The 132,016-nt window shown below is 36.0% G+C and overlaps 17 protein-coding genes, 1 long non-coding RNA gene, 1 other non-coding gene and 1 pseudogene across 30 annotated transcripts in view; 11 read left to right on the top strand and 9 right to left on the bottom strand.

Moving 5' to 3' along the window:
- Positions 1-1,378, top strand: part of LOC123906689 (mediator of RNA polymerase II transcription subunit 33B-like) — an 8,725-nt gene extending 7,347 nt beyond the window's left edge. For all 3 annotated transcript variants that reach the window (XM_045956660.1, XM_045956659.1, XM_045956658.1), the window contains one exon: positions 1-1,378. This exon is cut by the window's left edge. In XM_045956660.1, coding sequence (XP_045812616.1) covers positions 1-1,076 — 1,076 coding nt within the window. In that variant the 3' untranslated portion in view covers positions 1,077-1,378.
- A 468-nt stretch (positions 1,379-1,846) lies between these two features.
- LOC123906690 lies at positions 1,847-2,678 on the bottom strand. Its single transcript, XM_045956662.1, has one exon. The coding sequence runs from the start codon at positions 2,600-2,602 to the stop codon at positions 2,111-2,113; it is 492 nt and encodes a 163-aa protein (XP_045812618.1). The 5' UTR covers positions 2,603-2,678; the 3' UTR covers positions 1,847-2,110.
- An 11,400-nt stretch (positions 2,679-14,078) lies between these two features.
- On the top strand, positions 14,079-18,338 carry LOC123906687 (methionyl-tRNA formyltransferase). 2 transcript variants are annotated; one of them, XM_045956656.1, is made up of 10 exons: positions 14,080-14,305; positions 14,376-14,438; positions 14,536-14,670; positions 14,773-14,946; positions 15,024-15,128; positions 15,577-15,610; positions 15,757-15,857; positions 16,699-16,758; positions 16,811-17,011; positions 18,033-18,338. In XM_045956656.1, the coding sequence occupies exons 1-10, from the start codon at positions 14,189-14,191 to the stop codon at positions 18,120-18,122; spliced, it is 1,080 nt and encodes a 359-aa protein (XP_045812612.1). In that variant the 5' UTR covers positions 14,080-14,188; the 3' UTR covers positions 18,123-18,338. The 2 variants fall into 2 exon arrangements, with proteins under 2 accessions (XP_045812613.1, XP_045812612.1); XM_045956657.1 differs by lacking the exon at positions 14,376-14,438 and having other exon boundaries at positions 14,079-14,305.
- Positions 17,010-17,361, top strand: LOC123906688. Its single transcript, XR_006808961.1, has 2 exons — positions 17,010-17,090; positions 17,141-17,361. It is a non-coding gene; the product is annotated as an uncharacterized LOC123906688 (long non-coding RNA).
- A 1,147-nt stretch (positions 18,339-19,485) lies between the features above and the next one.
- Positions 19,486-20,592, top strand: LOC123906686 (heavy metal-associated isoprenylated plant protein 21-like). 2 transcript variants are annotated; one of them, XM_045956655.1, is made up of 3 exons: positions 19,486-19,759; positions 19,963-20,055; positions 20,162-20,592. In XM_045956655.1, exons 2-3 carry the CDS (start codon positions 20,001-20,003, stop codon positions 20,461-20,463), a joined length of 357 nt encoding a protein of 118 aa, XP_045812611.1. In that variant the 5' UTR covers positions 19,486-19,759; positions 19,963-20,000; the 3' UTR covers positions 20,464-20,592. The 2 variants fall into 2 exon arrangements, with proteins under 2 accessions (XP_045812611.1, XP_045812610.1); XM_045956654.1 differs by having other exon boundaries at positions 19,492-19,759; positions 19,980-20,055.
- Positions 20,593-21,142: 550 nt separating this feature from the next.
- Positions 21,143-23,221, bottom strand: LOC123906685 (actin-97-like). The gene is made up of 4 exons (XM_045956652.1): positions 23,020-23,221; positions 22,537-22,930; positions 21,612-22,225; positions 21,143-21,474 (listed from the first exon to the last, which is right to left on the bottom strand). The coding sequence occupies exons 1-4, from the start codon at positions 23,077-23,079 to the stop codon at positions 21,409-21,411; spliced, it is 1,134 nt and encodes a 377-aa protein (XP_045812608.1). The 5' UTR covers positions 23,080-23,221; the 3' UTR covers positions 21,143-21,408.
- A 1,378-nt stretch (positions 23,222-24,599) lies between these two features.
- On the bottom strand, positions 24,600-26,819 carry LOC123906684. Its single transcript, XM_045956651.1, has 4 exons — positions 26,617-26,819; positions 26,447-26,513; positions 26,076-26,156; positions 24,600-24,929 (listed from the first exon to the last, which is right to left on the bottom strand). Exons 1-4 carry the CDS (start codon positions 26,776-26,778, stop codon positions 24,865-24,867), a joined length of 375 nt encoding a protein of 124 aa, XP_045812607.1. The 5' UTR covers positions 26,779-26,819; the 3' UTR covers positions 24,600-24,864.
- A 6,207-nt stretch (positions 26,820-33,026) lies between these two features.
- Positions 33,027-38,288, top strand: LOC123904068 (annotated as a pseudogene).
- LOC123911992 lies at positions 33,405-33,511 on the bottom strand. The gene has a single exon (XR_006810847.1). It is a non-coding gene; the product is annotated as a small nucleolar RNA R71 (small nucleolar RNA).
- A 25,504-nt stretch (positions 38,289-63,792) lies between the features above and the next one.
- LOC123906682 (pyruvate kinase, cytosolic isozyme) lies at positions 63,793-66,278 on the top strand. Of its 3 annotated transcripts, none has more exons than XM_045956648.1 (4): positions 63,793-64,114; positions 64,190-64,512; positions 64,607-65,068; positions 65,219-66,278. In XM_045956648.1, the coding sequence occupies exons 2-4, from the start codon at positions 64,255-64,257 to the stop codon at positions 66,029-66,031; spliced, it is 1,533 nt and encodes a 510-aa protein (XP_045812604.1). In that variant the 5' UTR covers positions 63,793-64,114; positions 64,190-64,254; the 3' UTR covers positions 66,032-66,278. The 3 variants fall into 3 exon arrangements, with proteins under 3 accessions (XP_045812604.1, XP_045812605.1, XP_045812606.1); XM_045956649.1 differs by having other exon boundaries at positions 63,959-64,106; positions 64,188-64,512; XM_045956650.1 differs by having other exon boundaries at positions 64,004-64,100; positions 64,188-64,512.
- A 2,655-nt stretch (positions 66,279-68,933) lies between these two features.
- On the top strand, positions 68,934-72,473 carry LOC123906681. Its single transcript, XM_045956647.1, has 8 exons — positions 68,934-69,346; positions 69,449-69,536; positions 69,610-69,695; positions 69,781-69,859; positions 69,935-69,994; positions 70,076-70,200; positions 71,349-71,420; positions 71,954-72,473. The coding sequence occupies exons 1-8, from the start codon at positions 69,030-69,032 to the stop codon at positions 72,054-72,056; spliced, it is 930 nt and encodes a 309-aa protein (XP_045812603.1). The 5' UTR covers positions 68,934-69,029; the 3' UTR covers positions 72,057-72,473.
- A 1,057-nt stretch (positions 72,474-73,530) lies between these two features.
- On the bottom strand, positions 73,531-76,104 carry LOC123906680. Its single transcript, XM_045956646.1, has 3 exons — positions 75,771-76,104; positions 75,583-75,698; positions 73,531-74,289 (listed from the first exon to the last, which is right to left on the bottom strand). The coding sequence occupies exons 1-3, from the start codon at positions 75,882-75,884 to the stop codon at positions 73,926-73,928; spliced, it is 594 nt and encodes a 197-aa protein (XP_045812602.1). The 5' UTR covers positions 75,885-76,104; the 3' UTR covers positions 73,531-73,925.
- Positions 76,105-77,721: 1,617 nt separating this feature from the next.
- Positions 77,722-89,481, bottom strand: LOC123906679 (katanin p80 WD40 repeat-containing subunit B1 homolog KTN80.4-like). Of its 4 annotated transcripts, none has more exons than XM_045956642.1 (19): positions 88,940-89,481; positions 88,705-88,814; positions 88,483-88,613; positions 88,060-88,177; positions 87,695-87,921; positions 85,338-85,440; positions 84,416-84,486; positions 84,221-84,295; positions 84,004-84,147; positions 83,678-83,897; positions 83,101-83,523; positions 81,598-81,657; positions 81,398-81,516; positions 80,526-80,651; positions 79,989-80,063; positions 79,744-79,856; positions 79,149-79,265; positions 78,995-79,063; positions 77,722-78,325 (listed from the first exon to the last, which is right to left on the bottom strand). In XM_045956642.1, exons 2-19 carry the CDS (start codon positions 88,730-88,732, stop codon positions 78,262-78,264), a joined length of 2,283 nt encoding a protein of 760 aa, XP_045812598.1. In that variant the 5' UTR covers positions 88,733-88,814; positions 88,940-89,481; the 3' UTR covers positions 77,722-78,261. The 4 variants fall into 4 exon arrangements, with proteins under 4 accessions (XP_045812598.1, XP_045812599.1, XP_045812601.1 ...); XM_045956643.1 differs by having other exon boundaries at positions 88,705-88,857; positions 88,940-89,467; XM_045956645.1 differs by having other exon boundaries at positions 77,722-78,322; positions 88,940-89,456.
- A 3,566-nt stretch (positions 89,482-93,047) lies between these two features.
- On the top strand, positions 93,048-101,782 carry LOC123906677 (sphingoid long-chain bases kinase 1). 2 transcript variants are annotated; one of them, XM_045956639.1, is made up of 9 exons: positions 93,141-94,139; positions 94,269-94,640; positions 95,017-95,110; positions 95,239-95,276; positions 97,037-97,183; positions 98,789-98,888; positions 99,636-100,564; positions 100,943-101,120; positions 101,380-101,782. In XM_045956639.1, exons 1-8 carry the CDS (start codon positions 93,591-93,593, stop codon positions 101,081-101,083), a joined length of 2,370 nt encoding a protein of 789 aa, XP_045812595.1. In that variant the 5' UTR covers positions 93,141-93,590; the 3' UTR covers positions 101,084-101,120; positions 101,380-101,782. The 2 variants fall into 2 exon arrangements, with proteins under 2 accessions (XP_045812597.1, XP_045812595.1); XM_045956641.1 differs by lacking the exon at positions 101,380-101,782 and having other exon boundaries at positions 93,048-94,139; positions 100,943-101,353.
- Positions 101,783-106,863: 5,081 nt separating this feature from the next.
- Positions 106,864-107,583, top strand: LOC123906676 (ferredoxin-thioredoxin reductase, variable chain). The gene has a single exon (XM_045956638.1). It carries the CDS (start codon positions 107,030-107,032, stop codon positions 107,435-107,437), a length of 408 nt encoding a protein of 135 aa, XP_045812594.1. The 5' UTR covers positions 106,864-107,029; the 3' UTR covers positions 107,438-107,583.
- Positions 107,584-107,871: 288 nt separating this feature from the next.
- Positions 107,872-112,815, bottom strand: LOC123906675 (protease Do-like 10, mitochondrial). The gene is made up of 7 exons (XM_045956637.1): positions 112,273-112,815; positions 111,696-112,137; positions 110,451-110,710; positions 109,485-109,612; positions 108,960-109,163; positions 108,683-108,733; positions 107,872-108,252 (listed from the first exon to the last, which is right to left on the bottom strand). Exons 1-7 carry the CDS (start codon positions 112,661-112,663, stop codon positions 108,010-108,012), a joined length of 1,719 nt encoding a protein of 572 aa, XP_045812593.1. The 5' UTR covers positions 112,664-112,815; the 3' UTR covers positions 107,872-108,009.
- A 2,710-nt stretch (positions 112,816-115,525) lies between these two features.
- On the bottom strand, positions 115,526-118,331 carry LOC123904067 (heat shock 70 kDa protein 8-like). Its single transcript, XM_045953760.1, has 3 exons — positions 118,289-118,331; positions 117,359-117,435; positions 115,526-116,860 (listed from the first exon to the last, which is right to left on the bottom strand). The coding sequence occupies exons 1-3, from the start codon at positions 118,329-118,331 to the stop codon at positions 115,526-115,528; spliced, it is 1,455 nt and encodes a 484-aa protein (XP_045809716.1).
- LOC123906674 (DNA repair RAD52-like protein 2, chloroplastic) lies at positions 118,251-119,858 on the top strand. The gene is made up of 3 exons (XM_045956636.1): positions 118,251-118,877; positions 118,976-119,067; positions 119,392-119,858. The coding sequence occupies exons 1-3, from the start codon at positions 118,451-118,453 to the stop codon at positions 119,542-119,544; spliced, it is 672 nt and encodes a 223-aa protein (XP_045812592.1). The 5' UTR covers positions 118,251-118,450; the 3' UTR covers positions 119,545-119,858.
- Positions 119,859-122,188: 2,330 nt separating this feature from the next.
- LOC123906673 (U2 small nuclear ribonucleoprotein A') lies at positions 122,189-127,453 on the bottom strand. Of its 2 annotated transcripts, none has more exons than XM_045956634.1 (7): positions 127,301-127,453; positions 127,081-127,220; positions 126,663-126,998; positions 126,028-126,201; positions 123,739-123,789; positions 122,924-123,073; positions 122,189-122,452 (listed from the first exon to the last, which is right to left on the bottom strand). In XM_045956634.1, exons 2-7 carry the CDS (start codon positions 127,201-127,203, stop codon positions 122,447-122,449), a joined length of 840 nt encoding a protein of 279 aa, XP_045812590.1. In that variant the 5' UTR covers positions 127,204-127,220; positions 127,301-127,453; the 3' UTR covers positions 122,189-122,446. The 2 variants fall into 2 exon arrangements, with proteins under 2 accessions (XP_045812590.1, XP_045812591.1); XM_045956635.1 differs by having other exon boundaries at positions 127,081-127,216.
- Positions 127,454-128,303: 850 nt separating this feature from the next.
- On the top strand, positions 128,304-131,798 carry LOC123906672 (2-hydroxyacyl-CoA lyase). Its single transcript, XM_045956633.1, has 2 exons — positions 128,304-130,111; positions 131,298-131,798. Exons 1-2 carry the CDS (start codon positions 128,708-128,710, stop codon positions 131,610-131,612), a joined length of 1,719 nt encoding a protein of 572 aa, XP_045812589.1. The 5' UTR covers positions 128,304-128,707; the 3' UTR covers positions 131,613-131,798.
- Positions 131,799-132,016: the final 218 nt, after the last annotated feature.

Genomic DNA, 132,016 nt, shown 5'->3' with positions numbered 1-132,016 from the left:
TAAGTCTTACAATAACCTACAAACTTGATAAATCTTCTGAGCGCTTTCTTGTTTTGATTGGCCCTTCTTTGATCAACCTTTCTGCTGGTTGCCCCTGGCCTTGCATGCCCATTGTAGGTTCTTTGTGGGCTCAGAAGGTGAAGCGTTGGAGTGACTTTTTTGTATTCTCTGCTTCTGGAACTGTCTTCCACCATAGCAGGGATGCTGTAGTTCAGCTCCTAAAAAGTTGCTTTATGTCTACTCTTGGACTTGGTTCTTCCTGTATTTATAACAATGGTGGTGTTGGTGCCCTCCTTGGTCATGGATTTGGTTCTCACTTCTTAGGAGGGATCTCTCCAGTTGCTCCTGGAATTCTCTACTTGCGAGTTTACAGGTCTATTAGAGATGCTATGTTCTTGACAGAAGAAATTGTATCTCTTCTAATGCTTTTGGTTAGAGATATAGCAAGTGGTGGGTTGCCCAACGGTGAAGCGCACAAGCTAAAGAAGACTAAATATGGAATGAGATATGGACAGGTTTCTCTTGCTGCATCGATGACACGTGTCAAGCATGCTGCCCTTCTTGGGGCTTCTTTTCTTTGGATATCTGGTGGCACAAGTTTGATTCAATCTTTGATAACAGAAACTCTACCTTCATGGTTTTTATCGGCCCAAGGGGTGGAGCAGGAAGCGGGAGAATCTGGGGTTGTGGTTGCCATTCTTAGAGGTTATGCTCTGGCATGTTTTGCTGTACTTAGTGGGACATTTGCTTGGGGTATTGACTCTTCATCAACAGCATCTAAACGACGACCAAAGGTTATTGGGATTCATCTAGAATTTCTTGCAAATGCTCTAGATGGGAAAATATCACTTCGTTGTGATTGTGCAACTTGGCGTGCCTATGTGTCCGGGTTTATGAGCTTGATGGTGAGTTGCACGCCACTATGGATCGAGGAACTCGATGTAGGCATGTTGAAGAGAGTGAGCATGGGATTAAGACAGTTGAATGAAGACGACTTGGCTCTGCAATTATTAGAAATCAGAGGGGCAAGCCTCATGGGTGAGGTAGCTGAAATGATAAGCCAAAATGGATTTTAACTGGTCAGAACTTTGGAACATGGTGCATTGAGCTTGCGGATCCGAACTTGTTGGTTGCAAGGAATCTCTAACTGTAAGGAATCTAGATCCCAGACATGCTACTAGTTATGTACATAATGTAAATTTCTTAAATTCATATTTTCCGTTGAATTTTGAGCAGTTACATTTAACCAACCGTATAAACAATTAAATCATAGCAAGTATTACGATAAAAGATTTTGTCGTTCTGTAGAAAAACCAAAAAAATTGTTGTAGGTCATGTGACTAAATTTTGCGGCAATATTTTTGTTTTTTATATAAAACATCTTGTTGGATATATAGCACTCTTGAGCAGTGACTATGAAGATAATTTGGCTGTAGAATCCATCCTCGGTCTGCATCAAACGTCTACCAGTGAGGAAATTAGTTGTTCCACATGCACAACTATGACGTACCATCATTTGTATGATTTGATTTGATTTGGTGTAATGTGTAATGAAGCCCAATATTACAAACCTTCTAGAATATGATGAGTCAGCCAAATCACAAGGGGGCCCACAGAATTTGCAAGAGAATAGTACAATTGTTCTATTTCTCGTTCATATTTCATCTTATTACTAAAACCCATTTCATAATGTATTTTAAAGTATAGTAGATAACTTGAGATATAGGTTAAAATACATCAAAAAAATTGAAAATAGTAGACAGACACCACTGCCAAATGGGCATATCATAATTTCGCCCTTAATCCAAACTCAACTTTATGGATTGAAAATTTTGGAGCCAGAGAATTGAATATTAGATAGCCTAATATAACATAACGTTTTGAATTAGTTAAGTTGAATGTTGATTATAGTTCATACATACAAATCTAATCATCATACATATAACAAATAAAAATCCTAAAAATGATATGCCCGTGTAAGTGTGTAACTCATAACAATATGGAGCACGACACAAATCAATCACAAAAAGAGAAAAAGAAAGCCACAAGCTGGACTTTGTGCTTAGTAGCTCAGATTAGAAGAAAGCAAGGTTTGAATTTGTATTCAGCTTCAGCACACTGTTTCTTCTGCTATGGTCTCCAACAAAGGCTTCTTTGACCTGCTGCTGCATAAAGACAATCTGTGCATAGACAACTCTTGATCAATGTCATCCAAGTTCAACTTTGGTTGTGATTCCATTTCCAAGATAGATTCAGCAGTAGGAAGAATCTTGTTCCCTTTGGCAGAGACCCTTTTAGCAGTGAGTAGCAAGGTACCCATATCAGCTGCTGTGACAGCGGAGTTAAGCTTCTTCATTGGAATCATCACGTAAACGTTGCCATACTCAAGTTCTTCATCGGCATTGAGGGCACAAAACCTTCTTCCAATCTGTAGTGAACGAGTGTTTACTACGAAGAAACTTGGCATCTCAACCATAAGCTCAGCTGCTGTCACTGCTTCTTCAATTTTGCGTATCTCTCCACATGGGAATATCACCTTTATACCTCTCCACTGCTTGTTTCCTCCTCCTGCTGATAGACTGCAAGAGATGTAGTTCCCCATATGTGTATATAGATTAATTAATTAATTAATATAATGAAATCTTCTAATAACAATTTAGTAAAATACAGGAATGAAGCTAAGCTATATTTGGAATTGGAAAGTATTTTTGAGAGATTCAACTGTGGCCAGTGCAGAGTTATATACATACGCATATGGTTGACATTGTGATAGTGTCCGTCCGCGTCGCGTTGGGATTAATTTAATTAATTATTAAGTTGAAAACAAATAATAAATGCCAGTAAGATCGATGGGATGCTTCTTTCCCGTTTTCTAGTTTGTTGTTTGTGACAAGCTAATATTTGATTATTCTGTATTCATGTACGCGTGAAACATAAACAGCAATGTTTCAAAGAGAGACTTATGTATATAGATAATGTTGGGACAAACAATTTAATTAAATAGAATTTTATTCTTATAATAATCTATAAGAGGTTTTTTTAAACTATTGACGAAGCCACTAGATTTGATCTAGTGGTGAGGGATTTGAGTAGTATGTATGAGGTCTTAGGTTTCATTCTCATTGCCAACATTGTAAACCAAAAAAATAAAATAAAATTTAGATGAAGTTTTATAAGTCTTGTTCTTACGAGAATGAATTCTCTCAATTGTAAAAAACAAATTGAGAGAATAATGTGTAATCAAGACCATTCATATTATAAAAAGAGAATAAAGTTGGAATTTGAAAAAGAAAAAAAAAAGTAGTTGGTTAAGGATTGAGATGTAAAAATTGAGGAAAATTGAGGGGAAAAAAATGGAGAGATCCATTCTCCTATTCTTGCCGTTGTTGGTTTCCTTTTTTTCATCTATCAATGAAACTATATAGACGTTCCCGTGAGCTTAGCTCAGTTAGCAGGGATATCGTATTATATGTGCAGGAGTTTGGATTCGAACCAAAAATACTCTATTTATTTATCTTTAAGGTGGATTTTTTAGTTACTAAACTACTTGACAAAAAAAATTGAAACTAGATAGACATTTACTTATTTAACCTAAAACAATAAAATGCATGTGAACTCACGAAAGACTGCTGATTAGATCACCTTTACGTGACATTAACCTACGTTGACGGTGTCGGTCAGCTTGTGTCTGTAAGGAGTTGCCAGCTTATCATATTTGAAGGATGGTTGATTCTATATTTCTAATTTCCAATACATTAACTATAAAAAAACAAAAAACAAAAACAAAAAAAACTTTCCAATACATTCTTTCGTTCTACTAGTATTATGTATTCTACATTCTATAAAGTACTGTATAAAGAATGATAGCAATGAATAAAAAGCTTGCTTTATACTAGTACTTTTTTTTTTGGGTATAGTGCTTTATACCGATACTTTTTAGACTTTAATGTACTTTTGATCCCCTATTTTGAAAAACATGAATTTTTGATCTCCTATTTTTAAAAGTCAACTTTTTGATCCCCTATTTTGAAAAATATGAACTTTTGATCCCCTATTTTAGATTTTTCTGAATTTTAGTCTCACAACTCAATTTTGTAAGATTTTTGCTGATGTGTCAAGCTCATTAATGACGTAGCAATTTCCATGTTGACAAAACATTTCCGTGTCGGTTCCCAAATCATGACACCCTAAGAAATCAGAAACACAAATAATCACGCTCGTATTAACATCATTTGTCTTTGTTCGCTTCCTCTCAATCGTTCATTGACTTTGTTTTCAATCGTTAATTTTTTTTGGGTAATTTACTGATTTTTTATTGTGTATATATATATATATATATGTGTGTGTGTGTGTATAGAGGTTAATTTTACTGTTTTCGTTCATCTCTGCCCAATCTGTATCATCCATGTCTGCCGGCTTCGTTTCGCGCAACGCTTCTGTAACCCTTCTCTGCCATAATCCGAAATTGCTCGTTTCATTGAACCTTGCCACTTCGAATTTCGCCGGGTTAATCGTCATATGATACCAATTGTTGACACATCAGCAAAAATTTGACCAAATTGAGTTCGGGTACTAAAATTCAGAAAAATCTAACATAGGGGATCAAAAGTTCACGTTTTTCAAAATAGGGGATAAAAAAGTTGACTTTTAAAATAGAGAGATCAAAAGTTCAGGTTTTTCAAAATAGAGGGATCAAAAGTGCATTAAAGCCTACTTTTTATTATACAATTATTATTACATACCTGTATTATAAGAGTTGATCGCGTATCCGTGAGTTTATTTCAGTATCGTGTTTTATACATGAGCCGGTATTTAAATTTCAAACATTTTATTTGTTTATTTTAAAAATGTAATTCAAATCACTTGACAAAAAAAAATTCAATCATTTTTCTATGTTTTTTACTCCTTCATTTTACAATAAGTGTTATAGTTTAACTATATGTTTAGTGACTAAAAATATTAATGGTAAAAAATTTCCATTAGCATGTATATATCAAGTTGTCATATTACTGGTTTATTGGATAACATCTCATTCACTATTTATGGAGTGTGAGAACGGCTCGCCGGAGCTTGCATTGATGATTAGCTACATTTATCTCCGTATATTACATATATATGTCGGTATACATTATGGTGATAAACCGATTTGGATCCTTTTCTTTTAATAATTCTTTCATTTTTTCTTCTTCTACAAATTGTTTTTATTTCTCTAAATTTTAGAGATACGATCAAGAGAGAGAAATGTTTAAAAAAAACAGTGAAAGAGAGTGATAAAATTTTAGACACAATTTGTTGAAAGAGGAGAGTATCATTGAAAGGAGAGGATCCAATTTTGTGATAAAAAGAACAGTTAAAGTTAGTAATTGTTAGTATTTTGTTTTCTGATTGGGTTTGAATTCATGACTTACGGATTTCATCTTTAGCTCAAGAAAAATTCTCCCTCCCCCCAACATCTTTTTTGCCTCTCTTGAAAAAAATTTGAAACGTGTTTTTCGAATTTGAACTAAAAAACTTAGAAAAATGCGTTCCAAAGTTTTTTACAAGGGCAAAATAAAAAATTTAGGGGGAGAAAAGATATGTAGGAGATGGTTTTATAATATTACAAACATTAATACAAAAAATCATTCAAAAATTTGAAAGTACACAAATGTTGAATAAAAAGCAGGACCAAAAATTGTAATAGAAAATATTTGAGGATCAAAAGTTGCGAAAAAAATTTATAAGAACTAAAAATAAAATTTGAGATATTAATAAGGACCAAAAACATATTTAACTCTATTATGAACTACACATTTTCAATCTTGTCATTGTTTTATCTGTAAGGATAGGAGTGTGTTAATTATTTATCTTAAAGAATATTATCGACAATTGTTAGAATTTATGATAATTTCAAACAGTTGTCCAGAGTTGACCACTTATGAAAATGGTCCAACGTAGCACCGGCCGAAGGAATAAATTATTATATTTGATAAAGTTTCCCGCCACTGCATCTGGCAAAGGTAACCACAGATGTGTCTGCTTTTGGACTATTGTTTGTCATATTTAAAAGAGAAGCTCGTATATCAATATATTTTTCAGCTTTGCATGATCAAAATAGTTATTTTCTTTGAACTAAGAAAAACAATAACCGAAGAGAGAATAACAAAAAGCAAGTAACCTGAAAGCTACACAAATGTAATGCGACTATGACTTTCTTGGGCTTTTTGCTGATGGGGAAGACCAGGAGAGTACACCAGAGTCCAGAGTTCGCTAGTACATACTAACAGAAACCATTGAATTTTTACAAAATGGAGCAAAATTTTCAACAGAGTCTTGTACCTCTACTTTCCAGGATCAATACATGGAGCATGCGTCTTTGAATATTATGAGTTGGAGAACAGAAGCCTCTAAAAACAAACCTTATTATCTCTGTTAAGTTTCCTCCATTATTGCACTAAATCACCTTAAATTAGGCTACCTGAGCAACAGACTCAGATGCATCTGTTTCTTGCCTGAAAATTGGATGTCCATAAAATAGTTAAAATCAAATAACAAAAAAATCAACTACATTTTCTGATATGAAGAACATGACGAGAATTCAGTCCAAGTTTCTATTCTTCCATTCTCAATACTTGCGAGGGTGTCAATCATGGAATAGGATGCTGCCAAGCAAGAAAGGAACTTGGATCTGATCACAGGAAGTTAGATTGAAGACATGATTTTGGGTTGATAATGCTTTAGGCTATATATGCATTACATGATTTTTATCTAGTCAAATGGAGAAATTTAGGACTTTAAACTGGTCAGCTGGTTATTGTGTCGCAAGAGCAAGGCCGGCGGAGAGAAGGGCAGCTGGTTACGAATGAAGAAGGACAAGAAAATAAGTGGGAAGACATAATAAAAAGGACACTTCGCACTTGGCAGCTTTAGGAAGGGAGGGTGCGGAAATCATTTAAGTAGATAAAGAGAATAGGCATATAGCAAGGAAATTGTTCATCATCAATACATATTCAGTCGGTTTCAGTTTATTCTTCTGTTGGTTCAATGACAACAACGTAGTATATAACACGACGCTAAAAAAAAAAAGAAGGAAGGAGAAGATAAATGTCCAAAAAGGTACGGGTCTCACCTTACAATACCTTCCCTGACTTCCATTCTGAGAAAGCTTACAATCCTCACGGATGAGCCCACCTCTTTGGATAGATTATCCAGCACATCCTGCAAAGACACATGAAAGATACTACGTAAATAATGAGTAGAGAAACAAATCAGTTCCTCAGATGGATACTTCACAATAGACACAGAACTCCATACATATATTATAAACAACACATTTTGGATATGTGTATATTGTGGAGCGAGAGGAGTAAATCTTGACCACATGACTATACATAGATGGTCAAGATAGAAGTTTTTTAAACCGTAACAGGATTTTTTCGAAAAGTTATAACAATCACTTAGAAAAGTTGCATGGCTTTATGTTTAAATCTTAGTCATGTATGCATATATACATACATACAAGTACATATGTACATATCTACAAACATACAACCATTATTACATACGTGCATACATAAATGTATATAATGCTACATCTGAGTGGTGGTCTTGAAATCAAGAAAAAATGTGTTCGCTGGAATTGCACTCAATAAATACCTTCATTGGCTGGTCATTGACCATAAGACATCTTAATACCTTCCTAGAATCTGAATGCCTTTGAAGTTTGAAGGCTACTGGCTACCCACAGATCTATATTGCATATTTGAGTGGTAGAAACTAGAACTCAGATTCCCAGCAGCTCACTGATAGAAACTGGTACCAAAATACAAATTAATAGTAATATTACAATAGGTTCCCACTTCCCAAGAAATTTGAGAGTCTTGGTTCTCTCCCTTCCAAGAATTTGAGAGCTTGGTTTCTCTCTCTCTCTCTCTCTCTCTCTCTCTCCCCCAAATAACCACTTTCTAATATTCAAAATAACCCACAACAACCTGCAGTTCCCTTTTATTTCTTATTCCTTGAATAGGGAATGGAAGAGAGATTATCATTTTATTTATGGCTCAAATAAAATGAAAATAATAGGAATCAAATGAATAGCTTTATGGAGGAGAGATTATCAAATGAATAATTCCTTGAATAGCTTTATGGTATTATCACAGAATGGAAATAATAGGAATGAACAAGATGATAACCTTGCACTTAAGGTTACCCCAAGGGAGCACTCTCCCCTCACCAGAGCATTCTATAGTTTACGACTTTCATAAAATGACTTATTAACCTGCACAATGGGAGGGGTATGGTCCTAATTAGTAACCATCTTTACTACTTACTGATTTACAATCTTCCCATTTATTATAAGTCCTAACAGAACACATCACGGTTGAGACCTTAGTTCTTACACCAAGTTGTAAAATAATGGTCGCCTAACACTTGATCCTAATACACATCTAGGGGACTGTTTTATGCATCCGCAAAGTGCAATCTACAAAAGGATTATAAATACCACAGTAAACAGATCCTAATACTGATAGGTTTACATCAGTCAAGAACTCCGGATACATCTCACCAGTTTCATTCAGATGATTAGGAGACTCGAATGAGATCCATTACTCTCGAGTGAAACTACATGTAGCAACCTTTGCAACAATAAGCATGATTCTTGAAGCACCAACAAGCCACATTTGGTCCAGAACATGAGCCATGAGGCTTAGGTGTATAGAACATGTGAAAACTGAATATATTATTATATTTCAAGTTATGAATAATTTACAATCACTAATGTGTTTATATAGGCTATTCTAACCTAATGGGCTCATGGGCCAAATACAAATTACTAATAGAAGATTACTCCTAATAATAGAATATTTACTATTTATTTACAACACTCCCCCTCAAGCTGGTGAATGAATATTTATCATTCCCAACTTGGAAACAATTCTTTCAAAGTTATTGCCATTCAGCCCCTTAGTTAGAAGATCTGCAAGGTTGCCTTGGGAAGAGACATATGGAGTGCAAATTAGACCACTATCTAATTTTTCTTTGATGAAGTGTCGGTCAACTTCAATATGTTTGGTCCTATCATGTTGTACTGGATTATGAGCTATGCTAATAGCAGATTTATTATCACAATAGAGTTTCATTGGTTCATCACTCTTTATCCTCAAGTCTTCCAAGATGCTTTTCAGCCATAGTAATTCACATATACCTTGTGCCATTGCCCTGAACTCTGCTTCAGCACTAGATCTGGATACCACACTTTGTTTTTTACTCTTTCAAGTCACAAGATTTCCACCTAAAAAAGTGCAATATCCTGTAGTTGATCTCCTATCCACAATTGACCCTGCATAGTCAGCATCAGTATATGCTTCAAGTCCCACACTTCCATTTCGTTCGAACAAAATTCCTCTACCTGGAGTTCCTTTCAAATATTGAACAATTCGGAGTGCAGCTTGTAGATGAATCTCCTTTGGTTGGTGCATGAATTGGCTGACCAAGCTTACAGCAAAAGCAACATCAGGTCTAGTATGTGATAAATATATTAGTTTGCCGACCAATCTTTGATACCTTTCCTTATTAACCGCAACATCTTCTTCTGCATTCCCCAACTTTATATTTGGATCAATTGGTGTACATGCAGGCTTGCATGCTGTCTTGCCAGTCTCTTGCAAAAGGTCGGTAATGTATTTTTGTTGGGATATGAAAATTCCTTTCTTAGAGTGAGCCACTTCTATTCCCAAAAAATACTTCAATTTTCCCAAGGTCTTAATCTCAAATTCCTTGGCTAAGTGTTGACTTAACATTTGTTGCTCCTCTTCATTATCGCCTGTTACGATAATGTCGTCCACATACACCAATAACACTGTGACTCCCCCTGACTTAGAGTGTTTAACAAATAAAGTATGGTCTCCTTGACTTTGTTTGAAGCCCAAACCAACCATAACTTTGGTGAATCTTCCAAACCAAGCTCGTGGTGATTGCTTTAGTCCATATAAAGCCTTTTTTAACTTACACACGGTGTTGGCAGCAATATCTTCACGATATCCAGGGGGTACATCCATGTAGATCTCTTCTTCAAGTTCTCCATGAAGGAAAGCATTTTTTACATCAAATTGCTGCAAGTTCCAATTGTAATTAGCTGCTAAAGATAATATCACCCTAACAGTGTTCATTTTTGCAACTGGAGCAAATGTCTCAGAGTAATCTATTCCATAAGTCTGAGTGAACCCTTTGGCTACCAATCTTGCCTTGTACCTCTCAATAGATCCATCAGCCTTGTATTTTACAGTGTATACCCATTTGCACCCTACAGGTTTCTTTCCATTTGGTAGAGAGACCAATTCCCAAGTATTGTTCTTATCAAGTGCCTCCATTTCCAAATCCATGGCTTGTTTCCATTTCCTGTCAGACAATGCCTCAGACAAGGAAGTAGGTATTGTGGTAGTGTTTAGACTTGTGAGGAAGGCTTTATGGGTAGTTGATAATTGTTCAAAGCATAAGTAATTGGATAGAGGGTAAAGTGGCTAGTATTTTTCCTATGGGCAATTGGGAGATGTAAATCTTTAGAGTCTACTGGTGTTATTTCTCTGGATTTTGGGTTTTTATGTTTTATCAGAATGGATTCTGGTTCCCTTTGTATGGTTGAGCTAGATTCTGGTTCCTGGGTATGAGAAATTCTGAAATTGAATCACTAGAGTTTGAAGGGTCAAGGAAAGTTACCTCATGTAATGTTGGATCGGACTCATGGATATGAGTAGATTCAGGAATGGTCTTTTTTCTTGTGTATACTAAATTCTTCCCATATCTCACATCAACACCAACATTTTCATCTTTCTCAGAATCAATTTCAGTCTCAACATTGTCAACTTTAGTTTCAATATTTTCAAGATCAATTTCAGTCTCAACATTGTCACCTCTAGTTTCAGCCTCAACTTCTGGCCCGAAATTAAGGTCAGGGAGTATAAGAGACTCATCTTCCTTACTTGTGCTCTCCCCCTGAAGATGAGTTTGAATGAAGTAACTTTCATGTTCATGGAAGGTGACATCTCGGGAGACAAAGAATTTATGAGACGGTGGATGATAACATTTGTAACCCTTTTGGGTGGAAGAATACCCTATAAAGACACACTTTAAGGCTCTAGGATCAAGTTTCCCTCTACCATCACTATGGATATGGACGAACGACTTACACCCAAATATTCTAGGAATGAGATTACAAGAGGTGGACACATCAGGATAAAATGAGAATAGAACCTCCATAGGAGTTTTAGAGGCAAGGACACTAGAAGGTAAACGATTTATGAGATACGATGCGGTTAAAACCGCCTCTCCCCAATACTTCTTGGGAACCTTATTTTGGAATAATATAGCACGTGTTTGATCTAACAAATGCCTGTTTTTTCTCTCAGCAATCCCATTTTGTTGGGGTGTTTTGACACAAGAGGACTCATGAATAATACCCTTTTTTTGACAAAAGGAATTAAGTCCTTGATTGAAGTAATCTTTGGCATTATCAGACCTGACCCTCTTAATACTCACTCCAAACTGGTTTTTTACCAATGAGAAAAAATGTAGAAACACAGAGGTAACCTCGGACTTTTGTCTTAGTAAGTAGACCCATGTAACCCGAGTGCAATCATCGATGAAGGTTACAAACCATCGAGCACCCGATATATTTGGAACATTAGAAGGACCCCACACATCAGTATGAATTAAATAAAATGGAGAAGTACTCACTTTGTTACTGACCGGGAAAGAGGCACGTTTGTGTTTAGCAAGTTCACACACCTCACAACAAAGACTCTCAACATCTAAATTTTTAAAAAAGGAAGGAAATATTTGTTTCATGACTCTAAATGAAGGATGACCAAGGCGACGATGGTATAGAAAGACTTTCTCCCTGTTGGTCTTAATTGATTCCGAAAAAAAGTGAGTTGTTGTTGTTGAGTGGATTTGGGGGGAGATTTTGGTTATCCAAGTAATAAAGACCATTCAATTCTTTCGCATTTCCAATTGTCCTCCCCGAATGCTTATCTTGAAAAACACAAGCATTGTCATAAAAAATAGCATTACATGATAGGTTTTTGGTGAGTTTTTGTATGGAAATTAGGCTAGTAGACAATTTGGGAATGTGAAGGACATTTCGTAGGATTATAGATGGACTTATTTGGATATCTCCTTGACCTGCTACAGTTAAAAGGGTACCATCTGCTGTGGATATTTTCTTGTTACTGAGACAAGGTGAATAAGTGGAAAATTGTGTGGGTAAGGGTGTCATGTGGTCAGTGGCTCCAGAATCCAGTATCCAATATTGGTTATAGGGTTTATCCGAAGCATTAAATCCAACAGAAAATTGAGACTTACCAAGAGAAAGTGGAAACGGAAACATACCTGAATATGCCAGAGAAGTTGTAACCGTTGTTGGTGTCTCCAATTCACTAAGAAAAGATTTCAACCTCTTTATTTCATCTTGGTTGAGTGGAACAAATCCTTTTTTTGACATATTGACCGATGTCATGTGATTGTCTTAATAAGGAGAACAAAATAGCAAAAAAGCCAAGTTTTTTTTTTTCGAATGAACAGTGACGCACAGTACTGCTATGAACAGTACGCACGTGAACAGTGTCGTGGATGAACAGTACCACATGAACAGTGATTTCGCAACTATTTGCTGAAACTGCAATAAAGGCAGTAGTAACAAATCCTAATCCTGCAATGAAGGCAGTTAGGGTTTATGACCGCAATGAAGGCGGCTAGGGTTTATGCGGAAGCAAGGCCCTCAAAGAACGAGAGCTCTGATGCCATGTGAAAACTGAATATATTATTATATTACAAGTTATGAATAATTTACAATCACTAATGTGTTTATATAGGCTATTCTAACCTAATGGGCTCATGGGCCAAATACAAATTACTAATAGAAGATTACTCCTAATAATAGAATATTTACTATTTATTTACAACAATTTACTAACAAAATTATTTGAGATCTCCATCTGGACTTAATTAAGCCATTAAAATCTAATTGTGAAGTTGGATGTCGAGCAAAACCAGAACGTAGAAGCAAAACCAACATTTTCTCGTAATACCTACAATTGGATTATATTTGTTGAGAGAACTGTAAATCGTTTTGTAGTACCATAGTTTCAGCCCAAATTGTGTCTTATAAAACCTTATATTATTTATAAGGCATCGAGTATGCCTTTCCTTAATTGAGGGCTTGGACAAACTTCATTGTTGCCTGTGTTTTATCCTCTTTTGCCAATAATGATATAAGTAAATATTGAAAGTTCTCTTATTTTACCATTAGTGAACGATATGCTCACATTTATGGTTGAAATGGAAATGATAGAAACCAAGGTATCACGTAATCGCATGTTTTCGTTTCTAAGAATAAAGGAATAGTGTCAAATGAAATTAAAAAGTGAAAGGGACGGATGGATTCTGAACCAATCCAAGCATTGGTAGAATTTTAATTCTTTTACCAATCAAAATAACGATATTGTCAAACAAATATAGCCATCATAATTTCAATTTTCCCATAAATTAATTCAATTATATTAAGAGAATAAGAGAAACCTCGCATACCTTCACTTTCATAGTATAAATTGGGGAGTGGTGTGAAGATATGTAGATACAATACAAGACGACCATGAGAAGGTGCAGACATTATTGAGCAACAGAGCTTGGTTAGCGAGAGATAGTGCCTGCCAAGTGTTGAAAGATGTCATTTCTTTCTTTCTTTCTGGCAACGAAGTCAGTTTCTTTCACAGTTTTGTAGTGGTTTTGAGCGAGAGCGAGAAAACCTTCTTTCTGAGCTGTTTCTATGTCCCAATTGGAATCCACCAGAGCCGCTTTCACTTGTTCTTTCTCTCAATTGCTTTATCAGATTCATTTATTTCGACGACGACGAAAATGATGCCCCGCTCAACAGCCTCATGTAAACACGTCTGTCTACCAGCGGAGCCTCTGTCTCTGCGCTCGCTCACACTCCCAATCTGTCCGTGTGCGTGCGGAGAAGAAGAAGAAGAATCCTCTTAGTAACGTTTTTTAGGGAACTCCTAGCCTTTTAAATGTTATGGACCGTTAGATTCATCTAACGCTATTTATTTATTTATTTATTTTGATAGAAAATGTTTAATTGAATGAATGAATGAATGATAATCGTTAGAAGAACAACAAGATAGGCCACCGGTGAAGGGATTCGAAGAAAATGATTCGGCGGTTATTGTGTGTGCAGAATCAGAGTGCGTCTTCTCCTTCTTCATTGTTCTCTTCCACCAACAACAACAAGAAGAAAAAACCCGTTGTTCTCTTGGGGGCACCTCAGGTAAGTTGCATTAATTAGGTCTTCTCAATCAAATTCTCTCTGTCTCTCTTTTATTCATTCATTCGTTCAGGTCTCCACTATAGTCCTTGATGCACTTTTAACCGCTTCTGCTTCTCCACATTCTTCCTTTGAGGTATAGTATAGTATAGTATAGTATTGGATTTAGGTTTCATTTTCAAGTGTTGAGGGAATATTAATTTGTTTATCTATCTATCTATCTATCTATTTAGGTTGCGGCTATTGTGACTCAACCAGCAGCTAGAAGGGATAGGGGAAAAAAACTTACGCTCTCTCCCTTGGCCAACTATGCTCTTGAGAGGGGCTTCTCTTCTCATCTTATTTTCACTCCTCAACGTGCTGGAGACGTAACTAACTACTTAATACTTCTTAATTGTTTGTTACTATTATTATTATTAATCACAAAATTCAATGATTCATTCATTCCCTCCCTCCTGCTCCTGCTGCAGGATACTTTCTTGTCAGATTTAAAAGCTTTGCAACCCCAGCTATGCATTACGGCAGCTTATGGCAATATATTACCCACCAAGTTTCTAGATATTCCCACTTTCGGAACTGTCAACATTCACCCTAGCCTTTTGCCATTCTATCGCGGTGCTGCTCCTGTTCAAAGAGCATTGCAGGTCCACCTTTTTCCTTCATCCCCATCACATGTCAACAATTCTCAATGCTTATATATTCATTTCTATTTCTATACTAGGATGGTGTTAAACAAACTGGAGTATCCTTAGCATTCACTGTTCGTGCACTCGATGCTGGACCTATCATTGCCACTCAAACAATTCAAGTTGATGATCATATCAAGGTGAAAATTTCTCTTCTCTTTCTTTGCTACAAAATAAAAGCTATTGTCGCTGTTTTTCTTAATGAATTTTTTCAACTGCTGGTTTCAATGAATAATCACCACTACTGCTGCATATTATATTCAGGGCTGTGCTCCTTTGATTGTATTTATTAATAATATCTTAGGTACATGATCACAATATTTCGCAAATGTCATGTGCTACCTTTCCATCATATACTTTATCCTCCTTCCCTTCAGAGGACATTTATCTATGTTTTACTTTTTGAGAGTTCATGCATATGCAAAACCATTGGATGTGTGTGTTTTCATAGCTCTCATGTTTTACTTTCCATCATATGACTCATTACGGGTCTTGCGCACACTCTCTCTTCTTATTTGATCAAATTTACTAGGACGCTATTCTTTTACTCCCTCTTCCTAACAAATCTTTAGATACATATATATGTAGGCACCTGATTTGCTTGAGCTTCTGTTTCATAAAGGTATGATTCTTCTCTCCATGGATATTAATTTATCTTTTGCATTCCTATGTTCTTTTTCCTAGTTTTACACTAAGCTTTTTGAGTTCAGACCTTTTGATATAAAGTCATTGTTAAGAATCAGTTCTTATCTTTATTTGACAAAGCAGGATCTAAACTTTTGATTAGGGAACTTCCATCCATATTTGATGGATCTGCAAGAGAGAAGGCACAACCCCAAGATGATTCTAAGGCTACACTGGCACCAAAGGTAGTGTTAGTTTTGATTATGTTAATCAGAAGGGAACAAGAAATGATTTCCCTATTGATATTATTATTAGTTCAGCATATATCAGATCTTCCATTGCTTTTGCCCAATGTTGCTTGCTGGACTAGTTAAAGTTGTTATTTCATATTAACTTTTAGGAATCTTTTCTATTTCTGAAACCACATTGATGGCTCAAAAGCGCAACAAGGTTATTCCATCTCTTTATATAATGATAATATAAGTTCCTAATCCTTTGAGACAATCATTCATAAAACACATGGCTTACTTTTAGCCTCCATATTCCTAACAAAACTTGTAAATGATAATTATACAGAATGGAAGGGAGCGCATCAAGTGTTCACCATGAACACTAAACAAATTATATTGTAATTCTTGGATGTGGTGACACCTTGCATGTGTTCCTACTTCCTATAATGAAAAAAGTCTCACTGTGCAAAAAATAAGCGGACTACTGTTTGTTTCTGACCACACCTCCTACTAAGGTACATATTAGGTGTAAGAGTTGTTAGAGCTCTATGAGTAGGGAAAATGCAAAATGAAATACTTGAACTTATTGCTTGTTTCAGATGAAAAAACAAACCAGAAGAACACAAACTCCAAGTTCTCCTATCTAGTTTTGAGGAGTAATAAGAAAAACAGGTCTTGAAACTGTGAAAAACTGGTCAAATTGGGGAGAACTTGTTGTGTTCCTTTAATTTCACTCCATTCTATATCTTGGTTATCCACAAAAAGAAAAAGGAAAAAACTTCTTCACTATATACAGTTGATGAATTATTTTACTTACAAGGAATTAATCTGATTTTCGTTTTGCTACTTTATGCAGATAGGTCCAGACGAATCATGGCTATTCTTTGATCAAGAAGCATTTGTTCTCCATAACAAGGTAAACTTCATGATTTTCTTTGAACTGTGCAGTTGTGACGCAACAATTTTAGGTTCGTGCATTTTCAGGGTGGCCAGGATCTAGAGCGAAGATTCTAGTAGTTGACAGAACTGGTCAGAAGAAAACTTTGGAGATTAAAATCATAACCACTCGAGTTTGCACTCATGAAAGTGTGCAGTTCAATGAAGCAGATGATATTGCATTTGTCGATGGTGCACTGGTGTTTCCATGTGGAAGGGGCACCATGCTTGAGGTATGTGTAGTTCTGAGAATCAACCATGAAATTTCAGTTATCACTGTAGAGTTAAATCATAGTTGCGCCACCTAGACAGGTGCTTTCTGTATTCCATCTTCAAATGTCAAAAAAAAAAAAAAAAGACAGGTGCTTTCTAGTTGAGGTTACAGGTTTTAGTGTAATCTGTATGCTAAGCCCAATTTCTACGACTAACATATGTTAGGAAACCAGAAGAGAACTACTCCCAAAGTTGATCTTCTAAACTGCCATTTTCTTTTTAATTTTTGGTTTGTCTCAGTGAGAAGCTCTTGTTTATCCCTATACAGTTTAGATTCTTCAATGTCGGTAAATATAAACAATTTGGGTAATGACTCTTCGGTATAATTTAGCATGTGGCCAAAACTGAATGGATTGTTTCTTTTCATACAAAAATAAATTTGTCTCCAAGGTGCTCTTTTGACTGTAACCTAGAAATTGTCCATTTGCTTTTAAAAGTCATTATTCAGTAGTAAACAGTAATTCTAGGCCAAAAGTGTAGTACTTGTTTGAGCAGTTGCATATTGAAATTCAATGCTACAATATATTCTCACAAGCTGATGTTTATGCTTAAGTTAACCAATGTCTCTAACTGAAAATCACTATTTAGTTTAGTTTATACACGAGCTTTGTAAATAAGGGGATATTCCCTTCTTGTTCTTTTCACTGATTGCTCTATGGAATCCTGTGTTACTTGAAATTGAAACTAATATTCAATACAAATAGTATTGGATGAAGCGGAAATGTCTCCGGGGTCCAAATTGTGCACATGCGGGCTTATAAGTGTATTTTGTAACTTGAAATGCAGAATCTCTCTCTAAATCTGTAATTATATGAAAATTTTATGGAATATATCAAGAAGTTTAATGAAAACTACTTGGTTTGAAAGATACTATTGTTTAATGTGTTTTACTCTATTGCACGAGGACTAAACATTGAGGAAGCACACCAATGTTTAATATGAAAAAGAGCACTTTCTGAATTTAGTGATGTTGTAACTCAGGTATTGGAACTTCAGCTTCCTGGAAAAAAGGTAGTTAATGCAGCTGCTTTCTGGAATGGCCTGCGGGGACAGAAGCTGAAGAAATTATGAGCAGTGGTTTATCATACAGAAAGCCATATTTTAAATTATCCTCCGGCTGTTTGGGCAATCGATTCTTTTTGTTTTGAAATTATTTGAGTTTTTCATTTTCTATTTTTTATGATTTCCGGATAACTATCATGTTCGGATTCTTTTATGTCAGCACATATATAATAGATATATGTTTTTTTTTTTTGAAACATATAATAGATATATGTTGGAAGTCAAGTTTTGGACTTTTAGTGCATAAAAAGTCATTACATATATATATATATATATATATATATATATATATATATATATATATATATATATATATATATATATATATATATATATATCACAAAATGGGATAAAAATGTATGGTTGATAACTGCAACGACATTGATATGCATAGGAATTTAAGGTTTGAATTCAGAATTTCATATTTTTCTACCTTTAAGGTGTGTGAGTTTAACTACTAGATTATTTATGGGGAAAAAAGATACTACAGATTATTGAGAAAAAAACATAGATAGAAGAGAAGACAATAATAGAGAATTGAACTGCTGCTTTCAAATTAGATTGTGTGGAAGAGTGCTTTGGCAAAAGAAAGATGGTGCTTTATTGAGTAAACTGTATCCATATTTATATATGGGGGAACATATCTCATCTACAACAATCCCCTTACAACTGCAATAGTAACATCTACTGCGTGAGCTAAACAAAAAATATATCATCTATTATTCTCTATATATATCCAACGCACGCACTAGTATTTATTATTGAACATATTAAACGAGGGATTGAAATGTAAACATAAGAAAAATGAATGCACTGATAGTTTCAAATATACAGAGCGCGGCTACACTTTATTATAGCTTCAGGATGGCTCTCAATGATCATAATGGTATAATCATTTTTTAGTTGATAAGAATCAATGATCAAGGAGTACTTTGTAATGTATTGTGCTCACGGAAAGTAATAATAATAGATTCAAGTAATCATCATTGCTTCAACTTTATGGGTCCACTCGCCGGAAAGTAATAGATTAAAGTAAGGGTAATCATCATATTTAAAATGATAATTCTTTTATTTTTCATGATTATAGAAGATGATTCTAAATAACAAATATGATTGACTATATGTAAATTTTTTAACTTAATACTATTTTTAAGTTTTTTCAAAATATGATTGACTATATGTAAATTTCATCAAGTTCTCCTTCTCCATATAACAATCACATAAATAACCATCACGACCTCATAATTTGAAAAGAATTGTCCAAATAATATATATATATAGACCCTAGTGAGCAAGCTACTATGGTCCATGGCCCTCACTCACTCACTATTATGTGGAACACTAATTAAGCTTTTGGAACATATGTCCCCATTAATAATTGCGGTTTATAATATAATATAATACTCCTAGTAGTAATATTTTTCACATTAATTAATTAGTCCTCTGAAAATCCTTTTGAGCTATATAAACACCACTCATCTAATTCACTTTCTCACTGATCTCTCGATCAATCCCTGACTTTTGCTTTATTATAATTATAATTAGGTACTAGCAAAATGGGTGCACTTGATTACCTCTCCAACTTCTGTGATACTGTAAGTGTAACCACCAGCACCATTAAGAGGTCCAAGCGCAAAGCAATGCAGGTAATTAAGATTAACATTTAATTAATTTCTCACACCAGCTAGCTGCCTAGTTTCATACTTCCTTACTTAATCCATCATGTCACTGTTGTTATAAGTTAGTTAATTTGACTTTTTTGATACATTGAAAAAACTATTATGTATACATCAGTATTTGCTTATAACAGTGACCGGATGGAGTATTTGCTTACTAACTACTTACTCAGAGCATGTATAATTTCAGACAGTTGATATAAAAGTGAGGATGGACTGTGATGGTTGTGAAAGAAGAGTTAGAAATGCAGTGACTTCATTAAAAGGTTGTTAGTTGATACTGTAATTATATAGTACTAGTGAGTTTGAAAGAAGGACATGCATATTATGCGATTAATATTGAATGAATCGTCTCGATGGATTGATCTGCAGGTGTGAAATCTGTGGAGGTGAACAGAAAGCAAAGCAGGGTGATAGTGAGTGGTTATGTTGATCCAAACAAGGTGTTAAAGAGGGTAAAGAGTACTGGGAAAGTAAGAGCACAATTTTGGCCTTATGTTGAACAACATCTTGTTTACTATCCTTATGCTTATGGAGCCTATGACAGAAGGGCACCCTCTGGATTTGTTAGAAACATTATGCCGCCGGCTGCCTCATCCAATAATCATCAAGATGATGAGAATCTTGTCTCCCTTTTTAGTGATGACAATGTAAATGCATGTTCCATCATGTAATCTAATAATCGTCATTAATCCAATTCATCAACAAAATATAATCAACTTGGCTCCTTCAAATTAAAACAAATCATCATGAGTAATTTGTTAGGACATGTTTCTAATATCAATAATTCATTTACTTATCTATGGCCCATTTTACTTATTTCAAATTTTAAAATGAATTACTAATTAAAGTGTCATAATTTCTACAACTTAGATCAATCAACTTAGGTCAAAAAAAATAGTTTAAAACTAAAAAATAAGAATCATTTTCATGATGTGATGACTGATTTAATAATTATTCATAGGCCCCGCGTGCGCCTAAATAATCTTCCACACAAATTAAAAATAACTTCTTTTTATGTGAATCACTAATTGAAAATAACTTAATCCCTAAATTGTGGCTTTATAAATTGGCTTTTTTATAAATTGCCATTTTTTTATACACTTTGTTATTGGAATGACATGTAGTATTGAAAAAAAGACATCTATAGTATAGCCCACAACACACAAGTCGCACATCCCAAAATTTAGCCTTTACTGCTATTATTATAAAACTATACTAAGTGTATTTTGAATGGCAATAACATGAATAATCAACTGTTATATTTATTAATAGAAGGCAAATGTACTCCACCATTTTGTACCTTTTGAATACTATTTCTCATTCTTTTTAAATATATTTTTTCGATAAATGTACTTAATGCGATACAAGTATCGCATGATTGAATAATAATACAAGCAGTGAAACGGTCCGAGTAGTAGGGATTTTAAATCCCTTAAATAGGTGATCAATGGTTTGATTTCCGACTTCTACATAGTTGATTGAGAGAGGAGGCGGTACAAACTTGATATTATACCTATAATGTAGTAATCTAGAAAGAAAGAAAGAAAGAGGACGCATGCTTGCTTTATTAAAAAAGAGCAGTCTTTTTCCTTGAATAACCCTATTGCTCAAACAATTTAGAAACACTTCCTATGCACAATTGATGGTCCAGACTCATCATACTCAGCCTTTGCAATCCACATCTGCACACAGTGGAAGGGGGATATTAGTTTGACTCATTTTTAGCAATCATATTATATATATAGATAGATAGATAGATTAGTATAGTAAGTAATACATTGAAAAACCAACATATATGAATCAAAGAAAAAGAAGAAACCTGCTGGAAAGTGCTCAAGGAAGCCAAGATAGAACCACCAATCCAGACACTGTACTTTCTCTCAGGTGGTGCTACCACTTTGATCTTCATGCTACTAGGGGCTAATGCAGAAATTTCCTTGCTCATTCTATCAGCAATTCCAGGGAACATAGTTGTACCTCCTGAAAGGACAATGTTACCGTACAGGTCTTTCCTGATGTCAACATCACATTTCATTATAGAGTTATATGTGGTCTCATGAATTCCTGCAGCTTCCATTCCCACCATTGATGGTTGGTATAAGACCTCTGGACACCTAAAACGCTCAGCACCGATAGTGATCACCTGTCCATCAGGCAACTCATAGCTCTTCTCCACTGCAGAGCTGGTCTTGGATGTTTCTAGCTCTTGCTCATAGTCAAGGGCAATGTAAGCTAGTTTTTCCTTCATATCCCTCACAATTTCACGCTCTGCTGAGGTGGTAAAAGAATACCCACGTTCTGTCAGAATTTTCATCAAGAAATCAGTGAGGTCGCGACCAGCCAAATCAAGACGAAGGATGGCGTGTGGGAGGGCATAACCCTCGTAGATAGGGACTGTGTGGCTGACACCATCACCAGAATCCAACACAATACCTACAAAAATAAATAAGCAAAGTAAACCATCATATTGGAAAAGGAAATAAGAGAACAATTATAAATTACGATGACCTAAAAAATAGATATGCACCTTGGTCGATAAGGATATTTGACAATTTTAAAACTTCACTACAACAGATAAAGTTTTGTTCTGGTAATTATTAGGTATGCCAGTTCACATAATTGCAAGTTGTCTCATATTGTTAGTCTCAAATATTTGCTTTGAGGTTAAGTTAGCTCAATGTACATACAAGCAAGTAAGCCAATTAAACCCGATCATCATATGATAATAATCATGAAATGCTTACCAGTTGTACGACCACTGGCGTAGAGTGAAAGGACTGCTTGAATTGCCACATACATAGCAGGGGCATTAAAAGTCTCAAACATGATTTGAGTCATCTTCTCACGATTAGCCTTGGGATTAAGAGGAGCCTCAGTTAAGAGAACTGGATGTTCTTCAGGGGCGACACGAAGCTCATTATAAAATGTATGATGCCAAATCTTTTCCATATCATCCCAATTGCTAACAATACCATGCTCAATTGGGTACTTGAGAGTGAGGATACCACGTTTAGATTGTGCCTCATCACCAACATATGCATCTTTTTGGCCCATACCAACCATAACACCGGTATGACGGGGACGACCAACAATACTAGGAAACACAGCACGTGGGGCATCATCTCCAGCAAATCCAGCCTGAAAATGGGTACATTACAATTACATTAATGCAAAGGATAATAAAAGAAGAAAAAGAAAAAATAATGAATGGGATGATTCATATATACCTTGACCATTCCTGTTCCATTGTCACAAACAAGAGGTTGAATATCCTCAGCGTCTGCCATCTTCTTCTAATATGACTCACTGACTAGCTAGATGAACAACAAAAAGTGAATTAATTAGTATTGTCATGTAATGATCAGATGAGATCAATAAATATTCATTAGATTAAAATAATAATCTGAATACAATTGTAATCTATGAAGCATGGATACTCTTTGGATTAGGCATGCCCGGTGTCAGGTGCGCGTAACGTAAGTGTCCGACACTGGACACTAACACTTATGAGTTATGTCACTTTCTTAAATTATTATAGTGTCAATATGTCAATGTCATGTATGAGTATATGTATGTTTATGCTTAACAGATTGTGATGGCAATGACATTGTAGAAAATTAACCAATTAATCAACGCAATGATAAAGGGAATGAACATACGTACCTAGCTAGGTTGGGTTAGGGGAATGAATGAATGAATGAATAGCCAAAGGTTGTGAGAGAAAAGAGAAGACGAAATGAAGATAACTAATTAAAATGAAATGAATATAACAACATTCATACCCAACTGAGACCATTGGATTCTGATTTTAAATCTGGAAAAAGAGTTTGATCAGAAATTTACGGACAAAATACTATTTATCTATCACCCGTTCATTCTTTCTCTACGTACACCAACCATTTCTCTTTTTCTTCTACCAAATTGTTGGAGAAAAATACGCATGTAATTATCTATAACCTTAATTTCAGACAAAAAATAACAGACCACACATGAGTAACCGACTCCAAAGACTAAAATATTCATTGTCTTGTATATATACATACTGCTCTACATTGCTTGTGGAGATCAGATTTGGATCGATCTTTTGTATAAACTACATTGCTTGCCAATAAATTGGATTGGATTCCACCCTTATGCAGAAAGGGACAAAGATAGATAATGACAATCATTTTCAACACCTTGTAGCATATGGCAGATTAATAATAGAAATACTAATCGCATCCATATATATATATATAGGTTCTCCAATATCTTAAATTTTCACCTACTCAAGGATTATTCCTATCATCAACTCCAAGTCTTAATCTCAACTATTGAACAGATTGTAGGTAAAATGCAATGCCTAACATGCATTCTCACGTCTTTTAAGAGTGTGTTGATGGTGGAATATTTTGAGAAATCTTTCCAAAAAAAATTATGTCAAATGAATACAGCTTCATATCAATCAAAATGGAACTTAAAATTTTAAGTCATGTATCAATAATAACATCTAAATTCCTCCAAGAAAAAAGACTGAAAACGAAAGACGTGATCTAGTTTTAATATTCACAAATAGTCATTCTCAATTTGAAATAGAGGCATTCTTCCATTGACACAATCGCAAATTAATTTTATTTGGGCACAAACACAAATCAAAAAAAAATTAAATGAAAAATAATGGTCACATCAATTTAATTTTAAGCTATTGGAATCAATAGCACTTTCGATAAGCTAATCTGATTTCCTTTAATCATCAATATAATTAGAGGACAAATAGAAGCCGGTGCTATAAAACTCCCACCGGTAGGGTTGAGAGAAGGGTCAGATCTGTTACGAATACGGGATATATTACTCCATCTTACATTTGCAAGAGTTTAGTTGCTTGAATAAGTGACATTTCTTCTAGGAATACGACAACAATTTGAACAACTCAAACCATTAAAACAAAGCTTCCATTCTTTTACCATATAATAAAAAGAAAAAAGGAAAATATCTAGACAGCCTACCAATCATCACTCAATTTAAGGTTACAACATTATCCCATCTCACTTTTGCATCTTCTATTCTCCTACCTACCAAGCAGGCAACAAAAACTATTCCACCATTGCATCAGCCGAAATTTCAGCAGCAGGTACATCAGATTTTCTTTTGTTCTTCCCTGAATGCCACAACAAACAACAATTAGAAGTTTACTACGCAGAATATCTTGTAAACAATTTGATGTTTCTTCATAAAACATCATTCCACAACAAAACATTTAAAATAAAACATTTTAAGAAAAATGGGAGGAAATTTGTTAGTGAATTACCTTGTGCATCTAAATCCCAAAAAGAAACAGACAAGTGCATGTAAATCTAAATATAAATATTGTTGGCATTCAGTTGATTAGGTATCACCCTGTTCAATTTGATTTTGGGTCATTTTAGTATGTCTACTAATTCTACATGTTGTGATGCTGACCTAGAAAAACTATTAAGAAAAATCTAAAGATTAATGAGTTGGATAGATATATGTTAACATTATGACGTCGTTTGATCCATGTAGCCGACCCCACTTAGTGGGATAAGGCTTGGTTGTTGCTATATAATCAAATTATTTATTAACCACATTTTATAAGGTAAGATCAAACTTGTTAAGACTAGAGAGTCGAAGAAAATCAATGCTTCAGATTAGGATTTGTCATTTTGTATTTCGTTAGAAGTAAATATTTGTCTAGTATTGAAAGCTTAGTTTAGAATTATTTCAAAGGTCTACAAATATTCCAATCCCCTTATCCAATGAGAAGCTGAAATCCAGTAACTGGTAGTTTGCCCCTCAATTGGTAGAATTCCATATGTTATCAATTCATATCAACATATAATGCAAATGGAAAGGGAGAAAAAATCTGTTTCAGAGGGTATAAATTGAGGGGAGGGGACTGGGGTCAGATGTGTTTTGCATTTTTGGTTTCAGCTTATAGCTTGCGGCATATAATGTGTTTTGCATTAGCAGTTAGCTTTAGCTCTTACTCAACATTGGTTAATAGAAATTGTTCCTATTGTACAGTCTCAGACACAAATATAAGAACAGGTGAACAGAGGAGGTTGCTAAACCAACAAACACAGACACACACACCCTTGAAGACTGAGGATAAATTAATTGATTGTTGAGCATCAAAACGAGGAATTCTTTTCAATTTGAGTGTTGTATTAAACTGTTATTGTGTAAAAATTGATATATATATATATATATATATATATATATATATATATATATATATATATATATATATATATATATACAGAACCTAAATGCAAATGTTTACCTTTGTGCTTAAGCTGTTTAAGTTTCAATCCCTTTTTCAAGTGAAATTTTGGTGATGTAGCACTTTTGTCTTTGTTTTCCCCTGGTTGCAAAACCAAACAAACATTATATTATCAAAATATGTTTTAAGCATAGCACGGAATAAACCTTGAATTTAGTCGGTGGAATATGAATCTCTCTTCATTTTAGTATCTAAACTATAGAAATACACTAAATAGTCCCTAAGCTATTAGCAATCGATCATTTGATCCTGAACTATATCATATTTTTGTTTTAAGAATCTAGGGACTAGATTGATGTATTAATAATAGTTTAGGGACTACTTAGTATATTATTTTGATATTCGATATATGGCAAGTAAAGTAGTAGTACCTTCTTCAACAGCCATTTGCACATCTTCCATGCTTATGAGACCATTTTCAAAGGCCTCCTTTTGTTCCTTCATTTAATCAAAAAGTGAAAACGAAAAAGCAATAGTATTAGTAAGCATCTAAGGTTAAACAATGAAGAGAAGAGAAGACAAAAAAAAAAAAAATACTGACCCGACGCCATTGTTTGAAGAGCTTGCGCTTGCGTTTCCCGGATAGAGAAACGGGTTGCTTCCTGATCTTAAGCTTACCGGTAGAAGGGTCGCCGTGAATAACTCTCTTCCTCTCGGCAACTAGAGCTCTTCTTCTTTTCTGAACCACGTTGAACTTCGCCATCCTCTCCTCTCTTCAAACCCTAATTTCTCTTTCGACCAAAAAAAATCCTCTTTATACTATTATCAATTAATAAATAAATTAAAAATATATTCTTGACCAAAAAAAAATTATTCGATTTTTTTTCAGTGATAAATAATGATCCTGTATATATTTTTAATCAAAAATTATAAATTTTATTAGAAATATTTAGGATAATTTAGTAAGTTTGATAGTGACTACTCCCTCTGTCCTAATTTGATCGACACAGTTGACTATTTTGCGCATGCCGATGCATAACCTTGATGAATAATATTTTAAATTGTATAATAATAAAAGTTATAAAAATTTGATATTTTGACAATATTCATCGAGACGAATCAAACAACATCTTATATGATAATATTTATTTTTGTTTATTAGTAGAAAAATAAGGTCAAAGCAATATGTGTGAGTAGTGCACAACAGTCAACTATGTCAATCAAATTGTGACGGAGGGAGTAACTTTATTATATTATTATTAATGGTTAGTAGTAAATTTTGTAAGAATATTGTTTATGTTTTGTTTATAAAAAAAATGGTTTATGTTTCTTTTCTTTTTTTATGAAAAATATTGTTTATATTTTTTTTATAGAATATTTTTTTTTTCATTTCTATATTTCTATTTTTATGGGGTTTATTCTTACTTTTTTTATATTCTTTCTATATTTTTTTATTTATTTTTCCTATTTATATGTATAAATTGTTCTGTTTTATTCCTGTCTATAATCTGTTTTGTTCATATTTTTAAGCATATCATCTTTCTATATCTTTTTTTGTCAAAAAAAAATCTTTCTATATTTTTAATTTTTTTTAGTGAAATTACGATAAAGAATAAAAAATTTGCAACGTGATTAAATGCAATAAGGATAAATTAGTAACTTTAGTGGTAATCGATTTTAATATATTATATATTAGTAATAGATTATGGAATAAAAACTATAACTAAAATTATAACTATTACACAAATTAACATAATTTCACAAAAATTAAAATATAAATAGACCGTGTAAAAGTTTACATTACATAGACATCCAATTGAATTTTACCATTTTGTCATGTCGTTTTTTATTTATTTAATTTGAATAGTAACATTATTTCAACAATGAATCAACACAAATTAGAACCAAATAGTGGCAACATACAATTTCATCTTAGCAACAGGATCAACACGGGCAACCATAAACAGTATAATGCCCCGAGCAATAGAACCAACACCACTGAAAAGCACTATTCGGATCGAAATTTGACAATGGATGGAAGGCGGTAGCGGCAGGCAACTTTCTTTGATGCATGAGTCAATCAGATTGCAAAAAATACGAAGAAGCAACACTGCATCTTTATAAACTGATTTGAGTTGGGGGTCAATGATGAACTAGGCTATTTTCAAAGAACAAAGAAGCCTATTAGCCTAATTTAAGCTTTGAATATGCAGAGGAATGACGAAGGGGTAGGTATCTGGTGGTCGTGCTCCAATAGAAATCAAGGGGAGGGGGAAGGTATTTTTTGTCATAGCCGCAACAAATACCTCATCCCTTGATTTCTAAGCTCTTAGAATTTGAGTTCGGTCTAACTCATCCTTACAAAACTGACTTGTAAAGTGATGATTGCCTCTAGTTTAGAAACACTTAGTCAGACCATATCGCAACCGATGTGGGATTTCTTAACACCCCTGCTCGCGCCAAGCGCTATGGGCTTCAATTATTTTTTTGCCTTTTTTTTTGCTGTTTTTTCCACTTTTCTTGCTCTGGGCCAAGTAACTTCACTTTTCCAGGTATTTGCTTGCTTTTGGGCTTCAATTGCTATTAAAACTACTCTAAATTACTACTAAAAATATCATATAATTGACTATCATCACATGGCTTCTATGACGTTGGGAAGAACAAACGTTGTGCTTAATTGCAATAGAGAAGAATGACGCATGTATGGAGAGGAGAAGGTTGGAGTGGTGGGTTGCAAAACAGATAACGTGGATCCATGTCCATTTGCTTTTGAATATTTAAAAAAATAATAAAATTTTACATGACAATTGTTCTGGGCCGAGCTTAGAGCTCGAGCATCAGAGGGTGTCGAACACATATACCATCCGAGCACGTCCTACCGGTCAGATACCCATGCGTATTGTAACGGCCGTAAACCGGAATGATGAGCATTTACTGCACATCAAGGCCTCCAAGCCGTTTTCCGGCAGCCACTTGATGGCCATTAATGCCATCAAGGGCCTTAGCCCAGCGCTGGGGGCTATATATATGCATCTCCACTTCATTTGCAAGGTACGCATTTCATATAGCTTAGAAAACCTTACACACATACTGACTTGAGCGTCGGAGTGCCTGCAGGTACACAACCCCCCTCCGTTTCAACAGGGGTCTCAACGCTTTCAACCACCGCAAACGCCGGCGAAGTCGCATCATTCTGGTCTACACGATCAGTGGCGCCGTCTGTGGGAACAATAGTTTCCCTGTTTATTCAAACCAAAAACTAAAAAACTTCCTTCGAAACACCTTCTTCACGACCAATGGCTGGCGTTAACAACCATCAAATCCCGGAGCACGTGGCGGAAAACCATGGATCACCGATGGACTACGCGGCGTACCACCCAGGGGACGGCCAATTCGCCTCCGTAACGGAAGATGGCCAGGGAGGGCAAGACGCGCATTACGAGCCCTACAACCCAGAAGAACCGCAGATCCCTGTGGCTACCCCGCCACAGGCGACTCCGGCAGTGGCTATCCCTCCGGGCGTCCCCATGCAAGAAATGATGGCTGCGCTGGTCAATGCAATCAACCGCCAGTCGGACTTACTGCTGCAGCAGAACCAGCGATTCGAGCAGCAGAATCAAAGGCTCGAGCAACAAAGCCGTCGCATCGACGCAATTGCCGAGTCGAGGATCACGGCGCAAGCTCGCCCAGCTCGCCGTTCACCCACACCAGTGAGGAGCAGAACCTACTCCAGATCTCGCTCACCACCTCGCCACAGAAGCGAAAGGAGGTCGAGCCCAAGGAGAAACGAGGCTATATCTCGAAACTCCACCCCGCCGAGAAGACATTCCCCTAGAAGGGACAACCCTCCTCGCCGCCAAAGGAACCGATCCCCGGAAGAGAGGGACAGTCACCAAGGCCCCCTCTCCCGAAGAATCCGAGAACTCCCCCTACCGGTCGGACTCGAGAAACCACCGGTAATGGATACCTACGATGGCTCGACAGACCCGGACGAGCACATCGAAAATCTTGAAGCTCTCCTCGAGTACAGAAATGTACGAGGCTCTATTAAGTGTAAGCTCTTTCCCACAACTCTGAGGAAAGGCGCTATGGCTTGGTACAAGAGCTTGGCGCCAGGATCCATAGACTCTTGGTCGGACCTGTGCGCCCGCTTCCGGGCTCACTTCACTTCCTCGAGGCGTCACCCAAAAACTGAAGCAACCCTCGAGGCCATTATCCAAGGCGAGAACGAGCCTCTAAGGGCCTACCTCGAACGGTTCAACAAAGCAGCCGTAGAAGTGAAGGTCGAGGAGGGCATGAAGCTGTATCTCCTCGACAGGGGACTACATCCGGACAGCGACTTTGCTAAGGCTGTCGGTATCGAAGAGCCAAAAACGCTGGATGCATTCTTCGAAAAGGCGAAGAATTACATTGCCTACGAGGAAAAACAAAGGGCCAAAGATCTAAGAAGGCCTAAAGGTCAAGAAAAAATCAGGAACCACGAGAAAGATGAAGCTGGAACCTCGCGAAGAGGTAACAAAAAGCAAAGGGAGGAAAGGATCAAAGATTCCAAACCTCCTCGGGGAAAATTCACAACATATACTCCACTGAATGCGTCAAGAGATCGCATTTTTGCCGAAGTCTCCGCTGCGGACTTCAAAAAGGCTGGGATCCACTTCCCAAGACAGCAGCCCATGAAGGCAAATACTGATAGGACGAAATTTTGTCGCTATCATAAAAGCCACGGACACGTCACTGAGGACTGTGTCCACTTGAAAGATGCCATCGAGATTCTGATACAAAAGGGCTATGCCCGAAGATATGTTCAGAACGATGAACAAGCACAACAACAACAACAACAACAACAAAGGCGGGAGCCTCAAGAGGTCGCAATGGCCATTGATGTTCCCGAGCAGGAAAACAGAGGCATCGTCCCTCAGGCGCTTGCCATCTCAACACCTGAAATTCCACTCCCATCCCCGGGGTCAGACGAGGGAGCGCTCCTGAGGCATTTCAACGCCCACCTGAACGGCTCGTGGGAAAATTTCCCAAAAGCACTGGTGATAACAGGTGGAGGGTGATAACACCGAAAAATGCACTATTTTATCAATATTATTTCCCTAAGTATCTTAATATTTTTGTCTAAATTATCCTAGTATTAATAAAATAATTATTGTTTTTTTATGAAACTTACAGATATGTACCGAGACCAAAAAAAAATACAAAGAAACAAAACAAGTGGGCCAGCCCACAGTTGAGGCCAGCAGTGCCGGCCACACAACTATGGCGCCGGCCACAAAGCAAGAGAAGTGGCGCCAGCCACATGAATCAAGGCGCCAGCCATGCAATTTTGGTGCACAAATCATGGCGCCAGCCATGCATATTGTGGCGCCAGCCACACCTAAATTAAAGGAGCACATGCAAAAATATTAAACAACACATGGCGTCAGTCATGTGTTACGTGGCGCCAGTCGTGAGCGATTCTTCAGGAAAAAATATCAGTCCTCATCTTCGTTGAATCCTTATCTTCGTTGAATGAAATCAGTTACGAATCGTGGGGAGAAAGTAAAGGAACTGAAAGGAGAAAAAGGAGGACTTCAACTCCTCACTCACAGCCTATATATAAATGCATTCAGAATGAATTGAGGATCGGACACGACGACAAGTTAGAGCTTAAGAGAAAAAGAAAAAAAACACTTATTTTAAATTCTTAGAATTAAGTTTACTGCTTTACGTGTTGAGAGCTACAGCTTGTCCTTTGTTTCCTGTTCAATTCCAGTTTCGGTTCTGTAAGTTACATTAATCAATATATTTGGTTTTATTTTCCAAATTCCAGTTACTGCTTACTTTAATTATTTTAATTCCTGTCTTGTTTTATTTGCTACTGTTATTGCATGTTCTTTAATTTTCCAGCACCAATAAATTGCAGTATCTATATCTATGTTTTCTTTTTTCCGTAACTACTATTGTTATATCATGCCTTTATTTGTAATTATGTCCAACTAATTTAATATAACTGGTATGTGAAATAGGTGTCTGATATGAGTTCGGTAATTAAACTGTGAACTAAATTTTCAAGTCTAGTTTTCTGTTTCAGTTTTTAAATAAACAATAGATTATAATTTTGCACGATCAGTGAAAATTAATTAAAGTATGAATTAACAGAACGATTGTTTGAAATTTATACTAGATAGTAAAAACTGAACATTAACTTTAATATCGCGACAGCTCTTTAAGGTTAATTAAATTATATTAGTTTTCAAAAAGTATTTTATGAATTAATGATTGAGCGATAGCAAAACATCTTATTTATATAATATAATATAGTCCAATAGTGTGATGACATGAGTTCTATATTTTTAAACTAATATCGTTTTATGAAAACTAGACCCTTTTAGTAAAATTTAATTGATTTCCAAACAATATTTTTATAAGTAAATGTTATAGCGAAAGTGATACATTTATTCTATCATTATATAATATAACTCAATAGCGCGAAAGTGTGAGACGAGTATTTTTAAATCAATTTTAAAAAGACTAAACTTTTCAAAACATAGTGTTTATTACCGAACCCATTGAAGTACCTAAAGTAACATTCCAGTTAGTTAAAATCCAACTTATTTAAAACCAATTCTTACTAGTCACTGTTATTTAACTTAATTATTTTATTTCTAGGTAATTATTTTACAAACCCCTTTTTAATTATTATTAGCCTTAACCTTACATTATATTGAAAACATAAGCGAAATATTAACTAATAGTCCCTGTGGGATCGATAATCTTTTATAACTACACGATAAGTCTGTGCACTTGCAGAAATATCGCAACAAGTTTTTGGCGCCGTTGCCGGGGACTAATTTAGTCAATTTTCGCTAATTAGTTTTTAATTTGTGACGATTAAGGCAACCCTTTTTCTTATATTGTATGCCCAATACTCGTAACTCCGAGGAACCATTACAACAACCTATACCCGAAATAGAACGTTTTATTCATTTTAAACGTCGAATCCGCGAACTTCAAAACCTCATACCCATGGCTAACAACGCACGTCCTCTTAGGGACTACGCCGTTCCTTCCGAAGAAGAACCGCATTCGAGCATCGCGCCCCCTAACATCGAAGCAAGAAACTTCGAGTTGAAACCCGCTTTGTTGCAAATCGTGCAACAAAACCAGTTCTCTGGTTCCCCTACGGAGGATCCTAACCTCCATTTATCAGTGTTTGTGCAGTACGCAGACACGATCAAAGCCAATGGTGTCGAACCCGAAGCAATACGACTCCGTCTTTTCCCGTTCTCTTTAAGAGACAGAGCTAGAGCTTGGCTCCAAGCTCTACCTTCGAACTCCATCACTACATGGAACGAACTGAAGAAGCAATTCTTGGCTAGATATTTCCCGCCAAGTAAGACAGCTATGCTAAGAGCCCAAATCAACGGATTTAGGCAAAAAGATGGAGAATCACTCTTCGAAGCTTGGGAAAGATACAAGGACATGATGAGACTCTGTCCACACCATGGTCTAGAACAATGGCTCATAATCCATACCTTCTATAATGGGCTGCTTTATAACACAAGACTAACCATAGATGCAGCCGCCGGCGGAGCACTGATGGATAAACCATACCAAGAAGCCACCCAGCTTATAGAAAACATGGCCCAAAACCATTATCAATGGGGAAGCGAACGCGCTGCTATAGAGAAATCCCAAACAAAAGGCGGTATGTACGAAGTAAGTGGCATAGACCATGTCAACGCCAAAGTAGAAGCCCTTACTCAAAAGTTGGAGAGTTTAACCCTGCCAACCACATCCACCGTAGCTGCAATCCAACCAAATTGCGAAGTATGTGGAGTCCCTGGTCATGTATCATCTGATTGTGCTATATTAGCCGGACTCGACCAAGTACACTATGCCGCTCTGTCCAATAACTATAATCCTGGCTATAAGAACCATCCTAACTTATCTTATAGGAACAATAATACACTCAATCCTACTCAAGCACCTCCAGGTTACCAAAAGCAAGGAGCACAACCAGCCGCACCTTATCCACCAAGGAAGTCTAACTTCGATATTATGATGGAAAAATTCTTAAACCAAAACATTCACACTAATGAGTTGGTAAAACAATTAGCAACTAAGGTAGATGCCCTAGCCACCCATAACAAAATGCTAGAAACACAGATTTCCCAGGTGGCACAACAACAAGCAACTATTGCCGCTCCAGCTGGCACATTTCCAGGACAACCTGAGCCTAATCCCAAAGGGCATGCGAATGCCATACATGCTATAATCACAAGAAGTGGAAAGGAGTTGCAAGGACCACCCGATTCTGGAGTAAAAAACTCAGAAAGCGCTAAGATAACCAACAAGGAAGCCGAGAGTAGTGAACCACCAAAAGAGCCTGAGAGAGAATCCGAAAATCCCCAATTAGGAGATAAGGAGGGGACAACTAAAAAGCTTACACCTGCTGCACCACCTGTTTACAAAACACCTATCCCTTTTCCTCAAAGATTAGCTAAGACTAAAACTGAAGGACATTTTAAGAAATTTGTAGAACTTCTGAAGCAACTAAACATAACCATACCTTTCTCGGAAGCAATAACGCAAATGCCCACATACTCAAAATTTCTTAAAGAAATTTTATCAAACAAGAGGAAATTAGACGAGGATAGTACAGTCGCACTTACCGAAGAATGTAGTGCCATATTCCAAAACAAAATGCCACCTAAACTTAAAGACCCAGGAAGTTTTTCAATTCCCTGCGTAATAGGCAACTACGTAATAGATAAGGCACTATGCGACTTAGGAGCAAGTGTTAGTCTCATGCCCCTCTCAATCAGCAAAAAGTTAAAATTGAGTGATCTAAAACCTACCAGGATGTCTCTTCAACTAGCAGACCGTTCAGTTAAATACCCTGTAGGTATCCTAGAAAATATTCCAGTAAAAATTGGCCAACTATATATCCCTACTGACTTTGTAGTAATGGACATTACGGAAGATTCATGTATTCCAATCCTTTTAGGAAGACCATTCCTAGCCACTGCAGGAGCAATAATAGACGTTAAGCGAGGAAAACTTACATTAGAAGTAGGCGAAGAGAAAATTGAATTTATTCTTTCTAAATTCATGCAAACACCAGCTGTCGAAGACACTTGCTATGCCATAGACATAAATGATGAGTGTGTTAAGGAAATAGAGAAAGAACTACCTCAAGAAATAGAAATCCTAGAACCTCCTAGAGATGAAGTACAAGCTTCACTAAAACTTAGTGTAGAAGATAACCTGAGAGAAGAACCTCCATTCGGACCTAATTCCACGCTTGAACCTAAACAACTCTCTCTGGAACTCAAACCGCTACCTAAGAACCTTAGGTATGAATATCTAGACGAAAATATGAGTCGCCCAGTCATAGTGAACGCTGACCTAGACCCGATAGAAACGGAAAAATTATTAGATGTCTTAAGAAAATATCCTTCTGCCTTAGGTTACAACATCTCAAACTTAAAGGGGATTAGTCCCTCTGTGTGCATGCACCGAATCTTATTAGAAGAAGATGCAAAGGCTTCGAGAGAACACCAAAGAAGGATAAACCCTATCTTAAGCGAAGTAGTTAAGAAAGAAGTGCTGAAACTTTTAGACGCAGGCATAATATATCAAATATCTGATAGCAAATGGGTCAGCCCTGTTCATGTAGTACCAAAGAAAGGAGGACTAACAGTAGTCAAAAACGAGAAGGGAGAATCTGTACCTAAGCGAGTGGAATCAGGATATAGAATGTGCATCGACTATAGAAAATTAAACAAAGCCACTCGGAAAGATCATTTTCCTCTACCTTTCATTGACCAAATGCTCGAGCGTCTAGCTAAACACTCCTATTTCTGCTATTTAGATGGATACTCTGGATTTTTCCAAATCCCAATACACCCCGACGACCAAGAGAAGACCACCTTCACATGTCCTGTAGGTACCTTTGCCTATAGACGTATGCCTTTTGGATTGTGTAATGCCCCTGCTACTTTCCAACGATGTATGATGGCGATATTCGCAGATTTTATAAACAATATAATGGAAGTATTCATGGATGACTTTTCTGTTTATGGGGAAAGTTTTGAGGGATGTCTCGCTAATTTAGAAATGGTATTACAAAGATGTGTTAAAGTCAACCTAGTACTAAATTGGGAAAAATGCCATTTCATGGTCCGTGAAGGATTAGTGTTAGGACATATAGTTTCTAATAGAGGAATAGAAGTGGACAAAGCTAAAATCGAAGTAATAGAAAACCTTCAACCTCCCAAAACCATTAGAGACATAAGAAGTTTTTTAGGACACGCAGGTTTCTATCGGCGATTCATAAAAGACTTCTCTAAAATAACTAAACCCTTAACCGGCCTTTTAATGAAAGACGCCGAATTCATCTTTGACGACAAATGTATGGAAGCATTCCAACTCCTCAAGCAAGCCTTGATTTCCGCACCTATAATGCAACCTCCTGATTGGAGTGAACCATTCGAGATTATGTGTGACGCCAGCGATTACGCCGTAGGAGCCGTTCTAGGACAAAGAAAGGATAAAAAGCTACACGCTATCTACTATGCAAGTAGAACTCTAGATGCGGCACAACTAAACTATGCTACCACCGAAAAAGAACTCTTAGCTGTCGTATTTGCAATCGACAAATTCCGCTCATATTTGGTGGGATCTAAAATCATCATTTACACCGATCACGCAGCAATCCGATATCTTATGAGTAAAAAAGATGCAAAACCAAGACTGCTAAGATGGATACTGCTGCTACAAGAGTTCGACCTAGAAATCAAAGATAAGAAAGGCATAGAAAATACGGTAGCAGACCACCTATCTAGACTAGATGATATTAGGAAAGAACATATCCCAATTAACGATGACTTCCCTTGTGATAGACTGATCGCTCAATTAGATTTCTCCTTCGGCGAAGAAAAAGCTGGCAAGGAAGAAATAGAAACCGCTCTAGTCCAAACTACAGCCCCCTGGTATGCTGATTATGTTAACTACATAGCTGCCGGAATAATACCTCCTGAATTATCTTATCAACAAAAGAAGAAATTCTTCCATAATGTTAAACAATTCTATTGGGACGAGCCCCTTTTATTTAAAAGAGGCGTCGACGGAATTTTTCGTCGATGCATCCCCGAAGAAGAAATGGAGAGTGTCATTACCCATTGTCATTCCTCACCTTATGGAGGGCACGCAAGCACTTCTAAAACCGCTTATAAAATTCTACAAGCCGGCCTCTATTGGCCTAACCTTTTTAAAGATGTTCACACGTTTATTGCAAAATGTGACCAATGTCAGCGTACAGGAAACATCTCAAGAAGAAACGAAATGCCACTCACAAACATCCTAGAAGTAGAAATCTTCGATGTTTGGGGAATAGATTTTATGGGACCTTTTCCATCCTCCTTGGGCAACAAATTCATACTCGTAGCTGTAGATTATGTGTCAAAATGGATAGAGGCTATAGCCTCACCTACAAATGATGCGCGAGTAGTCACTAAGTTGTTTAAGAAAATCATTTTCCCTAGGTTTGGAGTCCCCAGGTTAGTTATAAGTGATGGCGGATCTCACTTCATATCAAAACAATTAGAGAATTTATTAAAAAAATGTGGAGTGAAACACCGAGTTGCCACACCATACCATCCACAAACAAGCGGCCAGGTTGAAGTCTCTAATAGAGAAATCAAATCAATCCTTGAAAAAACTGTTTCCACTTCTAGAAAGGATTGGGCCGCAAAGCTTGATGATGCTCTATGGGCATATAGAACAGCCTACAAAACACCAATAGGGACCACCCCATTTAGACTCGTCTATGGAAAGTCATGTCACTTGCCGGTAGAATTAGAACATAAGGCCTATTGGGCAGTTAAAGCCCTTAATATGGATTACCAAGCTGCCGGAAGAAAAAGGATTTTAGAATTACATGAACTAGAGGAACTTAGACTAGATGCTTACGAGAATGCCAAGATTTACAAAGAAAGAACTAAAAAATGGCATGACGGGCATATATTGAGAAAAGAATTCAAGGAAGGGGAACTTGTACTTCTCTTCAACTCTAGGCTAAGATTATTTCCTGGAAAACTACGTTCCAGATGGTCAGGACCATTTAAAATAACTAGAGTTTTTAAAAATGGGGCCGTAGAAGTCAAGAACGGATCAAACGAGACATTCATTGTTAATGGGCAACGTTTAAAACATTACTATTTCCCTAACGATAGAGATCACTACTCAAGTTTAAAGTTAGATGATCTCCCACCTGAAACCTAGACGTCTGCCCGAATTATTGTCAAGCTACCGACATTAAATGAAGCGCTGCATGGGAGGCAACCCATGTTTATATTTTTTATTATTTTATTTCTTATACTTTAATATTTTTATATTTTTAATTTTTATACTTTAATTCACATATTTTGTTGATCAGCACTAACCTTTTTGATTGTTTTTTCTCCTGGATATAGCAGATATTGAGTTAATTTTAAATAAAAAAAAGAAAGAAAAAACGAAATGGAGGACAAAATGATAGTTAAGTTCAGAAGCGCCACACAGAAGCAGCGTTACGAAGACCTTTCCCACCGAGTGACATCATTCCATGCTTTTCCAGACAGTTACGCCTTAGTAGCTTTAGGAATTTCTGAGAGCGTGAGATTCTTGATTAACCAACTAGGTTGGGACCGCTTCACTTTTTCCAACCCACCCACCTACCGAAATCTGACTCTGGAATTCCTGAGTGCATTTAGGTATGAGCCGACACGTGGAAATCCCATACATGGAGGTCTTGTCAGTTTTAGATTGTTCGGAAAATCCTACCATCTTACCACCCGAGAAATAGCTGAATACCTAGGAGTGCCTTGTGGCCCAGATGCTTTCACCAAGATACAAGAAGATACTTTTATGGAAAGTGAGCTTCAACGCTTCTGGGGCAGCATTTCGGGTAACCCTAACTCACCCCCCGATGAAAGACTAAGCACAGCCATCCATAACCCGGCAATAAGATATTTCCACATGATTATTGCTCACACTTTCTTTGGAAAACCCCCCAACGTCACAACCGTCAGCAGGGAAGAACTGTTCATAATGTTTTGTGGATCACAAAGTCGACCACTCAATGCTGCATCCTTCCTACTTGACAGCTTAGCCAAATTCACCAAAGACCCAACTCGCCACATAGGCATTGGTGGTTTTGTCACCATCATAGCTAGAGCCTTAGACCTCTACACCCCCCTGTCACAGATTGACCTCTCTATAGGAGTAGAACCCATGGGAATTGAATATTGCTTCAACAACCACCTGATTGGAAACCTTGGCCCTGATACTTTCCAGTTATTGATCAACCTTGAGCCTGTTCATGAATTCACTCTGCCGTACAATACCAAAACTAGTGTACACGATAAAAAGAACTGGCTCTATAACTTGGAGAGACAAGATGAAACTGACCCCGAAACACCGCCATTTTACTACATTCTTAATGACCCAGAGCCACCAGAACCACCACTTTTCTTTTACACACCTGCAAACCTCCTTTATAATACTAATGACAAGCCCATGCCTGATCAGGCTCCCACGCACATTACTGATAATGTTGCCGCTGGTGGGAGCCATAATTTTGTCCCACCTGCACACACCACATATTTTCCTAACACTTTTGCAGGTAGTTCATCATCTCGCCAAAACACCATGGACGAACGCGACAGCCTCGTTTATGCCATGCATCAACAACAAACGGAGATGATGGGACAAATTAACGCAATGCAAATTCAACAAAATCAAATTCTACAAAATCAACAACAAATTCAGGGCCGTTTTGACCAATGGGATACGGTGGAGGCACAACGTCAACAACAACTTGATCGCGTCATTTATGGCATAAGCGAATTAAGGATGCAGTTTGACAACTTTCAAAGATACCAACAACCTCCACCGTGACTTGATAATAATCCCAGGTTTCACGTTCCTCTCCTTCTTTTAAGTCATAACATTGGGGACAATGTTGGATTTAAGTTTAGGGGAGGACTTTACTGTTTTTATTTTCTACTTTTCAGTCTTATTTTATTTTAGTCCAATTTCCCTTTTTGCAAATAAATTTTTTCGGGTTATTTTAAATTTTTTCCAATCTTGAGCCATAACAAAAAATTTTTAGAAACAATGCACTTTAGATGTTCCTAAGTCATTGACGTAATTAAACTAAATCCTCTTATCAGTATGTTTTCCTACTAGCTATATCATTTTAACACCATAAATTTCTTAGTTATGTAGATCAATTTCGATACTTGCCAAATCCCGAATTTAAATTTCTTAAACTTTACTAATTCTTGAGTAAACCCAGTGGTAGTCGGCACCATCTACGATCACTATCTAAGTAGTAGAATCGACGAAAATAAGTGAATGATTTCGAAAAAAATATATGTATAAAGATAGTATAAATCTAAAAGGGACTACGCATTCTAAGTTAGGTGACTCTCACCCGGTCATTTAGCCCAACTGCGAAACACCTAAAAGATGCAAAACTATCATTGGTTGAAATAGAAAAATAAATGAAAAAAAAAAAAAAAAAAAAAAAGAATCGAATCATAATCACTAACAGGTTCGCTATCATGTGTGTGTGAATAGATAACGGGCTTAATGTGATTACCACGGGTAAAAAGGGGATGACGAAAGAAGAAACGAAAGTTAAGTTCGGGTAATGGCAAAATATATCGGAACGGTCTATATAAGGAAGAAATTCATGATCACTTTTGGTTTGTGTTTCCATGATATCTTTAGTAGGGATAAACAAGCAGATTTGAATGATTCGGTAGAAATTAAATAAGTGGCTTTGAGGATGTCTTTAGTTTTGTTTTCTCTATCACTAAATGTTATATCTTTTTGCTTGAGGACAAGCAATGGTTCAAGTTTAGGGGAGTTTGATAACACCGAAAAATGCACTATTTTATCAATATTATTTCCCTAAGTATCTTAATATTTTTGTCTAAATTATCCTAGTATTAATAAAATAATTATTGTTTTTTTATGAAACTTACAGATATGTACCGAGACCAAAAAAAAATACAAAGAAACAAAATAAGTGGGCCAGCCCACAGTTGAGGCCAGCAGTGCCGGCCACACAACTATGGCGCCGGCCACAAAGCAAGAGAAGTGGCGCCAGCCACATGAATCAAGGCGCCAGCCATGCAATTTTGGTGCACAAATCATGGCGCCAGCCATGCATATTGTGGCGCCAGCCACACCTAAATTAAAGGAGCACATGCAAAAATATTAAACAACACATGGCGTCAGTCATGTGTTACGTGGCGCCAGTCGTGAGCGATTCTTCAGGAAAAAATATCAGTCCTCATCTTCGTTGAATCCTTATCTTCGTTGAATGAAATCAGTTACGAATCGTGGGGAGAAAGTAAAGGAACTGAAAGGAGAAAAAGGAGGACTTCAACTCCTCACTCACAGCCTATATATAAATGCATTCAGAATGAATTGAGGATCGGACACGACGACAAGTTAGAGCTTAAGAGAAAAAGAAAAAAAACACTTATTTTAAATTCTTAGAATTAAGTTTACTGCTTTACGTGTTGAGAGCTACAGCTTGTCCTTTGTTTCCTGTTCAATTCCAGTTTCGGTTCTGTAAGTTACATTAATCAATATATTTGGTTTTATTTTCCAAATTCCAGTTACTGCTTACTTTAATTATTTTAATTCCTGTCTTGTTTTATTTGCTACTGTTATTGCATGTTCTTTAATTTTCCAGCACCAATAAATTGCAGTATCTATATCTATGTTTTCTTTTTTCCGTAACTACTATTGTTATATCATGCCTTTATTTGTAATTATGTCCAACTAATTTAATATAACTGGTATGTGAAATAGGTGTCTGATATGAGTTCGGTAATTAAACTGTGAACTAAATTTTCAAGTCTAGTTTTCTGTTTCAGTTTTTAAATAAACAATAGATTATAATTTTGCACGATCAGTGAAAATTAATTAAAGTATGAATTAACAGAACGATTGTTTGAAATTTATACTAGATAGTAAAAACTGAACATTAACTTTAATATCGCGACAGCTCTTTAAGGTTAATTAAATTATATTAGTTTTCAAAAAGTATTTTATGAATTAATGATTGAGCGATAGCAAAACATCTTATTTATATAATATAATATAGTCCAATAGTGTGATGACATGAGTTCTATATTTTTAAACTAATATCGTTTTATGAAAACTAGACCCTTTTAGTAAAATTTAATTGATTTCCAAACAATATTTTTATAAGTAAATGTTATAGCGAAAGTGATACATTTATTCTATCATTATATAATATAACTCAATAGCGCGAAAGTGTGAGACGAGTATTTTTAAATCAATTTTAAAAAGACTAAACTTTTCAAAACATAGTGTTTATTACCGAACCCATTGAAGTACCTAAAGTAACATTCCAGTTAGTTAAAATCCAACTTATTTAAAACCAATTCTTACTAGTCACTGTTATTTAACTTAATTATTTTATTTCTAGGTAATTATTTTACAAACCCCTTTTTAATTATTATTAGCCTTAACCTTACATTATATTGAAAACATAAGCGAAATATTAACTAATAGTCCCTGTGGGATCGATAATCTTTTATAACTACACGATAAGTCTGTGCACTTGCAGAAATATCGCAACAGAGGGCTAAACAAAATCACCCTCGGATCGGTGAAAAGAAAGTTCGATGAGCTGGAGAATGTTTGCTCGGTGACTCCCATCACCGTCACCAAACCTATTGGAGGTTCCATCCCGCTAGCCTTCTACAAATCAGAAGTTCCTGGGGGCTCACCAAATTATCAGATACCACTATTGGTAAGGGCTCGTATGGCGAACTTCGACGTCCACCGCATCCTCGTAGATCAGGGGAGCTCGTGCGACGTAATGTACTCGGGGCTGTTCAAAACTCTACAGCTGTCGGAGAAGAACTTGGTTCCATATGTAGGACCCGACCTTCAGGGGTTCAATGGGTCGACTACCAAACCTTGGGGATACGTGGACCTCATCGTCACCTTCGGCGAGGAAAAGGCTATGAAATCCGTGAGGACGCAATTCATGGTCGTCGACTGTCCCTCGCTGTACAACTGCATCATCGGCAGAACTACTTTAGCGGAGCTATTTGCTGTATCGTCCACTGTTCACTTAAAGCTGAAATACTACACACTGGACGGCCAGGTCGCCACCATCAATGGCGACATAGCTGCTGCGAGGAGATGCTTCGAGGCTGTAGCGAAGAATCTGAGCACCGTGGCAACCCCCAAGAAAACTGAAAAGAAAAATCCGGGGGTAAACACTATTGGAGGTTCCATCGATATCGATGCTCGACTCACAAAAAAGGAGCATCAAGAAGAAAAACAGAAGGACCTCGCCGATGCTGAAAAGAAAATCTACCGCCCCATCCCGGACGGAGATTTCGAACTGGTGCCCTTGGGCGAAGACCCCCTCAAAGGGATCAAGATTGGAACTGGACTCCCTGACTTGGTCAAAAAGCAGCTGATCGCCTGCCTTAAGGACAATGCTGAACTGTTCGCCTGGAGCGCTGCAGAGATGCCTGGTATCGACCCTGAGGTCGCTTGTCACCAGTTGACTTTAGATCCTAGGGCTAGTGCCGTTGTTCAGCGGCGTAGGAAGCAGTCTCCCGAAAAGGCGGAGGCTGCCGAAAAAGCTGTAAAAGACCTCCTCGAGGCAAATTTCATTTCGGAAGCTAGGTATACCACCTGGCTATCCAATGTTGTACTTGTTAAGAAATCGAATGGAAAATGGCGCATGTGTGTTGATTATACCGATCTTAATAGGGCTTGCCCTAAAGACGCTTACCCTTTACCTAACATAGACAAATTAGTAGATAATTCATCAGGATTTAAATTACTATCGTTTATGGATGTGTACTCGGGTTATAATCAAATAAAAATGGCTGAAATCGATAAAAAGAAAACAGCGTTTATGACCGAATCCGGTAATTATTATTACAACGTAATGCCTTTCGGGCTTAAAAACGCAGGCGCCACATACCAAAGGATGATGAACAAAGTCTTCAATAATGAAATCGGTGACATGCTCGAAGTTTATATGGATGATATGATCGTCAAATCCGAAGAGGAAGTCGATCATACAGCCCATCTAAAAAGAGTGTTCGACCAAGCGAGAAAGTATAACATGAGATTCAATCCTGAAAAATGCACGTTCGGCGTAAAAGCTGGGAAATTCCTCGGGTTTTACTTAACCGAAAGAGGAATCGAAGCTAACCCCGATAAATGCAGAGCATTCTTTGAATTCCCTACGCCGGACTCAAAGAAATCAATCCAATCATTAAACGGGATGCTCACAGCCTTATCTCGTTTTGTCGCGAAATCCGCTCAACACGCGCTACCTTTATTCAAATTACTTCGAAAAGAATCCGCATTTGAATGGACAAAGGAATGCGAGGATGCGCTACAACATTTAAAACGAGCACTATCCGAACCTCCAGTCCTAACACGACCCAACGAAGGGGAGACATTATATCTTTATCTCGCCGTAGCATCGGAGGCCATCAGCGCCGTTCTCATAAGAGAAACCGAGCAAGGGCAAAAACCCGTCTATTTCGTGAGTAAGGCTCTGCAAGGACCAGAACTCCGGTATTTACAGATTGAAAAAACGGCCTTAGCAGTAGTCATGGCTGCGAGGAAACTAAGACACTATTTCTTAGCTCACTCCATCGTTGTCCGGACTGATCAACCAATTAAGCAACTCCTCGCGAGGCCAGATATGACAGGACGAATGCTAAAATGGTCGCTCGAGTTGTCCGAATTCGAAATCTTTTTCGAAAGCAGAAAGGCTTTAAAAGCCCAAGTGCTAGCAGACTTCATAGCCGAAATGACCACGTCATCTACCCCGGATAAAAACAAATGGACCATCTTCGTAGATGGATCCTCAAATCCACAAGGGAGTGGCGCAGGTATCATACTCGAGAGCGGTGAAGGAGCGCTCATAGAAGTTTCACTCGAGCTCGCCTTTCCAACCACAAACAACCAAGCCGAGTACGAAGCTTTCTTGGCAGGATTAAGGCTGGCTCAGGATATGGAAGCCGAGGAAATTAAGATATTCACGGATTCACAGCTCGTTGCATCACAAATAACCGGGGAATACCAAACAAAAGACGAGCGACTCACGGAATATTTAAACTTGATCAAAGAAAAATTAACCAAATTCAGACAAACCGAAATCAAGCACGTTCTTCGCGAACACAATGCAAGAGCAGATATCTTATCAAAGCTCGCAAGCACTAAGAAAAAGAAAGGCGGAAATCAATCGCTTATTCAGGAAACGCTATCCAAACCAAGCATAGTAAAATCCGCCGAGGTATTCCTGATATGCGAGATCAACGCCAACAGCTGGATGACACCCGTGTTCGAATTTCTGAACACTGGAAACCTCCCACTTGATAAGAAAGAGGCGGCTAAGGTAAAAAGAAGAGCCTGCGCATATGTAATCCTAAATGGAAAAATGTACCGCCGAGGATTCTCCATCCCTCTGCTAAGGTGTGTCGAGGAAAGCGAGGTAGCCTCGATCCTTGGCGAGATCCACGAAGGAATAAACGGTCAGCACATCGGTGGACGCTCCTTGGCCAGAAAGGCCTTGCGAGCAGGATTCTATTGGCCTACCATGCAAGCAGACGCAAAAGAGCATGTCAAAAAATGCGACAAATGCCAACGCCACGGAGATATGCACTTGGCCCCTCCAAACGAGCTAAAGACGCTATCATCCCCGTGGCCGTTTTCTTGGTGGGGGATGGACCTCTTAGGACCGTTTCCAACGGCAGCAGGACAAAATAAATACTTAATAGTGGCTGTCGACTACTTCACGAAATGGATCGAAGCCGAACCTCTCGCCCACATCACAACATTCAACGTGTTACGATTCTTCAAACGCAATATACTTGCGAGGTTTGGGATCCCTCAAGTTGTCGTTACAGATAACGGGACTCAATTCACAGACAAGAAAGTGCGAGAATTCATGGAGAAAATAGGTACAACCCAACATTTCACCTCTGTCGAACACCCTCAAACGAACGGCCAAGCCGAAGCTGCAAATAGGGTTATACTACGAGGACTCAAAAGAAGGTTGGATGAAGCAAAGGGAAAATGGACAGAAGAACTACACAGCGTACTCTGGTCTTACCGAACCACTCCACATTCTACAACGGGAGAAACGCCCTTCCGACTGACGTACGGAACAGAGGCCGTAATTCCAGTAGAAACCGGAGCATCCTCCTTCCGAACAGAAGTACCTCTCGAAGGGGAAGACAACCACGAGATGCTCAGAGAGGAGCTCGACCTTTTGGAGGAACTCCGAGAAGGCGCGGCCCTCCGAGAAGCTACTTTGAAACAAAAAATAGCAAAACGACATGACAAAAAGGTCATCAAGCGAGAATTTGACGTTGGGACACTAGTACTCCGACGCAACCAAAAAGATTCTCGCGAAGGTAAACTCGCGGCAAATTGGGAGGGACCTTATCGTGTTCGAGCCAAAACCGAAAACGGTGCTTATTATTTGGAAGATCTTTACGGGAAAGAAGTTCCACGACCTTGGAATGCCGAAAAGCTCAAACAATACTACAGTTGAGGGAAGCTCCAAGCCATCCCTCGACGAAGGCTGTGTCTTCGCCCATGAGAAGCACGCCTATACAACGGAGGAGTGCTTAGGTACGGGCATGAATCTTAAAATATAAAACAAAGTCGAGGCATTTGGAACTCGATGATGTTGGCGAGGATAGTTCTAGACCACGGAACACCATCGCCGTAGTACACGTCCGGTAGAACCCCAGCTCGCGATGGGATGTTCACACCCTGAGGAGGAAAGCTTAACAGCAGCCCCTCTCCTCGTTGTTAGTTTGGATTAACATCTCCAAACACTTAGAATGGTTCCCCCGCACCTTCTAAGCTCGGCATCAATGGTACCAGCTATCATAACGATGACCACCGTCCAGACACACACTAGCGCGAAGAAATACATAGCTCGGCGCATAGAATGTTTGGAAATTTATTAAGTTAAAAACCTCAAAGCTAGTCGAGCACAGGAATACAGGTCGTCGCTACGAAAAAATAATAATCAAGGCACGAACCTAAAAACGGTGAAGCGTACGAACGGCCGATTCGACACCCAGAGGAAATTGAAAACATCGCCATACAAAGCCTAAGTCTAGATATGAGATAAAGGTAAAAAGGCAAGAGAATAAATCAAAATACTGATAGTTAAAGACCCTGAAGGGCCATAAGTGTCGGTTACATCAAAAAGGGCAAGTGCCCGAGCAAAACAAAGAAGAAGAAATAAATTTACACTTCATCATCAGGAGGGGTGACAATAGCTCCATCTCTCACCTCCTTCTCCTCATCTAAACCCTCCTCGTTCAAACCGGGGTTGAGAATCCTGAGCTGAGCCACCGCGTTGTTGAAACTAAAAGCTGCAGCAGCCACCATGTTGGACTCGAGCTCCTGGATCTTGGCGATCAGATCAACACGAGAGGAGGAAGCATACTCCCCTTGAGGATCGAGCTCCTTCTCCCGATCTTCAACAACCCCGGTGACTTGGAGCCTCTCCAATTTTCCTTCCAGCTCGCCAATCAAACCCTTCTGCTCATCAACCTTCTGCACGGCACTATCCCTCTCCTCGGACACTGTCTTGAGCCTATCCTCCGCTTCCTTGAGATTGGCTGAGAGGGTCTTGCGCTCCTCCCTGAACACCTCGCAGGAGGCCTCGGATTCTGCCAACCTCCGCTGCAACGAAGGCAACTCCTTGCGAGCTTCGTCCCTCTCCTCCAAATACCTGCACTCCCGACCATTCAAAAAAGTCGCCACCTCGACCAATTTGAGCAGAGCCATGGACTGAGCGGCTATCTCGGCCCGAAGAGCCTCGGGACCCATATCCGATAGGATGGCTTCATCCGCTGGGTTAATCTTCACTTTTGTAACCCCGGTCAGTAGCTCGGTATGAGCATAAAGTGGAGGGAGGACAAAATCGTCGGCAGGAAGGCCAGCAGTCAACCTGTGAGGACCAGGGAGAGGAGGATCATCCTGGCCAGAAAGATCCACAACCACATGATCCTGACGAGAAGAGGTTTCCTCCTCCAGTCGAGTCCTCTTCGAGCGATCCACGTTGGAAGCTGTGGGAGAGTGAGGGGCAGAAGAAGTTGCAGCAGCACTGCTCGCCTCCCTCTTGTTCTTAGCAGCACGAGCTTTGCGGAGAGCGGCAGATCCACTGGTCATTGTACCTACACAAACAAGAGCAAGTCAGCAAAACGAAAGGCGAGCAAATAAAAGAAGTGAAAACAGTTGGTAAGAAATAAATAAAAGAAAGCTACGAGCATACTCCAAAAAACGGTCAATTCCTCCGAGGTGTCGCAAGCGAGCAACTCTTTCGTAGCGATCACCTTCGGGCAGGTCAACCTTCGACCATCTTCCCCAAGCAAAGGCTCGCCATTCGAGTCACTCAGAAGGAATGGAGGCAAGCCCTCCACAAACTCTAATAATTTTTTATAGTCAGCTCTCTCCTCAGCTGACAACGCTCCCAGCGTAAACACGAATTCTTTAGTCGACATGGAATAATGATCCCTGCGCCAATAGAAAGGAAATCTGGCAAAATCCTCCTCGATAGGGAGCCCCTGCTCGTCAAGCACTTCCTGTCCCAGCTCATCAATTCGATGCCCCCTACGAACGAAATTGTTCCAACCTTTCGTCGTTATTGGCCTAACTCCATAAAAAACGGACTTAAACCCCCGTACCGACTCGTCGAACATGTCAAAGAGGCGTTTCCGTTGCCTCAAAGAAACCCATCCATGCTTGGTATCCGGTACCGGGGCTCCCTTCACGAGCTTCCCTTTCGCCTGTTCCCCCCGAGGACAGCTTCGTTGAAGGCCAAAATGGTAGAAGAATAAAGGCAAGGTGGGGCCCAAACCCAAATACTCGGCAGTTTTTTCAAAAGCCTTGATAAAGGCCAATGAGTTCGGGTGAAGTTGAGAGGGAGCCAACCGAAGATGACGAAAAATGGACACCTCCAGATCTGTGAAGGGCAGCCGAATTCCCAGATGCTTGAAGGCAATCTCGTACATGGGGATCGTTCCCCAAGCCCAATTGCCGCAGATCCTGTGGCGAGCAGTGGGAATCCGCACCTCGAAGTCTTCGGTAGGAGGAGTCTGAATATCCGTGCACATCGTCTCTGGGATGTCACTCTCGCAATCCTGATAAACCGACTCCGTCTCTCGGGGTTCATCCGCCACCCATGAAACGTCGGCTCGGATGCGAATTGATGAGGAAGGCTGTTGATCTATGAACGTGAAGTCACTTTGAGATCCCTCAGCCATCTAGAAAACCTGAAAAAGCAGAGGAAGGAAAAATGAATTCGACATTCAAATCCACCCTCCCACCGCCAAATCAAGCGAAAGGGCGAGGATCTCAAACAAAAGATTACGCGGAAACTAAAGGTGACAAATCATCTCTCCGAACGCGAAATTCATGTAAACAATCGAGCACGAAATGCATATGGTGCTCGACACTGTTCTAAGCTAAAACCCAACCGTCAGTTGGTGAAAACAAGCGATTTCTCGCCTAGAAACCACAAAAAACCCTTCTTTTGGGGGGAAAAGGGTGCTAATCACCACCTACAACCATCAAAAGAGCTACCCAAACTACACAGGAGACCAAATTACAAAACCCCTACCGCGTGAACTACCTACTCAATCAAAGTAAAATCCAAAGCCAAATCTTCAAAAGATTGTTGGAACAAAATTGATTTAAAAATGTTTGCCCCTAAATCTATAAAGGTTTTGATGATAACAAAGTTTTAATTAACAATTGGAAGGACTAAAAATTTACTTTAAGTGCGCAGATATAAGCATCATTTAAAGTCCTGAGTGAAGTTCAGAGGATGTGAATTCAGAAGTTCACAAGCGCTCAGAAGATGTTGGACTTCAGAGGTTACAACGTTCAGAGGATGAAGACTTCAGTACTTCTGTCTGTCTACGAGCTTCATCAAACTCTGAAGATCTCTTTGAAAGCTGTGAAGATTCCTTTCACCAGTCAACTCTTCTACCAATGGAGAAAAGGACCTTTCAAGCCTGATCAGTTCAGCTACCTCTGTTTTGTCTGTCCTGTCTTGAGAACGTGGGTCTTCAGTTTTGTTAGCTGAATAAGGAAAGTCCACTCTGCAGTAGTCAAAGTACCTGAAACTCTTTCTTAGTTTTGGATACAACCAACTGCATCAAGACAGACTGCTTGAAGACAAAAGTTTATCAACTCCAACGGTTCTCTTGCAACGACTCTTTTCTAGTGGTATATATACTAGAAGATTCAGCTACAACAAATATATACAATTATCAAGAATTGAACGTGCGCTGAACAAACTCTGAACTCTGTGATATACAAGCTCTGAATCTTTCTCAAGTGTTTTTGCACTTTAGCCAAATACTTTGTAATACTTGTATTTGCTCTCTTTAGGTTCATCTAAGAGCACTTGTATATTTTTATATACTTTATTGTTACGTGTGTAACTTAAGCTTGTGTGCTTAAGTGTGAGACTTAAACTTGTGTGTTTAAGTGTGAAGTCTTAAGCTTGTGTGCTTGAGCATAGTTGTGAAGTCTCTTGCTTGTGTGCTTGAGCAGGTGTAATCTTGTGTGATTATAGTGAACTCCCTTGGAAGTGCAAGGGGACTGGACTACTCTCGTTTTGTGAGAGGAACCAGTATAAACTGCTTGTGTGCTTTTCTCTCTCTCTCTTATTATTATTTGTGTTATTTATCCGCTGCGAACATAGTTGAGTTAAGAACTTGAAAAAGTTTTAACTTAGCTAAAACACAATTCAACCCCCCCCCCTTCTTGTGTTTTCACACCTTCAATTGGTATCAGAGCACCTGGTCTGTTACTTTCACTTAACAGTGAGACAGTAAAGATCTTGTGAGAACACTATGTCTGGAGGAGATGATAGTAGTACTAGAACTACTGGTGAAGGTGAGGCCAGTGGAGCTGGTGGTGGTCCTAGAAATGCTTTTGGTTATGACTACTTAAGTAATGAATCACATGAACATAGTGGCAATAGAAAAGCCCCTATATTCAATGGTGATGCTTCATTATTTGAGTGGTGGAAAGAGAGACTGTATAGCAATATTACTGCTATTGATCATGAGTTGTGGGATTTGGTTGAGTTGGGAGTAACTTTTGAAAACTTGAATGAACATGGTAGGTTGTCCATGGAGAATAGAAAGTTACTCACACCAGCTAACCTAAAAATCTACACAAAACATCATAGAGTAAAGGACATTGTTGTTGGTGCTATTAGACATGAGGACTATGTCAGAATAGAGAACAAGTCTACTGCTAAATCTATCTTTGATTCTATGTGTGCTACCTATGATGGTAATGAAAAGGTTCAAGAGGCTAAAGCTAGTCTTTTGATAAGACAATATGAACTTTTCACTATGCAACAAGATGAAAACATTGAGACTATGTTTACAAGGTTTCAAATCCTTGTATCTGGTCTTAAAGCTCTTAAGAGAAGTTATTCTACCTATGACCATGTTCAGAAGATTCTGAGAAGTCTTCCTATTGCTTGGAGACCCAAGGTCACTGCAATAGAGGAAGCTCAAAATCTCAAGACTCTGAGTCTTGAAGCTCTGATAAGCAATCTCAGAAGCCATGAGATGGTTCTGGATGCTGACTCAGAAACTAAGAAGAAGTCTAAGTCAGTGGCTTTACAGTCAACTAAGACTACTTCTAAGGCTCTTAAGACTCAGCTTCTTGATATTGAAGAAGAATCTTCTGCTGATGGTCAAGAGGATGAGATGAATGAGGATGAGTTTGCGTTATTCACCAAGTTTCAGCAATGGAACAGATTTAACAAAAGAAATTTCAGAGGAAACAGCTCCAGAAATTTTGTCAGCAAAAAGGATGATCAGAAGAACTGCTTCAACTGTAAGAAGCCAGGACACTTTATTGCTGATTGTCCAGAAATGTCTGCTAAAGACAAAAGCAAAAGATACAGCTCAAAGAAGCAACAATTCAAGAGTAAATTGAGAAAGAGTCTGATGGCTACTTTTGAAGAGCTATCATCTGAGGAAGAAGTTGAGGAAGAAGAAGAAGCAAATCTAGCCCTGATGGCTTCAACTGACTCAGATGTAGACTCAGACGATGAATCAGAATCAGATTCAGAAGTAACTGATGAGGTATTTTCTGACTGTTCTAAATCTCAACTTATAACTGCACTTAACAAGGTCATTGAGAAACATCTCAGAGTGTTAAGTAAACAAAAAGTTTTACAAGAAAACCTTAACACTCTGACTGAACAAGCAGAACATTTTCAAGGTCTATATCAAGAAACTCTGAATAGAGTAAATGATCTTGAAAAGGGTTGTGCTGTGTGTCACAAACCTACTGATGAGCAAGAAATGGCTCTTCAACAGTTTGTGCATCTCAACCTTGGTAAGAGCAAAGCTGCTAATCTTGTTTATAATGTCATGAGACATAGAGGAGAGGGACTTGGCTATGAATATGGTAGAACATATTCAAAGCTAAAGACCTATCCCAAAAAGGTTGGAAAATCTTGGGTTTACTATGTTGTACCTCAGAGTGAAGAAGGAAAGAAATTTGGTACTCTGGAAGATGAGGATAATAATCTGAGAGATTTGGGAAATGACAACTCAGAGGAACCAAGTTCCTCAGGATCTGGGAAGAAAAGCTCAGAAGATAAAAGCTATTCAGAACTTGACAGTATCAGTTCAGATGTTCTGAAAGTTTCAAAATCTGAGGCTTCAACTTCTGGAACCAGAGGAACTCCAGTTCATGAGAAAAGTCAACCTAAAGGCTCAGAAGTTTTTAAAAGAAAGTCAAACCTCAAACCTCAGAGGCAACATAGGACTAAGGTTATTTATGATTCTAGAGTCAGTAAGTATAACCAGTCAAATCAATGGACTGGTGATAAATACAAACTCTGGAAGCATAAACAATCCAAGTCCTGGAATAATAACAGAACTCAAACTAAGAAATATTTTCAAAAGAGTTATTATTCCAAACCAAAATCTTTCTCTCACACTCAACAACACAGTAAACATTTGTGGACTAACAAGCGTGGACCCAGAAGATGGGTACCAAAAGCTGAAATTATGTATCATTCAGATTTACCAACTAGGAAAGGATATGTCCTACCTAGAGTTTGGAAACAAGTTCTATGCAAAGGAAGAAGGGCTTATGTCCTTGACCAATGGCTGACAAGTTCTCAAGTGAACAATCAGAACTTGATCAATGAAGAGGAAGAATATTGGGATGACTTTATCATTAACTGTGATAAAGAGTTCCATTGTAGTGATTAAAGTTGTTTCTCATACAGCCTATCACTCAAAGAAGTATCATGAATCATTCATGGTATCTGGATAGTGGGTGTTCAAGGCACATGACTGGTGACAAACAACTGTTTTCCAAGCTAACCATGAAAGAAGTAGGTTCTGTTGGCTTTGGAGGTAATCAGAAAGGAAAGATAATAGGTACAGTGTCAGAGCTTGTGGAAGGTTTATCTAGATTTCAGGTATCAGAGGATCAATATTCAGATATTCCAAACTACTCAGAACATCCATTCTCTGAAGTACCTCTGAACACAATAGTTCCTACAGACTCTGAACAACCAAGAACTGAAGCATCTGCTGAACCTGAAGTTGATGAGTCTGAAGATGATGAGCCCCCAAGAAATACTTTCAAATACAAATCATCACATCCAGAGGAACTGATATTAGGCAACAAGGATAGTCCAAGGAAGACAAGATCTCAACTGAGAAATGAGGAATCATTAGTTGGTCTTATCTCAATGATGGAACCTTCAAAGATTGATGAAGCTCTGAAGGATGATGCTTGGATTGTAGCAATGCAAGAAGAGCTGAATCAATTCCAAAGGAATGATGTATGGACTCTAGTGCCTAAACCTTCACACAAGAACATTATTGGAACAAAATGGGTATTCAGAAACAAGCTGAATGAACAAGGTGAAGTGGTAAGAAACAAGGCTAGATTGGTTGCACAAGGTTATAGTCAACAAGAGGGGATTGACTATACTGAAACCTTTGCACCAGTTGCTAGACTTGAAGCAATCAGGTTACTTCTATCTTATGCTGTTAATCATGGAATAACCTTATATCAGATGGATGTTAAAAGTGCCTTCTTAAATGGTTTTATTTCTGAAGAAGTGTATGTTAAGCAACCTCCTGGTTTTGAAGATGTCTCAAACCCTGAACATGTTTTTAAACTGAAGAAATCACTGTATGGTCTGAAACAAGCTCCAAGAGCTTGGTATGACAGACTCAGTAATTTCCTTCTTGAAAAAGGTTTTGAGAAAGGAAAGGTTGACTGCACACTCTTTAGAAAGACAACCAAAGAAGACATCTTAATCATTCAAATTTATGTTGATGATATTATTTTTGGTTCAACTAATGCTGCTTTGTGCAAGAGTTTTTCTAAGATAATGCAGGATGAATTTGAAATGAGCATGATGGGAGAGTTGAAGTTCTTTCTTGGAATTCAAATCAATCAGAAGAAGGAAGGAACTTATGTTCATCAATCAAAATACACTAAAGAACTTCTGAAGAAATTCAATCTAGATGACTGCAAGATAATGAATACTCCTATGCATCCAACTACCAACATGGGCAAGTCAGATGATGAAGGAAAGGTAGATCAAAAGGTCTACAGAGGTATGATTGGTTCCTTACTCTATCTGACAGCCTCTAGACCAGATATTCTATTCAGTGTTTGCTTATGTGCAAGATTCCAGTCAGATCCCAGAGAATCTCATCTTACTGCTGTAAAGAGAATCTTTAGGTATCTGAAAGGAACAACTAATCTTGGACTTCTCTATAAGAAATCCAATGATTATGTGCTAAATGGATTCTGTGATGCTGACTATGCTGGAGATAAAATTGAAAGAAAATCCACAAGTGGCAATTGTCAATTTGTTGGTGAAAACCTTATCTCCTGGGCTAGTAAGAGACAAACTACTATAGCTTTGTCTACAGCAGAAGCAGAATACATTTCAGCAGCTAAGTGTTGCACACAACTACTCTGGTTAAAATATCAGTTAGAAGATTACCAGGTAAGCAGTAACAATATTCCTTTATATTGTGATAATACTGCAGCCATTCATTTATCTAAAAATCCTATCCTACACTCTAGAGCCAAACATATTGAAATTAAACATCATTTTATCAGAGATTATGTTCAGAGAGGCATTATAGATATTAAGTTTGTTGATACTGAAAATCAATGGGCTGACATATTTACTAAAGCCTTATCTGTTGAAAGATTTGATTTTATAAAGAAACATCTGAACATGTTTTCAATCTCTGAATGAAAAATTGTTTTTGGCAATTAAAGTGTAAGAGGTTATGTATATCAGAACTTATGATTCAGAACATCTGAAACACAAGCTCTGAAGTACTTGACTCTGATAGAGAATTTTAAATAACTCAGAGGCTCTGAACTATTTAAGTGGGAAACGTTCAGTATTCACTGCTGAACAGTTGTCCATTAAAATAGCAGTTACCGAGTAAATTTTCTGCACGTGGTCTACGTGTGTCAGGTAGTGGGTGGTTAATGATGATTTTTGGTATTCAACTTTTTGTCAATTAGCGTAACTTCCCAAATTTGCTATTTTCGTGTTAACTGTACTCATTTAAATAAACTTACACAATACACTTGCACACTATTCACTCTCACAACCTACACTTTCATATTCTCTCTAAACCTCCAACACAATTTCTTTCTCTCTCGCTAGTTTTCCAAACCTTACCTTAATCTCCAACATGGCTGGACCTTCGTCATCTTCTTCAACAAAGATTCCACCGTTCATGTTTAGACATCTTCAGATTGTTGGAAATGAAATGGAATTCCCAGAATCGCAACTAACGTTACTACCTGAGAAGATGGTCGACTTTGACAGTTTGAAAGAAAATGGATATGATGTGAAACCGTACTTCTCTGCTCAAGGATGGAACAAGTACTTCGACATGTTGAATGGTCCTATCTATCCAGATCTTTTGAAGAAATTCTGGATGAAAGCACGAGTTTTCTCTAAGTATGAAGCTAAGCAAGAGGAACTTGCCGCAATCGAAAGAAATCCTAGTCTGAAAGGAAAAACTAGGAAGGAGATGGGTCTTTTGGAGTTTACTGGTACACAGATTAGGTCTAACATCTGTGGTATCAATCTTACTTTTTCTCCAATACACTTCAATGCGTTGTTGGGTTTGGACAACTCTGGTTTGGTGCTGGATGATTTCGAAAAGGATACAAGATTCAGAGAAGAACTTCTGCACAGGATGTGCATTGATATGAAGTTGAAGGGAAAGGTTAAAGGTCTGACAGATGAGTGCAGGGTCTTATTCAAGATTATCTTGTCAACTATCAGTCCAAGAGTTGGTGGTACTGATACTATCTCGTGGCCTCATCGTCATCTGATTTACTTTCTTCTGACTGAAAGGAAAGTAAATCTGGGTAAATACTTTTTTGAGAGGATCTGTGAAGCCATCTACCAAAGCAAGTCTCAGAGAAAAACAACTATTGTCTATCCTAGATTGCTTTCAGATCTTCTGTACCAAGGTCACATTGTTCAGAATCTGAAGAAGTTCTATCCAGAACTTATGGCTCAGAAGCTCTTACCAGAAGTTCTGAATGCAAGCTTCTTAACAAAGATGCACTTAATCAACACCAAGCTGGTTCAACCTAAACAAGAATTTAGAGTTAGACCTGAAGATCGTATGTATGTAGAAGGCTACCCAATTATATCTGAAGCTGATGCTGAGCATGTGATTCAGGACTACTTAGAAGTGCTCAGAAAAGAAGGTTTGGTTGTTGATAGAAGTATGGTTCCTCCAGCTCCTGTAAACATGTATAACCCTAAGAGGAAGCCAAAGAGGAAAGCTGAACAAGAAAAACCAGATCTTTTGGCTCAGAAGAAGGTTAAGGTTGAGCAATCTATGGCTGAGCAAAGAACTAAGAGGAAGCATGAAGAAACTGCAACCAAGGCTGCTGAAGGAGCTTCCAAAAAGCCTATGGTTGTTGAAGTTGACAGTTCATCTGAGGAATCTGACTCTGAAGATGAAACTGAATCTGATGAGGAGACTCTTGCTGCTCGTTTGAGGAAAAGACCTGCTCCTATTTCCAAAGACAAAGGTAAGTCTTCTAAGTATGTTTTTAATGAAAATGAGATTGGATTAGGTTACACCAAACCTCTCAGAACTGTTTTACCAACCACTGATAATCCAACCTCTGATAACCCCCTATCTGAACTGGAAAAACATTTGAGCCCTGACCCTCTTAATAATCACCCTCTTTCTCATGAAACTCAACACAAATCTAGCTCACCTCCTAAACCTACATCACCTCAACCTGACATTCCACCATCTGAACCTCAACCAGATATTCCTGTCACTAAACCAACCTCTCCCACAAAACAATCCTCTCCATCTCCTGAACCAACCCCTGAACAAATTGCTCCTAAACCAACTCCTGAACATAAATCTCCTGAACCATCTCCTGACCATATTTACCCTGAATCAACTTCTGACATCTCATCACCTGAACCAACTCCTGAACCCCATCCTAACCCAAGTGCTGAACATGCTTCTCCTGAGCGTATTCACACTTGTGCTCCCAAGCCTTCAGAGGTAGAAGTTGTGATTATTGACAACCCTACTCCTGAAATACCTACTCTCTCTACCATTCCCAATCCTTCACCATCTTCATCCAACACTTTTAGAAATCTATCCACTCAATTTCATGAAGACTTGCTTAGATTATCTACAATAAAGGACAGGTTCTTAGTTTGTCCTTCTGATGTGGACCTCGAAGTATCAAGCATTAAGGCAAGGATTTGCAATGCTTTGGATGTTGCTGCTGCAAAGGTTAAGGCTGTTATTGGTAAGCGGGATCTGGAAGGTATAAGCTTCATGAGGGACAGTCTGGCTAGGGCTGAGTTGAAAAGGTTAACGCCATTCAATCATGAAGAGCATGAGCGTGCTAAGCTTGTTGCTATAGCTGCTGCTGTGAGGCGTATGTCTGAATTCAAAGATTGCTGGGTTGATTCTACTCTTCTGCAACGTCTTGAGGATCAACGGACTGAGAATGAACGTCTGGAAGAAGCTGCTGCTAGAGTTGCTGAGTTGGGTAATGAGCTACAGAATGAAGATGCCACAGAAGAGGATGTACTGGTTGTGCTTGCTTCTCAGAATCAAGAGGATGTGCTGATGATAGATTATCCAGAGGAAGGAGAACCCTCTGATAAAGGCAAGGCACCTATGATTGAAGAACCAGAACCTGTGATTGAAGATCAAGCTCCTGCTATGGCGGATCAGTTGCAGATTTTTCAAGAAGCCCTGAGGGAACAGCAAGAAGGTGTAGAACGTCAAAGAGTTGCTCAAGAGACATTGGAAACCAAGGTGGATGGTTTAGTTTCCAATGTGGGATCTTTGAATGATAAATTCGACCAACTCTTAGCCTTTCTTAAGAAACCCTAGGATTCTCTGCACATGTTTTTAAGTTTTCTTTCTTTATTATCTGTTTATCCTCTGAACAATTTTCTTTTTAAGCTATGTTTGTTTTATTAATTATGTGGTTTGTTTTATATTCTGTTTGTTTTGCGTGTGATTATTTTTCTTGGTTAAATTAGAACATAAGAACACAAGATGCTTTCTAAAACAAATTTTTTATTAATGATATGATAATGTTGAGTACATTGGTAAAAAGAAAAAGAAAAAGACAACCTAATCCTAATCAGATGGATAAAACTCAGAAGAAATCTCTGATTTCTCCTCAGCATCCTCTGATGATATTTCAATGGGATCTGGGTTTTGCTCTTGTTCTTCTTCTTCTTGTTCCTCTTCTGGAACATAGCTAGCCAAGAACTCCACATAGTCAGCATCATCTTCATTCTCTTCAGCTTCAGAGTCTGATGAGATGATTATTATCTCAGCATCTTGTGGTATCTTGTTGTCTTCTTTATCCTTCTCTTCGTCTTCGCGTTTCTCTTCGTTCTTCTTTCTCTTAAACTCAGCGATGCGTAAGCTGAATCTTTTCATTATTTCTACCTTCTCTTGCTTCACTTGTTTACTCTTGTTTTTATGTGAAGAAGGCATGTTAACTCGTTCACTTTTTATAAACCTTTGAGTGCGTTGGTTTTCGTTTGTAAATTTAATTCACCTTTGTAACTACCACTCTTCTTTCTTTGACTGTCTTGGTTTTATAACTTTGTTTTACTTTTTGATAATGACAAAAGGGGGAGTAGTTACGCATTAATTGATATGTTCCAAAACTGAAACCACGCCTTTTATCTCGCTTTTATCTGTTAAGTTAAAAGTTGTTATTTTTAAGTTGTTTTACGTATTTCAAGGTGGAGACTAAGTTAGTTGAAACTGAAATAAATTTCATAAGTAAGGATAAGTTAAGAGTGCAATTTTAACTTAGCCTTATGAGACTTAGGGGGAGAGCTTGCAAACCTCTCACTCTGAAGAAAGATATGAAATTTGTTTTATTTCAAAACATCTTAATCTTATACTAAATTAAAATATCATGGATAAAACATAAAGTTCAGACTTTATGGAGTATCAATCTTAGGGGGAGCTTGCAAACCTCATAAACCTAAGAGAAACATGATAAGTTAATTTAACAACAATTGTCAATTAATACTTATGTTTGTCATCATCAAAAAGGGGGAGATTGTTGGAACAAAATTGATTTAAAAATGTTTGCCCCTAAATCTATAAAGGTTTTGATGATAACAAAGTTTTAATTAACAATTGGAAGGACTAAAAATTTACTTTAAGTGCGCAGATATAAGCATCATTTAAAGTCCTGAGTGAAGTTCAGAGGATGTGAATTCAGAAGTTCACAAGCGCTCAGAAGATGTTGGACTTCAGAGGTTACAACGTTCAGAGGATGAAGACTTCAGTACTTCTGTCTGTCTACGAGCTTCATCAAACTCTGAAGATCTCTTTGAAAGCTGTGAAGATTCCTTTCACCAGTCAACTCTTCTACCAATGGAGAAAAGGACCTTTCAAGCCTGATCAGTTCAGCTACCTCTGTTTTGTCTGTCCTGTCTTGAGAACGTGGGTCTTCAGTTTTGTTAGCTGAATAAGGAAAGTCCACTCTGCAGTAGTCAAAGTACCTGAAACTCTTTCTTAGTTTTGGATACAACCAACTGCATCAAGACAGACTGCTTGAAGACAAAAGTTTATCAACTCCAACGGTTCTCTTGCAACGACTCTTTTCTAGTGGTATATATACTAGAAGATTCAGCTACAACAAATATATACAATTATCAAGAATTGAACGTGCGCTGAACAAACTCTGAACTCTGTGATATACAAGCTCTGAATCTTTCTCAAGTGTTTTTGCACTTTAGCCAAATACTTTGTAATACTTGTATTTGCTCTCTTTAGGTTCATCTAAGAGCACTTGTATATTTTTATATACTTTATTGTTACGTGTGTAACTTAAGCTTGTGTGCTTAAGTGTGAGACTTAAACTTGTGTGTTTAAGTGTGAAGTCTTAAGCTTGTGTGCTTGAGCATAGTTGTGAAGTCTCTTGCTTGTGTGCTTGAGCAGGTGTAATCTTGTGTGATTATAGTGAACTCCCTTGGAAGTGCAAGGGGACTGGACTACTCTCGTTTTGTGAGAGGAACCAGTATAAACTGCTTGTGTGCTTTTCTCTCTCTCTCTTATTATTATTTGTGTTATTTATCCGCTGCGAACATAGTTGAGTTAAGAACTTGAAAAAGTTTTAACTTAGCTAAAACACAATTCAACCCCCCCCTTCTTGTGTTTTCACACCTTCAAAGATTAACAAGGATAAAGCACTTACTTGGTGATTAATGGGAAAGAAGACGCTTGAAGTATAGCAACAAAGAAAATATGAATCGCCGGGAGGCCTGGAAGCAAGGAAGTTGGTAAGAAGTGAGTAAGAAACTGTAAAGTTTCAAACGAAAAAAACCTCCCTCCTATATATAGGCCAACGCATCCGTACAGGAAAATCCGCGCCGCTTCCATCTGAACCACGGGATCGATCCAACGGTCCGAATCAATCACGATCAAGTGGCTCAGATTTGATCTCAGGAGAAACGAAAAGGCGCGAAAATCCAACGGTTCAAGTCGACCTCGAGATTCAAAACTCAGTTATAGACACTCAAGTGCTATGTAAATAGTCTTTACACGTGGCGAGAGGAAACGAAGCGACTCGTCCTTTCAAGTCACATCCGTCTGCTCGCGCAAATCTCGCGAAATCCAAGACACCACATCCCGAGAAAATCGCAACCAAAAAAGGTAATGCAAGATCCTCGGAACCCATTCCCCTTATTTCTTTGCTAAAAATACGGGGAAGCCCGCAGCAACCGAATAAGAACACCGCGCTCCTCGACAAATTCGTGAAATCGAAAACATGCTCGAACAAGGAGTATAATTTTTCGATCGAAAGTCCGCTCGGAATGTTTCGGAAGATCCGCGACATTATTAAATTAAGAACATACATAAGGCATGAATGCAAATAAAATGCGCTCGAAATACTTAAAGAAAAAATCAAAGGAGAATTATTTTATTAATGATAATCCGTTACAAAGGCGAGAGGATTACAAAGGGAACCGAGCACCTAATCCTCGTGCTCGGAACCTGAGCTAATTGCGGAATCCGAATCAGTCCACAGCACCTCCTCTGGCCATATCTTAGCCTCCTTCCCGACCTGGGACCCTCCTTCACCAGATGCAGGGCCAGGAGGATAGAGGTGGGGAGATTGACGAGCCCTCAGGAACTCCTCGATTGCCCCAATGAAATCCGCCGATTCGTCGGAACTTGAGGTATCAGAAGTATCCGAGGAAGGGAACATCACCTTAGCTTCTTTCCCCTTTTGAGAACGAGCCGGCGCAGGCTTAGGAACCTCCGCTCTCTTTTTTCCTCTTCGAGACTCAGAGCCATCAGCAACAACCTTCTTGGAATCCCTATTATCCATCGCTAGCCTCCAAACTCAGGATATGGGAAGTCAAAGGATAAGCAAGTATTTATAGCAAAACTTGCCGCCCAAAGGACCAGTCACCACACCTGACATCCCATAAATGCGAGAGGCGGCTGCAGAAACCTAGGATTGACCGCTTGGAATAAACGATTCTCCCTTTCCAAAGCTTGACTTTGACCACAGGGACACCGCGAAAATTCAGCTGCCCAACTCGGATCTGTCACGTTCGGCAAATCGAGACGAATCGATAAAGCTTCAAGTCATTACCCTCGCATACGAGCATAACGACTTGGGGGGCTCCTGTTCTGGGCCGAGCTTAGAGCTCGAGCATCAGAGGGTGTCGAACACATATACCATCCGAGCACGTCCTAACGGTCAGATACCCATGCGTATTGTAACGGCCGTAAACCGGAATGATGAGCATTTACTGCACATCAAGGCCTCCAAGCCGTTTTCCGGCAGCCACTTGATGGCCATTAATGCCATCAAGGGCCTTAGCCCAGCGCTGGGGGCTATATATATGCATCTCCACTTCATTTGCAAGGTACGCATTTCATATAGCTTAGAAAACCTTACACACATACTGACTTGAGCGTCGGAGTGCCTGCAGGTACACAACCCCCCTCCGTTTCAACAGGGGTCTCAACGCTTTCAACCACCGCAAACGCCGGCGAAGTCGCATCATTTTGGTCTACACGAACAACAATTAAATGAAATATGATTGGATTTATGTGTAAACCACATTTTCCGGTGATTGTGCATGTCCATTGCATTCTTAGTATTACGTATGCGTTATTTTTTTTTCAGGATAAAGAAACAAGGACAAAAACCAAAACCATTAAAGAAATAAAGTGAAAAAATAGACCAAAACAAAAAGAACTACTTCAATGCAAGAGGACATCAATGAGACATATGGTTAGAACCATTTATCTTGAACCCTTTGCTAGCATCAATCTTAAACTTGTTCTTCTTTTTCTTGGTACCACCCGCTTAAATTGTTGATTAATGTTTCCACCTAAATTAACAATTTTTCCTTTTAAGCCATGTTAGCCCAAAAACACACTCAGAAAATTCATAGTTTGTTGGGTTGCACTAGGAGTAAGCCATAAAACTTGTCTGTCATAAGAACATTTGCATTGATGTTCGACAAGTTAGAATCCACCATTCTATGACCATGCTTGTTAATGATGCTTACTATAATTTACGAATCCATTTGCACTTCTAACATGTCAAACCCCATGCTTCTCGACATAAATAAACCTTCCAGCAATCCCCAAAGTTCAGCTACATGTCCTGGTTTCGATCTCCGGATCATTGTAAACAAAAAAAAAAACCGAAAATAGTATTGGTATTGCATTAAAAATTATATTTTAAAATATTAATTATACAAACTTTAACTTTTTAAATAGTAAATACCATTCTTGAAAGTCACTTTGCAATTGCAAAACCGTGGGACGAAGTGCGACGCACACAGAAGAAGAGGTTAAGCGTCTAGTGTCCAAATCGGTGGGGGCCTTCAATTCAACCCACGGAATTGAAACTTTTGACCATGGTAAAGGGCCACGACCTGATATAGGATAAGAGTAAGACCATTCAAATTTTAATATTTGGATTTTTTATAATATTTGACAAATATTAAAGAGTTCTTGAGATATATTTGTCAAAAAAATTAAATTTATAAATACCTTTTTGAAAATTATATAATAATTTAATAATAATAAAATAGTAAAAAGGAAATAAGGGGGTGAGTCGTGGTTACTTTATGTTTAGATTGAGACAGGGTTCAACCAAACGTCCAAAAGAAAGAAAATCCAAATCCAAAGGCGTGCAGTGCGTGATCCTTGCTTGCTTGCTGTTTACTTTAGAATAGAATAGAATAGAATTTGGAAAATAAAAAAAAAAAATCAGGAATATTCGTTCGCTGTACTATAAAATAAAAATGGGTAAATAAATAGACACTCTTTCTTTTTTTTCTTCTTCTATTCCAATAAATAACCCCTCCCTTTGCTTGCGGTGCGTGCGGTAGTAGTTGGCAAAAAAAAGGTTGTTGGTTGGTTCCATCCAATTCCAATTCCAATTCCAAGGTATGTTCTTCTATCATCTATCTCATTCTTTCATTTGATATATATACGACTCTCATTATTGTTATCTATCACTAGTGTGTGTGTACTAAGCTAAGTAGAGGTTAGCTAAGTTATTAGCCAGCCAGCCAGGTTGTTTGAGAATGTCGAACATTGACATTGAAGGGATCTTGAACCAACTTCCTAACGATGGTCGTATACCTAAGACCAAAATCGTCTGTACTCTTGGTCCTGCTTCTCGATCTGTTCAAATGATTGAGAAACTTCTTAAAGCTGGCATGAATGTTGCTCGTTTCAATTTTTCACATGGTACTCATCAATATCATCAAGAAACTCTCAACAATCTCAAGTCTGCTATGCACTCCACTGGTATTCTCTGTGCTGTCATGCTCGACACCAAGGTAGGTAATTAATTCACTTCACTTTTGCATCATTAATTTAATTTCTTGTTTGTTATTCAATTCATTCATGATTCATATGCTTCTGCTGCTTCAGGGGCCTGAGATTCGAACTGGTTTTCTCAAAGATGGAAAACCTATTCAGCTCAAAGAAGGACAAGAAATCACCATAACTACTGATTATGAAATTAAGGGGGATCAGGAGACCATATCAATGAGCTACAAGAAACTCCCGGTCCACTTGAAGCCTGGAAATACCATACTATGCTCTGATGGAACAATCACCCTCACTGTTTTGTCTTGTGATCAACAAGCCGCTACTGTTAGATGTCGCTGTGATAACACTGCAATGTTGGGTGAGAGGAAAAATGTTAATCTTCCTGGTGTTGTGGTGGATCTTCCCACTCTTACTGACAAGGATAAGGAAGATATTCTTCAATGGGGTGTCCCTAATAATATTGATATGATTGCTCTTTCATTTGTTCGTAAGGGCTCAGATCTTGTTAATGTTCGCAAGGTTTTGGGGCCACATGCAAAGCATATTCAGCTCATGTCAAAGGTATTCATTCATTCATTTTTATTATTGCATTCTTCTGCAACATTTATTTATTTATAATATAAATATGATTGCCATTTTTCATTTGTTTGTGCTATGGTATCTAAGATGATCTGGAAAGAAATGACTTATTTTGTCGAATTTCATTTCAAGGTTGAGAATCAGGAGGGAGTCATGAACTTTGATGAGATCCTGCGTGAGACTGATGCATTCATGGTGGCACGTGGTGATCTTGGAATGGAGATCCCAGTTGAGAAGATATTTCTGGCACAGAAAATGATGATATATAAGTGTAATCTTGTTGGCAAGCCTGTGGTGACTGCTACCCAGATGCTTGAATCCATGATCAAGTCTCCCAGGCCAACCCGAGCTGAAGCAACTGATGTAGCCAATGCAGTTCTTGATGGAACGGATTGCGTCATGCTTAGTGGTGAAAGTGCAGCTGGAGCTTACCCTGAACTTGCTGTGAAAATTATGGCTCGCATTTGTATTGAAGCAGAATCTTCCCTTGACTATGGTGCTATCTTCAAAGAGATGATAAGGTCTACTCCATTGCCCATGAGTCCATTGGAAAGCCTCGCATCATCGGCTGTACGCACAGCCAACAAGGCCAGAGCGAAACTCATTGTTGTGCTGACACGAGGTGGGAGTACAGCAAAGTTAGTTGCCAAGTACAGGCCAGCTGTTCCAATCTTGTCTGTGGTGGTTCCGGTTTTGACCACGGACTCGTTTGATTGGACCTGCAGTGATGAAGCACCAGCAAGGCACAGCTTAATATACAGAGGCTTGATTCCTATATTGGCCGAAGGATCTGCCAGAGCTACTGACGCAGAATCTACAGATGCTATTCTGGAGGCTTCTCTTAAGTCAGCAACACAGAAGGGGCTTTGTAAACCTGGTGATGCAGTTGTTGCTCTTCATCGTATTGGAGCTGCTTCTGTTATAAAGATCTGCATAGTCAAGTGATGCAAGAAGGGTTGTGTTATGTTTCAGCTTATCTATTAATTTTGCTGTTTGTCCATCATATAATGGAGGATAACTATTAGCAGGTTTTGGTATTTTTTGTTGTTGATGAACTAGGTTTCGGTATTTACTGTAATATTGCAGAGTACTTCTAGATGTGATTCTCACTAAAATAATCTGCATTTCTTGCATTTAAAATAAGATAGGTTTGTGCTTTGTGGATGTCTTCCACAATGGTATTCGACAAGTCTATTAACTCGGCATTACCACATCATATGTTGAAATTTAGGAATGGTGAAACTATGGCTCAGTTTGATAAAAAATAGCGGATAGTTGATAAGATAACTTATAGCGGATGAGTTTATAGCGATTAGCGAATAGCTTATAAGCTAGCTTATAGCGGAAAAACTAATTGATTGAATTTGTAGTGTTCGGTAAAATTAGCGGTTGAACTAGCTTATAAGTATGAAATGACATAAAAAAAAGTTTAATTAATATTTTATTTTTTTCAAGATGACAAGAGTAGAATTGGAAGAAAAAAATAATGAGCTATAAGCTCATAAACTACTTGAAATAGCGTTTGAAAAATAAGTTACAAGCTAGTAAAATAAACTATAAGCTCTTTTTAAAAAAACGTTTACCAAACATGTCTTTTTCATTAGATGAACTTATAAATTATAAGCTCAAAATCTAAAATGGGAGAAATTATTGTAAGAATCTAAAATCCTGTCTTGGAGAATCCTTAGAGCTCGCTCCAAAGGATTCAACTACGACTTAAGCATGTGGTGGCTGAATCCACTCGCTTGTATAGGAATTAATATAAGAAGGCTTCAAGTTTGATTCCTGTGATAGAATTGATTGTACTCTTCCTTGTAATTGTTTATGCTGCTTGGTTGTCTGGTTTTTGTGCAGGACGCATTGCAGGCTTCAGGACTGTTTTCCGAGGGTCTGTAACATGCAAATGTCCTTCTTAATCGAGTTGTCTTGGTAGTATCTCATAATGTCACGATCCTTTTGTCTTGGATTTGAAGCGGTTTTGTTTCTAAAGTCCAAGAGTCATCTAGTGGTGTGACGCGGGATCCCAAGGCTCGTTCGTTTTTCTCGTTGCATTTGCTGTTATACGAACCTCTTGCTTAGTGGAGCAAATTGGATGGATTTCTTTCGGTTGTTTAATAACGGGCGCACTTCTCAGGTGCTGTTTTCATGTTACCTGCACGCATTCTGCAGCCACTGTAACTGTGCTCTATATCCTGTATCGGATTGCAGTGGCTTTAGAGGAATAGATTGACAGTCATAGTTGAAGCTTGTATTTTAGTTTACTTTCTGATGTGTGCCCATAGGTAGTTCATCTTAGAAGCTTTATTAGATTGTTGGTGTAGTCTCTTGTAGTTTGGGAGAATAATTGCATCTGAACTGGTTGTCCTATTTGTATCCGTCTCTTGTCTGTGTAGTGTTTTTGCACATCTTGTGCTCAATTCACTACTTTATTAACAAATTTTGCTTTCCAAAAAAAATAAGCTCAAAATCTGACTTATCCAACGGAGACTATGTAAAATTGTAAAGAAGATCCATCGGTTATTCTTCATTAATATTTGCGATTTCCTTTTTCCATAAAAAAAAAATACTTGAGATTAAAACACATTTTAAATTATTTTTTTGTCTAAATTATAATATAATCTCTATGTTTACGGTGCTTATTATAATAAATACTCCAATAGTTTGATTCAAACCTTATACCATATAAATATCCATATTTTTTTTTTGTGATTTCATATTGGACATCTTAATTCTCCAAACGGTTATCGTTTCATAAGCTATAACATATAGCTTATTATAGTACCTTAATAAAATTAGAGGTGTTTGGTAACAAGTTTTTCTTAGTAGCTTATAGCATTTTCAGATGTTATTTCAAGTAGCGTTTGACCTTGTAGCTTATAGTTTTTTACCTCTTATTCCAATCTTAACCTTATTATTTTTATTTATTTATTTATTTTTTCTAATAAAAAAACTATTAACTCAGAAAAATAAGTACCCACTTATGTAAATATAAGCAAAAAGTAACTAAATTCAACTCTATTTAATATTAGGCTTAAATGCAGTTTTGACCCCCAAGTTTCACAATTGCTTGATTTTGGCCCCCCACATTTTAATTGCTTGATTTTAACCCCCTAAGTTTCACAATTGCTTGATTTTAGCCCTCCAAGTTTCAATTGCTCGATTTTGGCCCCCCAAGTTTACCCCCTTTTGCATTTGTTAGCCCCCCGTTGAATATTTTGATTAAAAATTGGTTATGTGACATTTTAAAATTAAATAAGTATTTAAAAATAAATAAATAAATTACAAATTGTTTTTTAAAAACTAAATTATAATTTTTTTTTATTATATGTAGTTTGTAAAATAATTTTGTTATATAAAAAAGTAAAAAAAAAACATTTTATGAATTATTTTTTAAAAACTTTGTAAACTTTTTTTTAAATAAAAAATAATTATTAAACTTTTTATTAAAAAAACAATTTTTAATACATTTTTATAAAAGCAAATATTATTATTTTTTAATTAAAACATATTTTTAATTTTTTTAAAATATCACATAAGCAATTTATAGTCAAAAAAGTCAACGGGGGGATAGCAAATGCAAAAAGGGGTAAACTTGGGGGGCCAAAATCGAGCAATTGAAACTTGAAGGGCTAAAATCAAGCAATTGTGAAACTTAGAGGGTTAAAATCAAGCAATTGAAATGTGAGGAGCCAAAATTAAGCAATTGTGAAACTTGAGTGGTCAAAACTGCATTTAAGCCTTAATATTATTATTCCAAAATGCCCTCATTAATTATTTTACTTTTTTAAAATGATTGTGTAATTCCAAGGTAAATTTAATGCATTTTAAATATAAGAAACAGAAAAACACACATACCCAGCTTGACTTTATTAAAAAAAGAATATTATTATTATCTATCCAAAAGAGAGGAGGAAGGAAGTTGTAGAATAGAAATTGGGAAGGGATGAGCATGGCGTGTGGGTGTTGGTACTACAACTGCTGCCCCTCATCATCATCACAGTTATTATTACAGTGGAATTATTCATCATCCTCGCTTTCTGTCTCAACAATGAAGAAGAAGAAGAAGCGTCTTCCTAATAGTAGTGTGTTTGTTTGTGTCTCCTCTAAATCCAATTACGATAATGAAATTGATAAATCATTTGAGTCGGAGTCGATTAAAGGTTCGGGAACCACGGCGAGAGGTAGGAGATTGCTTAGAATCCGGCAAGACAAACAGCAACGTGAATACGAACGTCTTCATAACTACCCTCAATGGGCAAAGTAAGAACTACTAGCTAGCTAGCTTTGTTATTATTCATTCATTCATTCATTTGAAATGCTTTCTTTGTTAATTCTAATTGTAAATGAATGAATGAATAATAGAATCCTTGAAAATGCTTGCAAAGAAGATACTGAGCTACGCGCTGTCCTTGGAGATAGTATCGGCAACCCTCAACTCATGAAGGAGCGGGTCAGTCATTAACTCAATCAGTTACTAATTAGTATTTTCTTCAATTCTCATTTGATTCCTTCCTTCGTTTCAGGTAGAAGAAAGAATTCGTAAAAAGGGTAAAGATTTTCGCAGGTCCAAAACTGGCTCTGTTGTTGCCTCCAAAGTCACATTTAGAGAGTATGTATTGTTATTGTATTACATATTCTATCAATTTCTGATTCAGAGAGATTGCCACTCACTCACTCCTCTTCCTTCCTTGCAGCTTCAATCCACTTGATTCATATATCTGGTTTGAATTCTATGGATCACCATCTGATCGCGACGTTTATCTAATTGGCAGTGTATGTCTTTTCTTTAAATTCTTACTACTGTTAGTTAGTTAGTTAGTTAGTTAGCTCATTCATTCATCTCCACAGGTCATTCAAGCATGGTATGTCATGGGTCGACTTGGTGCCTTCAATTCTTCAAATTTGCAGGTACCTACTTCTTCCATTCTCAATCAACTATTATTTCATTCCTTTTTAATAAATCATTCAAGTTTCTTTAATTCATCACAGATATCAAGTTCATCATCAATGGACTATGATCCTCTCTATGATTCAGACAAGCCTTTCAAAATCATGCCCTCATCTTTCCATGATATTAGTGACGTCGAGTTCCAGGATAATTGGGGACGTGTCTGGTATATCATCCTATACTCTCTTCCTTCCCTGCAGATTCAATTATTAACTGCCTTTTCACTTTCCCAGGAATTCACAACATAGATAGATAGATAGACAGATCTAATTGTATCATAAATCATGTCTATTCACAAACTATTTAAACCAAACACCTTCTTAATAGTTTACCCTATACTTTTTTGTGCTCTCACTCTTCCTCTAACTATTGGACTATTCTCCATTTCATCTGCCCCTCTTACCAACTTTCTCTTTAAAGCAATCATTCCCAATCCTTTTACTTTCCTCTTTATCTCTTTTATTGACTTTTCATTTTTCAATTATGACTATACCATTCCATAAAAATATGCATTGTGATTGTGACATTGTCTCTTGGATATGTTTAGCAAGAAATTACTAGAGAAAAAATCAGGTAGCTCCCAAAATAGAACGTATGCTATAGTTTTGTATGCTATAGTTTTGTCTTGTCTTGTTTAGTGTGTGGAGAAACTAGTTTTTTTTTGTTGCTACAATGTGGAGAAAACTAGTTGAAACACTGTTAGGAATCGATAACAAATATTTAGCTTTATAATGGATATCATGAGACTTGATTGACAACAAGACATTATGGGTTATTTGATCCATATAATCTCCACCTAGTGGAAAAAAGGCTTTGGTGGTTGTCGTCACCAGCTAAATAGGTACTGAAAAGGAGGGAAGTTTCCTTTATTATACAATTTCTAGTATTTAAAACGTTTCAGAATTCTTTTTTTTTTTGGTAAGTAGCCTAGTGGCTAGAAAATTCACCTTAAAGGTGAATAAGTGGAGTGTCCCGGGTTTGAACCCGGGCTCTGCACATATAGTGCGATGTCCCTACCAACTGAGCTAAGCTCAGGGGAACTTTTCAGAATTCTAATTAAAAGTAGTAGAGACTTAATAATTTAACATACAAACAATCAATAGTAGAATATGAATGCACAGTAGTGTAGAATTTGTTTGATACACTGAGGTTCGATTCTCTCTAGTGCCAATTTGGGTGGACTAATTTAGCTTCTTCAAAAAAAAAAATTTGTTTGATACAAATAGTATATAAATATGAAATATATGGTTTAATCAAAATTCCTGTTGGTTCAATATATTTAAACTTTAGACATATCGTACTTGCAACTTGCAGGGTGGACTTGGGTACGGCTGATTATTTTGCCATTGATGTGCTTCTCAACTGCCTAACTGGTTTAAGCTCAGAGTAAGTTTGAGTTATCAAACTACATGTAGTAATAATAATATAAAGATTGGCCAAGTCTATAATGCACATGTGAGACAAGTCTATTGATCAATAATGCACAGGAATATGTTTTCACCATTGGATCAATAAATCTCACATTTAAATTAAATAAGAAATTATAAGACTTATTGATCTAATGGTAGAAAAGAAACTTGTAGATGGTGCAAAAGTAATTTACTTGTTCATATTAGACAGAGTCATAAAGATTATACGGAACTGGGCTAAGTTTACAACTTTGCGGTACACAAGTAAAATAGTGTTGCACCATGCACAAGTTTGTTGTTGTCACTATTAGACTAATAAGTCTCATAATATCTCACTTGATCCAATGGTGAGACTTTTTGATCCAATGGTGGAAACAAACTTGTGCATGGTGCAAAACTCATCCCACTTTTGCACCATAGAACTAGCTATGGAACTATATATCCAGGAACACTTTTATTTTGTTTGTTATTGAAAGAAACAGTTATGGTTGACCTTTCTCTAAATAGCAGATATCTTGGTATCCAACAAATTGTTTTTGGTGGTCGGTGCATGGGTGATTGGGAAGAGGGGATGACAAACCCTGAGTATGGTTACAAGTACTTCAAGATATAAACAGGGACTGGCTGCAGTTCATCCCTTTCACTCGATTTTGGTTCAAAATATGACAGCAAAAGGTTCAGTAACTATATGCATTGATAAGAACATGTCCTTGGATGAGGTGGTTATTTTAACTCCCTAAGTTGTGGTTGTTTGCGCCGGATATGAATTTTCATACTGTAAGTAGGCAAGTAGCCAAAAAGCCTTGAGATTCAACTGTGTTTTGTTGTGCTGACATTGGAAATAATAGATTTAGTGATGAGAATAGAATAGGAGCGGTTTGTGATACTTTTTCCATTTCAAATATGATATTAAAATGGTGTATCAAAATAGAGGTAGATTTATTGTTAAATTAGTTTGATACTTTGATGATGTGAAATGTAAAACAAGTGTATTCAGCGCTTAGTAATAATGTTTGTATTCTAGATTAAATTATGTTATCTTGTGGCCACAAAAAGGTACAACATACTAAAATGTGGTGTACCGATGCATTTTCAAAATTCAATTGCAATATGCCTCCCCAAGTGAAAAATTTCATAAAAGTATGAATGAAATCCTGTGCACAGAACAATTGAGAAAATGTAAGAATGCTGAGAAAAGTAGAGGGGAAATTTGAGATGAACACTCCAATATCCAGAGTTTGGTTGGATCCAGGAATCTTTTAGATAAAATTCAATGTATATTTTTATATTAATTTTATTTAAATTAAATTTTTATAAGTAGATTTTGAAATTTTATTTTAGGTATATTATCATTTTCTAAAAACGGAGAACATAAAGGGAAAAATAAATCCATATAAGTAAAAAAAAAAACCGTTTTTTCTTGGAGAGCTTGCATGTTTTAGTTTGATTGGGTAGTTTGATTGAAGCACATTGGAGGGACGTGGCGTGAGTACTGCAAACACAAAAGTGAGCAAACAAACACCACGTCGTGAGTGAGTGACATGAGGAGGATGTATCACTTTTGTTCTATTCTAGAAAACTAAAGTGAACAGTGAACTGTCCCCGTGAGGACATCGCGCATTATATGTGCAGGAGTTCGGGTTCGAACCCGAGACACTCCACTATTCATCTTTAAGGTGGATTTTCTAGTCACTAAACTACTTGACCCAAAAAAAAAAGTGAACAGTGAACTAGAAGCTCCGTCATTTTATAATTTATACCGTAAAATGAGACACATCCTTCCTCCCCACGTCACTCGTGTTTGCTCACAAGTCAAGGAATGGATCGTCTCCCGGGGATTTTTCACTGGATACCCTCAATTGTTAATCTCAATTATTAAAGTTCATCCCTCCAACTCTTTTCTTTTACTATTTTTTTGGATGGCTGTAATGTCCAGTGGTTGCAGGGAATCCTTTCCCCACAAGTCACAACAAAAAGCACGTTTGTTTGCCGTACTCATGCTACCTAGTTCAATCAAGCCCCTTTTAGTTTTTTGACTTGAGAAGAGAATAAGTTTTGACGAATACAAAAAAGAAGAGAAGAGAAAATTCAAAGATTAAAATGTAACTTTTTTTGCAATCATTTGTGCAACGCACCTCCTACACACTCTAGAATTTGCCCAAACAAGTATTAAGTTAAAAATAAGTATTGCTAATATTTCTCATAGCACTAAACAGAGCCCTAAACATGACATTCAAACTACAATCCTCACATTTCCTAGCCTTCACAAGTTTAACGATGAAAAATTGGTGGCAACAGACTTCGGTGAAGTTTCATCATTCAAGCTTGTAAATTATATGTAAGGCATACGAGGTGTTTGAGGCATAATACACAACTTCGATGGCTGAAACAATTTTTCTGAACTCCAGTGAAGTCCTACAATTGCTACAATATATTTACCAGATGTGATCACTTCCATTACACCACTTGTTGAACTCACTTGTCAAGTCTTTGAAATCAATAAAGGCGTTTTGCCAGAACCTTCTGATATTGCTGCAGGATCGGAGGTCCTGGTGGTAGTTTCATCTGCACCATCCGAATTCACTTCACTGAAGCTTCTTTTCTTCAATGGAGTGATCAAACTTGTATTCTCATTTTCTTTCTGCTTTCCTTTACCTTTTTCTTTTCTGCTGTCAGCCTCCTTATCAGGTTGTGGTTCTCCATTTAGAAGCGGAAATAAAGGAGGTTCCTGGCCACTCAATCGGCAAAACACTCTTTCAACTGTCTCACTTATCTCCTTTCCCAGGCCATTGTTGTCTAAAATTAAATCCCATACTGATTTTGAAGCTTTCTCAAGTACAGAAGCTCTGCATGAAATAGGCAAGGATATCAGAAAAAGCCAGGAAACCAGAATTCCAGCAAAAAGTAAATAATTTGATAGTTGTGAAGATAAAATCTAATCAGAACTAACGACTTCAGACAATTCTTCTATGATCCAGACCCACATCAAGCATCTAGTAAGAAACACAACGAAATAGACATTAAAAAAGCTGAAAATGATTTCACGCAATGCACTCGTTTTCAGGTGACCATGTGATCAACTATCCAGACTACCAATTCAGACCTATCAAGAATAGTACAACTCAAACCTTTCAGTGCACGTCTATTTTATTATAATTCATTTCAAGAAGTGCGCATTAGCCACAAAAATGAAGAGGTACTAGTACTACCATATCTGTATAATTACCAAGGAGGCCTGTTTATAGAGAGTTTAACACATACAAACAAGTATCTTCTACTTTCCGGCATGCAAAACCAATATGAGGCAGAAACTACAGAGTAAAAAATCTTAAAAAGTGACACGCCACTAAATAAATCACCATTTTCTACCCAAAAAACAATCAATATTAACTTAGTTCCTCAATGCCGTGGTTTTTACAAGGAATAGTGATTTTCATGACACTTTTCATGATGATAGCAATAATTTATTCAAGGAACCAAAGTATCGACCCATATATCTTTGGAGGACTGGGATATGATTTATTCTTACATCTTAATGATAATCATATGGCAGCAAGTAAACTGTTCATCCTACTTTGCCATTTATCTATTATTTATTAGGATAAACTTATTTAACAGGATTTGATTTGTATTTAATTAGAATCTCTACCCAGACTATTATTTGCATTTTCATTGGATGGAAGTTAATACCAGGAAATAATTGCACATTTGCTACCAAAATATCATTTCAATGAATTGAACACAGTATGCCTAGCTTTCATAAAGGTTTCAACCAGTGTTTGTTTGGAAGTGTTGTGACCCACAATACACACAAGATTATTTTGGTCCCCCCTCAATTGTATCGGTCAAGCGCCACCACAGATCCTTCAAATTTTGATACATTCATGGGGTTGAGTGGCTGAGAAAGCAAACATGTTACAGAAATAGTTTCTTCTTAGTTTGATGAAATAGGTTAACAGAAGAGATATAATCAACAACATAATGCAATGCAATGCAATGCAACAGACCCAAATTAAAACCAATGAGTGGTAAATAGAGTAGAAGATTAGCACAACATACAATAAAACAACCACAGATAGAGTAATAAACATTTATTAGAAACAGAAATATAAGCTAATAATGTATGTAGTATAACTTACTCGAGTTCTTGGCGAAGGGCGTCAAAGAGCTCTCTTTTAGTCTGTTTCTCAGCACCAGGGGTGTTGAGAACCTTACTCTGTTCAGCCATTTTTATAGTAGTACTCTTCAGTTCCTCCTGAAAACATTTAACAAGAATTTGTAAACCAATTAATTAATTAATTAAAAAAGAAAAAGGGAAAGTACATACATTGGCTTTGAGCTGGTTGATGATCTTCAATCTGAGGGCATCAATTGTTCCGTCGTTCATGAGCGACTCCAAAACATCTTCGGGAGTGATTACCGAAGAAGAAGAAGAAGCCATAAATAACGCGCGTAACAGAAGAATTGAGAAATCTAGGTTTTGAAAAGGAAATAAGATGGGTTGCAGTGTGAGTTTGAGGAAAGGAATTGAGAAAACACGCCTTGAGGGAGAGAGGGAGGGTTTAGGGTTTCGACTATCCCCGTGAGTGAGAGAGTCAGTCGATGAATGGTGATGTCAAGTTGAGACATAGAAGATGAACAAGATGTTGTTGCGAATTGCGATGATAAAATATTAATAATTAAAATTGGGTACTAAAAAGTTGGTTTTTAAAATAGGAATCAAAACTTCATTTTTTTGAAAATAAAGGAATCAAAAGTGCATTTAAGCCTAAAAAAACTAGCAACAAGGACTAAAACCAAATATTTTTCAAAGTATAGAGATACTCGAACAAAATATAAGTAAGGGACATAATACTATAGTACATGACAGAACAACATAGGACAAATGTTTGTGGTTATTGAACGAATTTTGTCTTGCATGATATTTGATGAATAAAATGTTATTTTGGTATTTTAAATAACCTCGATAGAGGACAAAAAGTTGTCACGTGGTTCAATGGGGGACAATAATTTCAGATTTTGTCCAGTCCCTTAGCCTCCAGTTCGTCCAGTCCAAAAAACAGATCTAAAATCAAACATAGTACTACTAAAATTATCATGTTTAGTTCCTTATTTTTTAGGAGATCAAATACGATGTAAAAGTTAGTCTTGATAAGTCTTTACCAAATTTAGGGAAATCATGATTTGGGTGTTTGGCGAGAAACCATGAGGGAAACTTTCGTTTTGGATATTAAGGGAGTGTTGGTTGGTCCAACATGTTACGTGCATAGTTCAAGCTCTTTTAATTGACATCAAGTTGTACAAGCAGGAATCATAAAGTTATTTTTTACTCGTACTCCCTTCATGTGGTCCAACTAGTGACTATCGGAACAAATAGATATCATCATTATGCCCAAGGCCGGTCCTTAAATTTGGATGCCTTGGACGAATCAATAGAATGGTGCCCTTGTTGTATTTTTTTAAAATAAATTTAAAAAAAACCTTTAAAATTGTTTCAATATCATCTTATATGCAGTGAACCTAAAAAGATAAATTTTGCTTATATTTTATCATGAAGAGAGTATTTTGGAGATTATCAAATTTACGTTAAGAAGAATCGCAATTTTGTTTTGAAGCATACTCTTCGTGAAAAGAATACTTATGCTGATATCTTTGCAAAGATGAGAGCCAACTATTTAGACAATTTGACTATAGTTAATGTCTCTCTATCCTTGGAGCTTCTAACAAACGCTTGAGAAGTGTCATTTATGAGGACTTAGTTTTTGTTTTCTTTTCTTCTTTATCCTCAAGTAACAAAAAAAAATTAGGCTATTTAAAAAAATGGGTTATGTTGCCGAACAAACATGAAAATTGTAAACTATGAGAATGAGAATATTGTTACAGGCCACCTTTGCAGACTAGTGCATTTTGGTACTCTAATCTAACCACATCTTTGACGCCATATTTTCTCTATGCGGAACTAATCAGTTATCCCACTCAACATAAGATTGTCATTTGCGTGCTCCTTTTTAGCTACCATTTGCCTCTGACTTTTTAGCTACTATTTAAAGAATGTCCCACTGTTTAACATTTTCCTTTGTTTAATTATACATGCTTATTTTCCTAATATAAATCTCATCATTAAGAAGGTTTGGTTATTTTTGTATATTGCAAATCCGTCAGGTTGGTCTGAATAAGAATAGAACACGAGAGCTCCTTTTGTTATAATATTAATAAAATTAATAAACTAAAACAAGACCACTGAAACGGTTCTCCTCCGTGGTGATACAAGACAAACCTGTCTCTTAATTTCCTACGCTATATACGGCACTAATCCATCGCAATTGTTACCAAAGACATTGCAAGAAAATCATACAAGAATCTGCAACTAAGAAAAATTATGAACGCGGCCACACAGTCTCATACAATTGCGCCTAACTAAGGCACCATAATAAAAATAACTAATAAATTTTCAAATAAGATTAGACTGGTATCAGTAGTAGCATTGTGCCATATTAGGTTAGTTGTTGCACGGAGTGAGTCCTCCACATTAAGCTTATAGACAGAACTGTATTCATCAGCAAAGGGCGGCACATCTCTCCAGCTCAACTCTGGTTTCGTGTATACGTCGAAGAATTAGCAGTATCAGTGTCGCCATTTGTCATCATCATGAGTTTCAACGGCAATAAATAAATGTACATACATGATTCGATGTCAAAAGACAACGCATCAAACTATCAGGTGACTTGTGTAGAGATTTTAAATCTTTGAGATGCACAAAAAACCTCTACAAGCACCCACGTAACTTGAGCAGCAAGAATAATCTAATCCAGTCAGAGTCACGACACATCCTGAAGTGCCAGGTTCAAACCGTGTGCAGATTTCGCAATTGATCCTCCTCTTCTACAGATGAATGGACAACAAAAAATGTGGAAATTAAGATGAGAAATTCTACATCATCACAAAATATTGATTTTCATCAGCTTTCAAAATCTGTACTTATATATAAAGAGGATAATAAGTTTTAATGTAGTTTTTCTATTCCAATTGACCAATTCTACCATTTATTCAAATTGTTTTATAGGGCACATGTTAAGGATATTTCAAATAGTAATTACGTCTTGAACAAAACAACTTTTTGACTTTTAAAGAGATAAAATGTACAATTTTCAATACAAAACAAAATTACTATCTATAGTACACTAACAAGTGCCTTAAAGGGAGAGTGGATTCCCTCCCGTAACATAATCCTCCAGTACAACCATGACCTTTAGATTGGGAATTAAAAAATTTTAAAAATTAGGAAACAGAATTTTAAGGGCTAAGATGCACACTTCTCCCTCTCCAGTGCAATATGCACGGGAGGGAATCCTTTCTCCCTTAAGGGCACATGTTAGCTTGTTCTTATTTTATTTATAATTTTATCCAATCAAATAACTGATTTTTTAGATATTTATACTTATAAAGTTGATATAAAATTTTGATGTAACCATTTTTTGTCATCCAAATTTTGATACAAAAGGAAAAACATTTTTTTTAGTACAAGGCAAACAGAAAAACTTAAACATGTACCTCATTAGAGAAGGCAGGAAACGTTTGACTTTTTCCAGCTCTACAAAGCAGAGGTTGCAACGCTCTAGCCTGGATCACTCGTTAACAATCAAAAAATTAAATTGTGTAATGGAATATATATAACAAGTAAATAAAATAAGTCGTAATATTGAACCTTTTCTCTGCTTCGATATCAACACCAACAGAGGGTTTAGCTGATAGCGTTGAATAGATTACTGAACCAAATATTCTGACCAGGTTCAATAACATTTCCACGGATATAGATAGATGTCTACAAATATGGGAATACCAAAATTGTCAACATATCTAATAAAATTATAATTATTAACATAATAATAATAAATTATAATTAATAAAAACACATTCAAATCCCTCAAGTTCTTTTGGGATATAATTGAGTGAACCACCGATTTAGTTTCCGAATTGTATTGTAGAATTAGGCAATTAGGTACTCAAAATTAAAGAAATTGCAAAATACTTATGTCAGACAAGAAACAGAAAACTAAAACACTAATAAGTACACACAGTATAAAACATACAAGAGAGGCATTGTCTAGGTATGTGTAATTTAACTGAATTTTGAAAAGAAAAAAACCTACAGTATAAAAGTTTGGTCTTTATATTTCTAAAATTTTGTACATAGGCCCTTACTTTCTACTGGCTGTAACTTTAGGTAAATATGATAACTTCTGCAAAACAAATTGTTTTAGTTGCTTCCTTATTCAAACAGAGAAAGATACAACACTTACCTATCCATTTCACTTTGTAAAAGGTCGCTTAGAAGTGGTAGAAGACCTGTACATAAGTCAAGTGTGACCATATCAATTTTCTCCATTATAATGCTCACAATATCAGCAATCACCTGGAATAAATACAATTCAGATAAAAGTATTATTAGAACTCAATATATGCATCAAATTTGTTTATACCATAAGAGAGAACGCACAACAAATTGAGAAGTTGCAACAGAAAACAAGCAATTCAAAATGCTTACAGCATGATCACCCATCTTTGCCATTGTGCTAATGACCTCCGTAACATCATTTCTTTCCCAACGTCCGAAGACCACCTGAAATATAATGGTTTCAAAATTCAGCAAATCTATCACTGGTAATAGGCTTTACTCAATTACAAAAATTCCATTCAATTTGGTCTATAGAGAACAAAAATAAATTCTGTTAAAACCATGTTATTTTGCATGACGAGGAAAATCCTTCAGAGGTAAATATTTATCAATTCCTCGTCTAACTAAAAAGCGGGCTTCATACAGAACCAGGTTGGAGAAAAACAAGAGCGGAGGACAATCCAGGTTGTTTTCTTAAATTTATATCAAGAGAGAGAAAAAAGAATGCTGAAGCAAGTCATTTCCATCCAGGTTGTCATCCTAAAACCCCAACTTGTTTGACATTTGATATCATGCAAATACTCTTGTTCATTATACAAGTAACAGAAAGCCAATACAAAGGTAATAATAAGTTCCTAGGACACAGTAAACTAATCATAAAGAAATCACAAATTCAATCATCAATACCTTCAACTTAGCTGAACGGTTCTGCATTGAACTGATAAATTCATCATGTTGTTCCATCACATCAGCAATAGAATCTTCATCACTAGCAGAAAAAGTGGCCTTCTCAGTAGATATGGAATGTGTTCTCTGTTTAACATCCAGGGATAAGTAAACAGTGGAACGCCTTCTCAAAATGGTGGGACAAATTTAAATTTTATCCAATAATAGAGAAAGTGTTTGAAAGAGTGTGTTGCTACTTGCTAGAACTTTTGTTGTAAACAAAGTTCAGAAGTATTAGACCAAACCCATTCCTGAAAAGCCGTATGAGCCAATGAGCCATACAAGATGTGGCACTATACTACCCCCCTTGACTCAACCCATCACACTAAAGGTGTTGAATCACTACAATGAAGATATACAAAGTGGCCCAATAAAAGACTGTAAGGGTGATTGCAATTAAGGTGGTTTGTCCAAAGTACTCTTAACACCCAACTGTGTTGCATGGACGATGCTGGGAGCTCATCAATAGATCTAGGATAAGATTGTGATAATAAATAATATAAAAAAATATAAAAAATTAAAAATTGGCTTGTGTCTAAGTCAACCCCACAAAAAATGGCACAGAATGGAAAGTATGGACTGCTCAAGCCTTGTAGTTATAAGCACTACAAAAGTCATATTTCAAGGCAATGTAGGACTAAGCCCACTCCCTCAACCCAACACACTAGAGATGCTGTTCCGTTGCAATGAAGGCCAACAATGTATCCCAATAACAGACAGTAGGGGTGGCCGTAACTAAGGCAGAGTTTCCAAGAACCTCATATCTAATAATAGAAAAAGAAGTAGGAAGAAAATAAAATGACTATAGAACAAAGTAATAAAAAGTATAATACCCCACTGAAAGGAAGCACGTGAACTGATGGTATCCTCCCATGAGAAATTCTGTGTCTAGGTTCCTCAAAATTAAGAGAACGTTCCCTCTTTTCCAAATTGAGAAGTGAGCGCATTCTCCCTATATAGTTTAAAGATCATACAAATAAGAAACCACTTATATTAATGAATAATGATATAATCATCAACAATTTAAAGATACCTCTTTTCTGTACTTCAATAGAACATCCATCCCTGTTCAGTTTCTGGCCGCCGTCTTCATCTGTCATAAGAACTAAAAAATTAGTAATGCACCATCTAATAGAACAAAAGATTTCCAGATTTTCACAAACAAGTAGCCATCAATTATTAAAACATAACAAGTTTGGGTGGACCTTCACACGTTTTGGGACATTAGGTTGAATGGGCTGGTAGCCTGGTTTAACTAAGTTTATGTTATATCTAATTGTATGGTTGTCTTCACCGTCCTTGTCAATTCAAATAAGATTAAAACAGCTACATGCAGAAGTCGGAAGAGAAACCTTAAGCACAACTGCTTCTCATAACATTTTGAAGGGCTTTGGTACAGCCCCAGCCATTTGTAACAAGCAAATCGCTTTAGAGAGTAAAAGGCTTCATACAAGTTAACATTTTGTCTAAAAACCTTTGTCTTAATTTATAAACATCATACTATCTTTGCATGTTTGAATGACTGAGAAAACAAGCCATTCTTTTGCACAACATCACATGCTCACAGTGGCCCAAAGTATATAAGCAGAATAGCTTGCTAGACAATTAACGATCCATATCTATCATTGCAGTTTGGGGTTTCTCTTCAAAGTATGGAACTCACCTCACCGGTATATATAAGTTACTATTTTTTATTCACACAGAAATGTCGAGCAATCTAAGTTTATCTTCAGCAAAATTATTTTCTATCTCAGACAGACTTCCATTACTTTCTCTTGTGAGTAACACCAGGAAGACTTTCTGGCGCAGACACATGAAATATATTACTATTAAAAGAGAAGATGCCTTTCAATTTCCATAGGACAGGAAATATATAACTTAAAAGCTTAAAGCCACTGAGTACTTAAAGTGGTCTCATGAGGCAAGTAATACCACGCATATGAAAGTTCGCTAAATGTAGATAAAGCACATGCTCACACAACTGTACTTTTTTTTATTCAGAATCTACCGTAATTAGGATCTTTGGATCACAGTGGATTCACCAGAATATCCCTACGGCTTTTTGGACAGCCAATGAGACTAATACACTGGTTCGTCAATGTAGACACACAAGAATTAACCTTTGGATTTTGCAACTTCCCATTCTCTCTTCTCTTCTGTTTCTATGATTCTAGAAATCTAACACGCAAGGACTTGAAAATTTGTTACTCCCTCCAGTCCTTTATATATAAAACAAAAGTGACAATTTTTTTGGTCATTTTTATAAGAAACTTTGACCAATTTTCAAATATATTAAATGTTTAGTTTCACTTGTGCCCTTATTTATTATGATAGAATATTAAAAGTAACTATGTTAGTGGAATTAAGAATAATTAAATAGGGGTAACCATGGAATAGATTTAAATTTATACGAGTATTAAATGAAAATAGCTATTTACAATGTGTTTCCTTGATCTTGGTGATTTATGTGTTTTGTTTCTTATAAAAAGGACCGGAGGGAGTATTACACTAACCATACAATTAAGTAGATTATTACCTTGAGTTGAGCTTACAGAAGCAGGCAAATTATTTTTATCCGCAAAACCACCTAATTCACTACACTTAGAAGCTGCAAATTCAGTTACAGAAGAGAAAGGTGGCTTATCCGCATCATCTCTGCTGTTCGTAAATTTACGTATATCCACTGCCCTTGACTGCAACAATAATGGCATTGCTGTTCCAGCAACACCAACTTCTTTTCTAAAATCAGCTACAGGCTCTGACCTCGTGTTCGTTCTGGGGACAATAACAGGTACAATATCTGGTTTATTGATAAGTGAAACACTTGATGTTGTATGTGATTTCAAAGAACTCCTTTTCTGAGCGGCTGCATTAAGCACTGCTGTTGAACCACCAGAGACTGTTTTTGAACTGGAATTAGAATTTATCCTTTGGGGAGTACTTGGTGCACTTCCTGTGGCTTCATTCAATCATAAGTCAAGTAATGAAGAGTTATGACCATAGGCATATTTATGAACAATAGGATCCAGAAAGATCAAAACAAGACACAGATTAAACAAGCAATTCAATCAAAACATATGCCTGAAAGCAAATGAAGGAGAAAGGGTACATACATGCCAAATATTTTCCTTCCTTTAAGGAGTCTGAATCTTGAGAAACTGACAACCTTCCAAGAGATCTTGTTTCCTTCAGTAATGGGTCCGGATTTTGTGAAGCAGATAGCCTAGCCTTAGCTGTGATTTCGTTCAATACAGTTGTATTTCCACTTGAGGATTTAGATTCTGAATGGCCATTTAGTTGGTTCGTACTATTAAGTGCATATGGTTCTATACGCTGGACAATATGTCAGAATGTAAAAATGGCACGTTAGCATCAAATAGTATCAAATACAACCATTACTAGAAGTGGAATAATGTATCAGAAAGATAGATGCATCTACCGAGATGTCCACGACCCAGACTCCAACACAACTTTGATTGTATGAGCAGCCAAGAAGTTTCCCTTCATGAACATTAAGATCTGACAATCTAGACCAACCCACATCTACCATATCATGGCATCTTATAGGTTCCCAAGAGAAAACCTAATCAAAATCAAATGGAAACGGTTACCTTGATAAATAGTTATCTCACATAATCAACTAAAGAATAGCTTACCTTCAAGCTCTCGTGCAAACCACAAAGTAGGGTCCTCCCGTCAGGACTGAAAGTAAGAGAACGTACTCCAGTTGTCTAAAAAACAAATATACAAAATTCTTGAAGGTATTCCAAATAAACCATAATTAACTTTATTAATGTCGATTCTAAACTCCATCCAGGAGCAAGTGGTAAAATTGCTATAACAGAAAATACCTCAGGACCAGCTGAACCAATAAGCTCAAAAGATTCAAGATCCCAAAATTTAACTGTCCTGTCAGCAGAGCCTAGGCATGGGAAATAAATATATGAAATAAAAATTACAATTGATTTCATTCACTTAAAGAAAAGGAAAAAAGATAGAACTTACAAAAGAAAACAGCACAAGAATCCAGCACGAAATGTGATGTAATCGTGTAAATAAAATAATCTAGAATTGTCAACAAACAGATGTGTCTGCTAGGTAAGCCAAATTGGGTTGCTTGTTTTTGTAAGTTGTGTTAGATTTAGTTATTGCATTTGGTAGTTTAATCAAGATTCTAATAGAATTTGGCAAAGATAGGCTATAAAGAAATAACAAGGTTTTATGCACGAAGCATAGCAACCCTTTCACGAGTTCTCTCTTTGTTAGTTGATTTTTTTGGCTATCTCATAAAGCTTGACACCTTGACCCTGAGTATCCCCAATGCAATCTGGCCTTAATGCTTTAAGATTATGTGTCTACTGTCTATCTATCCCTATAAACATGGATTAGTGTTATGTCTTCTGTATCAAGCTATTATCAATACTCCCTTAGCCCTTAGGTCCTATTTATAAAAGACATTTAAGTTATTTTTTTGTCCTAAATATAAGAAAAAAAAGTACACTTTTTAAGTGTATAAATTATTGAAATTCAATTTATAAACATTAACACATTTAGCTTTTGTTTGTAATATAAAAAGGACCGGAGGGAGTACATACAAGTTCTTATTATTTTTTTCTCCTGTTATCTAAAATGCGTAACTTCAACAAAAACACATTAAAAACAAGGTAGCATTTTAATAATTACTAGTAAAACCAAATCAATTAGAAATGAAAATAAAAGACAAACCAAACACAGAATCTACTCTTTTGATTTCATTAGATAAGTAAGACTAACCTGTTGCCAGTAGAAACTCACTGGGGTGAAAATCTATACACTGGATTTGGCCCTCATGAGACTTGAAATCGTGCAAGAGTTTTCCCGCAGTCAGGTCCCACAACTACAATTTGTATACATTATTATATTTATGTCGAGTTGGAGGAAAAAACTCATTTTACAAGTGAAGTGACGTACCACCATATAAGCCTACTTGCACTATCACAATCCATAAAAACATAAAGATAATATATTTCAAATTATGCACCAAGTAAATGACTGATGAGCCGAGAACTTTACAGCATTTCAAGAAGTCACATAGTATTGTCAGCATATTCAAAATATTGTGATTTGTCACCGAGGGGTCTTTTTAATACCAAATAAATAATATTAAATTTATTGGATAGGAGAGAGACCAAACACGATAAGGGTGGGTGGGCGGGTGGGGGGGTACAAAATTTTTTGTAATAAACAGACCCTATAATGTGGCAAGTCTGTTCAATATCTCATTTTCTATTTTCATTTTTTAAAATATGTGTTCTTTTTTTTTTGGTTTACAATGAGTGAGAATCGAACCTAGTGGCTTAAATATGTGTTCATTTTCACTTGTTAATAAGATGTCAGACTCTTGAAGTGAATCATTTTGATGGAGAGAAAACGAAATGCTTAGCTAGGGATGATGCCTTTCTGGAAACAATTTTTTGGCAATTTCATTGTTTCCAAAAAATGCACACAATAGTTCACTTCAAGAGCCTATTAACTCTTTATTAACAAGTAAAATTAACACAAATTTTAGGCTTCAACGAAAGGTGAAAGATTTTTTTTGTTTGGACTGTGAAAGGTGAAGTGATAGGCTTCAACGAAACCATTCTACACTCCCCTAGAGAGCAGTCAACTCAAGAAATCCACGAATACAACTATGGTGAAAAGAAAAGGAGAAGAAATGTCGTCTTGCCTAACATACCAGAATTAGATTCCCATCCACACTCCATGAAGAAGTGGCTCACAATAGATAACAGTAAATACCCTCGTAAATACTCTTCTCTTGAATTGTAAATGAATGCTCTAATTCTAGCGTACAAATACAGCTTATATAGTAACTGTGCAGGGCTGACTCCCAAAGCTGACTTGTTACTGACTGAAATACCAAAAATGAGCAACATAATGTACTGACTCAGCACATTCTTCTGTGTACAAGAGTGACCCGGTCAATCTATAATAACTCAGCTCTGATAGATCTAACAACTATTCAACTGATCTGTAATTCTCACTATATATACATAGACACATACATGTATTCAGTTGAATCTTTTGCATTCATAAATTAAAAATACTAATACAAATTCTCTCCTCTAATTTTCTAGCATTTTCCTTCATTTTCTCATTTAGTCCTGCTTACAATTATTACAGTCACCTTTTTGACTTACTGAACCAAAATTTCATGTTTTTGGTATAATGTCCGTATAGTAGTCTTTGAATTTGCCTTTTGTCATCTTTGAGGGAATCCATCATCACCGTGAATAAATCTTAATGCGCATTTTTGTTTCACTCAACTGTCTTCATTACATCCTCCCCAACAGGACATCCAACAGTTCTTAATTATGATTATTTGAGACAGAATTGATTGCTTTTTCTTTTATAGTTACTATCAATGTAGTCAGGTTCGAGATCCTACGTAGGATCGGTAGGCTGGTTGAGAATCGTAAGATCGGGATCGTAGCTCGATTCGTAAGATCCTACTAAGGGTAAAATTGTAACTTCACATATATACATTTACACATAAACACACAAAAAATATAATACATAAACAAAATAAACATAATTAATTAATATTTCATAGAGATCATTCCAAATGTTCATAAGTTCATAACAGAGGGTTGGAAGAAGCATCAGCAGGGTTAAAAAAAAACAAAATGAAAACCGAGGGGTTTCATGTAGGACAGAGGTTTGAGTGAAAGAGATGGTTGAAAGTGAGAGAGGAGTGAACCAAAGTGAGAAAGGAGTGAGAACAAACATGCACTAACCGCCGGCGAGGTTCACAACGACGCCGTCTAGAGCTCAGGTAAATAAAAACCTCTAGGATCGTAAGAACCTATGACCTGGTGCGAGAACCTGACTACAGACAGATCAAAAAAGGAACCTACATGGGTTCTAAGCTCGTTTGGCCTTCACGAGCTCGTAGGATCGTAAGAACCTAAGACCCGGTGCGAGAACCTGACTACATTGGTTACTATACAATAATAAATACTATTTCAGTATTTCTTGGAAACTTTCACATATTGTTGAAGGGTGACTTGGTAAGCATGTGGCTTTCAGCAACCAGATATTAGAAAAGTGCATATATATTTAATATCATAAAAAAGGAAAGTAACTCTAACCTTCACGGTATTGTCTTCTCCACCTGACACAACCCAGCGTCCATCTGGGGTAAACCTAATTGCATTTACCCCTCGAGTGTGGCCCTTGTATGTATGAATACAACCCTTCTTTCTGATGTCCCATATCTTAAGATTGGTGTCCAAAGAACCAGATGCAAAGAACTCTCCAAAAGGATGGAAGTCTACTGATGTACAGTTGGATCTATGACCAGTAAGAGTACGAACAACTACCAAAGAAACATAGCAAGTAATCAGTTTGAGCAAAAAAGTTATGGTAAAAATACTGAATATGTTAAATGAGACTACTCAGATCTCTTTTCATCAGTATTGTTAAAGTAAATGGCAATTGGCAAGCAACAACGTACTCTTTGCCTCCTCTAAGTCCCAAAGTTTAATAGTGCCACTTGCAGCTCCAGCTGCTACCAACACCTCAGACGAATCAAAGTTTACAGAGTCTATTCCACTTGAGTGTCCTGACAGACTCTGCAAAAGGTGAAACACTCTAATGAAAATAAATACATAAAAATATATTCTTTCTAGTCACTATACAGACAAACATATGTAAGAAGATGAATAACAGTATCATCTATTATTATTATCACAAGCATCGAAAATCTAAATGTGTTTATGTAAGAAAGCAATCACATATGTTAAGAAACCTATGTCCATGTATGTTGAAGTTGTATTTATGGGATAATCGTTTTAATTTTGATCCAGAGTGAAACAAGAAAAATAGGTAAAACTAATAATTTGGGATGGAAATTTAAAAAGATGAGAAAGGAACGAACCAGGATAGCATTAGGTTTACCAATAGCCCAAAGATTGACCTTGTGATCTTCCCCACCAGTAACAAGAACCCTAGATGATTTGCGTCCAATCTTGAGGCAATTGACAGCAGAAGCATGTGCTACAAATTCCTCTAAACAAAACAAGTCAAGGCCGCCAAATAATAATAATAATAGTTGTTGAGAGCAAAAAAGAAATACTAGTAGAGCAGGAATGAAGGATACGTAGTTTGTAGGCGCGTTTGGTAGTCATCGGTAAGTATGCAAAAGAGAAACCCTAGAAATTCGAGTTGCGACTCTCTGTTTGAGACATTCGATTGATTCCACACACAGATCTAAGATTCCCAGATCCAACCAACAAACAGGTGTCAGTTGATCCTGAAGACGAAGAATGGTTGCGTTGCTTCCACAGATCAAAATGGAGAGTGTGAAAATGAAAGGAAACAGAGAGAAACCAAACCTGTAGTAGTAATAATAGTTTTATTTACGGTAAAGCCAGCGATAGATTGTTGCTTCAGAGTTGAGATTATATTTCTATACATTAACTGCTTTTCGAATACTTGATTTCGTGCCGTACACACACACACAGAAGCGAAGTGTGGAGTGAAGCGTAGTGTAAGTAATGAATGCCAGCGAACCTTGAATTTCCACCTCTGTTAGAAGAAGAAGAAGAAGAAGAAGAAGAAGAAGAAGAAGAAGAAGAAGAAGAAGAGCAGGCAGTACCAATTCAACCAACAGCAGTCAGTCACCGAACGAAAGATCTGTCTGTAAAAAGAGAGCAGAAATCCCAATCCCAAGGAAGGAAGGAAGAAGAAAGAGAGTAAAAAGGCGCTTTCACGATCTGTGACTGACTGACCCTCAGTAATGATAATGCTTGCTTGCTTATGTTCAAATTAATCTATCAGCGTGGGAGTGGGAAGGGAAGGGAAGGGAAGGGAAGGGAAGGGAAGGTTCAAAATATATAAAGTAGCCAATACAAATCAGAAACGGATTTGTAAACATGAAACCTACTGTTACCATATCAGTATTATTATTATTACATTTTACATTATCTATTACTAATATATTAAAATCGATTACCGTTACAAATTTTATATAATTTCACTAAAAAAATTATAAAAAAATAAAATAAATATAGAAAAAGATGATATGCTTAAAAATATAAACAAAACAGATTATAGATTGGAACAAAATATCAACGAAACACATTAATACAATCAACTCAATAATCTATTAAAAGAAAAGAGAAAATAAAATAGTCAATAAAAAAAATATAGAAAAAATAAGATGAATATGCATAAAATTAGGAATATAAGAATAGAAACATAAACAGTATTTTTCATAAAAAAAATGAACAAACAATATACTATTAACTATTAATAATAATAATAATAATAATAATAATATAATAATACAATAAAGTTAATTACTATCAAATTTACTATACACCGGACAATATTTAGAAATCTGTTGACAATGGCTAGAGTCATATCAAATCACATAATGTGCTGCTAATGTTAAAGGTAGCTGCTAAATACACCAAAACATCTATATATGAATGTCAAACAAGTAATATTACCAAACTATTCAGCATGCATACTGACCAAAAGATCACTATATTTGAAGATGGATGAAAATCAGTTCCACAAATGATGAGGACTCGTGTCTGTCTACAAAAGAAGCACGTGGAATCAACCAATTAAATTGAATGTCAAGCCACTTTGTTGTCAAAGGGAATCTCTTATCCTAAGAATGTGGAGCCACTGCAAGAGTTCTTCATGGCTCAAGAAGAGAAGATGAAGATTTTTGTGTCTCCCTGTAATATTTCTCCCGTTTTTCCACACTTCACAGTGCACAGCTCTCTAATTATCATCATCATAAATTTTACATAGCATAGAACTTCTAGAGTCTGTAATTATACTCTGTTAAACTTTGGCCAATTTTCTTTAATTGACAAGGCCATGTATTTGATATATGTTCGCAAATGTGTTTCGTATATCTTTCTTACAGGAGACTTGAAACCATACTCTCATTGTTGTTCTCCGCTCTTGACTCTTGTTCTGTGACGACGACATACCCTTGCGCACTTACATGAAATCCCTCATTTGAATAGGTGAATGATGAATTTCTTTCATAACCATTACATCAAATAAAAAATATGTGAAAATAAAATAATGAACTTCAACTATTTTCTTATTGCAACATCTTATCCTGTCTTGACAGGCAAGTTATCAAAATCCAAATCATGGATTTAATTTTCTTCTTATTGAATCAAAATGCTGGTACATACATATTGATAATTGTTAAAAATCTGGATGCAGGGTGCTCAAAAGAAAAGAGGTAGAAGAATAGGAGGAAATTAAATGTAATCAATCGTGTAGCACCACCCATTACAACCATTTCTAAATTTACAACAATTATTCTGAATAATAATTCTGAAAGAGTTCACATGAAAGTCCTTGTCTTCACTCTTCACACCAATTGCAAAAGAAGCCTAAAAGACATTCTTCCAAACTAGTTTTTTACCTCGGGAAAACTAATCATCACTTATTTTATTTATGTAATTTAAGATTTGATAAAGTGGAAAGTAATTATATTATGCGGTGCTTTTTCTGTTGCGGCTGAGCTGCACCGTCGATCATTCCAGCCACTTCATCTGTTCAGCCGTACTGATCTGGTGCGAGGTAACTTGGTGTTGGTTCCAAATCCAATCGGTTTCTGTTATGCCACAGTCCCCGTAGCAACATCATAAAGTGAGTAACAACTGCTTCAGGTTCTCACAAGTACACGTCCGATATTAAGGCCGCTGCTGCACCAAAACGCTGCATTCTATCGCGAATAACATCCCATAAACCAGCCTGCTGCCATGACCGAACACTAGTCTCGCATTGGAAAAAAAAATGCCAATCGTTTTCCACCGGATCTCCACACAACTCACAGCTACTGGTAGGACAAGGAACATGGCATTTGTTCAACCTTTGTCACGTCGAGAAACAATCCCTAGGACATGGAGTATAGGGTATTATTATGCAAGAAAAGTTGCACTTGGACTATCCCTAAAACCTTCCGAATGAGAAGTTTAAGGCGCGTGCTCAATTTGAGAAGTTTAGCTCAATTAGTTTTTCTCAAATTATGCATATTTGGTTAAGGCACTAATATTAATTCCAAAATAAAATAAATCAAATAAAAAGGCAAAACGCGAAGCACATTATCATAGTCATAGTTTATAGTAATGAACAATTACTTTTGAAATATCTCATATACCACATTGAATAATTCTTTTATCCAATCAACTTGACACTCCTAAGACCAATCTATGTTGCCTAGTTTCATTCACGTTCTCACAATCCATTCATTATCATGGCCATGATTTCATTATTCTACTATCCTCACATCACATATTGTGTTGCTAATGCTATAGGTAGCTGCTAGATACAACATTGCTGTGGATGTAAAAGTGTGAAATACACCAAAATTTAACCAAAACATCTATATATTAATGTCAAACAAGCAATATTACTCAGCAAATTCAGCATATTATTTTCTTATTGCCCTTTTGCCGTGCTTTAATCAAGTTCCTTTTTTTGTTATAAGAACATAATTTGTGGCGTGTGTTGTTACTATAGTGGGAGATTGATCATGGATAGACCTGACCATCTGTCGGTTTCGGGCCGAAAATCACCAAATCGATAAAAATCGCAACCATTTAATTTGAATCCAATTATGACGGTCTATATATTCGGTTTGTTCGGGTGTCAGGTCGTACGTGTGGCGGGTTGACCGGGTCAGTTATCACAGGTTAGATTGAAAACTTTGTTTACATCTAAAACTCATCAATTATCCAAAAATTCTTAATTTTTGAATAGTTCAATACCTTGTACACAGTGCAACAAAAAATAGACGAACTAAATTAAAAAACAAAGAGGGTTAGATGCAGCTACTTTGTTTTAAATATGTAGATCTAAACACAATAAAAGATCAAGTAGAAGAGAAGTAGAAATTAAAATAGATCTATAATATATATTAGAATTAGAATATCTTTCACCAACATATTATAACTTATAAGCTTTGTAAAATGTAATATTTTTCTCTTATATCAAAGATGGATAAAAATAACAAAAAGAATAGTATATGAGTTGAGAGGAATAAATAGAAGGAAAAAAATTAATTTGCATTTTAATGGTTGTTCGGTCGGTTTCAGTTAGGGAGAGATAAAATTTTATAGACCCGCACCTGCCCGTATGCAACCAACCATGCCGATTTTTGCGCAATTGTTGACCGATCCGCACCCGACTGAATGCTTCAATGTTTTATCGATTATATCGATTTCGAGTCAGGTCTGGAGTTCAGGTCATGGATAAGATCCAATCACTTGATTCATTATTATGGTATAAAAATGGACTTTAAATCAATAATACTAATAGATGATAGTGTGTTTTGAGCTGGTACAGTAGCAGGTATTATGTCCGAATAACGTATTATTAATTAGATACTGTAATTAATTAGAATAATAATATATATAATAAAATGATGATAATAAACAAAAAATGTGACAAACAGCTGAAAATGACGGCAAAAGGAAAGTTGTAAGTCCGATGAGGTCGAGGGATCTGGAGCGTCCGATTACATAGACTTGACAACGCAACAAGGTGTAAGTGGGTGGGTGCGAGCCAGAAAGTGAAACTTTTTTCTTTTCTTTTCTTTTCTTTCGTTTTGAGAACTTAGCATTACTACTTTCTTTTCTTTCTTTCAGCTGTCGTCGGAGCCACCCACCGATCCTCTCCAGATCACTGCACTTCTTCTTCTTCTTCTCTCTCTCTCTCTCTCTCTCTCTGGTTTGCTTTGTTTTACTTTCTATCTATCTATCTATCTATCTATAATTCTATATACTTCCTTCTACCTCGTTTTCCAATTGATTTCTTCCACCTCCAATTTTATACTTTGTTATCATTTCATTTCCCTATATAGATCGATCATATACTTCACACGCCGCACTTTTCATTGCTTCCATATAGATCCAATCATCGATTCCCGATCTGAGTGAGCTCCACACTGCCAATTTTATAATCTTCAAACCCTAATTCCCAACCTTATTTTCTCTTCCTTCCTGTATGCGTCATGTTTCTAACTTTTTTATTATGAGAGATATGCTCAAGACTGGGAGTTTTTCCCGTAATTCAACTGGTAGTAGTAACACCACTAAGGCCGCCGCTGCATCAGCTGCTGCCGCACTTAGACTCTCTTCACCTCAACAATCTTTCAGACGTTTGGGATTGTGTTCTCAGATATCAACTGCTGGTGAACATTCCTCCCCTATCGTCTTCCCCGAAAAACGAGGCAAAGTCAAGGCTTCCAAGAAACCCACCACCGATGTCATTCGCCAATCCGGTGATCAGGATGCTGCAGCTAAGAATTTTGAGCATAGGATTGACATAGGAGCTGCTGCTGCTGCTGGAGATGAGAAGTCTGATTTGTTAGGGTATGTCGTATTCTCCGGAAAACTGGTTTTGGATAAGAGAAAGATTTCTGTAAATAACAATAACAATGATGCTCAACAAACTTCTTTCGATACTACCAACCAAGCCGCCGTCGATGCCAAACTAACAAGCAAAGCCTTACTTTGGGGATCTCATGTGCTCCACCTTGATGATGTCATCTCGGTAAGATCAGATGAATGGTTCAATACTTTTGTCATGAATAAAACAAACTCCTTTAATGTTATAGGGATTAATGAAACAAAAGAAATGTGACTAATTGGTTTAAGTATGTCATGTTTTACTTCTATACAGGTTTCTTATCATGCTGGTCTCAAACATTTCACAGTGCACTCGTATCCAATGAAAAAAGCTTCATGTGGTCTTTCTTGTTTTATTAAATCTCGAAGGAGTCGCAAAGACTTTCGTTTTGTGGCTTCAACAGTAGAAGAGGCAATTCAGTGGGTTGGTGGATTTGCTGATCAACACTGTTTCGTTAACTGTCTACCTCACCCTTTAGTGTCTTCCAAGAAGCAAGCATCCTCAGAATTATTTCAGACCGATACCCCTCCTGAATTGCTCTTTAGATGCAAAACTCCACCTAAGATGCTTGTAATTTTAAACCCACGCTCAGGCCGAGGTCGTTCGAGTAAAGTTTTTCATAGCGTTGTGGAACCAATATTTAGGGTACGTTACACTTCATTCCCGGTTGTATAAGCTGTGGATATGCTTGTTGTTATGGCCATCATTGTGATGGTATGCATATTTGACACCATCTTCGTATTTGGTGATGAAGTCAAAAGGTTTGCTGTCTAAAACAGCAGAACATTCTGCAGGAACAATAATTATAGTAATATATTTATATAATGTACAAATTTTCATTGTTTTGTCAACATATATCTCTTTCATATTATTATTCGTACGTGGCTTCAGTTTTTTATTTCAATACTACAACCATTATAGTTGAACTACTTGCATTACTTTATATATATATATATATAAGTAAATATTCCATGCAAGAGGAAGGATAGAGTAAAGCAGCTTGTGGCTTGTACTTTGACAGCTTGCTGGGTTTAGATTGGAGGTAGTCAAAACAACATCTGCTGGTCATGCCAGAAATCTTGCATCAACTGTAGACATCAGCACTTGCCCTGATGGTAAAATCACTGTTCTATAATATGCACACATGTTGATTATAGTTTTATTTAGTACTCTTTATATGTTTTCTTTTCTCATATTTTTATTTATATATCTTTTTTATTCTTGAAATTTGTACTTCTTTCAGGAATTATATGTGTTGGTGGTGATGGGATAATCAACGAGGTCTGCACACTATTTTAATTATCTAGCGATATTTTCTCTGTACTTGCTTGTTCATTTAAAATACTGCCTTCTTTCTTTATTGCTTGTTTTATCTCCTAAAAGGTCTTTTATATATTGTCTTGTCTGGAAAAAACAGGACCATAATCCAGACCGAAAAGAAAATACAATAATAATCCAGACATTGAGAGACTTGGTTCTCACCCCCTATTTTCCTACCGATTCTATCTTACTCTTGATCTTCACCCTCGTATATCTACACAGGTCATAACATAACAGAATTTTAGCCCCACCCACTGCCCTGCCAAGTGCCAAGCTAGCAGTGGTCACAACAAACCCCTTGCCCAATTGGGTCTTTGACTTCCCACTATCCGCATCCCTCGTACTCACATATTTCAGCGATATGAGGCTTTCTATTCAAGTGGAGTAAAGTAGAATTAATAATCTAAAGCGGTTGAATTACTGACAACCGTTGTAGAAGTTTGCCTTAGGGCTTCTTATTAAGTTTTTAATGGATCATTGTTTCTTCTTTTATTCTTTTTTCTGTTACACTTTTCCTACCATTAGGAGAACAGTACATTTCTTTTATATCTAAGCATTAAACACTGATCCGGGGAGATTTTTGATTGAGTAAATTGGATTTAGTTCATTACCTTGGAGATTGCTAAAATGACAACAAATCTCCAAATTTGGCAAGTTTTTGAATAAAGGAGTTACAAATGTACAAGTTGGACTGAAAAATTCAAAGTCTCCATTCTCCTAACTAGATTTGAGGAGAGGCAAGCCTAATCGGAAAAGACTATAAGTGGTTTTAGTTTCGTGCGAAGAAAATACGGGGTCCTTAATGGGATAAAAGGCTTATATGATAGGTAACATAGATGATGAAACCTCACTGAATGTGATTTGGTCATTTAGGAGATTGTCCTATTGAAAGAGTTATCTTTGAGAAAAGCCGCTCAAAAAGATGCTTGAATAATTGATAGATAACATAAAAGAGACAAGGAAAGCCCTGAAGATAGGAATAAGTTTCAAATCTCAATATTAGATATTTGAGCCATCACCAGAATTGACATATTTTGGCCTGTGGATTAGCACCCAATTAATTAAGGGGCTGCTGGAAGACTTGACAACTTGCAAAAGCACAGGAATAGAAAATCCTTTTATCCTAGTTCAGAGTTTAACCACTATTAGCCGCAATGATTTTCAAATCAGAGATTGCCTCAAGTCATCCGAGAAAGAAAGAACATTAACAAAACTTTCCTTTCCTCTTTCAATAAAAAGATATCATTATTTGCAAACTGTGGGCGAGAGACCGTGGCCTCATCTTAGCCTGCTTTGCTGCCCTTGATCAATCCCTGTCAAAACCACTGGAAATTGTTCAATTGAAAACATGTACTAGAATAAACAAGATTGGAGATAAATAATTCCTTGCCTAAATCTGTATTATCAAGAAATATTGGATATCTATCATAGCATCATTGTCTATACTTTACTATAAGTAAAGAATTGTTCATTTCACAACAATTCATCGGTTAGACTATTACTCATGAATAATTTTTCAAAAAATATAGGTGCAGTGGATTATTCAAACAAATGTGGTGTACTTAACACCCCATCATAATTTTTTTTTTAAATAAGCCTACTTTAAGGTTGTGTTTTTTTACAGGAGTAATGTTCTTTCACATATTGAACACACACACACACAGACTCCTATATACACGCCATTGATGATGGGCAAGTTATATGATGTGGTTTATTTGTAGGTTGTTAATGGTCTCCTTAGTAGAGACAATCAAAAGGAAGGAATATCTATACCTATTGGAATTATACCAGCTGGTTCTGATAACTCACTCGTATGGACTGTTCTTGGAGTTAGAGATCCTGTTTCTGCAGCAATGGCTATTGTGAAGGTAACATTATTTTGTTTTTCTGCTCTCCAATATTTGACGAGAATTCAGGAATGTTAATTGAACTATTTTAGCAAGAAAATAGACACTGATGACAGCTATTATATTTATCTTAGAATTTGGAGTTGGGCCTAACTCAAAACTCCACAAAACCGGCTTATATAAACATATATTTATCTTAGAATTTGGATTACCCTCACTTATATAAACATATATTCAGGCCATCTCACAACTGATGTGAGTGAGACTCTTAACAATTTATATCAATGTCATGTCTTGTGCCTCAGCCATATTTGTCTTTGTGTATGTGTCTATATATGGCTTTGTCTAATGTGAACAACCACATTAGGTTGTGCATGGTGCATAAGAACTTTTTACCATTAGATTAAAGTGGTCTATCGTACATCCTACACACCCAATCTACTCTCTCTTCTTCTCTTCTTCTCTCCCAAACACATTCATATATTCTTTCTCACAAATCCCACCCTTCCGGCAACACCACACCCACGTCCGACCACCAATAGATTGCCATCTTTTCGGCCACCGCAAGCTCACCCCCAAGAAATAGTTAAGGAATTTAAAAAGATTCATGATCAATTTTGAATTCCGGTTAAAGGTTATGCAATTATCAAATCCAAAAGCACAAACCAACTTTAATAACAAAGACATAATAAGTAAATCTGTAAAAATAAAAGGTTAAAAGCGGGAAAATAAAAACAAAAACAGTAAATCCATGCTTATCCCATCCGACCCGCTGGTGAACCACTTTCTGATTTCTGGCCGCCGTCGTTTGGCATCGTTTTCCGATGTGAGCCGATCCGATTTCAGAAGGACAACGAGTCAATCAGACTCATGACGGAGCGTCTTTGCCGGAACCACATAGCCATGACGGAGCGTCCAATGCGTACTAAATAGAAAACCTCTTTGTATTTTTCCTACTTAGTGTGCTATTGTTCATTCATTATAACAGCACAATTTTTCGGTCAGTCCTTACTTTTTTTTTAATGATATGCTGCTGTTTATCTTTTTATATCGATCTACTTTAGCATTATCAGCTTGTAGAATAATATTCAAGTTAAAATCAAACAGGAAAGCAGTAGGAAGCATTAGAAGCGGGACATGCTTTGACTGTGTTTAGTTGTTCCCTTAAATGTGTATGGATTGGAGAGGGTAACATCCTCCTTCTAATGCCCCTAATAAGGTCCGTTTTGCCACGGAATGTAAATAATAGCCTTACTGGCAGAACAATCTGTATAAAAGAATCTGTCAAATATTTGTGGCAAACTCATCAGGGTCTGTGGTGATTCATGTTCAGCTACATATTTACTTATAGTAGTAGTACCATTAATGCTCTGTGATTTCTTTTATACTTTATTTGGACATCTACGTATCATTATTTGCTCTTGGGTATATATGAATTGTGTAGTGAATGAATTAAAGATGACGTGCATTGCACTTGTTTTTGGTAGAACAGATGACTATTTTTTTTATTTGAATTTGAATGCCACTTCTATTTCCATTTCAACAGTTATGTAGATTTATTGATATCACTGATACTTTAGAAACACTTGCAGATACTTTATATACTAATTCAATTTCTTGGTTCAGGGGGGCCTTACCGCTACAGATGTCTTTGCTGTTGAATGGATTCAAAATAATAAAATTCACTTTGGATTAACAGTCTCATATTATGGTTTTGTTAGCGATGGTAAGTCAATGGCATATACAAACACTTTTATACTGCTTGGTTTTTAGCTCTTATGTTCATATTTTGCAGACTTTGTCTTCCTTGAGAATATTTAACCATAATTAGCCTTATAGTTGAAATGTTCAACAACAAATCATTCCAAAAGCTTAAGGACTCCTCACCCAAGAACCATCTAGAATTGTAGTGTATACAATGCTCAGGTCCACCTTAACCTTGTGTTGAAATTCAACTCTTTTTTTTTTAAAAGAATGGGGTCTTTTGTCTAATTAAGAGAACTTGTATTATTTAATGAAAGCTGTTTCTCTTTAAAAGAGCATAGGAACTTTTGGTAATAAGTAGAGTAGTTATATGAACTTTTATATGCAATATACATGGACATGTTAGGAAGTAGTAAAAACGTGGGTTAGGGGTGAGGACTGAAGAAATTGCTAGGAAGAATGGAGGTGTTAAAATGCTGCATTTAGGCGGCTCTGTAAATTTTCCATTATTATCTTGACCACTTTTTCTTTTTGTAACCTTAATGAAAATTTAACAATAGGCACTACATAACTGAAAACACGGAGAAAAAGATAAGAATGGAAGAGAAAAGAAAAGCTAGGGGTACAATAGGACCTCAAGTTTTTTTATTTATTTTTTATAATACAATAGGACCTCAAGTTAGCAATTGAAGGAATTTGGTAAAATGCAGTGGCACAATTATTAAGTTTGTCTTTTGAATGGGCATTAAGTGTTTGTCTCATGTTGCAGTGTTGGAACTTTCTGAAAAATATCAAAAGCGCTTTGGCCCACTGCGGTATTTTGTTGCTGGATTTCTCAAGTTCTTATGCTTACCACGATACAGCTATGAAGTTGAATATCTTCCAGCATCAAAAACTGAGAGAGAAGGAAAGCTTTCTGGTGAAAGGGAAGTAGTTGACATGTCGGAGCTATATACTGACATCATGGGCAGATCAAATAAGGATGGGATGCCGAGGGCATCTAGTCTTTCAAGTATTGACTCAATAATGACTCCAAGTCGGATATCTGGTGGAGACCAGGATACCTGTAGTAGTACTCATGCTAGCACCGAACCTTCTGAGTTGGTGCGTGGCTTAGATCCAAAGTCAAAACGCCTATCATCTGGAAGGAGCAATATCACAGCAGAGCCAGAAGTCATCCATCCACAGCTGCCTCTGTCAACAACTCCAAACTGGCCAAGAACCAGATCTAAGTCAAGGAATGATAGAGGATGGGCTGGATTGACCACCACACACGATAATTCTAAATGGGGAAATGCAACAAATGATAGAGAGGATATATCATCTACACTGTCTGACCCAGGTCCTATCTGGGATGCTGAACCAAAATGGGATCCAGAGGCTAATTGGGATGTGGAAAATCCAATTGAGTTGCCAGGGCCACCAGATGATACAGAAGTAGGATCCACAAAGGAGGTTGTGCCTCATTTTGGAGACAAATGGGTTGTTTCAAAGGGACAGTTTGTTGGTATTCTGGTTTGCAACCATGCCTGTAGAACTGTTCAGAGCTCTCAGGTGGTTGCTCCCAAGGCTGAGCATGACGATAACACTCTAGATCTGATCATGGTTCATGGGAGTGGAAGGCTGAGGCTGTTAAGATTTTTCTTACTTCTACAGATGGGTCGACACCTTTCACTACCATATGTTGAATATGTGAAGGTATTTGCATCAATAACTGTTTAACTCCTTATGTTTTTAATGGATGTTCAAAATTACTGCTTAATCATTTTACACACTATATCAATGATTAAAATGAGTGCACTATATAGCGATGACCAAACTGGTGAAGTCTTTTAACTGATCTAACTATATTCCAATCTTTGTCCTTCCTTTTCAAAGACTGCCGTTGAGAATTGTAAACAGTTTTCAAGTGTGTATTATGTCCACTTCAGTTTGTTTGAGAGTGATATGAAATCTTGTTTGGCATATCTTGCTATGTTATTTAGTGTGCAGAAGCGGCATATTTTCTTTTACCCTGGTAACTGGTGCATCTGTATCTCTTGAAATTGTATAAACTCAGTGCCCATTTTGATGCAGGTAAAGTCTGTCAGAATAAAGTCTGGGAAACACACTCACAGTGGATGTGGGATTGATGGCGAGCTTTTTGCACTCAATGGACAAATAATTTCTTCTTTGCTTCCAGAACAGTGCAGGCTTATTGGTCGCTTCCGTGTATGATTAGTGTGGGTTCTTTTTAATTCTTTGACGGGTTTTGGTAAGCTCATGTACCTTCTCCTTTATGAATCCAGATACCCAATTTGTCTTGTCAAATTCCTTGTCGCTGTAACAGCTGAGCTTTGTAAATCTTTTGTTCCGGTTATATGTATCTGTTGTTGCTTGTTTATCTGTCTTTTTTATTTTGTTTTCGTAAAAAGAAAAAGAAAACCCTGCACATTTATGCATTTTCTGCAACAAGCTGAATGTATTGCCTATCTCCATTTCCTCGAATTGATCATTTGATTCTTTTATTCTAGTGCTTTAGATTGTGACCCTGTTTCTCCATATCAGTAATCTGATCCGCACATGTTCAGTCAGTCTCCTATCTATTTCTACAACATGGTGCGAAAGTCTGGAGATGATTTTTGGTCTACATTCAAGTACTCCGTATTAAAGGTGATTCAAGGGTAACTTGTCTAACCATAGGGATCAACCGTGAACTACCAAATCGTTCACCAAATCACCTAGCACTAGCAGTAATTAATTAAAATTGATGAAGTATTGAAGTCCTAAAAGAATGTTGCTGTAATTAATTTTGTTTGTTGACAAATTACTGTAGGTGGGACTGCAGCAAGATTTTATGTAATCAATTATATATCTTCAATAAACGTGGGTAGGGATTGATTAAGTTATCTAAATGCGTGGTCATCTGCGGGAAAATTTGTTTTTATATATATAGGACCAGAGGGAGTATAAGATGATTAGTTTTGTTGTTAGGCTTTTGTGGGAAAATTTGTTGAGTTGTGCTCAAATTTTATAACGGGTATCTTGCTAAAATGAAAGTTAGCTTTCGCTACTCAACAAAAAATTAACATTCACGCAACCAAGATATTACTACATAAAATATCCCAAACACCGTGCAACCCACTGTAAAAATTTGACCCAAATTTGCAAGTGTTAATACTTAATACCCGTCAGTTCACCTTCCTTGATCTATTTGTGGGATGATGCTGATATATATATCTTTTATCTTTTACTAGTAAAAGGAAGGTTGAGTTGCTCACAAGCAAGTATTGTGATGATGTGGCACTTTATAAGAAAAGTTTACAATCTTTATTAAAACCTTTTCATATTTCATATAATAGAGTTACTCTAATAATAAATAATAAACAATAATAATATATTTAAAAAAAAAACTAACACAATTTATTGTTGTTGAATTGAGACAAAGATGAATTGCAAGCAATGAAAGGTGGAATGATGCATCATGTTATTGTTTTAATTGCATTGCAATATATTATTAAAATATATATTGTATGTTACAATTTCATATTAATGCAATTGAAAACAAAGAATTCTTGGAGACACTAATATTGAATATGTAAATTTAGCTTATTATCAAACACAAACTCTATATAAAGTTAACCCAAAAGCTAATTATCACCACCACCATATCAAAAAGTCTACCTTCTATGATTTAACAAAATTTTAATTTATCTATCTCTATGGTTTCTTTGTCTAACATCTCAATGAGAAAACTTTATGCATCTTCACCTTCCATATCTTAAAGTTACACATTATAGTGTCTTGAATTAATTTAAAAGCTATTGTGTGCATATATATAGTTACATCATAAGTATATTGATTTTTGTCCTTCGTAGGTGATGATGTCTAACCTCATAGAATATCAGGTATGTCTACATGTGATTGATTAAGAAATTGATATACATATATGTGATAGTTGCCTATTAATATGTTTGTAAATTGGAATTTTTCTATTACTCTGAGTTTAGAACATCTCTAATCATTTTTTATATTTCCTTTTTAGGTTGGATATTTTTTTAAATATCAACCGGTGTTTTGTTCGATGATTAATTAAACTTTGAGTTGAATCGATTAATATGAATATGACTATTTTTTCATGTGAAGAAAGAGAACAGGAGAAAACATACTTCTATTTTTGCTTACGTTGCATCCTTTCTCCTTATAAAGCTTATGAAATGGCACCTCATGTAAGGATGTGTATTTAACTCTAATGGCAGTTTGTAAACCATCATTTTTTTTTAATTGATATAATGTTTGTAATTAGACAACTTTTCTTTTTCATTTATTATTTTATTAGTCTAATGTTTTAGCTTATTTGTTTCTTATTTTCTTTTTCATTTATTATTTTATATAAGGTAAAAGATTTGTATAAAAAATTGTTGATTAATGGGAATATAATTTATTTTTTTATGTGAGTAAGTTGAAGAGGATAAAAGAGACATCTATTTATTGATTTTGAAGTGCCTTAAAATTTATATAGGTCGAGAGTATATTGATTAGAGCTGTAAAAAGGGCCTTAAGGGGCCGGCCCTTTAAGGGGCGGACCCACTTATTCCTGATTATTAATTTTATTTAAATTTTAAACAATTTTTCTAGTGTCGTGAACTTATTCTCGTTTTCTTCAATCAGCACTGTCCACGATCGGCACCCTAAAAAAACTGTGTTTAAAATTTAAATAAAATTAATAATCAGGAATAAGTGGGTCCGCCCCTTAAAGGGCCGGCCCCTTAAGGCCCTTTTTACAGCTCTAATATTGATGTTGGAGGCATTCAATTAAAAGAGGACAATCCAAATAATTTATAAATATAAATATGCGTCTCATTTTTAAATACTATATTGTCTACAATGTGTAGGTGATCTACTTGATCTCGATCAAGAGAAATATAGAAACAAAAACAAAGTAGAAATTAAAATAAGTTTTTTTTTGTAGTTGACACTCAAGTCATGCGATTCTTATAATTGTAATACATGCAAGAAGTTATATTGATTCAACTTAACTTAGAGGTTGTCCAAATATATAATCTTCATGCATTTATCGTATAACACTTGTCTAAATCTGGATGGTTCAATATGAATATATATGAATTTTAATAGACAGTTCTATTTTAATCTACGCATGTCATCTTATTCTTACAACCATAAAATGAATCGATGAAAAGAATTGTGCTAAAAACATGTTAGTTTAGAAATTGTGCTAAATACTTTTTCCTCCCACTTAGAATTGTACTTAAAACTTTCTAAATTAAATTAAAAAAAGGCAAAAATTATTAAATAAAAATTGTTGATGCTCATTTGTCAAAATAAATTTTAGAAATTATTAAAACCGTAGATGTTAAAATATATTTACATATATTTAGAAAATATAATCACACATATATTTAAACATATTTACACAACTAAAATTCACCAGTAATTCAAAAATTATTAATTTAATTTACATAATCACCTACTTTTTGGATAAATTAAGTACATATTCTAAAAGAATGTTTATGTTACGACTGAAAATAAAATAGTGGAATATTTATAAGAATCAGATGACATTTTTTTAAGCAAATATGAAGATGCCACATGTTAAATCTTATTCATCTATAAGACTTTCTTTACCTTAACCAAATAACTAAACCTAAATTCAAATATATAAAATCTTCGTCCAAACATATATATTGACAACAACAAATATTCAAGTTTATATAATATAATAAGAAAAATAAAATAAATGTTCAAGAAAATATTAAATAAGAGGGACAAAAACTAACAATAATTTTGAAGAGACACAAACCTCACCAAGAAAAAGAAAAACAAACCAAAAACAAAAGGACCAAGCAAAAAAAAAATGTGAACCAAACAATAGACTAAAAAATTGGGACTAATAAAGTTGAAATAAAATTTCACTAAGCGAATAAGTGAGAATAAACTCCACCAAAAAGAGAGATGAGTAAGTAGATAATCTATTTGGAACATTAAATTGCATAAAACGTAGTAAGCAAATACGCTATTTGATACATAATTTTCAAAAAATGAGATCACGTGGAACAAATAGTCAAAGCCACCATATATGAATCATATTCCATAATCAAAACTTATTTTAACATTTCTCATTATAAATATTGTCTACAAGTATAATTAGGTATGCCTCCAACTCTTATTGAAAATGATAAAATAAGGGATACATCAAAAATAAAAAACAAAGTGACATTTGACTATAAAATTGCAACTCATATAAAGAAAACTAAAATCTTATATATGATTACACTGATAAAATAAAAAATGATGCATCCTTTCAAACTTATGAAATATTATAACAGATCTATTACATTAAAATATAAACAAACTACGATATAAATTAATAAAAAATCTAATATTTCTAAACAATTTTTTTTACTCATATACTAATATTAAATATAATCATATTTTAAAATAATATCTATATATTATTTAACTATATGTGATTATAGTTATCGCAATTATTATTTTTTATTTATAAAAATATTTTAATTATATATTTTAATCAAACCCAAAATCTAATTTTGATTATAGTTAATGATACTGATATATATATATATATATATATATATATATATATATATATATATATATATATATATATATGTCGGCTTATTTTTTTTTTTTTTTTATATTTCAATGGTGATCTATAAATTCTACTTATATATTAATACGAGGATCTATTTCAATGGTGATCCTGATTTGAATTCTAAAAGTTTGCACAATTGAAATAAAAGGTGAATGTATTGTTTAAAATTGACTGAGTATGGTAGACATCACTTTTACATGTCATTGATTGAAATATTTCTATAGAACGAGATAATAATATAAATTTTTACATATATTTATTTAAAAATAATGTATTCTCACATAAATATTATAAACCTAGGTAGAATAAAAATTATGTTTTACCAAAAAAAATAAAAACTATGTCAATTTCATCAATGAATTTTAAACCAAATTAATTTATTCTAAATTACTCAAATAATATTTAAAACAAAATACATAAATAATATTAAAAAAGAAAATTGTCCCGTGCATGGCGCGGGCTAACATACTAAGTAAGGTACAAACATGAATAAAAACAAAGTGATGTTTATTCATGGAAACAAAGTGACCTTCTAAGTTTAGTCCTTACTTAAGTTTTCCTATATTTTTAGTCCCCAAAATTATTATGCACTCTATTTTGATCCCTACTGTTAAATTAACTTGTATTTTTAAATGATTTTTTTTTTGCAAATATGTTTTGAACATTATAAAAAGTTCCTTTAGAAAAAACGAGCTTATAATTTGACTTCTAGGACATCATTTTTATCTTTAATTTTTGTGGTTTGAAAAATTCAAATTTAATTTATTTCATGTTAAAAAATTATAGTTTTGAATAAAAAACTTTATATGATATTTTAAATATGCCTATGAAAATGTACCAAAAGAAAAAAATATGCCTATGAAAAATTATTCAAAAATTTAAGAGTTTAATGATAATTAAACAAACTTAGTTTTTTTGTTGGTCAAGTAGCCTAATGGCTAAAAAATTCACCTTAAAGGTGAATAAGTGAAGTTTCTCGGGTTCGAACATGAGCTGCTGCACATATAGTGTGATGTCCTAAACAATTGAGCAAAGCTCGGGGGACAAACAAACTTAATTTTAATAAGAAATAAAACTATGTGAAAGAAAAAAATTTAATTTCCCAAAAAATTTATAGGACTAAAAATATATAAAAATTAAATAAGGCATAAACTTAGAAGTCCACATTTTAGAAGAACCAAAAACATATTTAAGCCTATTTTTATTATTCAATTTTGTTTATAACATTTTTTGACCAAAGTTTTATACTATAGTATTGAACGATTAAATATGTGACAAAAATTGAGTGGGCAAGGGAAGAAGCAGAAATGGAGTAGTCCAACTCATTAATATATTTAGAATAAAAATTATTATTATTATTATTATTATTATCCATGAGATGAGTGAGAGATACAGAAAGAAACACAGAGAACGCACAATAAAGCAAGCAATCCCTATTCATATTTTATTTATCAATCATTTTGTGGCAAATACCAACCAACACGAACACGAGAGAGAAAGAGAGAGCGCGAGAGGGCATATCTATCCATAATCAATCAATCGAACACACGATGAGTTCAATTTCAACATTGGCGACTCCGTTGGCGTTTATGAAGACGACGACCACTCGGAGAAATAGCAGCAGCAGCAGCAGCAGCAGCAGCAGAAGAATGATGACGATAAGGTGTGATGTTGAAGGAGAAGAAGGAGAATCATCACAAACTAAGATTGGAGCGCGTGTTAGGGTGAAGGTTCCTCTGAAAGTATACCATGTTCCTAAAGTACCTGAGATTGATCTTACTGGTAGAGAAGGACATATCAAACAGAATGTTTCTTTCTGGAAAGATAACAAACGAATCTCTGCTAATCTTCCTTACAAAGTTGAGTTTATTGCTAATGATATTCAAGGTCCTCGTGGTCCTCTCAAGTTCGTTGCTCACCTCAGGGATGATGAATTCGAGGAATTACTCTCCGAATAATATTATGGTATTATTATTATTATTGTCATCAATCATCATAAGCTAGTAATTGTAATGGAAATGGAAACAGATTCATGTGCACACTGACTGAGTTTCATTGTTTCAACTATCTTATCTTAATAATAAATAATACTGTACTTGCTTAATCCTCTTATCATTGTTTCAACTATCTTTTCTACTAATTTACCTCATTTTCTTACCTTTTACTTACTAGTTAGTAGTACCAACAATCAAATGTTTTACAACAGCTGCGCCCATGAAACCACTGCACAAGAGTCGTTAGATTTATATGTAAGTCGCTGCGCTTGAATCTTGCACCTCAATCAATATTGTTAGATCTAGTTCTAAGTCGGCCTGCACTCATCACTTTCTCATTCATAATCATCATCTGTGTTTCAAATTGTCATAAGTGAGTAGTAACCTTGCAGCATCAGTTTAGTAATAAAGGCAACAAAAAAATGCAAAATCTGTTAAATGAAATCCAGTAACAAAATTTTTACAATTTTGAGTAAAAAACCAAACTCGGTTACAAACAAAAATGCAGAAATAAGCAGGAAAGAGTCATTACAATCTCAACATGAGCTAGTCAATCCTAATTGCAAATTATTCTGTGCATTAATAAGATCAGCTGACATTGCTGAAGGTATTCTATGACGCTTCAAAATTCTACAAGTCGCAATTTTTGCTGTTTCATAGTTCAAGACAATGACCCTATTGTCGTCCAAATCAAAATGCAAGCTGTCTGTGCTACAGTTTTCAACAAGTTCGCATAAGTGTTCCAGATTATCAATTTCTGTTCCATTAACCTTCAAAACCTGGGTATCACAATTAGCATATTAAAGCAAATATGCAATAAAAACATAGATCATTTGTTTTCAACACCTAAGTCGAACAAAAAAAAAACAGCAAACCTCAAAGACTGCTGTTGCTTACAAAGACATCTTTGAGGGATGGCTCATATGTTTACAATACTTCTGTAGTAAATTTCATTAAGGGTGCAAATACTATCAGAGATTCACTTATTTTTTTTTTTTTTTTCTCTCTAAAATAATTGGGAAATGGTAAATCATTATTTAATTATTTAATAAAGTGACACTAATGACAATTTTACGATTGACTAGGAGATTATTTGAACTCTTTCCCTTGATTTACTAATTTCCAATCCAAGTCTCGCATTGATTAGAAATATGCCATAAGTGTGCCTAATAAATAACAGTAATAGCTAAAGCGTTAACAAGATGGCACCTGTAAATCTGCAAGACGCTCATATCCAGCATTGATATCATCCATGAGGACCTAAAATCAATAAGATATTGTTAATAGAAATAATGCCAAAACCAAATATCTGCATTAACCGGGTAAATTATTGTCAACATGTATGTCCAAAATATTTCTATTTGAATAGTTTATGAAGTTTTAAGATAAATTTCATGTGGCAAATGATAAATAAATGTGTCTGTGGGTAATCCAACTATGCCAACTTGTGAAAATTTGTATTAGGGATAATTAAAGAGATGCTAACCTGTGACAGGATAACAAGTTGTTGATTTTCTTTCTTGGGTAATTCCCTCAATGCTCTTTCACACAGACGACGAGGTGAAGCATTATACCAGTCTTCCCCATACTCATGAAGGTATGGCTGAGTGAGTGGAACAAATACCAGACCAGCAAAAATGTAATAACTTGGAAGTTTATCAAACTGATGAACTGGAACTAATGGTTGGATCTGAAATATAGACAGTAATATCAACAGAACAATCATCCAAAAGGAAATTTTATCACAAACAATTGTAACAGTTGCAAGTATAACAAAACAGGAAAATACATAGGACTGTAAAATAGAATAAGCAAAACTTATCAGAGAGCATGCAATGAACGAGATTTACACATAACAAAATATCCAGAGCAAGGTCAATAGGATGTGAATAAACATGCAAGATGTCATTGGTGTTAGAAAGTAGAAACTGGAGAATAGTTTCTTGATTGATTTGTATAATTTGGTTGATGTAGCACAGTACAGAGTAGTTTAGTACATATATAAACTTACAGGTCGGAGAATAATACTGAGTTCAAGCTCTTGGCCGTCCCGCATAACTCTGACTACTGCTTTTTCATTAAGCTTCTTCATAGACACCAAGTGATCAAAGGTTATCCGTTCTCTGTTTCGGAAGGGAACTGCATTGTATATGTTATAAATTATACCTTTGAACTCAGGAAAATCATAAAAGGCTTGTAGGCAAGGAAGAAAGACTTTGACACTGAATGCCAGTGCTCAACTAACTTTTCTGTTTCTAAAGAAATTACAAAGGATAGAGACACAACTTGGAATAAAGAGAACATGTATGAAAAATCAATACTCAACAATGTTATTTGGATGTTTATGCAGCCAAAACTACATATTGTATGACAGTTAATGATTTTCAAAAAGTTATCATCTTATTCTTTTTCAATATCTTCTATGATCTATATCTACTATTTAATCCAGATGCATTTTATAACATTTTCAAGCACACAATCCACAAATTTACGACTTCACAATGGAATGTTATTGGATTTCTGTCATACCAATTTGATATAGCTGCTTTTTAACACTTGTTAGAACTTAGAAGGCATGTTAAGGATACAATAAGTATAAAATAATTCCTGTGGCCTACTCCTAACAAACTAAGCTTTGGGAGGAGTTGTTTTCATGATGTGACTCATCTATCTATTCACTTCTTATATGATCCTCTCATGAAACTGCCAATCATCCATTGCACTCTCCATTTAATATCTTAAGCATTTATAAGATTCAGATTCAGAAGATTTCAGCTCTTGCAAAATTTCAAATTAGTGCATAACTGCATGAGTAAAGCAGAGGCAGGAACTCATATAAACGAAGTAAATTTCATGTATGTTGCCATGTTAAACCTTCCCATATTAAATAACATAGCAATGCATGAGGTTGGGACTTCAAAAAGGTTGTTTATAGAGTAAGAAAATTCAGGAAAGAAAAAAATATGAAAGAACATACCTGTACCATCATTTGCTATAGGCACCCCATCAAATGACAGTATAATATCGTCTTTCTTCAAAACCTTGTAAGCATCGGAAAGTGGATTAATTTTGTTTACAAGCACCCCAGTCATGCCAGGTTGCATACCAAAATGGTTTCTGAGGTGCACATTTTCAGTAGTCTGGCACGACAAACCCAGGGAGCAAAATCCAATGTAATTGCCATTTTCTTCTACACCAGATATAAAATGCTTTATTACAGGTACAGGTATTATGTAACTGCAACATCAAATATGAAACAAAGTAATCTATTATGCAGAATACAAGTTTTATAATACCAACAGAATATCAAATACTTCATGATAGTTTGCATGTTTTGTTCATTCGCTGCCACCATTATGATATCTCGCCAAGTAAGGTCATTCTTGGTGACCCTTCCCTGTTTCCACCTTTTCAAACTGCTGGCTGGGCTTATAATTTTCAGGGGTAATTGGTCATTCAGACTTGGTCATAATACTCTTTTCTCACCTTTCTTCTCTGTTACACCCGGTCGAGCTGTCCTATAGGTATCATCATTTGAGCACCATCAAGATTCAAACTAAGTGAAGATTTCACAGGCCTACGTGAAAATCTCCTCCAGTAATCTTTATCTCTACCTAAGTTCTTTCTGTTTCATATCTTACTTGGTAGCTGCCTATTGTCAGATTTACAAGCTTTCACTTTGTTGTTTTTTCAAACATTACTACCTCCTTTGTTGTTATTTGGTTTCATCTTTGCAATAATATTTGTCTCAAAATTACTGTTAAGCTTTCACCTTCTATCTTCAATTATATTTAACGCGTATCTCTATTTTCTATCTGTTTAACAGCACAAGGCTTTGTTCTTTGTGTTTTCTTTACCCTCTAAACTTGTTTTCATCTAACTTGTCTATTTATGTCCTCCATTTTTCGATTCTCATTCAGTTATTCTGTTTCTGTTCTTTGCTAACTTTTCTCTTCCAATGTTTTTGATTATTTTCAAGGTCCCTTACCTAATTGGACTCATTTTTATTCCTGTCAATCCGTTATGATGATTGATGAGATAAATTTCCGCGAAAATTTGGTCTTTATTTATTGCTGGACTGATGTTGCAGAATTGAATTATAAAAGTGACAAGGATTACTTAAGTAATATATATATATGAAGATAGAAACTAATGGCAGATCACAATGAATCTTAAGTTGGAACTCACAAGAAAAATAAAGACAGAAAAGAAAAGGCCTTACCCTATATTTTCGGCACCAGAAAGATTTTGGAATGCAACTCCAGCAACTTTCTTGCCCATAATAGCAGGACCGCCACTATTCCCTGGATTGATGGCTGCATCGATCTGTATAGCCATGAGCTGTGAAGCACCATGTACATATTGTGTAGGTTCAACCCTGGAAACAACCCCTTTGGTGACTGAAATGGTGTCACCGCCTTGAGGATATCCAACAACAGCAACAGCTTGTTGAAGAAAAGGGATGTCTCCAAACTCCAAGGGAACCATTCCATCCCAAAAATCATCAGAGTCAACAATTAATAGAGCTAAGTCACATTCATGACCAACAGCTTTGACTTGTGCTCTATACTTATTTGGAGAGCCATGTTTCCTTACAAGTACAAAGGAATGATCAGCTACTACATGAGCATTTGTAAGAATCTTTCTTCCCATAATTACAAACCCTGCATTTTAAGATTAATGAATATAACACAATTAACCATTAACCACCACAAGTTTGAATGACATATGAATTAAATGGTACTAACTAGTGGCATAAAGAAAGAAAGAAAGAACATTGAGAAAGTAGTAAAAGAGACCAGAGCCCATAGATTCACGCTGGGATTTGTTCTGCCAAGGAAGTAAGTAATTGGGACTGCATGAAACGGTGAAAATTTTGACAACAGAATTGAATGCAAGCTCAACTGCTGTATTATTATTATTAGTAGTAGTAGTCACTGCGGCTTTACGAGATTGAAGCTTCTTCTTTACTCTTATTGCTCCTCTTACTGATGATGACGTTGTTATGTCTCTGAAGTTGTGGTTAGGTTGTTGTAGGGTATGATTGTCGGGAACAACAACTGATAATGAGGATGATGAGTTGTGTATGGATTGAATAGAAGAAGCATAAGGAAGAGTGTATTTGAAAGGATGGGGATATAAAGCAGAAGAAGAGAAAATGTTCCGAGCAACACGGACAAATCTACCCATTATTCACCACAACGGCCGGCCGCCACACTGCGGCAAAGAGGGCGGAAAGAAGAAGAAGAAGAAGAGCTCAAGGCCGGCCGCCACACTGCTTAGTTAATTTAACTTCATAAAGTAAAACACGATTAACTTCACAAAATTCATACTTACACCCCTTACTTTTCTTTTATTTGCCAAATAAGCTACCCCTACTTTTTTTTTTTTATTTGTCAAATAAGCTTAGTGTGTTTCTCAAAAAAAAATAAAATAAAAAAATTAAATTGCATACCTAAATGATATATGACGTGTGTCAAGTGCATGGTTTTAAATTGCAGTCCGCATATGCAATTACTACTGCAGTATTGTTGATTTTTATTCACGTGCACGACCGCATTATAACCGCATCAGATGCCGTATCATAATATTTCGTGCATGTTCGTTCAAATTTCCTCACCAAAATCTAAAATTTATCAACATCAAATCCTACTTTGCATCAAATTTAGTGAAAATTCTTACTTTTAAGTTTTAACAATCTCTCATATGTATATTTTAAGCACATTTGCATCGGTGCTTATCGAATAAACTAAGACTCTCTAATGGTGGATAAATAGTGTAGTGATATAGTGATGTCATTTTTATATAGTTTTGTGAAATTTCAAAATGATTGCACGCCTTAAGAGCTGCATTACACGTTGTAGCGACCGTAATCGCAATAACCACGACCGTTATTGCAACCGCAATTTAAAATCATGATCCAATCATTGAATTTTTAATTATGTTTGAATTTAAACTTAAAGATGATTTTATTTTAAACTATTACAAACCAAGTCACAGTTTCATGTGCTCTTGTGTTCCCTATGTTAAGAAGTCCCACATCGGTTACGAGATGGTCTGAATATGTGTTTATAAAGTGAGTGTAATTCTCATCTTACAACCCGATTTTGTAGGGTTGAGTTAGACCCAATATAAAATTTAAGATGGTATTGGAGGCTCTCCATGATCCACTGAGCCGCCTGCTAACGGGTTTCTGATCTGGACATCCACCATTTATATCCACGCTCCAATTATGTCCACAAGTTATGTCCAATACTCATTTCTAAAACCCTATACTCTCTAGTTTTGTTGCTAACGTATGTTTACCACTCCTAAAAAAACTCATCTTTTCCTGGTTTTTCTCTCCTTCTGATGGTCATGTCATAGTTGTTATACAAATTGATTGAATAGTTATATTGTTGCCTAGTTAGTTATATTGGATTGATCATAAAAAATAGGAGAATAATAATAATATAACATAACTAGTTTGTTATATACTGTTGCCTAGTTAGTTAGACAAGTTATATGTCGATTATTACAAATTTGAGGAGTTGTGCATTGAGTGTGCAACTGTCTCGATGGTGTCCACCCTAGTTACACTGATATATAGAAGACTACTAGTCCGCTGCCAGGTATTCCAGACTTTACTATAAATCGACGCACAGTTGAAGGATTCCGTGCAGAAGAAACAGCTTGAAGGGATTGTGCGGAATAAGCTCTCCGTTGGGGATCAGCGTGACCACCCTGTCATTCTTAGGTTTGTTGGTCTTTATACCCTCTTGGAAGAGATTCTATTGCTTATGCAGCTGGTAGATGAGGTTTATAATGAATACATGATTTCAAAGATCAAAGGCCTCAGTTCCGTTGACCTCGAATTGCTCCCTCATGCTACTAAGGCCTTTAGAAATGGTAGCTTCAGCAAAGTTGTGCAGGATTTGACTGATTTTTATATCATTCTTGAGGGATTTTGGATGGTTGAGAATGTTAGGAAAGGCTATAAGGATCGATGAACACAACCTTGATAACCTCGCCACTTCTATGGTGGATGATGTGTTTCTGTTCTATGTCTTGCAGAGTTGGTTGCAAATGTCAGTTCTGTTGTTGCGGTATTGAGCAACTTGTAGCAACCATCACACCACGGTGCTTTGTCCGATAATGTGGTGAATGACCCATCGGTTCAGAGACTTTGTGCTTTGGAGACAAATGTGGCTTTGCTGCAGCCACTAATGACTGCTAACAATTGTGATAATTTTGTTCATTTGGTTATTGACTTCATTGTGAAAGTTATGATGCATAAAATATATAGTCTAGTATTGAGTCTTATTGATATGAGTTTTAGTGTTTGAGAAAGTTACACATTTTTATGATGCTATATATCTGCATTATACTAACTTCAAAAGCAAAAATTCCATAACTGTAATCAGATTTTCAACACACATAATAGGCCTAGTTTATGCATCGAGCCAATGGTCATCTTGCCATTTTTTTAGGCTTTTAGTTGATGTTTCAAATCAACGAAGATCGATTTTACTTTTGAGGCTTTTGAATATGTGTGTTTTTGTTGTTAACTATGGAAACAATGTCTTTCTCATTTTGGTTCTCTTGAGTCTTGATCAGTTTCTAGTTGGTGCAATTATGTTGCAGCATGTATATTGAGAGCATTGATTTTTAGCACCATGGTTTATGGATTCAGTGCATTCAGGTGATGTTTTGAAACAGAAGAATAAAGAAAGGCGCAAATCACAAACAATGATGCACGATCGTTTGTTTATGCAGTTCGGAAAAGCATGCATAAGTCTGACTACAAATTAGCTGTAGTTACAAATTAGTCCGGCTACAATGTTACATGCCGTACATATATAATACTACGGTCTAGATTATTAGAATATCCCTGAACCGTACTTTCTCTTATGTGACAATGACTCTTACTTTCTGAGGAGAGAAGAGAGAACACATTAATATTCGAAGTTGAAACGACATAATCACATATCTTTACATGTATGTAGCATTAATCTATTATATTTGACAATTTCTATAAATTTTCTCAATTGATATATACGAACATATTCTCGTCTATATTTTGGATATCATGACTTTACCAATGGCATCATCAACAGCTCCTGCCACTGCTGCACCACAAAGTACAGCATTCAAAGGATTCATACCTTTATAAATTTCCTTTCCATTGCATATTTTAGTAACAAGATTCTTCACCCTTGGTATATTACAACATCCACCGACAATTATCACATCATTTATATCCTCGGCTTCTATCTTCGCATCTTGCAAGCATTGGATGATTAGGCATTCACACTTCTCAAACACCTCTTTGTTAACTTCCTCAAACTCCTTCTGCGTTACAACCTTGCATATCTTCAAACCATATCCCAAATCTAAATCAACCTCAACACTTGTCTCAGACGAAAGCTTAGTAATCACGTCATGGATTCTACTTCGAAGAAAAGCCATTAATATAATTTCTGAATTCCAATGTCTCTTGAATATCTCTTCAAAATCAGGTAAAAGATAAGACATCATATTTCCAAGCAAATCTTCTCCACCAATAGAACTTCCTGTCGAGGCTTTTTTTCGGAATTTTCCTTTTTCTGCTTCAATAACAGAAACATCCCAATAACCTGCATCCATATTGAAAATGAGAGCAATTTTCATGCTTTCATTATCAGAAGCAGAAGAATTCAGTTGATGAACCACATACGACAAAGCCACTGCTGTTGGTTGAGGCATCAGTCTGATAACTTTAAGATCAGCCATCGCACAAGCGTGATGTATCCAGTCTAGCTGCAATTGCCTGAATGAAACTTGAACTGTAAACACTACATTGCTTATAGGTCTATTCAGATGAATTTCAACCATTGATCTTAATTCTATCATAAATTTTCCAAGTAGTTCTACTGCAGTAGTGGATTTCCACAGTTTGTTCACAAATGCAGCAACAAAAGGGCGAACCTTAATATCCACTGTGTGCATCAGAAATGGGAAACTTGCATTTTCACCGAAAATTGTGCTACATAAGTCTTTCATGTATAAAATTGTAATCTCATTTTCTAGGGAGAGTGAGACTTCAGTACTACTAGCTTCAATAGAACAGTCACGATCTTTGGAAGTTTCGCAAGATCTCTTCATCATCTCATTTATTTTCTTATTCCAAAGCTCCACTTCGGAATCATTCCACACAGAAATACAACATGGCCACATGCCAATGTCAATCCCGATTGTTATTTCAGGAGGCAGCGAAGAGCTTTCCTCCTTGGTGTTTTCACTACAAGATGCCGCAGTAGATGCAGGTTCTGTTAAATAGCGAATTTGGTTAGGAGGTTGCAGAAAATGTAATGGAAGAGAATTGTAAGGTAAAGAAAAAGGTGTAACCTGAAGAAGATGAAGAGGAATCTAACAGAAAACTCATGCAATGAATAATCTAACAGAAACAAACAATGTAGACATAACATATAGGTAGAATGCATGATAAGAACAGAAATTTTCAAGGATCCATCAATAACCTTTGACTACATAGCATTAAAATTTCTCAGTGTGACTAAATGCTAAATTAATCCATAAGTCAATAGTTAAAAATAGATTCTATGATAGCAGATACAGTAATTAAATAACAGCTTGCTTGCTACTCAATTATCATTATGTATACTAACACTAATTAAGCATTCCTATATAGTCCTAAAATCACACAATCATTGCATAATATATAAGATCATATATATATATATATATATATATATATATATAGCTTCACTATCTTTTAATATTTATTGTTCACAGAGAAGTTGTTGAATATTTCCATACTCAAGATTGTATTTCTTGCATTTGCATGCCAATATTTGAAAACAAGAAGAGAAAAAGAAGAATACTAAACAAGGAAGAAGATTGACATACCTGACCAGTAGAACAATGTGGATTGAATGTTTCTGTGATGAGTATAACACTATAGAACTCTAGAAGGAACGTTTTAACTGTTAGGGAAATAAAAGGGAAATGGAAGAGAATAGCAAAAGACTAATTGAGACTACAAAATATCAATGTCAATGCAAATTACTCCTTCTAGTCTCAATATATATATCTATAACAATATATAACAAGGATATGTGAGTTTGGGATGGACTTTTTAATATACCTATTTTACCTCCGACTTAGTTTCACAACTTCCATTAACTAATCAATTTAAAAAAATAAAAAATAAATTCAAATCATAAAAATGTGAATAAGTGGCAAATGAGTTGCTTATACATGAATGATTACCAACAATATCCTTATTTTTTTAGCAAATTTTTTTTTTTATTAACAAATTCACAATAACATAAAACATTTTTTAAAACATAAGTTAGACACAGGCAGGCGTGGAACGCGCCTGTCTGGCCCGCTAGTAAGCATAAAAAATATCAATATTTGGTTTTTGTTTGTTTGTTAGTTATATTATAAGAATGTAATTTTAAACACATAATCTGATCTATGATGTTTCTAACCGTGACATTATTTAGATTAGAAGGGAGAATTCTTAACAAATGGAAAACATGATGGAGAGGAAATAATGTTTTCATGAAAAATCCTAAATCTCAATCTTGATTCATTTTTATTTTATTGACAAAATGATGGATCGAAGATGAAATCCTCTTGTTCTAAGTATGTTAAATATAATTTATAAATTATAAGTATGTTAAATTAATATTAGTAATTTGATTAATATCGTGGGCTGGGCTGGGCTGGGCTGCACATGCATCCGTTTAGTATTGGAACCCCTTTAATGATGTTTGGTTCTCGTTCGTTCGTTCGTTCGTTCCACTCTATTTCTCTCTCTATTCTACCAACCCATCCATCCATCCATCCATCCCTTGTCTTGTTGTTTATTCATTCATCTCACCAAACCAAACCCTCTTTCTTCCTTGATTTCCGATTCCCAATTATAATTCTACCAACCTTCTTCTCTTCTTCAAAACCCCTCAACTAATTTTCAGATTCAGTACTTGCATAATGGCATTTTCAGTTTGTAAGACAATTCCGTTCACTTCTTCTTCATCTTTCTATTATAATTACAACAACAGCAGCAGCAGCAGAAGAGTAGTATTAGTAGTAGGAAGGAGAAGAAGCAGTGTTTTCAAGTGTGCTATTGAACGAAGCAGTAGCGGCAGCAGCAGCAATACCGATGGAAAGAAAGTAGTATCAAATTCTAATTATGTTGTACCTCTTGATGATTCCTTTTCATTCTCATCTAATTCATCTTCTTGCATAACTCGTCCTTTAGCTGAAATTCTTAGAGACCTCAATAAAAGAATTCCTGATACTCTCGTCAAACCTCCTCTAGATCCATCTCTCGATTCATCCTCCTCCTCCTCCGCTTCTTCATCCACCTTCATCCCCTGGTATCATGCCAATAGGATGTTGAGCTTCTACGCCCCAGGTGCGTGCTTCTCAATTTCTATTGCTATTGCTATTGCTTTCTCAATAGGTTGTTTTCAATTTTGCAATTAAAGTAACACATTATTCATGCTGCTGCAGGTTGGTGTGGAGAGATACGTGATGTTATTTTCTCTGATAATGGAACTGTAACCGTTGTATACCGTCTTACTGTCCGCGGATCTGATGGAGAGGTATGCTACTTTCTCCTATCTATTGCTCATCTCTCTAATTATCTATTAGTATTACTGTTATGCTAAGTAGTAATTTTATCAAAAAAAACTTTGTTATGTCTATACTCGTTGTATGTACCCTAAATCTAAATTCAGAATCAGATTTCAAGCTTAATAGTGTAGTACCTTATAGACTATTCAAGGCCAAAATCCTCATAAACTATCAACTGTGTTGGATTGGATTCTAACTCAACATTCTAATCTATATATCAACTCTTATAAAACCTATGTGAAAATCAATGTGGCCTGTGCCAAAATGACTGTAACTTTGTTTGTTAATGGCAGGCCTATCGTGAGTCAACCGGCACAATATCAACTACCGATGGCTCCATTAGTGATCCAGTTTCAGCAGCAGAGGAAAATGCTTTCTGTAAAGCATGTGCTCGGTTTGGTCTTGGCTTGTATTTGTATCATGATGATCAAACAACCAGTTTGTAAGCACCTATATTTTGTTTGGTTTGCTGTGTCTAGTTGATATAAATACAAGTGGGGAAAACGTGGAGGTTAGACTCTGGACAAGTACTGTTGTGGAAAACTAGCAGTCATATCTTTGTTTTGTGCGAATGCAAATGCTTATTTGAAAGTTAGGGTGGCCTAAGATTTAAATTGATGTGGAAATGAACACTTTCATCATGCTTTTCCATATGTTTTGAATCCATGCAGGTTTTGGAATAGAGGGATGATATCTGAATATGTAAGATCTAGGAATTGGTTTTGGATAAACAATATAATTAACTCTCTTTATGTTTTAATTCTTTCGATAATCAAGAATATGGTTGGTTAATTTGTTTTCATATATGGTGGAAGAATATTTCTTAAAGCATTTGCAAAATACTTAGCCTGTTTGATTTGTGTTTTGAAAACTGTTTTTTAGTTTTCAAAAATTATAAAAGAGTAAAAGTTGTTTGATTTAAACTTTATTTACTTCCCCCTTCTCTTCCCATCCCATCAATGGACTGCAAACCAACGGTTGCTGTGCCAAAGGAAAAGATCGCCACCGCTGTCCTCCCACCTATGCTGCTGGCAAGGTGGACAACCCCAATTCTTTTTGAAGCACTTGAAATCCATACTTCTAATTACTTCCAATTTTCGTCAAATCTGAAGCAAAACACAACAATAAGTCCATAACCTCATCTAAGTCATAAATTTGTTGAATAGGCCAAGACAGTATATACGATATCGTTTAGAAATGCAGGTGGAGTATTGGCTTCTAGAAATATCAAGTCAGCACCATATGTGGTAACAATCATCCTAGAGAGACTATATTCTCAACAGTAGCTTATAATAAAAGCCTCTTTTTGTATTTGAGAATGATTATAGAAATAATCGATCTTGTAGAGGTTCTGCATCAGAGGTTCAAAGTGAAAAATGATCGAGACTACATTAGCAGCCAATGCAGAAACACTATGATGAACTCAAATAGCTATAATAATATAACTTAAATTTGAGATATGAAATCAAACAAAAAAGAATCACAATAGCACAAAGAGGAGCAATCAAGGAACAATAACAACAAAAACCAAGTTAAACATAAACTAATGAGTACAATTGAGACAACCATAATTTTAATCACTGATCACTTCATACAAATGAGCACAAAAAGTAGCATTGAAAACTGATGAGAACACAAACTCGTTTACAGAGACAACACCTAATCTAGCATAGTTAGTTAAACATAAACTAATGAGTGATATTCGTTAGTGTAAAACTAACTTACCATTCATATGCTACAGAGAATTAAACTAGTATTAATATTATGAAGTGATAAAATTTACATTCACACTCATTCATTACATATATCTAGCTTAAAATTATGATCATGTCTAAACAGCTCCATTCCTATACAGATTAGAAATATCTAAGATTTCCAAGAATGTATGTATGATGAACATATAAATCTTAGATACATAATCAATCAACTAGTACATTTAACTTTTGAGTTAAATAATATTTTGAACATCAGTGGATTAAATGTCATATAGGACTACTACTTGATACATTGTCATTTCAAATGTAAATATTTATTAAAAAGTTATACATTTAATATAAAATGCAAGAGTTCCAATACAAACTAACTATTTTGAACTTCTTATTATTAAAATTTCACAATATTTCATCATGCTGCCTTGAACTGATTTTAATTTTTCACACAACTTACTGTTAAAAACTTCTTTTTTGAAACACTTGCTGTTAGAGTAAAGATTCCAAAAAAACTCAAAGTAGAAAATGTGAACCATTATCTGACATGAGCTCATAATAAAGAATAAGACAACACGCATAAGCTACATGATCCACCCAAAAATTGGAAACAAATGAAGCTTCACAATATATCTTTGTTTAACACTTTCTGAAAATTTGATTTCTTGGAGTTGGAATTGCAGACGGAAAAAATTAGTTGAAAAGAAGGATTGAAGATGTGTCGTATCATCAGCGTCTCAACAACACTAAAATTACTGGATCTTTGGAAACTTAATTTAATTTTACTCTTTTTTTGGGTTCATTATTTGCATTTTGGACTGTAGATTTATTCTCCTCTTTTCATAGTTCATGTTTAATTTTTCATTCTGGATCGGTGTTGTGCCCAATTCTCAGTCGAACCGGTCAGTCAGGTTCTTACAACGTTGCTTTAGACAGATACCTACAAGTAAGCTCAAATGAAGTCGATGATTGAGTTCATGTAGAAGCCAAGCCACATCACATTGTATCATTTGCGACTTTGTTGGTTTGGCCGTAGTAGTAAAGAAAATGCACTACCCAAGTTGATTTTCATTGTTCCTAGATACAATTATTTTTTACTTGCTTAAGTTTTAGCCTCAACAAATTCTACATGCTGTCCTATTTTCACCACCTAATATACTATCATGTCTATTTATTCACCATGTTGATGACAATTCTGTGAGATATTTCTATTCATAGACATTGGTTAGAATAGAAGGACCAAGTCCTGCATCTCTATATATGAAGAGCACGCATGCAACCAGACAACTGACTTTGTGATACCAATTTAAAAAAAAAAATGTTTTAACTTACGTATTTATAGACAGGACTCGCAGAAAGGTAAATACCTATCGTACACTAAAAATTCCTGGCTGTGGGCCAAAAAAGCTCTAACAATTCATTCAAGTTGTAAAGACAACTAAATTTAATACACAGGTTCATGACATGAAAATAAAAATATTAATACATATGTAAATGCTAAAAGCAGCTATTCACCAAGAGGGGAATTGAAACCCCCAGCTCTAAAGTCCAAACCAGCTAAGAAACAGAAAAGTACACAAAAATAACCAAGATTTTGATTCAAGAACCCGACATTAAAGTGAACTGCACAATGCTCCTCACTCTAGTCCTGCAAAAAAAAAATGTAATGGAACATCAGATATATTATTACTAACAGGAGGTTAAGATGAGAATGCAAACAAGCAGAGTATATATGAACATAAACAATTCAAACACAACTGTATGATCAGTCCTTGTTGCATGTAATTCTCCTCAAAGTTAGATAACCTATAATTGATCTCATTCAACTACAATTTCTGTTTTTCTTTTCCTCAAGGCCAAGGACTGGAATAGGTAGGTATGCTTAATACATTTTAATTATTGGTTACAATCAAAATAAAACAATGGTTGGGTATGTTGGGAAGCAGCAGCTAACATGTTTAAAAATATGTATGATGAAGGCACAATTATAGTCAAATAGTTTACTACAGGAACTAAACAGAATGAATAAAAATAATTACATATCATGGAAGAGTGATGGTTAATTTATCAGAGATCAACAAGAAAAGCTTGAACGACACAAGGAAAAATAGACACATACTTGTTCCATTGCAGTAGAATCAGTATTTTTCTGCTCTTGTGTATCATTAGATTCACCAAGATCGGCGTCTTGTTTTTCATTGACATTATCAGCCATTATATTATCAGTCAAGCTTTGTATATCTGCAGGAAGCTGGCCAGACTTCAGTGCCTGAAACCCAATTAGATGACATATCATCAGTCATTTTGGTAATATATAAGAAATTAACATTAGGAAGATACAATAAAATAAACAGAAAATGTCACAACAAGGCTCACAAGACACACACTAGTAGCAAGAATCTCAACTTTTCCCCCCATATCTCCCAAACTACCAGATCAATCAATGTATGACAAACCAAATCTCATCCTCCCTCCCCATATGCCAAACAATCTGGTTTACATAATCTATGAAAGCCAGCGTATGCTGATAGAAAACTGAGATTATGGTTTCAGGCTCAAATGACACAATTTCATAATATTGAAATGATGTCACAACAAGGCTCAAATAAACAGAAAATGTCACAACAAGGCTCACAAGACACACACTAGTAGCAAGAATCTCAACTTTTCCCCCCATATCTCCCAAACTACCAGATCAATCAATGTATGACAAACCAAATCTCATCCTCCCTCCCCATATGCCAAACAATCTGGTTTACATAATCTATGAAAGCCAGCGTATGCTGATAGAAAACTGAGATTATGGTTTCAGGCTCAAATGACACAATTTCATAATATTGAAATGATGTAATTCAATATTATGTTATGCATGAGTATGGCAAGAACAAAACTTGAGATAAAAGAAAATATTATACAATTCAGAAAAGCAAGTACCTTTTCAAGTCTAGCAACCTCTTCAAGAGTCTGTGAATTAACAATGGCAGCCTGCACACAGTAGAAACGTGTAAAACTACAGGTAACCCATAAAGAGATGGTAACTATAGTTCAGAAAGATGGCCATTTGTTACAATCCAGAATAAGGTGATTCCTTCCCTCAAGATAATATCAAACAGGCAGTCAGGCACATAAGGTAATTTAAAAAGAGAAGTGTTTTAGTGTATAATGTATATCAACACATAGATATATAGATATATATTATGTATGGCTGACTTGGCCCTCAGATTATAACGGGAAGGTTCCGCTAGGTCCTACCGCTGTTAGTTATAGCTCATATATTAGTACGATCGGTACTTATCAAACTATAGAAAGTTACAGCTGTCTCAATTGTGAGTTCACTAATTGATGCATCAGTTTCAGATTCAACACATTACTTTCTCAGATTAATAAAACTTCAAGTTCACATTCTTAAATTATCAGTTTTCCCAATCTTACTTTCACTCTTGATTCTCACTCTCACGTTGAACTAATAAAGAATTTATCTGATGAAACAGAATGCATGCACATCATACAGCATAATTCTATTTATAGGATAATGAGTTACACTTTTAAAATAAACCACCCTTAAATGCAAATAAATTATTAGCAGTGTATTTTTCAGTTGAGACTGATTAGTTTAATTAAACGATTCATGGATATCCATGGCATTTACAAAAAGAAACCCATCAAGACTGACAGATGTTTTATTTTCTTTAATGGTTGATGAATAACTATAGTTCTATTCTATTCATTTGAGAAAAGATAATTTAAGTAAGTATTAAAAGTAGAATGATTGTACTTCAGGCCAGACCTTTGGTTTTGACACCAGAATTTAAGGGCTCGTTTGGTGCACAGGATAAGAGACAGGATAGGATAACTATATCACATCCTGTCTCAATCCAGTGTTTGGTGACACAACAGGATATGATAAGTTAATCCTGAAGCTTATCCTATCCTGTTTCTCTAGTTAAAATCCTTATCCTGAATTTGAGCTGGGTTACCAGCAGGATAGGATAAGAAAAAAAAAATTGTTGATTTATTCTATAAAATATATTTTAAAATAAAAAATTGAAAATTAATAAAATAATTTGATAGTAAATTAATAATAAAATAATTTATTTTTAAATATATATGTGATTTTCTCACAAGGGTAATTTTGTAATTTATATAATCTAAAAAATCAAAATTCTCCTAAAATTACAATATTTTAAATTAAAATAATTATTAAAAAATTGCAAAATAAGAATATTAATTTAAATTTAATAACAACTTAAATATAATTCTTTTGCAATGGTAGTTTTATTATTTACATATATCATATATTTATTTAGCTTATCTAACATGTATAATTGAGTTATTTATTTGATCATGATTCATATAAAAAACTTAATTTGTTTATTTTCTCATGATTTGTATTTAAAATGTAAAGTTATTTGATTACTTTTTCTTTTTGTACAATTACTTATTTATATTTTTATTTATAAAATTCAAAGTATTACAATATAATTTTTAACAAATAACAATTGTTTTACGAGGGTAATTTTGTCATTTAAATATGTTATGTATCTTATCATATTGGTATGAACAAATATGTATTAAAAATATGATATAATAGTTATCATGTTTGTTATCCTGTGTGCACCAAACACAGGATAGGATAACTGAGGATAACTGTTATCCTGCTGATATCCTATCCTATCACTATCCTGTTGTATATCCTATCCTGTCACTATCCTATCCTGCGCACCAAACGGGCCCTAATAGGTTTGATACAAATGAGATTGGGTACTATTACAAGATAAAGTTTAGACTCAATGTTGTACTGTAACCAGTGTTATCAATGGTGGATGGAGGAACATGCCATTGAGGCCTATGGTGCCACCATGGCAGGCTTTCCTTTACAAATTGCTTATGGCAATTGGCCAAAAATCACCCAGGCCATGGCGGAAGGGTGGCGCCATGGCCACCATTTAATAGTTATAGCACTGATGACTAGTTTGTTACGCAAAAATTTCAAAACCCACCCATATTCCCATAGATTTGCTGTATTGTACATATGTTAAAGGCTTAAAGCAAGTAGGTAATTGCCTTGTCTATTACAATTTTTAAGCTACGTGCACAAAATGCGCAAAAGAGGAAAATGCACTAATATTATATCTGAATTCTGAATTAAACACAATATGCACGGCACATGGTCAACCCATTTAGTGATAAGCCTTTCACAAGGTCATTTGTCATTGTACGTACCTTAATAGCAATAATTTGCTCTGGAGTAGGAGCTGTAGCTTTGGGTATCTGTTGTTCCTCTGTAGCATCTGAAACATCTGGAGTTTCAACAGGTGAAACAGCCTTTGCTGGAACCCTCTGAGCTTCCTCTATAACTTCCTTTGATTCAAACAAATTTTTGGCTTCTAAACGTTCCTATTAAATTTTAAAAAACTATCAAACAAAGGAAATACAAAAAAAAAAAAAATGGTAACAAGGTAAAAATTGAATAATATACCATCACATTCCTTTATTTAACATTGCAATCTCTAATTAATGTGATGAAACAATCTTCATGCATCCAGAAATATAGTTTTAAGTAAAAAAATAGTTTGCACCCAAGATCTAGTTTGCATTTCAAATCAACCAGTCTATGAAAGCTTAGTATAAAAACAAGAACTAAGGCAGCCATCTTCTACAGTTATTTGTGAAGGGTATGTTTTAAAATGGCAATATATTTATTCAAATCCTTATATTTCATATTTCAAACAACAACAACCAACCCTTATCCCACTATACTCATTAATCTCTAAAGCTTTCTTAATAGTTTATCTTATATTTGAAGAAGAAGCGAAATAAAAGATAATAAATATGGGTAGTGATAAAGAAAAGGTTACCTTAATTTTGACTTTGTTGAAGTCCAAAACACGGAGGGACTTGAGGTTGTGAATAACATAAAGCCTATAATTTGGTTTTTTAGTAATGTTGTTGTCTAGAAGAGTAAGAAAGTGCAACTTAGGTAGGGAGGTCAAGGGATGAATTTCGACCAAGTTAACAATCCTGTTGTTAGTGAGAACAAGTGTGTGTAAATTGGGTAGAAACTCTCCAATATTAGGATTAATTCTAGTAATCCTGTTGTTGTTAATAAGAAGAGTACCCAATCTGTTAAGAAAAGGTAAGTTTTCTAATTTGACAATTTCATTGTCGGACAAATCAACAGTGTCAAATTGGTCCTGCAAGCAAGCGAGGAATGAATGAATGAATTGATGAATCAAGTAATATAGTTAGTTAAAAAGGAATGAATGAATGACTGACCTCAGTAGCACCTAAGTTTTCAATAACAGAAATTTTGTTGCCTCTGAGATCTAATTCGCGGTCTTTAATGGTGTTGAAGAAATGAGGGCTTTTCCAGATTAGGTCAGCAGTCAGCCTCACCATTATAAAGACTCTCCTCCCTACAATCAAACAACAAGAAGAAGAATAGATGAGTGAGCGAGAAGCTCAACAATGAATGAATGAAGTTGAAGATACTCACAGCAGCTAGCTACAGTGGAAGGAACCAACGGGAACTGAAGGAGCCAGCGACCGACCGGAAAGAGAGAAAGAGAGAGAGGGAAAATGAAAACCTAATGCTGCTTTCACAAATGAATGGACAAAAAGGTTTCTACATTGTCTAAACGGGCCCAACTAAATTACTTCCATTTTAAAATGGGCCTTCTGTTTTTAACGGGTTATATTACAAAATATCAGTTTTTTTTTATCACTTTACTAATTTTTTCATGTGCCAAACAAATTTAAAATAGGGTATGCTAAACAGTGCCCCGAGACACTTGTTAAGCATACCTAAAAAGGAAATAAAAAATAAAATTTATATTGAAAAGACAATTTTTTGTACTTTTGAGGCATTGAATGTACGTATTTTGAGACATAATTTCTATTTTAAGATGCTTAACCAGTGCCCGGGGCATTGTTTAGCATTTTCCTTTAAAATATTACTTTCTGTTATTTAGATAGTGGACACACCTCAAAAACACCCTATTGGATTGATTTTTTTTTTTTATAATCTCCACTATTTGCTACTTAAATAGAAGACAACATTTTTAAAATTATTTCCATCCCCTACAATTTCACTCAATTTTTCATTTTCTCCTCATATATACAAACATACTACTAAAACACATTATTTTCTTTTTCATTTTTCATTCAACTTCATCTGAGCAAAAAGTGAGTCATAGTTTTCACTAGTGTAGATTTATAAAATAGCGTAAAACCAAATTTATATTATATAAACTTTTTTCATAATTTTTTTCTAAATTATACTAACCCTGTTAATTTAATAACTACTACTATAATATATATTGACAAGAGATACCGGTGTTTTTTTTTTTTTTTTGACGCAAGAGATACCGGTGTTTAAAAGGACAAATTTGATATATAGTTTAAGGATACACATGATGAATTTCATATTATGATGTATGATTTAGTTTTCGGTGATTAAATCTAGTAAAAACAATGGATTAAAGTGCAGAAACAATAATAATAATAATAAGAATAGAAACTAAATTGATGGTTTAGTAAAGTAGGAGCGAGCAGATTAATTAAAGAAAAACAAGGTTGAGCTAAGCAATTTGGCTAAGAAGAAAGAAGAGTGAAAATATGACCGTGGTTGGTTGGTGAATGAATTTTAACTGGTGGAGGCATGAGCTGGTGAGTAGTAGTGAGGTGAGGTCCCAATGGGAAGACACAATTTTTAGATACATACATAAATGAATCCTCCTATGTTTTTATAAGAACCAAATTTTGCTTCTTCTTTCATTTCAATTCAACTCAACTCAAATAAGAACCAACTTATCATTCATTCTTCTTTCTTCATTATAAAAGAAGATACTCATCTTCTCAGTTCTCTCAACTTCAAACATTATTACTTACTAATTTCAATTCAATGGGTGAACAACAAGAACAAATTGACGGTAACGTCCTTGCAGCCAAGTCTCTTGCTCAATTCGGCGTCCAACACATGTTCGGCGTCGTTGGAATCCCAGTCACCTCACTCGCCACACGCGCCGTCTCTCTCGGCATCCGTTTCATTGCTTTCCACAACGAACAGTCCGCCGGTTACGCCGCCTCCGCTTACGGCTACCTAACCTCTCGTCCCGGAGTTTTTCTCACTGTCTCCGGTCCTGGTTGCGTCCACGGTCTAGCCGGTCTCTCTAACGCCGGCGCCAATACATGGCCTACCGTCATGATCTCCGGTTCATGTAACCAAAACGACGCTGGTCGTGGCGATTTCCAAGAACTCGATCAGATCGAAGCTGTTAAGCCTTTCACCAAATTCGCAGTCAAAGCTACTCACATCTCTCAAATCCCTAATTGCGTTGCACAGGTTCTCGATCACGCTGTTTCGGGTCGACCTGGTGGTTGTTACTTGGATCTTCCCACCGATGTCTTGCATCAGAAGGTTTCGCAATCCGAAGCTGAATCTCTTTTGATCGAAGCAAAAGCACTGGCCGAGAAGAACAAGAAGAATAACCGCGCAAACGTTGAAGCTTCCAAGATCGAAGAAGCTATTTCGCTTCTGAGACACGCCGAGAGGCCTTTGATTGTGGTTGGGAAAGGAGCTGCTTATGCTAGAGCAGAAGATGAATTGAAAAAACTGGTGGAAAGAACTGGAATTCCGTTTCTTCCAACTCCCATGGGGAAAGGTTTGTTGCCGGACGATCATTCCTTGGCTGCAACCGCTGCTAGGTCGCTTGCCATCGGAAAATGTGACGTGGCGATTGTCATTGGAGCGAGGCTGAATTGGCTTCTTCATTTCGGGGAACCTCCCAAATGGTCAAAGGATGTCAAGTTTATATTGGTGGATGTGAGTAGTGAAGAAATTGAGCTAAGAAAACCGTTTTTAGGTATAGTTGGAGATGCTAAACAAGTTTTGGAGATTCTAAATAGAGAGATTAAGGATGATCCGTTTTGCTTGGGGAGCACTCATCCATGGGTGGATGCTATTGCCAAAAAATCAAAGGAGAATGCTTCTAAGATGGAGGCTCAGTTGGCAAAGGACGTTGTGCCATTTAATTTTCTTACGCCAATGAGGATTATAAGAGATGCTATTTTGGAATTTGGAGGAAGTCCTGCTCCTGTGGTGGTTTCTGAAGGTGCTAATACCATGGATGTCGGTCGAGCTGTGTTGGTTCAGAAGGAGCCAAGGACTAGGTTGGATGCTGGCACTTGGGGGACTATGGGGGTTGGTCTTGGTTATTGTATTGCGGCTGCGGTTGCTTATCCTGATCGCCTTGTGGTTGCCGTTGAAGGGGATTCTGGATATGGATTTAGTGCAATGGAAGTTGAGGTATATATTTTGTGTTCTAAAATATCATATAAATTTACATTACCATTGTTTTAGAATTGTGTTTTTGTGGTGAATTGTTATCTCTATTATATTACACTGTGTTTCACTAGTGGTACATGACAGTCACAAGCTATGGTATGATGCTGAAAAAACTAATTTCCGTTTTAAATCAATCACTGATATTATGAGGGTTTCTGCTTAGATATTTAGCTGATAGTAAAGAGATTTGTTAGTTAGTAACTAAAGTAGTGGTGAATATAAATGTTGTCTTGTCCTTGAAATTGGAAAGTCATTTGGCATGCAATGGACTAAACAGTCATGAATCTTAGTGGCCGACTTCTATGTTGCAAATGAGTGAGTAACATAAGATACTCATAGTCATATGAGAATGAGATATGTGGATTATACCTTATCAAAACTCCTTAACAAGTTTGTTATTCTGGAGGTTAGCCTTGTTATTTTATTTTAGGACTTCACCTTTTCTCTGAGACTTTTATTTACATACAAATGTTGGTATCTAATTTGTTAGGGGGAGGGAGACTTTATTAGTAGTAGAGATTTAACCACGGACTGCCTTCTTAATACTCTCAAAGCGCCCAAGTCCCAACCCAAACCACTGTTTTAGGCTTTTAGCCTGTTTATCCTCAAACTAAAATGTTCTTTTGCTTGCAAATTTTAACCATGATCCAATCATCCAAATGGACTTTTTGTTTAAAAACCTTTTTCAAAAGTTCCATTTTAAATCAATCACTGATGAAGTGAGGGTTTCTACTTAGATTTTTAGCCGGTGTTCTTGATAGTAAAGAGATGTTTTAGTCGTGGTGAATATAAATGTTTTCTTCTCCTTGAAATTGGAACGAAGTTGTTTGGCACACATTGGACTGAAAACTGATGAACCGTAGTGCACAACTTCTATGTTGCAATGAGTGAGCAACATAAGATACACATATATGAGATATCTGAATTTTTACCTTGTGAAAACTTCTTAACAAGTTTGTTATTCTGGAGTTCAGCCTTGTTATTTTAGGTGTTTACCTTTTCCCTGAGAATGTTGGAGTTTATAAATTTTTGGTTCTTACTATATGGAATAATGTGATCATATATATGACTGCATATGCTTTACTATTGCAATTCATTTTCTGAATATAAGCATGAAATGTGATGCTCCATCTCTATCTTTATTCAGACATTGGTTAGGTACCAACTGCCAGTGGTGGCCATTGTTTTCAACAATGGTGGTGTATATGGTGGTGACCGTAGAAGCGCAGAAGAGATAAATGGACCTCACAAAGAGGATCCCGCACCAACATCCTTTGTTCCAAATGCAGGGTACCACACTATGATGGAAGCTTTTGGTGGAAAGGGTTATCTTGTTGGGACACCTGATGAACTTAAGTCAGCTCTCTCTGAGTCCTTCTCTGCTAGGAAACCAGCCGTCATAAATGTTGTCATTGATCCCTATGCTGGTTCTGAGAGTGGGAGGCTGCAACACAAGAATTGATCTCTCTTATTCTTATTGCTTGCCAAATGAATGATATGTAGCATCCTTTCTTTTCATTCATTGTAATTCGGTATTTAGTTTTGCTTTTGATTATATATTGTACGTTTTTGTTTTCAGAAAACAGAAAATGTAGAAAAAAAATAAGCATAATAAAACCACACTATCAATTACTACTAATAAATAAAATCATGTGGAATAAATTTACTTTTAGATAATCAATTTAGGATGAAGAGTTGCAGCTGGAAGGAAGGATAAATGCAACATTTCACGGTTTGTATAAGTTTTTCTCGATTTAGGGTTCTCTAATGCATAAATTTATGGACTGATTTGATATGGTTGGTTCATGAATCATACAAACCAAACAGTTTGGTTCAGGTTTTTTTTATTGGCTTGCTTCGTTTTTC

The sequence above is a fragment of the Trifolium pratense genome, linkage group LG2 (assembly GCF_020283565.1).
Source record: "Trifolium pratense cultivar HEN17-A07 linkage group LG2, ARS_RC_1.1, whole genome shotgun sequence".
In the NCBI taxonomy this organism is placed as follows: Eukaryota; Viridiplantae; Streptophyta; class Magnoliopsida; order Fabales; family Fabaceae; genus Trifolium; species Trifolium pratense.
The sequence above is the reverse complement of the archived record's forward strand: the minus strand, read 5'-3'. Positions and strand labels throughout refer to the sequence as shown.

Excerpts from the sequence above, each read along its gene's own strand:
- LOC123906677 (XM_045956639.1), top strand. The coding sequence starts at position 93,591 with ATGCGTCATGTTTCTAACTTTTTTATTATGAGAGATATGCTCAAGACT. Across the intron at positions 95,111-95,238 it reads CATCAGCACTTGCCCTGATG|GAATTATATGTGTTGGTGGT; the intron begins GTAAAATCACTG and ends TACTTCTTTCAG. Across the intron at positions 97,184-98,788 it reads CAGCAATGGCTATTGTGAAG|GGGGGCCTTACCGCTACAGA; the intron begins GTAACATTATTT and ends TTCTTGGTTCAG.
- LOC123906690 (XM_045956662.1), bottom strand. The coding sequence starts at position 2,602 with ATGGGGAACTACATCTCTTGCAGTCTATCAGCAGGAGGAGGAAACAAG.
- LOC123906674 (XM_045956636.1), top strand. The coding sequence starts at position 118,451 with ATGGCATTTTCAGTTTGTAAGACAATTCCGTTCACTTCTTCTTCATCT. Across the intron at positions 118,878-118,975 it reads GTTGAGCTTCTACGCCCCAG|GTTGGTGTGGAGAGATACGT; the intron begins GTGCGTGCTTCT and ends ATGCTGCTGCAG. Across the intron at positions 119,068-119,391 it reads TCCGCGGATCTGATGGAGAG|GCCTATCGTGAGTCAACCGG; the intron begins GTATGCTACTTT and ends TGTTAATGGCAG.
- LOC123906676 (XM_045956638.1), top strand. The coding sequence starts at position 107,030 with ATGAGTTCAATTTCAACATTGGCGACTCCGTTGGCGTTTATGAAGACG.
- LOC123904067 (XM_045953760.1), bottom strand. The coding sequence starts at position 118,331 with ATGAATAAACAACAAGACAAGGGATGGATGGATGGATGGATGG. Across the intron at positions 117,436-118,288 it reads ATGGATGGATGGATGGATGG|TTAAAACGTTCCTTCTAGAG; the intron begins GTTGGTAGAATA and ends TTTCCCTAACAG. Across the intron at positions 116,861-117,358 it reads CACATTGTTCTACTGGTCAG|ATTCCTCTTCATCTTCTTCA; the intron begins GTATGTCAATCT and ends GTTTTCTGTTAG.
- LOC123906687 (XM_045956656.1), top strand. The coding sequence starts at position 14,189 with ATGATTCGGCGGTTATTGTGTGTGCAGAATCAGAGTGCGTCTTCTCCT. Across the intron at positions 15,129-15,576 it reads AAGTTGATGATCATATCAAG|GCACCTGATTTGCTTGAGCT; the intron begins GTGAAAATTTCT and ends ATATATATGTAG. Across the intron at positions 17,012-18,032 it reads GAAGGGGCACCATGCTTGAG|GTATTGGAACTTCAGCTTCC; the intron begins GTATGTGTAGTT and ends GTTGTAACTCAG.
- LOC123906684 (XM_045956651.1), bottom strand. The coding sequence starts at position 26,778 with ATGGCGAAGTTCAACGTGGTTCAGAAAAGAAGAAGAGCTCTAGTTGCC. Across the intron at positions 26,157-26,446 it reads GCAAATGGCTGTTGAAGAAG|GGGAAAACAAAGACAAAAGT; the intron begins GTACTACTACTT and ends TTTTGCAACCAG. Across the intron at positions 24,930-26,075 it reads TAAACAGCTTAAGCACAAAG|GGAAGAACAAAAGAAAATCT; the intron begins GTAAACATTTGC and ends TGTGGCATTCAG.
- LOC123906681 (XM_045956647.1), top strand. The coding sequence starts at position 69,030 with ATGAGCATGGCGTGTGGGTGTTGGTACTACAACTGCTGCCCCTCATCA. Across the intron at positions 69,696-69,780 it reads TCCAAAGTCACATTTAGAGA|CTTCAATCCACTTGATTCAT; the intron begins GTATGTATTGTT and ends CCTTCCTTGCAG. Across the intron at positions 71,421-71,953 it reads CTAACTGGTTTAAGCTCAGA|ATATCTTGGTATCCAACAAA; the intron begins GTAAGTTTGAGT and ends TCTAAATAGCAG.
- LOC123906673 (XM_045956634.1), bottom strand. The coding sequence starts at position 127,203 with ATGGTGAGGCTGACTGCTGACCTAATCTGGAAAAGCCCTCATTTCTTC. Across the intron at positions 126,999-127,080 it reads AAAACTTAGGTGCTACTGAG|GACCAATTTGACACTGTTGA; the intron begins GTCAGTCATTCA and ends GCTTGCTTGCAG. Across the intron at positions 123,074-123,738 it reads AGGTTGCTAGACTTGAAAAG|GCACTGAAGTCTGGCCAGCT; the intron begins GTACTTGCTTTT and ends ATTGGGTTTCAG.
- LOC123906672 (XM_045956633.1), top strand. The coding sequence starts at position 128,708 with ATGGGTGAACAACAAGAACAAATTGACGGTAACGTCCTTGCAGCCAAG. Across the intron at positions 130,112-131,297 it reads TTAGTGCAATGGAAGTTGAG|ACATTGGTTAGGTACCAACT; the intron begins GTATATATTTTG and ends ATCTTTATTCAG.
- LOC123906675 (XM_045956637.1), bottom strand. The coding sequence starts at position 112,663 with ATGGGTAGATTTGTCCGTGTTGCTCGGAACATTTTCTCTTCTTCTGCT. Across the intron at positions 109,613-110,450 it reads TATAGCAAATGATGGTACAG|TTCCCTTCCGAAACAGAGAA; the intron begins GTATGTTCTTTC and ends TATACAATGCAG. Across the intron at positions 108,253-108,682 it reads AGCGTCTTGCAGATTTACAG|GTTTTGAAGGTTAATGGAAC; the intron begins GTGCCATCTTGT and ends TGTGATACCCAG.
- LOC123906685 (XM_045956652.1), bottom strand. The coding sequence starts at position 23,079 with ATGGCAGACGCTGAGGATATTCAACCTCTTGTTTGTGACAATGGAACA. Across the intron at positions 22,226-22,536 it reads CGCCAGTGGTCGTACAACTG|GTATTGTGTTGGATTCTGGT; the intron begins GTAAGCATTTCA and ends TTATTTTTGTAG. Across the intron at positions 21,475-21,611 it reads CCTTGAGCACTTTCCAGCAG|ATGTGGATTGCAAAGGCTGA; the intron begins GTTTCTTCTTTT and ends CACTGTGTGCAG.
- LOC123906682 (XM_045956648.1), top strand. The coding sequence starts at position 64,255 with ATGTCGAACATTGACATTGAAGGGATCTTGAACCAACTTCCTAACGAT. Across the intron at positions 64,513-64,606 it reads CTGTCATGCTCGACACCAAG|GGGCCTGAGATTCGAACTGG; the intron begins GTAGGTAATTAA and ends CTGCTGCTTCAG. Across the intron at positions 65,069-65,218 it reads ATATTCAGCTCATGTCAAAG|GTTGAGAATCAGGAGGGAGT; the intron begins GTATTCATTCAT and ends TTTCATTTCAAG.
- LOC123906680 (XM_045956646.1), bottom strand. The coding sequence starts at position 75,884 with ATGGCTTCTTCTTCTTCTTCGGTAATCACTCCCGAAGATGTTTTGGAG. Across the intron at positions 75,699-75,770 it reads TCAACCAGCTCAAAGCCAAT|GAGGAACTGAAGAGTACTAC; the intron begins GTATGTACTTTC and ends AAATGTTTTCAG. Across the intron at positions 74,290-75,582 it reads GCCCTTCGCCAAGAACTCGA|AGCTTCTGTACTTGAGAAAG; the intron begins GTAAGTTATACT and ends TATTTCATGCAG.
- LOC123906686 (XM_045956654.1), top strand. The coding sequence starts at position 19,670 with ATGGGTGCACTTGATTACCTCTCCAACTTCTGTGATACTGTAAGTGTA. Across the intron at positions 19,760-19,979 it reads CCAAGCGCAAAGCAATGCAG|ACAGTTGATATAAAAGTGAG; the intron begins GTAATTAAGATT and ends GTATAATTTCAG. Across the intron at positions 20,056-20,161 it reads TGCAGTGACTTCATTAAAAG|GTGTGAAATCTGTGGAGGTG; the intron begins GTTGTTAGTTGA and ends ATTGATCTGCAG.
- LOC123906679 (XM_045956642.1), bottom strand. The coding sequence starts at position 88,732 with ATGACTACCAAACGCGCCTACAAACTAC. Across the intron at positions 83,898-84,003 it reads TCTGGGTCGTGGACATCTCG|CGTATAGAACCATATGCACT; the intron begins GTAGATGCATCT and ends CATATTGTCCAG. Across the intron at positions 81,517-81,597 it reads TATTGAAGTACAGAAAAGAG|GGAGAATGCGCTCACTTCTC; the intron begins GTATCTTTAAAT and ends TAAACTATATAG.